The 110,644-nt window shown below is 40.7% G+C and overlaps 3 protein-coding genes and 1 long non-coding RNA gene across 8 annotated transcripts; 2 read left to right on the forward strand and 2 right to left on the reverse strand.

Annotated features, from left to right (window-relative positions):
* Positions 1 to 1,258: 1,258 nt before the first annotated feature.
* On the reverse strand, positions 1,259 to 45,025 carry PPP3R1 (protein phosphatase 3 regulatory subunit B, alpha). The gene is made up of 6 exons (XM_068940748.1): positions 44,785 to 45,025; positions 20,368 to 20,407; positions 8,944 to 9,120; positions 6,778 to 6,837; positions 5,630 to 5,814; positions 1,259 to 3,419 (listed from the first exon to the last, which is right to left on the reverse strand). The coding sequence occupies exons 1-6, from the start codon at positions 44,785 to 44,787 to the stop codon at positions 3,372 to 3,374; spliced, it is 513 nt and encodes a 170-aa protein (XP_068796849.1). The 5' UTR covers positions 44,788 to 45,025; the 3' UTR covers positions 1,259 to 3,371.
* A 1-nt stretch (position 45,026) lies between these two features.
* LOC138066907 (uncharacterized) lies at positions 45,027 to 51,660 on the forward strand. Its single transcript, XR_011140602.1, has 3 exons — positions 45,027 to 45,491; positions 46,274 to 46,397; positions 50,972 to 51,660. It is a non-coding gene; the product is annotated as an uncharacterized lncRNA (long non-coding RNA).
* A 21,494-nt stretch (positions 51,661 to 73,154) lies between these two features.
* CNRIP1 (cannabinoid receptor interacting protein 1) lies at positions 73,155 to 80,700 on the reverse strand. Its single transcript, XM_009686929.2, has 3 exons — positions 80,409 to 80,700; positions 79,559 to 79,703; positions 73,155 to 74,653 (listed from the first exon to the last, which is right to left on the reverse strand). Exons 1-3 carry the CDS (start codon positions 80,585 to 80,587, stop codon positions 74,489 to 74,491), a joined length of 489 nt encoding a protein of 162 aa, XP_009685224.1. The 5' UTR covers positions 80,588 to 80,700; the 3' UTR covers positions 73,155 to 74,488.
* An 8,238-nt stretch (positions 80,701 to 88,938) lies between these two features.
* PLEK (pleckstrin) lies at positions 88,939 to 108,870 on the forward strand. 5 transcript variants are annotated; one of them, XM_009686932.2, is made up of 10 exons: positions 89,285 to 89,442; positions 91,617 to 91,745; positions 93,069 to 93,224; positions 97,066 to 97,247; positions 98,502 to 98,593; positions 99,347 to 99,531; positions 100,642 to 100,746; positions 105,809 to 105,892; positions 106,891 to 106,960; positions 107,819 to 108,870. In XM_009686932.2, exons 2-10 carry the CDS (start codon positions 91,653 to 91,655, stop codon positions 107,956 to 107,958), a joined length of 1,107 nt encoding a protein of 368 aa, XP_009685227.1. In that variant the 5' UTR covers positions 89,285 to 89,442; positions 91,617 to 91,652; the 3' UTR covers positions 107,959 to 108,870. The 5 variants fall into 5 exon arrangements, with proteins under 5 accessions (XP_009685228.1, XP_068796860.1, XP_068796859.1 ...); XM_009686934.2 differs by lacking the exon at positions 91,617 to 91,745 and adding an exon at positions 91,034 to 91,198 and having other exon boundaries at positions 89,306 to 89,442; XM_009686933.2 differs by lacking the exon at positions 91,617 to 91,745 and having other exon boundaries at positions 88,939 to 89,442.
* The last annotated feature ends 1,774 nt before the right edge of the window (positions 108,871 to 110,644 follow it).

Below are 110,644 nucleotides of genomic sequence, written 5' to 3' on the forward strand. Positions count from 1 at the left end.
TATATGAGGATTTGGACTCACAGGATGTGCTGCTCATGCAATAGCATGAGCATTATTAAAAAAAAAGACAGTGGTAAATAGTACACTTAAAATTTGATCTAGCAGCATCTTCTGGGATTATTGTGATTTCAGCAGTGATCTGTAAGGGCAGGGTAAGCACTTGCCAGCGCTGGGCATCATCTGGTGCCACCTACCAGAGCACAAACACCTGCAGGTGCTGCCCTCAGAGAAGGCTACATGCTAAAGAGGGGGAAAAATTATGGAACCCACACTAGTAGTCCCAATTTGAGTTAAGCGTGGGCTCTTTTCCTGCCCCTATCCAAACTTGTCACTAAGCCTCTCAAAATAGTGAAACAAAATGGAGGAACTGAAACAAGATTATGAAAAACACTAGCAAATTGAGTAAGCACAATCAGCCTTTCTTTAATGGTTGACTCAATACTGCACTTCATAGCTTGGGAGCATTTTTTATAGTCAAATTCATTCAAGTCTTGAACCACTAAGAGATTTAAGACTTGTTGCTTAATTATCTAAATACACAGGTCTCAAAAGTCCAACCTAGGTGGACAAGAAAGCTTCCACTTTAAAGCAGCTCAAGTTAAAGCAACCATTAAGCAACCAAAGAACAAAAATCTGACGTTACATCATAATCTCCATTAGCTTGAAAGATTGTAAAGGGGGAAACTAAGGCAAGGGTGTGTGAAAGTGAGCTAATCTTCCTGAAAGGAGGTATATACTGACCAAAAACTGCAGCAGAAGGGGAGAGGGCAGCACTCAGAAGGCCAAAAAAACTCTGTATTGCCTCAGTTACTTCATGGGTCCTTCAAAGAACAAAAGCAAATGGCTCCCAGGCTTCTTTTGTAGAAGGAAACCTTTCTGCCAGGATTGTTTTCACCTGCAAAGAAGCTGCCTTTCATTCTCCACCTAAGTTAGGGGTTGGGTTTTTTTGGTTTAAAAAAAAAAAAAAAACCACAACTTGCCAAGTACCACAATCCTTCTGAATTTAATAGGGTATAAAGAAGGTTTTGTCCAAATTGAAAGCTTAACAAATAGAGAATCAAATGTGCCTTCAAGAAAAAAATAAAGATGGGGTCTTGAAACACAAAAATGAAGCCTGGAAGTGTTCAGCAGACAGTCTAAATAAGTCTTTAGAACTTAAAGATGGAATAAGAAACTATGAACAGCAAACTTTCCTTAGACCAGGATGTAGAGCTGCCTTAAGTTTAAAATGAAACATCTAGGTAAGCAGACCTCCAGCCAAGGTTCAACTATTTTATTTTATATTCATATAGTATGAAGGTTCTCGTAGTTCCCACAACATATGATGCAGCATGCAGAGGAAAAACTAAACATCCAACATAAATCATTTTTCCCCACACAAACTAAAAAAACCTCATCCCTCCCCTTTCAACCCCCTTAAGGAAATAACATTAGCACTATTTTCTATAACGCCAGCCAAGATATGCACAAGCAAGTAAGAGAAATTGAAAGCATTTGCTAAAATGTTTGTAACAAATACTTATGTACAAAAAATTCACAAAAGACTAGTTCCCCCTTGAAGCAGAGCACATGGCAGTTGACACTGGAACAGATACAGCCACTGGCTGGGATAAGCCACGTACTGATCCAGAGGAAGAAAGTTACATGTAGTGGAGATTTTTGTTTTGAACATTAGCATTTACCAAAGTTTGGCAACATTATCTTTTTAAATTATGCAAATTATGTAAACAAGAGGAACATTTCAAATCGATCTACATGCAAAACTTCATGTCATGCAAGGACACCAAGCACCTGGATTTCTCTCTCACAGACAAGAGCCCATGATGTGCAGCACTCAGTTGAAGGAACAGCTATGGTAGACAGGTGCTCGATTGAAGTAGGTTCAGACAACCTGCACTTTCCACTGCTGATTATAAAACTTTTTTTTTTTTTTAAATAGAAAAACTACTATACAGGAAAGATGTACTATCCTAAAAAAATCTAGCAAATGTTTTTCTTCCAGCCAATAGTACCTTTGCAGAAAAGGGAAGGGATGATATAAAGTCATAAAACATGGCTCGCTACTTTTATGTCACACAAATATATCAAGTTACTATCCTTTACAAATTATGATATGGACAAATCTAGAAAAGAAAAAAATTCTCCAGGCAAAGGACTGGAGAACTGTAAGAGGTATAAATTTAGATAGTGTGAAGTTTTCCTCGTCTATGGCATAGGTTAACAAGATTTTCCCCCTGTATGAATCTTATATACATATATATAAAATATTACCAGTTATTTATGCTACTTGTAGTATTCTTTAAATGTAGAGGGGAACTATCATGGTTGAAACAACAGAATTTAGTGGCAAGATAATTTTATAATCTAAGTACTATATAAAATAAGTAAATGGGAATCCTGCAGTTATGTTAATCCTAATTTCATTAAACTAAGTACAAGAGAAAATCATGAATGCATCTAATATCTTGAGCAGCAGCTGTATCTAAAATTAATCCAGAATAGCAGGTTTCCATTTACTTTGTGATAGCTGTAACTGCTCCTAGTTACTAGGTGACAAAACTTAGTGGCCACAGAAGCACTCTGCAGTTACTATATGCACACAAGTGCTAATTCTTGGCAGTAGCATTAAACTATATTCTCATATTAAGTAGAACTGTACTAAGTTATTTAGCAAAGAGACACAGTCCCTGGTAATATATTAACAGGTATAAATAAACTTAGTCTCCTGTGTTACAAAAAAAAAAAAAAATGTAATTAAGGTAAATTAAGAAGCAATGCTTTGTCAGCCAGTCAATATATAGAAACATCTGAACAGTCACAGGAAAAGGAAAAGAGTATACCTAACACCCAGTTAAAATTTTACATTCTTCTACTATATATATAAACTGTGTGAAATAAAAGTAAGGATGTATATCCATATATTGAACTGTTAATATTCTGCTTGGCACTTTGTACTCTAGTTCTGTTTCTGAATCAAGTATATTAAATTAAAGCCCATCTAGCTACTACATATAGAAAGCTACATATATATCTATATATAAATACACACACACATATATATATATAGATATTTCCTTGTTATAAAAGATGAAGAAAAATAAATTAAAAAGCCAACCCCTTCCCTTTCTCCACCACACTGATATGCTCTTTCCATCTTTGCTGTCCTTCAGACTTTAAAGTGCTACACTGAGTTATTGAGAGAATAAAAGTTCAATAACACTTAGTTGGCTTCATGAGGCTCATGTTGGAAAAATGTGGCTTCACAGAGAAAAATACTTCCATTTAAATACACAGAGAGCATTGCTGGACATCTTGAGCAGATCTTCAGAGATGGAGAAGAAAGCAAAAGTGTTGGGTGGTGCCCTACAGAGTCACACATCTACCACCATCTTTTTGTGGATATCTAGGCCTCCTACAACCTGGGAGAAAAATATATGATAACACAGAGATGAGAATCAAAAGATAACAATACACAAAGAATATACTTTATTCAGAAGATGCATTTAGGTCAATCATAATTAAATTTAATTTCTGGCCTAACCTAATTTAGATATTGCAAGTACTGTCTTATGTGAATTAAGTATTACCTAATTGTACCTATTAGTACAATTTACATACTGAGAACCTGGAAAGACCAGTGTAAATTCCACCATTTTAACCTCCTTCCCTGCCTCTGACCATGGATTGTGTTTGCACAGGTTAACCAAAATACTATTTTTTTTTAAAACTTCCTATGAAACTGTGCATCTTTACAAGAGAAAGAAGGAGCTGTAGGAAAAGCAGTAGTATTTCTGACAAGTGTATGCACCCAATAAAAGAATTACCAGTGTTCAAAAGTATGATTCATGTGTACAGAAAGGAAAAAGAAAGGTGCAAAGTTGGAGGAGTTTTTTTATAATGTGGAAACAAAATATTCAAAGGCCAACTGGGGCAGCCAAATACAGTGGGGAAAAAAAAATTTTTGTATAGACTGCACAAAATGCAAGAGGAGGTAAAAGGCAAGTAAGGGAAGAAGAGGAAGTAGAAGTAGAAGGTGCTTTGCTGCAAGAAAAATTAGAACTAAAAAGAAGTCCAAAGACACCCCTCCTGCCCCACACACACACACACACACACACACACATACTTTGAAGTAAGAAAATGGAAGGTGGGGGGAACACTACCACAAGACAGTCTGGACAGAACTCCAAAGACAGAAGAAAAGAGAAAGGGCAAAATTATATTCATCGGATGGCTAAAAGGAGAGACCCCGGCACAGAAATGAAAAGAATAATTCTGTGAAATAAATATCTCACTCATCTAGGTGTGTTTGCAGGCTGCTATGGTTAGGGAGAAACTTTTTTGTTCTTTGCAAATACCCTTTTTCATGCAGATAACTATCTGTATAACTATGCAGATAATGAAACTCTTTGCTTGAAGTGAAGTTGTAAATTTCAAACAGTAGGAAACAAATGCAGTACTTGAGGGCATATGTTGTCTCAGTTGGTCCTATTCAGCTATATGTAAATCAATACACATCAGTTTTAAATGAGTAGTGTAAATGTTCATTATTGTGATTTTCAAATATGAGTTTCAATGCATCATTTGTATTTTTAAAAAAAGACAAAGGATTTAAAGCTTACTGTCAATTCTGATTAAACCAACACACATGGATCAAAATCAACCATTCCAAGTCTTAAATGCTACAATCAACCCTATTCAAGAGGTTGAAAATGTGTCTTTAAACTGTTTGTCCTTTCCCAATATCAGCACCCGAGGGGTTAGTATCCATTTAGTCAGCAAACCTCCCTACCCTAGCCCTTGTAAAATGCCAGCGTTCTGCAGAGGGTGATAATCTCCCTAGGCTCTCTCCATACAGTGGAAAGATAAACCTTTCGAAAGGGTGATTTGGAGCAGACATCTAGTTTAGAGATTGAGAGATTAACCTAGCTAGGCTAAAGTTAACCTTTGCGGAATATACCTCTCCTCTCCAGCTACCATTTCCCATGGGGACTTTAAAAGCTTTGTTACAAAGTATTCTGTTTTCACAGTTTTCAAATGTCTTGAAGCTTTTTTCTACTTCAGACTTCGCCTGCCCGCTATTCTTTGCTTTTTCACTCAGTGTATTCAATTAAGCACCTAAAGACATTAATAACATAACTGAAAAATACTTTAACCGTTGAAAACAAGGAAAATCATCCTCCTACAACAAATCAGTCACGCAAAAGTTATGTTTAAACCTAGTATTCTCTACTAGCATTAAGACTGAAATCCAACATATCTTCATGTCAACCTAGCATCTTTGGTCATAAACTAAATGGAAAACCAGTCCCCTCTTTATTTTTGCATGTCAAAACACTACACAAATTCTTCTGAAAAAGTGCTCTGAATGAAAAAACACTCTTCTTCAGGCACGTCACAGTCAATGGAAAAATCTGCATCCTGAATGAACTGACTCATGACTTACTCAAACCTCGTAAGCTCTGTTGCCACACTTGTAAGCCATGAGACAACAATGCTATATATAACTGTCAGACACACCTTGTCACCAGATTGTAAAAGAATAGTTTTTATAACCTCACTCTTCAAAATGTTTACCTTTTCTCTTCATTTATATTTCAAATTATCTAAACTGTCTTTAGAAATTACTTACAGCACAGAATTCTTCAAAAGATATTCTTCCATCACCATCCTTATCTGCATTAATTATGGTTTTATCTACAATTTGCTGTAACTGAGTGTCTTTGAGATTGTTCCCAACCATCATCTTCAGCACCTGGAAGAGCTCCCCATTTGAGATATAACCGTCTTTGTCCATATCATAAATGCGAAAAGCAACTACAGAAGGAAAATACACAAAATAACCCTTTCAGTAACAAACGTGGCCAGGACAGAGTAATGCTCACTATACTATTGCAAAACACATTAATTACATCAGTCTGCACAACTGAGAAGTAGTACTATATTTAACAATGAAGTTTGTTTTTAACATATTAAAAACATGATTATATTTTTAGTTTCATTCTGAAAAACAAGAAAAAACAGAAACAACACAATGAATAATGCTACTACAGGATTTAGAAGGGAAAAAACCTTTAAAACATCACCTGGGATTATGGCTTTAGAGCCAGCTATAAAATAGTTCTACGAGCACTAAACTGGAAAAATCTTCACCATCAGAAATAAAGCACCTTGGTAGCAGTTCATTTGCTAGCAGAAGAAAATCACAACCTTCCACAGAACAAATAAATCAAAATTCCAGCTAGTTACTTCACTGCAAGCAAAGTGATAGTAAAGCTGGATTTTATTTTTATTTTTATTTTTTAAACATTCACTATAGCAGATTTCCTTCCCAACCTATGTGTCGTAGGTATTACAAGCTCCATCTATGGCTGACTATTCCTTCCCCAGCCCAAACGCCTGGGTTATGCTGTATTCTTGAGATACAGTCCTCCAAGAAGAACTCAGCGATTTTCTACTGTATTAGCAAAACACATCACACCCAAAAAACAATTCGGTGAACTAAACCTCCTTCAAGTGAATATTATTTACTTTTTTCAGTGGGAAAGCAGCTGAAGATACTGAAAAGGCAATATCCTCAAACCTTCCCTGCAGAAAGAAGCACTGGCAAATTCTTCACACAAATGAAAACCTTTTCAAGAGCTTCAAGGGTCTATCTTTGTGATTTCCTGCTTTCTGAAAAATCAGTAAATCCATATTCTTTAATATTAATTAACAAAAAAAATTTTTGAAGAGTCAGAAAAGTTTTTTTTTTTTTTAAAGGAAAATCAAAATACTTACACCTTAACTTCTGTTCCTTATCACCTTTGACACTGAACTGGGAGACCCCTTCTATAAATTCTAAATAACACAGAAGAGAAAAACATTAAAATAGCAGTGTATTTCTTAATAAACACAAAAAACAATGCTCAAATCTTCTAGAAATGGTAGGAAGACTCTGAATTACCATGAAGTCTTTAAAATGTGGCTTACCTTGTGACACCTAAGTATCCACATATTTTGTTTTTTTAGTGGAAAGTACTTCAAACCCAATATTATGCTCACTGAACAGACTTGTACATATCACTATTCAAGTAATTCAAAACTGGACTTTCATAAGATTATTTACATGAAACTGCATCTACATCTCTACTAAAGCTATTCCAGTGGGAATAATAATAATAATAATTGTAGAGCTCATCTCAACATTAATTTCTCCACCTAAGGCAAGAATTATATCAGGCTGAAAACTGTTCTACTGAAAAAAATGCATAAGAAGATATCTTCATATAAAAAGCAGGGTAAAAAGAAAGTTTATGTCACTTAACAACAAAGTCATTATCCAAGGAACCAACTCTAGAGTAGACCTGAAAAAAGGCAAAACCCTCAGATATAATGTGGGTGCACAAGATGCCATAACTAGACTTTCTAGAGCTTTCAATAATGAAAGTGACAACAGTGCAAAACTACAAGCTGAAACTATAGTATGGAAAATGAATAAAGATATAACAATATAGCATTACACAGAAACACTTACTGCATTTTCAGTAAGCCTTGTGAAATTAAGTCAGCAATTCCTATGTGATTTATCGACAAAACGTCTGCCTATAATTTGCTTTTGCCCCCCCCCCAATTATGTTTATGGGATATTAATCTCAAAAATTTAGGTCTTTCATCAAAACAATGCAAGTTTCCTCACACTGGTAATTTTTCTTTTCCTCTAGCCTGCCCTCTGAGATAGAGATCGAAAACTTAAGTGAACCAAATTTGGTAAGATGATACATTAAAACTCACGGCCACTCACTGTGGCAACATCACTTTGTGATACAAAACTAATTCTGGCAGCGTCCTGTTCCCACCCAAGAGGAACAGCTCTTTATAACTATGCTAATTACAGCTCAATATCATATATGATGTAGCATCTTTCCTCATTGCATTGTTTCTGCAAGTGGATTGTGAACAGCTATACACATTTACAGAGCTTCAGAAACCAATACCAAGAAAAAGTCTTGAAATATTTTTCCCCTATTCAGAGGTTTAAAAGGAGCTTTGCAGAAATAAAATAAATAAAAAAAACACCACACACACACACACTGTGCCATCAGTAGCTTTTGTATGTTTATTAACATTTTATTTAAAAATCAGCCTATCAATATAAGTTAACTTCAAAATTTTTTCCTATTTAAAAAAAAAAAATTGGAATCGCCTTTTCTAGCTGTGACCAATAAGAGATATCTGCATTAACTCGAACAGAAATTACAGAAAGCATCACTTCAAAGGGTCAGGAACTTTAATAGACTAATAATTAAGATATTTGACCTGATGGTCCTTTTAATAATGAAGAATATTTGAAATACATTCCTCCAAAACTTTAGACTCAAGTCAAAATTTTCACTTTTACCCCTGTCTACCTAAAGCCATTTAAAAACAAAATAAAACAAAGAAGCACACAACCAAACAGGGGCTCCTGAAAAGGAGATGGCAACACAAAATTTACATTGCTTTCACAATTTAGAAAACAATTTTCAAAATACTTCAAAAGATAGATATCTCATAATAACATTTGGACAAGCACAACTTAAAGACACAACAGCTTACAATCTACCCCACTTTTTCATAGTCTTTTTAGTCCAAGAACACGCTCCAGATAGCACCACAATTAAAAGTCTGCATTTGTATACTTTAAGAGATACTTAACAGATGGTCATAAACCAATATGACCTGGAAAGCACGTTACTGAACACTTTGCTCTTTTAAGCATTTCATGCAAGACTGTGTTGCCCTAATGCGTGAGAGAAACTTGCCAAAAGGAATAATTTTACTAGCATTCAGTTTTACTTGAAATTAATACCTTACTTTTATTAACAAGTGTTCTTCCCACTTCCTTTCTCAATTGCAGCAAAACCTCAATTTCAAGACACTAGGAATTCTGATAAAATGATGCTATCAGAAAGCACAGCAGCTTACCTTTGAAGTCTACTTCTCCATTTCCATCTGTGTCAAATATATCTATTACTCGCTGAACTAATGGGTTCTGTTGCAACTCGGGTAAAGACATGAACTCTTCCACACTCAAAGAACCAGAGTTGTCCAAATCAAGCTTTTTAAATCTCTTTCCTAGCCGTTTAATCTCATCAGCATCAACTGAAAAGGAAAAACAAAAACCTTTTCTCAGAAAGACTTCAGCAAATTCCTTGCTAGTTAAACAAAACATGTTTCCCCACTGCTTTCATACTAATATTTCTACTACATCATCATAGCCAGTATACTTTTTCATGAAAGGGTTATAAATGACAACAAACTCTGAAGACATACACAAGCCTTTTTATTATTTAAATAAAACTTACCCTTTTTCCTCCCTGCACCAGCCATAATACAGTTAGCCTTGTGACTCACTGAATATGTCTGCTGACATAACATTTTAAAGGATTGATAATGCTTAGCTAGTTCTTAGTCACACAGCTCTTTACAAATACCAGGTATGAACAAAAAAGAGACCGAGTGTTTCTTACAAGGATATAGTATTAAGTTTACAGTAAAATAACATAATATGTCAGAAAGACAATTCTATTAATAAACAATTATACAAAAGTAGAGCTTCTTCATCATACGAAATACAACAGAAACCCTGGCATACCTGCCAAAGCAAGCATACTGACACAGTCCCACTGCTAACAAGCTACCACTCACCTACTCAAAAACATCACCCAGACAAATCCAAGGCAAAATTTTTCTCCATCTCAAACAGAAAATCTAGACAAACATGTAGCCACAACCTCTGTCCACCTATTTTTTGTCCCAGAAATTAAAATGGGTTCAGGTTCTTTCTGCAGCAATATTACTTCACCTGTTCTCTTCAAATTTAAAGCAAGTCTCACCTATAACATGTAACTAACACCTTACTTTACATCTCTGATTTTGCCAGGAATAGACTCTCAAACCCTATCCACGCTGAAGAGCTTGAAAAATTCTCTCCCTAACAACCTAGACATTTTCCATCTGCAGCTTCATTTAAGAGACCAAAGTTAGTTTACAAATTACTCACCACGTTTGGGTATGAAAGAGGAACTGAGGTTCTTCGGAAATACTACTGAGGGTCCAGCGTATAGTAAACCCCAGCAAATATCTTACGTGTGAACGTGAAGCTTTCAAACTTCCCATGCAAATTTCCTTCCTAACCCAACATGAGCATTTTCTGAAGAATTTCACAGCTCCATTCAGTCTGCTTGCTCCAATTGTAAATGAAATTGTTTTACTTCTACAGTGCAAATACACACCACTTGATCCATCTTTATACACATCTTACAAAGATAAAGTGCAGCACAACAACAAATAGCACTTAGTCTTTCCAACATTTAAGATCAGCCAACATGCAGAGCGTTATGCTTGCAGATTGAAGCAGATTCAGAGGCTTGATCTTCTGTCAAAGCAGTAACAAACTTCCACTTAAATTTCCTGCTATCCATGTCTACAAATCAACCAGCCACAAATCCAGAGAGATGCACAACTGCAATACTTCAGAACTAACGGGAGAGAGCGAAGCCCAGAAACACAGAAGTTGCTTATGACGTCCAACGGTGCAAAATGCTTCCTCTCTCAGTACATCAAAAGATACTCAACAACGCTTGCCTCTGACAAATTCCTTGGTTTTCATTTTTCCCCTAAATCCTAAACAAACAGGGGCAGCAAACAGACACAGCAGTTTGCACAGCAGTGTCTGGGCTCTGCCTAGGCCTTTGGTGGGCCTTGTTGGAAATTGTGGAAGCTTTCTGGGGACCCCCAAGGAACTAGACGGTGCTTGCTGCTAGCAGGAAGGGAGAGCTAGGCAAGGACTCCTGCAGGGGGCCTTGACTTCACTTCTCCTGGGAAGTTCTAGCTAGGTAGGGCTGCTGCTAACGAGCTCTCTGGGTTGTCCTGGTCAGAGGGAGTTGGGGCTTTTGATTCAGGTGGCTCCTGATTGGGTGGGTCAAGCACCCTTGTGAGTCACTGCTAGGCAGAGGCCTATATAAGAGCCAGGCCTAGAGCGCAGCAAACAGACACAGCAGTTTGCGCAGAAGGGTGCCAGAAGGCAAAGAAGACACCTCCATTTTCCATAGGGGTGTGTCCTTCCCCAGGCATGGTCATGACCACATCGCAGAGCACAGTCCCCAATGGCTGTTGGAGGTGCTGCATCAGCTGTGTCTGAGGCTTCAACCCAGACGGACCCTCAGACAGCAGATGCAGCTCTACAGGTGTCAGGCTGCAGGGAGTGCCTGGGGCCTCTCCATGAGGCCTGGGCTCATACTCAGCTCTCCTGCACGAGGTGTGCTGTGGCTGATCAGTCGTATCGCCAGATAAAGGAGTTACAGGAGGAAGTTAGTAGGCTGTGTAGCATCTGAGAAGATGAGCAGGAGATTGACAGGGTATCCTCAGAGACTGTGCAGCTCCAGGAGTCCCCACCCCCCACTGCAGCAGAGTTGTCAGAGGGCTCTGTACCGTGTGCAACAGTCCATCATAACACTATTGAAGAAGGCTGGAAGCTGGTGACCTCTCATAGAAAGAGAAAGGCTCTTGCTCCTTCTCAAGACTTGCCTTTGAGGAACAAGTTTAGCACCCTCCAAGCCGAGGAGGAGCAGGGCACGGCTCCGAGGGAGGCAACTGGCCTGGCAGACCCTGTGCCATGCAGGAACACCCGGAAGAAGCGGCGAGTGATTGTTGTGGGTGACTCCCTGCTGCAGGGGACAGAGGCACCTATCTGCCGACCTGACCTCTTGTCCAGAGAGGTTTGCTGCCTGCCAGGGGCTCCACTAAGAGATGTCACGGAAAGACTGTCAAGGCTTGTCCATGCATCAGACTACTACCCTCTGCTGCTCTTCCATGTGGGCACTAACAACACAAAAGGTTAATTGGAAATCATCAAATGGGACTTCAGAGCTCTGGGGATGGTGGTGAAGGGTCTGGGAGCCCAGGTTGTTTTCTCCTCAATCTCGCCTGTGAGGGGAAAGGACGGGAGGAGGAGTAGACAAGTTCTCCAAGTTAACAACTGGCTGCGCCGCTGATGTTGGCAGCGGGGCTTTGGTTTCTATGACCATGGGACCCTGTTTGAAGATCAACAGCTGATGGGGAGCGATGGGATCCACCTTACCAAGTGTGGCATGCGCATCTTTCCCAACAGATTGGCCAGCCTGGTAAGGAGGGCTTTAAACTAGGCAAGATGGGGGAAGGGAAATGGTATAGTGACAGGGTGCTTAATAAAACACCACATGAGTCAGGCTGCCTCCAGCGGGTGCATGCAGCCAGGGGAAGACGGCATGGAATATGGCTATGGAGGATCCTCTTGCACCTCTCCTGGGAAGCTTACATGCTCGATTGGCTCTCTGAAATGCCTGTACACCAACGCACGCAGCATGGGGAATAAGCAGGAAGAGTTAGAGATCTGTGTGCGGTCGCAGGGCCATGATCTCATTGCAGTTCCAGAGACATGGTGGGATAGCTCACATGACTGGAATGCTGTCACGGATGGCTGCGTGCTTTTTAGGAAAGACAGGCCAGGAAGGCGAGGTGGTGGAGTTGCCCTTTATATGAGGGAGCAAATAGAATGTATGGAGCTCTGCCTAGGGGTGGATGAGGAGCAAGTTGAGAGCTTATGGGTAAGGATGAAAGGGCAGGCTAAAATGGGCAACACTGTTGTGGGGGTTTACTGCAGGCCACCTGATCAGGAAGAGGAAGTCGATGAGGCCTTCTACAGACAGCTGAAAGTAGCCTCATGCTCACAGGCCCTGGTTCTCATGGGGCACTTCAGCCACCCTGACATCTGCTGGGAAGAGAGCACAGCTAGACACAAACAGTCCAAGAGGTTTCCTGCAGAGCACTGAGGATGATTTTCTGACACAGGTGGTGGAGATGCCAACAAGGAGAGGTGCGCTGCTAGACCTTGTACTAACAAACAAAGAAGGTCTGGTTGGAGATGTGAAGGTTGGGGGCAGCCTTGGCTGCAGTGACTAGGAGATGGTAGAGTTCAGGAGCCTACAAGGAGGAAGCGGGGCAATAAGTAGGATCGCAACCCTGGACTTCAGGAGAGCTAACTTTGGCCTCTTCAGGGACCTACTTGGAGGAATCTCATGGGGTAGGGCCCTAGAAGGAAGGGGGGTCCAGGAGAACTGGTTAATATTCACGTATTGCCTTCTCTAAGCTCAAAAGCAGTGCATCGCTCTGAGCATGAAGTCCAGCAAAGTGGGCAGGAGATGGATGAGCAAGGAACTCCTGGCAAAACTCCAACAGAAGAAGGAAGTGTACAGAACGTGGAAAAGGGGACAGGCCACTTGGGAGGAATATAGGGACACTGTCAGAGTGTGCAGGGACGTGACGAGGAAGGCTAAGGCCCCTTTGGAATTAAATCTGGCAAGGGATGTCAAGGACAACAAGAAGGGCTTCTTCAAATACATCCATAGCAAAAGGAAGACTAGGGAAAATGTGCGCCCACTGCTGCTGAACGGGGCGGGTGCCCTGGTAACGAAGGATACAGAGAAGGCAGAGTTGCTGAATGCCACCTTTGCTTCCGTCTTCACTGCTAAGGCCAGCCCTCAGGAATTCCAGACCCTGGGGACCAGAGAGGAAGTCTGGAGAAAGGAAGACTCTGCCTTGGTGGAGGAGGATCAGGGTAGAGATCTCTTGTGCAAACTTGACATCCACAAATCCGTGGGCCCTGATGGGATGCAATTGCAAGTACTGAGGGAGCTGATGGGATGTTATTGCTAGGCCACTCTCCGTCATCTTGGAAAGGTCCTGGAGATCAGGAGAGGTGCCTGAGGACTGGAAGAAAGCCAATGTCACGGCAGTCTTCAAAAGGGGCAAGAAGGAGGAGCCAGGGAACTCCAGGCCTGTCAGCCTCACCTCCATCCCTGGAAAGGTGATGGAGCAGCTCCTCCTGGAGGTCATCTCTAAGCATGTGGAGGACAAGAAGGGGATCAGGAGTAGTCAGCATGGATTCACCCAAGGGGAAATCGTGCTTGACCAATCTGACGGCCTTCTCTGCTGGAATGACTGGCTGGGTAGCTGAGGGCAGAGCAGTGGATGTTGTCTCCCTGGAGTTCCGCAAGGCTTTTGACACCGTCTCCCATCACATCCTCCTAGGTAAGCTCAGGAAGTGTGGGTTGGATGAGTGGACGGCGGGGTGGCTTGAGAACGGGCTGGATGGCCGAGCTCCGAGGGTTGTGGTGAGTGGCGCAGAGTCTAGTTGGAGGCCTGTAGCTCGCGGTGTCCCCCAGGGGTCAGTCCTGGCTCCAGTCTTGTTCAGTGTAGTCTTCGATGACCTGGATGAAGGGGCAGAGCACACCCTCAGCAAGCTTGCTGATGATACTAAACTGGGGGGAGTGGCTGGCACCCCAGGAGACTGTGCTGCCATTCAGAGGGACCTGGTCAGGCTGGAGAGTTGGGCGGAGAGGAGCCTCCTGAAGCTCCACAAAGGCAAGTGCAGGGTCCTGCACCTAGGCAGGAATAACCCCATGCAGCAGTACAGGCTGGCGGGGGCTGAGCTGTTGGAAAGCAGCTCTGGAGAGAAGGACCTGGGAGTCGTGGTGGACAACGAGTTAACCACGAGGCAGCAATGTGGCCTTGTGGCCAAGAAGGCCAATGATATCTTGGGGTGCCTGAGGAAGAGTGTTGCCAGCAGGTCAAGGGAGGTGATCCTGCCCCTCTGCTCAGCCCTGGTGAGGCCTCACCTGGAGTACTGTGTCCAGTTCTGGGCTCCCCAGTACAAGAGAGACACGGCACTACTGGAGAGAGTCCAGTGGAGGGCTACAAAGATGAGGAGGGGACTGGAGCATCTCTCCTCTGAAGAAAGGCTGCGAGAGCCAGGCCTGTTGAGCCTGGAGAAGAAGACTGAGAGGCGATCTCATCGATGTGTCCAAGTATCTGAAGGGAAGGTGTCGAGAGGATGTGGCCAGGCTCTTCTCCGTGGTGCCCAGCGACAGGACAAGAGGCAAGGGGCAGAAACTGAACCACAGGAAGTTCCGTCTGAAGCTGAGGAAAAACTTCTTGACTGTGAGGGTGACAGAGCCCTGGCACAGGTTGCCCAGAGAGGCTGTGGAGCCTCCTTCCCTGGAGATATTCAGAACCTGCCTGGACGTGATCCTGGGAAACATGCTCTAGAGGACCCTGCTTGAGCAGGGAGGTTGGACTAGATGATCTCCAGAGGTCCCTTCCAACCTAAACCATTCTGTGATTCTGTATATATGCATGTGTGTGTGTGTGTGTGTAGATCAAACCAAAGAACAGCATTCAATAAATTAGTAGCTGTGTGAAAAGCTGACTAATCACCAAACTTGTCTCTCATTTTGTTTCTGGCAACAGATATACCATGAAGTCACTAAAAATAAAAGTAATTATGGGAATTGGAAAATTTTTTTTAAATAGCTCATGAGCAAAAAAGCTGCTGTTCTTAATTAGCATAAGGATAACAACAGCATCAGCAGATCAGTGTTCCATAAACTCAATTGTCCATACATACCACAGTTTCAGATCAGAAAAATGTAACGATTTTTTTAAATACACTGCAAGTATCTTAGATACTTTTTTCAAATCCTTTCTGCAAGCTGAAGTTGAAGAAGCTTACTTAAAAAGCAGAGGCTTATACCTTGCAATGGATTGTTCTCATATCGTTTGTTCTTCATAAAATTGAGAATTACACCATATATAAAGGATAAACACATTTACAACAGAAGCCTAACATTCATTTTGCATGTTTTTGTCTTGTCTTTCTTTCAACACAGTCACCACCTGTGACAATTCTCTCTGCTCGAGTTGAGCTTTCGGTTTTCCTAAATTCTCCTACGTGGTTTTTAGATAATGAACGTTTATGTGTAAGAGCAAATTCCAAATATATCCCTGCTTCACTCAAAATAGTCACTTCATTTTGTTGTTCATATTTCCTCTACAAATAGGCATATAACACAGTCCTCATTTATTATTGATCTGTTCTGTTTTACCAGACTGCTTTTTCTTTGGTATTTAGTAGCAGGCTGACTCTTTCAAAGTTTTACATAGCTAACACTGAAGAACAGAGAACTAAATGAGGGTATCAGAGGCTGAACAAAATAATTCTGTTTTCTTGTTCTCTAAAGTCTCCTTCCAGGCCCCATCCGGAAGCCCTGCAGCTATACTGGAATGCAAGTCATAGGATAATTCAGATAGAGTAAAGGCATTTGAACCAGAAGGACTGATGGTGGCAGTAGCAGACAGAATTTTACAAGACAAACTCAGCAGACTAGGAGAGAGATCAAAACACTAGGAAATCCAAGGAGGTCCAAGTCCACAAAAGTATGAACTGGGTGATAACATCACTGAGCAAAACAAGGAGGATCAAGGTTTGTTTACATCATTAGAAGCTGACTTTGCCTGTGACTCATCAGTGGTCCGAGCTTCCTTGAGCTCTGGCGGCAGTGAGCGTTCTTGTAACCTCAAACTCAGCCTTTTCTGTGCTTTGTTCACCAGCTGAAGCAAGGCTCTACAGTCCCTAGGCGGTCCAAGAAGTATGCCATCAACTGGGCACCGATGCCTGAGACTAGATACTAACTGGCTAGAAATAATAGCAGTTAAATGATTATCTTGAAGAGGTTTTGCTGGTAGCCCTGTAGAAGCATCAGGTGCTTCAGTATTTTAAAGCACACAGAACTTTTGTTTGCTTTTGTTTACTTCCTATTCCATTCTGAATGTCGTTTGCCTTGTAACAACATAGTTCTTTCTAGCAGTGCCAACAAAGATTTTTCTAAAACAAAAACAAAACAAACAAACAATATCTTCCAGCCAAGCAACTGCTGCATTAAAATTCCAGAATCAAAATACCTGCTTGGTATTCTAAACTCATTTATGTACATCTAAAAAAGTAACACATCAGGTTAAAATGCAAGAACTACGTATTGCCGTGAAGCAGCATGCCCAAAATGTATCTTTTACAAACACTTCGATAGCTCTGTTTTAACATAGTAGTTTCATCCTCAAGCTAGACACTCTTCAGTTGATATATATTAGAGAATACTACTCCACTCTCTTCCCCAGCACAAAATAGTGGAGAGCAAATGATCTATGGCATTTTAAAAATGTCTTTTTGTTTCTAGCTGTTACTCACATGATAACGGATGCTAAGATACTATTGTGAGAGCATCCAAGCAACAACTCAAAGTTTCATTAAAAGATTTCTGAACTGCAGCGTGTTCAAAGAAGCAATTTTAGAAAATTTTTAATAATATTTTTCCAGTCATATTAAAAGTGCACCTGCATGTGTAGTTAGTTAATGTGAAAGTCACAAGTAAGAGAGAATGCCTTAAAAGTCTAGATCTCTTCAAAGCCCAGTAGTGAGATTTTAATAGGATAACTGCTTACATATTCAGAAGTGTTACACATTCATCGCTGCAGAGTGCATAACACTTATGCAGGCATCTGTACAGTGTACAAGTCTTAGGGATACTGTATATTTCAGCACCGCTTTGCTGAAAGAACTCAGCACTTCTGAAATCTAAGTGTTTATCTAGATGTTTAAACATGTCTTTAAAATCTCAACTTTTCAGACACTTAGAATACTGGCTCAAAGATACAACTAAGCAAAAAAGCAAGTTTGCAAAAGGGCCTAGTTTCCGTATATTTTTCAAATCTGATACTACTATAAACAGGGATATTGTTAAGGGATTTAAAAAAGCCTTTTTATAAGTAAAATGTGCTCTGAAATTAATCTTAAATTTTTCCACTTTTCCAGGCTAAAAAAGGGGTGGGGGGCGTATTTTACCTAAGCAGGGACTGCAGACAACTCAAAATGAGAGAGAACTTCAACGAAAGCTCCCACCTCTATCTACAGTCTTCTCCGATTCACAAATATAATGTTTCAGATTAAGCAACCAAGACAGCCATTTCAGCCCTGGAGGTCAAATTTCAAAAAGATGACGCCCTTGAGAACACACTCAACCACTTGCCTTGTATATGCTTACACACAGCTGGCCTAATCCTTTTCATGACTTCAGATGTGTCAGTTATAATTTCTTAAGTTAGATACTATTCTCCTTATCCTTTTAAAAAACAAAAAAAAGCACACTATAAAACAATAGTTTGCTTCCCAGCTTTTTGTGACGAAAAAAATTTCTCATGGATACTTGGATGTAGTTTGACTGACATCAAACATTCACAGTGTAAAACAGTACTAGATTTTCAGTAATTTCTCTGACACAGCACAGCTGCCAGAAAAAGCACTCTGTATTCAGGAATCCAAAAACGCTAATTCATCTGTGAAAAAACTCCTGTTCTCGAGTGAAGGGTACAGCAAAAGAAATATTCTTGACTAAATGGTGTGCATTCTCTGCCTAATACCCTGAATTTGCTCTTCATAACTGCCAACTTTAAGACAAAATTCTTCTTATAGAAGGGAGATACCACAATAGCAGCAACTGCAGTGCCAGGCAGAGTTTATGAACCAATGCCACAGTGCAGAAAGCATAAATACATTAGTGCTAACTGACAAGGTCTCCCAGAAGCCTGGCCATTCAAAGTCCTCATCTAATGATCTATAAAAAGTTTGTCAGGTCTTACCCTGAAAAACTTTTGCCCTGTCAGTCAACAACTACTTGGAAGTAGCAGGAACATGTAACACTTGAAGAATGAGGTCAATACCTACTTAAAGAATCTGTTCTCAGATGGGCTACTGTACACATTTCTGTACCAGAAGTTATATCTTTCAGTTTTTTCAGGCATGAAGAATCTTTAAGCACAAGGCAATCATTCCTCCTCGGGGAAAATCAGGAAAAGAGAGATCGACGATAACCGCATGCATTTTCCCTAGTGTATGTAAAGTTTTCCTGCTGAGAGAAGCAGCCCACTTTCTCTTCCTGCGAGGAGGTCCACCAGAGCAAAAAAGCCTGATAATGAAAACCCTCAGATTTATACAATGGTATCTTGAAAAGACAGTTTAACCACAGAATACAGCGTGGAAATGCTCTCTTCCTTTGCAAGAAACGGGGGCAAACAAGCTCAGCAACAAAATCAGGCTGTGCAGTAGCTAGAAATAAATATAGCTTTGAGTTTTCCCAGAATCAAAAGTTCGGAACAGCAACGTGCTGGTATTCTGAACAAGCAAGAGGAGTTAAACAGCTCAGGCAGAGATACAGCTGGTAAGAACTATCTTCAGAGGGCAATTTACCTCTAAGCAAAAACTGACCAATGCAGCAGTCAAGTTAAAAACAGATATGCAATTGAGAATGAAAGAGCTCTAACATGTTCTTTAAATATAAACATTTCACTCACATGTATATTTAACAGAACATAAATTCAGAGTGTAACCCAGGAACGTAGTGCTTCAGTGAAGTAGGCAAGATATTCCTCACATACACAGGCGTATTTGCAAACTGACAACTCAAATTATAATTCATGCAGACTTATACATAACTAGGCATAGAGGACTTTCAAATTATTTCTGCATTAATTCCTCTGAAAAATGTATTTAGAAAGAGAATCCTCCACGATTACATTACTGTTTGTGACTCTTATGATGAGAGCTGGTGTTCTGTTATGGCTAGTGTTACGAAAGGAGTCTAGAAGATAAAGGTTATCTTGAAGAATTTACTGTCCGGTTTAAAAAGAAGATCTGAACAACCAAATAATGGAAATTTTAATCAAGCTGGCCATACATACATGTATGGTCATGTAAAAAAAGTTGAGGAACAAAGCAGTTAAAGTGCAAGCACTCTTAGCACAAAGATACTACAAAATAACCCTTTCTTTGGGCATCTTTAGGCAAAAAATACTTTGGCATTTTTACAAGACAGATTATTTCATGAGATAAAGCAATGAATTTTATGTTCATGCGGCCAAAAGCGAGTAATACTAACTTAAGTAGCTTCTCACTTAAATGCCTGGCTGCAAGCATACACAGAAAAAAAAAAACAACAACAAAAAACTCACTACCCTTAACCTCTCATTTCCGAGTGTGCCAAAACAGCTTCAGCAATATAGCTGGCTCCTACAACAGCACACAGTGCACCACAGGCTGTTCCACATCTCTGAGAAACTGGCATTGGGACTAATGGAAAAGCCCCACCAGTGAGACTACCTGTTATAACACTTCACTATAAAGATGTTAAAATCAATTTGTTTCATTTTTAATGATTTAATGCAGAAATTAAAAAAAACCTTTAAAACCAAATTTATATGATTTTTTGAAAGAATAAATGATTTTTAATTTTATAATCTAACAGTAAGAGCCAACAGTCTTCAAAGAATTTTTCATATTTTAACTCTATTCTTTAGAACTAGAGTATAGAAATTGCGCAATTTTGTAATTGTGTCATTTTTCAAGCAGTAAATTCATGAGCAAGAGTCAATTTCCAAATGCCATTAATCTCTCAAACAATATAATGTGATTAAAAAACTTACAGTGTGAGCACATTTCCAAGGGGTAGCTTGCTTCATTTCCCTGAAACACAGAAAAAGAAAAAAAGCTGTAATTATTCCCAAGTTACCTTAGAGGAACTATTTTACGTTTCAGCATTGTAAAGATCTTGGGCAGGACAAGTTATATGGTAATTTAAAAAGAATATATATTAAACCCAGCAACGGACTACAGTATTTTATTGGTTCCATGTTACCAAAACGTACAAAGTAATATAAAACCATTCAGAAAACTCCTCTGATGTAAACAGCCATTGATTATTACCAGGAAGATATTATAAGTCCAGATGATCATAAAGTTTAATAGCTTCAAACCTATACTCTAAACAAAAAAAAAAAAGTCACTTATTACTTGTGCAAATGCTACTTTCAAGTTCAAGCGGTATTTAAATTAATATCAAACTTCACACAAAAGCCGCTTTACCATTTTATTTTATACAAAAAAAAAAAAAAGAAGAAGAGACAAGTCCTTATGAACAACCATGATAAACCTTACTCCAATAGCAAAAGAAAACTCCAGCATATATTCCCCCACTTACACTCTCCCCCCCAAAGGATTCATACAGGAGGAATGACAGTTAAAAAAAAAAAAAAAAAAAAGTATACACTTCCAGAAATACAGATGCAACAACTTTATATTTAGACATTTTTGTATCATAACATCTTAATGTGCCCTTATGTTGTAGCAGAGGGGAAAGTTAATGTGTAAAACTTTAAACCCTAGATACAGTAATTGCAAGCAAACTTAAAACTTTATGGGGGTGCAGTCACTTTGAACTTACACATACAGAAATCTGCAACCATAATAACATGAACTCCAGAAAACAATAAAAACAGAAGTTGGTATTTGCCCTCCCATACTCCCAAAATGCCTTACTTTGAGCCAGAGAAGATTGCAATACACATATACTTAATCTTTTCTTAGAGTCAGTCATCAAAGGAGCAACCAGATAACTTAAGAGATCTGTAACCAAACCTTTCCAAGAAAATATTTGAGGAAGTGTTTTACACAAGAAAGCAGAACAGGTTTAAGATGAGTCTAAAACACATTCAACAACATTTCTTGCATGGCATGGAGTATAAGGGATTCCACAGTTCAGCACTGGCACACAGACTCCTTAAAATTACACAAATTGTACAGAAATAAAGAGATTACTTGATGGAGGAAAAAAGTAGTACGACATTTAGCTTGGAAGCATGCGACTGCATTTCCTAATAAGGACAGAAAGGGACAGAATAAACATCTCATGAACCTAAACATCTCTGAGAGGAGATGCATTGTTGTGTGGGGGTGGCTTGCTCTTTTTCCCAGGACATACATTCACTATGCTTATCCCCCACAACCCATACATTCGCTTGCTTCTTCACAAAAAGAGGACTTGCTTTTTTTTTTTTTTTTTTTTTTTTTTTTTTTAAGTGGAGCAGCAAAAGGTACATCCTTAACTTCAGCCCCAAAGTCTACTTATAGCAAGATAAAAGTTGAAGAACAGAAACGTATATAGGGATGGGCAGGTCCCTAAAATCTAAAAAGCATGACTGAGATATTCAACAAGAGAAACGTTTTCATTGCAGCAGGGAATCCAAAAGAGCAGTGTCGCATAGGAAATCTTGGATGGAACCCAACCAAAGTCTTGGGAAAACTATGAAGACCAAAACAGGTAGTAAAAGCGAAGTGTATGCATACGAATAAAAACAGGTATGGGATTTTAAATGTGGGGAAAACAGAATCAGAGAATTTTGAAACAGGAAGAAAACAGGAACCAGGAGATCCAGCTAGGCTGCTCTTAAGACACGAGGCCATGAAGAGGCAAGAGAAACACCAGACTCGGAGGCTGCAAATTAAAGGAGAAAGCTGAATTAAAACCAGTGCACTTTTGCACATGCACACGCAAATATACAACAATATCTGAACTACATTAAAGACTGTTCTAGGCACTTGCATACTTTGTCAAGTAGGGGGACAAAGTTAATTACTGGTATAGGCCATTCAAATCAAACTGGCCAAAGAAGCATAAAACATTTCTGAAAAAATGAGCAGGAAGAATTAAAAAGTGGAAGTAACACTTTTTTCAGTTCATGAACTGAGTAAATATAACGTTTGTAAGGAGTCTTACTATGCACCTAGTGCATAGTCTTACTAGCACCTACATGCTAACCCATAGCAAAGTTATTTACATGAAGTAGATTGGAAAAAAAAAAAATCTTTGGAGAGCAGAGAAAAATAAATGAATAAGCTTAAGCTTAGTTTTTCTATGAAACAGGTACTGCTAAAAAGAAAGCCTAAGAATACTTACCTATCCTGGACTGGCACTCTGGTATCTAAAAAAAAAAAAAAAAAAGGTTAGAGGAATCTAGTAAATGACAATGTAAGAATTACATGAGCATTTAACATTTGCTACATGGTATTTAAGCAGAGTGTTAAAAAAGGTAATTACCTGTTATTGATGTGCTGAGTGTTCATTTTCACAGAAGAATTCAAAAATCTACTGTTTTAAAAAAAGCTTTCAATTGTCAATTTTTACTAAGAATAATTGTTCACGCTACTCATAGCGAGGGTGAGATTCCTGTCTGTAAACCTGTGACCCGGACAAACACAAAGGTGTTCATCTGCACCAAAGAATCAGTCTTCATAGATGAAGTTTAATCATTTGATCTTAGGGGCAGACATCTTTCTTATTTTACACATTAGTGCAAAAAGGTCACGTATTTACCCTCAGATAGAACGAGGGTATGTGCTTACCATATGAAAAGCAATTTAAGCCCTGAAACACAAGCGCTAAGTAAAGTATTTTCTTGCTGTTAAAAATTAGGTACGCAGTGGGTAAGATGAAGGTCTAAAGCTACCTTCACATTACTGACCTATGAAAAAAGCAGGCAGGTAAGTACAGCTATGAGATTTCATAAAGGATCTTATGAGTCCTTCAAAAAAGGAAAAAAAAAAATGGGTATTTATTTTCTTACCTAAAATTTTAACGTAAAGAATTATAACTTAACATCTTGACTAGGTAAGTATTCCAAAGAATGCTAGAAAATATTGTGATTGGACATACTAAAAGAAAAAGTTATATGTAATACAAAAGGTACATGGATACTATTAAACACCTCATTCATCAAGCAAAGGAACACTGCATAATTTCCTGGTTAATTAGCAACAAAATTGTGACTTACAAAGCAAAATAATTATACATTAAGAAACAGCCCAGAGTCTAACCAAAGGATGACCAAATTCTGAGTGCTGCAGAAATATCAGTTTACTAGTGATAAATCAAAACATCATTACAGTATTTCAGAGTTTGATACAACATGTAGTCTGTTTCTTCAAGAACAAAATGCATGTTATATGCAATCATGTCCTCCACTAGTTCTTCCTCTTCTCTCATTTTTGCAGTTGTGCCTTATATTGATTACGGATAATCTATTAACATCCTTTAGTCTTTATTTCTTTTATATGCTTTCCATAAAAATGTTTCTTCATTTCTTCTGCTGGTAGTTACTCCAAACACTAATCCTTCACTATTCATTAAATCAGTTTTGTACATGTTCCTCCAAGGTAGGTTAGTTATGGGCAATTATTATCTCGACAAAAGTTTCCTCGTAGTGAAAGAGATGAAGAGCTGTGAATAGAAAATCAAAAAGGAAATTTGCCATTAGATACAGAATCTAAACAACTTCAGCAGCAAAGTTTTTTATATAAAAAAAGCTGATACACTAACAGAAAAGAGTGCAAAACTGGTATTCAGCATCTATTAGCAAAAATACAGTACTTCCTAGATCTGTTTGATTATATGTTACTCCTCTGTATGATGCACTTCTTCCTGTAAGTTATTCAGAAGCTTAAATATAAGTGTTAGTCTTCAGCTGTTTTTCTGCTTTTATGAAAGCAGATCTCAATGCATCTATATGCTAGCAAGCCACAATGCCAGCTTAGGTATCACCCCCAAATTCTGTCCTCTAAAAGGCTATGCATGAGGGACTACAAATACAAACCAACTACTGGAAAATAGCTGGACTGTTTCAGAGCTTTTGATCCGTTTCCAAAACCAGATAATGCATTAATTCAACAGGTGGCAAGAGCGGGCTCTTAAGATTAGTTTAGTACCTAGAAGTAGTTGTTGGATATTTACTATGATTTCAGCAGCAACTTAAAAAGAATCAAGATGCAATATATTCATCCTTGTTACAAACTGCTTTAGGCTTACCGACTGCTCCAACACTGCAGCTGGCTGTCATGCCTATGCACCAAAGCTTCCCACGGAACTGAAACATTACTAGTGCTCTTGCATTCATATTTTTGATGGGTGGGCACTACATCATGGGTTTTTCTCAACACACTGTACACATACCTTCTGCATTTGACCCTGCACCTTCTAAATTAGTAGTCATCTTTGTTATCATAAGAAGCAAACTGCAGTGTGCAAGTAGAACAGTTAACTATGCCATGTCAACTGGGGGTTAGAACTATGGATTAAAATAATCAATTTCACTTGTCAAATTACACACACAGTTTGCCATCACCTACTACTACAACCAGCAAAAAAAAAATAGCAGTGTTAAGAGCTAAGATGGCAGTCAAACTAAAAACAGCCCACTCAAAAACCCTTCCTCTTCTGGAAAAATGCAAAATGCTTCTCTTTTTCCTATATTTATTCCTTTCCACACCACCAAAATTAAAGATTAATGAAAGTTACCTGATGCAGAGACCTCTTCCCCTTCCTCCTTCATAGGGCTCATTTTCCACATATTGCAGTTTTCACAAAGCTTTAACATTGAAGAGCTGCCAGCTTGGTGAAGAGAACATTTTTTAAACACTATTTCAAGAAGTTACCAGAGCTTTGGCTGTCATGTAGAGGTTGGGGCTGTAGCCTTCATTCACAGCGAGCAGGTGAATTGGCAGACCAATTTAAGAAAAATGTTATTTGCCATCAAGGCTACAAAAGCTTTTGTATGAAAAGAATAGTTACCAAACATGCCACACAAACAGCCCCAATGGCTTACACGCTTGTTAAAACAAATTTCTGACAAAGCCTAGGAGGCTTTAAACCACATTAATATTCAAATTACTAAATTAATTGATGGTCAGAAAATCGTGCAAGATCTCACCTACTGTAATTTGCACATTTCATATGTGACTTACTGGAATTAAAGCCTAAAGAGTTTCCCAAGAGCACAGACGACAAGCGTGTCTAAAGTTCTGTCATGTCTAACGAATATGGCTTTAAACAAGATATAAACAGGAATTAGGTATGACTGAAAAAAGTAGTAAGCAAAACATATCTGCCCACCCATTTCAGAAACAGCATGAATATATCTTGCCTTTTTTGCTTAGCTCCAATTGCTTGCAGTTTTTAACATGAACAAACTACTAAATATAGAAAAGGTGTCTTAGCCTGGGAGGAATCTAATATCAGAAAGATCAGTGAATCAAGAAAAACATATTACAGATTATCTTCCAGTATATGTAAACAGGAATATTCAATTTATATCTTATAAAAGCAAACTTGTAATGAGGACATTATAGATAAGACGGCCAGGAAATTTAGCATTTGTTTTTCCCATTCTGAGAAAATAATCAATCTTCTGAGCTTTTCACTGAAAAGTAAAAGAAATCTACTTAAAACTGGGATATCACAACACAGTTATCTGAAAACAAGGACTGGCCTGCAGATTAGTACAGACTTTTTTTTCCCCTTTAACTTCCAGAAATTAGAAATCAACGTTTAACATGACTTAGTCACTTCTACACAGTAAAAAAGTTACTAAATGCAAAAAGCTTAGTAAAAGTTACTAAATCATCATAAGCAATGCTTCCTATGCGTAACTATTCCAAGCACCCAAAGAATAACTGTGAATAAGAATAACCTGTGTGAATAACTGTGTGAATATCAATAACCTAAATATTAGTTTTACAGAATTAGAAACTTTCTCCTAATATTTTCTGGTTTTCAGCAAAAAACCATTAAAGAAATCATTGCAAATTCATCTGACTTACAGACACCTGCTGATTTTTCTGAATCATTTAAAAACCCTGTATTCCAAAGGTTACTGTCAGAACAAGTGAACATCCTTTATGCTCCGTGCCCCCCCCCCCCATTTCTATTCACTTCCCTCTACTATTCCCTATTATGATAAATAAATTTAACCACCATCATTTGGATGGTATATTTAAATATTTCCAATGGCATCCACTTTTAGGACATTCTTTAGCACAAGACTTCTACTTAAATGTTAAAAGAATAAAATGTTAAATAAAACGTTAAAGGAACACATACACTTCTGATTTTTTTTCCTGACCATATTCATGTTAAGTCAGATATTGTGGTACCAAAGAATTAACTGAAGCCAAGAAATTAGCTTAACAAGACATACAGAAGCTAAAGGTACCTAAGAGTAGTGACAATTTCACTGTTTATCCCAATTTCTCAACCTTATTTTCAAGATTCTGACCCACAGAAAGAATTCAAAGAGTACCTAACAACACTGACACCTGCCTCACATGCAGTAAAGTTCCCAAAATGAAACGTCAGTTTCCCCAAGGAGTACACTGCACTACACTTCCCAGTCCTCCACTGTGTTTCCAGGCCATCAAGACATCCAGGCAATCTAAGTTTATTTATAAACTTACTTCCTTGTCCCTCTTATTCTGAGACTAAGATAATATGACCGAAGTTTAAGATCCATTAATTCCAAGCTGAATCCAGATACTTGAAGTTTCTCAAGTTCACTAAGCCAGATGCATCCCACAATAAAGGTAAACAGAGAGAAACTATAAGTTGCTGTCACAAGATTCTTGCATCTTACTAAATACAAAAATGAAACATATTTTGACTCTGGATTTGCCAATGGATTACTAATGAGTTTTCCTTTACTTTTTATTCAAATGCACAAACGTTCCTCAAATGTTGTTTCTACAAGTGTTGAAAAAACCTCACAAGCACACTTTTAGTGTGTCAAATGCAGCAACTTGATGCTAAATGCTTAAGAAGGTCTAATAACCTTTTTTTTTTAATAAAATCAAAAAAGCTAGGTAAGACATAGGAGTTCAGTTTGGGATTAAAAAAAAAATCTTTTCTAATGTTACTCTGTACAATTTTACTAATTTGACACATTCTTGTCCAATCAATGAATGGTTCCCCTTTGATGGGGGGGAAGGGGGGGGGAATTTTTCTATTTTCTAGCAGCCAAAATTTTTAAGAGGAAACAACTATGATATCACCCAATCATTTAAAAGAGACTACATAAGCCTGTCAACATAGTCCTCCATTCCACCTTCATCTTTTGTTGTAGCACAAACTGTAGTCTCCCCTATACCTGCTGACGAGTGTAACCATCTTTCCCTACAGCTATGAAAGTGTTGCACAGAGCGTTACTAATTACACTTCCTTGGAAGGTTTGCTGACATTCCAATAAACCACTAAGCTTACATGAGTGCTCATTTTTCTCTTATGATCTTAATTCAAAGCTGAAACAACTACAAAGATACAAGAGACAGGCCTCACAGCTCTTAATATTCTAAAATATCATTTCTTTCTCTCCTATGAGAGAATCTTATCTGAAGGCTAATCAACAGCAAACACTGAGCAAGTCTACAAGGACCTTGTAGTCAAAAAAGGGCCCTACTAGAAAAAAAATATTTAGCTTGTTTCAACATATCTTTGGAAGAAGATTTCAAGTTTTAAATGTGTTATCCTCAAAGCAGCCTGAATTTCTTAATCCTGCCTCTAAACAAAACACTCCGTGACCTTCGGTATTGAAGGAACTCCAAAAAAGATTAATACCTAATTCTTGAACACGGCATTTAAATTGCAGACATCAGAGATAATGAACCAAGGCAAAGGGGATTGATGGATTTAGGATTATAGTAGGATCAAGTCAGGTTAAAGCTTTTACAGCATTCTGGAATTGTTGTTCTTTGCAAGTATACTAACAAAACATTACAGTAGACTTTGCCACATTTCATAAGAGATGGACTTTAATTAAAAACTTATTTCAGATACATTTATTAGATCTGTACGTAACAAAATAGGTGATGATTCTTTAAGATTCCGCTCTTTTGAATGTCCATCGAGTTCCACCACATCCCCCCTCAATCCAAGAAAAAGGAAGCAGGAGACTGTGCAAGTCACAAAAAGCCTGCAGTTTACTCCTTAGTCACTACCTAATCTGGTCATGGCAATGCTTAAGCTCTGGCAGTCATTTTAAGGGAAGGCACTTGTCCTCTGGCTGGCAGTTGGCCAGTCACTTCTCCTACGCTTTATTTAAATCCTATAGAGAAGACCCCTGTACAGCAAAGGGAGTTATTAATGGCTTAAGGCCATCACAGTCAAGTAGCTATTCTAGGACATCACAGGGAAGCCCCAAACCAATGAAGTATGAAAGGAATCCAAAATTAGAGGTAGCTACTGTTGCCGAAACCTCTACCGGACAGGAGAAGTAAAGCAATCAAGAGCATAGTTACAAGATGGTTCAATCTTCCGGATTAATACAGCAAAATGGCACATTATAGATAAGGGGAACAGAGAAACAAAAAACAAAAAACAAAAAAGTATTCAAATGACTCCTACCTAAATTTTAATGTTTTGTATTCTTACACAAGCTGTTTAGTACCCAGTGGCAATCTGTAAAGTCTATCCAGTTACAACAGGGACTATGTAATTTATATATTTATGTACATGGATGCCACAGTTCTTCCAATTTGAACCCAGTTAAAAGTTCAGATTTTGTTAAAAGCTCTGCAATTGTATGATCTCAAATGTATAGCACAGAAGATACAATACAGAAGAACACTGAAACCCCACAGAGTTTGCAAAACTATTTCTAGGCAGAAAGAATGATCAAAGATAGAAAATATTTTTACCGCTAAGTCCTTTCTCTGAGTTTGGAGAAGAAAAGCAGCCATCAAGTCAGAGGATACAGTTAGTATTCACAATACTATTCACTAGATGTGCGATTACCCCTACAAGTCATCTTATGCAAGTTCGATGTAGACATAATAAAAACATGAAGAATAGCTAGATTGCTTTAAACTTGACATAACTTCATTGATGCATCTGTAATATGCGAGAATTCTAGTGAAAGTTTTCTGTTCTGCTTGATGAACTCCCTGCCAGTGTTGGTAAAATGATGGGCAGGTAGAAAAGTAACAGTACTGGAGATATAGCGCAGTTTTTGAAACAAGTTAAGACATAGGCAGGTTCATGTAACGTGTTGAGAAAACCAACAAATAAACCCTGGCATTCCAAAGAGTAGAATAAAATCTCCTACGTATTAGAAACAAAATTCTCACGCAAGTTTGCGCAACCAGAGGTTTTGCTGTCTTGTATAAGCACTGTAATCTGCAAAAAACCCTGAAGTAACAGGAATAGAAGTGTTAACTTCTGTGAGCTAAGTTACAATGCTCTGCATGCTATTAGACAACTTCACTTTTGGCAATTACTAACTACTACTGCTTAGAGATAACAATTCAGTCTACTTATGCAATCTAGAGATGCCATTTTTGAAGCCTGCATGAGTTTTGAAAAGTCCCAAAAATCTGTGATTTTAAAAGTACATAATTTAACCATGAACTGTCCAAAAGACAAGGAAAGGACAATTTGCCAGAAAGATGCTAAAGCAAATCACCTTTAGAAGGGGAACAACAACGTTCTGTCACCACTAAATCAAAGTACGTTTTGATGTAATTAATTAAGAGTTTGTGTTACCAAGTCTTTGGAATAAGAGAGGCTGGTGCTCCATTTCTTCTGGATTAGTCATAAAAAAAAAAAAAAAAAAGAAAAATAGTTGCGAGACAGTACTTGGTTTCGTTCTGCTAATGCTAATACATTACTTTCACCTACAGAACCTCTTATGTAGCTGGAAATAAAAGAGAACTTTCAGGCACGCAAGTTCTTCAGGTCTGAAATACATAAGAATCCTGCACATATCTGACAAATTGTCATTGGTTAACCCCACTGACTGCTATATAATCTACAAAAGGCCTAAAAACTCTTGGGAAACAGAGGCAATTGCTACTAAGAATAAGACATGGACTCAGATAAGCTAATGATTTTTCAAAAGAGAAGCAAATTGTTTTCAAATTCAAAAAAAAAAAAAAATAGAAGTGACACTGCCACTGTCCCCAAAGCTGTTTAGTGGCTATATTCCATATTAACTAATACTTTGGATGAGGATATATCCACATTCAGAATCCTGGCATTGCCCACTATTTCAGATGATATATTCTCCATAAATCTTGGGAATAGAGACTTAAAAAGAAGTTTCAAAACAGTCCTCCAGCCACCACTGGAATGCCAGCAACCTTATCCAGACATCCTTAGCAGCTCAAGAGTAGATGGTCGGAGTCAAAATCACAGTAGTGATCGAGTGTAGCAAACTGGAGCACAGAAAACAAGTACATAAGGCTTTTGACTGAAGTTAATTCAATAACCTTGGCTCAAGAGATCACAGTAGCTTTCTTTGGGGACTATAAGATAATCACAAAGTTTCCTTCTCCTGTACAGAAGGTCTCGCAGGTATCAAGACGCTGAGACATGAACTCAAGTAGAATACACTCTTCTGTGAAGCCGATATGAAAGAATTCAGCAGCAGCTTTCAGTTCAAAAGAAAAAAGTCTGCTATTAATCTAGATCAGGTAGAACTTCTAGTAAAGTTTCTAAAAGAGAAAAATGAAGCAGCGACATGTAATGCAATAAAAGGCACTTTAAATGCGTATAACTTTTTTGGGTGAATAATTACTTGAAATGCTTCCAAAAGAATTAGAACCAACAGAATCATACAGGTCACAAATTCTCTAGTTTCTGTAAGTCAACCTATCAAGGCATTTACCATAGAGTTACTTCATTCTGTTCTAACTTGAAAGTTGCATCAAGTTGCCACTGCAGGAGTACTACCAGTTGAAAACTTCTTTTTTTGAGGGTGCAAATTCAAATTCTAGATTGTTACGTTTGAGACAACTTGCAAGAAACTACTCAGAGAAGACTCTAAAAAGCAAGAAAATTTCTCTATACACAGAACAGGGTGGTTCAAATAACAGAAATTCAACCCACAGTTGGCTACTGTTTTTTGAAGACACTATTTTATAAACACGGTAACTTAAAGATATAATTTTTAATATACTACTTTTAATATACTAAAAATTTAGTACATGACATGTTTGGTACATAATTGTCAGGCAGAAATGTCTTCATTAAACAGTAAGATGCATCATTTACTTACAACGGCCTGGTTGAAAGGCAGCCTTTGGCACATTCTCCTAGGAGTATCTAGAGCTGGAAAGTCAGATTACTCCTCAGGCCTAAGGTACCTTCAGAATCACACACAGGCCCACCATACAACAAATGCCTCCATGGTTCAGGTCTACCAACTTTCCAGTATAGCGTTGGGGGCGAGGAGAGGAGACAGGCCACAGCCACACCCAACCAACCCACCTCATGATTATACTATTACATTGACAAAGGCACCTCACGCTAAACACTAGCAAAGCAAAACAAGGTAGACGGTGCAGAACACTACAAAGAGACAGACATCAGTGACATGATAAACAGATCTACAAAGTGTATAAATCTTTATATAACCAAAAAAGAGTTTCAGTAAAATAGAGGCGGTTTTACAGTTATGTATATGGTGTAAAAAGCATAGGAGAAAGCCTAATATGTGGCTTAAAGTTTAACAAGAGACTAAGGTATTGTGGAGCTATCAGGGTGAACAGGTGATATCTTAATATCAGAGAAGTGACACCAAGTGGGGTGGGAAACAGACCACATGACTTCAAAAGCAAAGATAAGTTATGCTTGAGGAGATACTAGAAGGAGAGCAGATAGGAAGATCTACCAAAACAAAAAAAAAAGACTTATGTTGATCTTGTTCTTCGGGATATTAGCGGACAAAAAAGGGACAGTAATACCCATTTAACAAGACAGATACTAAGTTCTAGACTACATCTGAAAACTAATCTTCTCCACTTGATTAGTAGAAAAACTATTTTCTGTTCATTGGTGAATATAAACATAGAAAAATTCAAGTGACTGTAAAGAGTAAATTGTGTGCACGCACTTGTGTGGAATAGAATAACTTCGGTGCTGGAAAAATAAAGAAGCATTTACATACAAGGAAATAAAACTTCATTCTCAACATTAAGCCAGAAGAGTACACAAGCATCACTGAGAACCTGGAGGGAATAGGAAGAGAGTCACTTGATTTTGACCAATAATTAAAACAGATAATGAATGAGAAATTTAGCTTCTTATAGTCTCTCAAATGAATAAACACAAAACTACCAAATGAGTCAAAATACTAATTTATAGAAAAAAAATTACCTGCCCATTAAAGCTCTTCCAGCTTCTTCCTTTCTCTAAATAGTTTTTGGTTTTTTTTTTTTTTTGGGGGGGGGAGGGGGGGGGAGAACCACGCACACACACACAAAGCAGTTTTTGTCCAAAGAAACACTTCTTCCAATAAAACTGACAACGTTCAAAATGTCAGTTCCAATACAAAGACATAAAAATAGTTGTCCAATAAAACTCAGAATTAATCACTGGATGACCTACATAGAAATAAGAACAGAATAGTTAATTTACAAAAAGATTAACTTGACCTAAAACCATATAGATCTACAATTTGCTATATATAAAAACTCTCATGACACTGCTTTCAATTATATCTATTTAATTCTCAGCACTCCCATGTACTACAAAACAAAAAGAACTAGGGAGCTTTAGCAAATAGCTCTCTGGAGTAATATGAGTACAACTCTGCAAAGTTACCTGGTAGCTCAATACCCCCATCCAAAACTGGCAAAAGTAGTAGAAAGGTTAATTATATTCCCTATAGCACTTCTAGCAGAAGAACATTCTTGCCATCTGATGAGGGGTGTATTCTGCAAAAGTAGACTCTTCTTTCCACTACCCTGTTTTTTAACATGCTTTAGCATATTGCATAAACCACTGTAGCTTGAAGTACGTTTAAGCATGTTGGAAATTTAAGCTTATTTTTGGAATAATTTTGAAAACATTAAAGGCAAGTGTTATCAGCATCTGTAGAGTCAAAACTCTACCTCTGAAAAAATATGGTTTATGATACTCCAAATTCAAGAGAGTGAGAAAAATTAAGGGTAGACCAGTCTTTTGACACTTCTGATCTTTATTTTGCTTGTACCAAGAAGGTCAGATACAACACTGAAAACCCTAATTTTACAGACAGCAGAAACACTGATAGTTATTAGATCAGTTTCCCACTACATACTCAGCAAAGCTATGAGCCTCAGAAAGGAGTAATAATACTTCTTTAGGGAGAGTTTTCCAAAAGCAGAAATTGAGCTATAGCAGTCCCAGGACTCCCTGTGGACTCCCAGTAGAGAAAACAAACTTCCTAACTTCAGTCAGTAACGGTTAAGGAAGCACTTGTGACTGATCAGATACATTTGATACATGTATTAGACTGAGACAAATGTGAAAGATGAAAACCTAGCTTGAAATGAAGTGAAGCATGTCATCCTTGGACAGCAAGTGACAGACATACAGACTAATCTATTTGTTCCCAGAATATCTGGTAAAGCTCCCTAGCCATAAACATTTCACTGACTCACGCAAGCAAAGAATTGGGACCTATATCAGTTAGAAAATAAATTTAGAAAACTTCATTTTGGAGGTGGGTTAGGAATAGTAGATTCACTATATGCTGCAAGGGGTATTTGTAAAGTATGAAGACAAAAAAAAAAAAGATATTCTAGAAATGAAGAACTGGAGTAACTACTCGATTATAACGACAGTAAGATTATATTACAAAGTATAGCTGAATATAATCACCTATTCTCAGAAATACTTAAGAAATAGTCAAGAACAATGTAACCAGTGCATCTTTCTCTGCTAATTAACCTGAGCTTTTACATTTTAACAGTGTATTCAGTAACATGTTACAGTAAACTCTTTTAGCCACTTTAACTGCACAAGTTAAAGCTTTGTGAACAATTGTGCAGAGATATTTTTAAAGGGATTCGAGAGGGCCTGGGGGCGAAGCAGGGGGGAAGCTGATGCAATTCTATTGCAGATAACTGTTTAATAGTAGTTAAAAGACTCAAACGTACCTGAGCAGGGAGGTTTAAGTGCCAATTCAGAGAGTACTGCCAATTCAGACAGGCTATACCACTAGGATTTATAACAAGGTTTCAGAAAAGTCACACAGGTCAATGCACAGATTTAAAAATCAAGTAAATAGCATAACAACAGCACTGAAATTGGCTGGCTAACAGAATGCAAGGCTAGGACAACATCTATTTAAGAACCTTGTAAACAGTTTACTACCAGTTAGGGAGAAAAAGGGAAATCCAAATTGGAAAGAGGGGAGATAAGAATCTTATGGCTGGCCAGCAAGAAGAGGGAAAGTGGAAACAGTATATCAGAAAAGTTCATAAAGGAAAGTAGGCAGTTAAAGTTTCCATTCATGATTTGTCTCAAAAGTGATGGAAGAACACCGTAAAGCATTTGGTAAAGACATGTATCCAAACAGAAACGATGGTTCAAAAGTGGGATTCGATTTCAGGAACATATGAGCACAGAGAACAATCAGGAATGCAAAGAAGCAGAACTGGGCAAGATGTACAAATCAACGGAAGAAGCAGATGACACCGAAGGGGAATTATTGCATAGATACAGAATCCGCAAAATAGAAGTTGCATTCCAGTATTAACTGACTCTCTTTAATAGCTAACACTAATCTTAATACTTGGCTCTTCTTTCCAAAAGAGAAAATAACTTCATCAGAAATACAGTTGTCAGCTATTAAATTGAGACATTTTAACAAGCTCTGGATTAGTTAATGCCAGTCAAGAATGCATGAAGAATTAATTCAGTAAAGGATAAAGATGACTCTCACAGTTTGAAAACAGGCCCTACCACCACAGTGATCCCATACAGCTTATATTTAACTTTCTGCAAAATTCTTAATATTTAAAATGGGTCTTTCAGAGCATTAAGACCCTCCATCCTAAGGGAATACTTTTGTAGAATTCCTATACTGCTACTCCAGCAAGTTAGCAATTTATCATTTTCTGGAAAAGTTGCACTGCAAATTTCCAAAGCCTTCCAATTATCTCCACAGACTTTCACAAAAAAAGGAATGCAAAGTGAAGAAGAGTAAAACACAAGAATATCACACTGCTTTCACTTAAGGTTTTCATTTCTAATAATTACTCCAAAAATACCGAAACAGGTTTGAGCTATATCATGGAGATAATACTGACTTGGTTATACTACAATGGAGAGGTGATGTCCATTCAGGAGTCAGATGTGAAGTAATGTTCACATGCAATTAAAAAGACTATTTAAGCTTAAATTCTTTAGGGCAGAGTTTGACTTGTTTCTTACATTTATGTGAGGAAATATTTAATATTCAGTATCACATTCAGATATCTCACCTAGCACTTTTACTATAATAAAAGGAGGATACTCAAAAGATTAAACTAGAATTCAACCCCAGTTTCAGTAGCCTATACTTAAACAATGATGTCAAATATTTGAAGAACTATCCAAAATCTTATAGATGCCTGCATTTTTTGTAAAGTTTCATAGAACTAAGATTCCTTTTTCCCCCTCAGAAATCAAAGCTCATTAATCTTCTGTTGTTACTTGCAACATTTAAAAGCAGTTGCCCTAAAAAGAGCTGTAAATTTACATAAGTTATAAACGTACATAAAAGCAGGCACAGAAGTATGCACAAAGTAGCATTACGAAGATGACTGCTATTTATGGGGTCCACAGTTTCTCAAAATAAGTAGACACACCCCTGTAGAGCCCCAGTCTCTTTCAGTAATAATTACCAGTTGCTCTGGAGGCTCACAATCAAGAATCTAGTCATCCTAGTCCAAGCTACAGTACAAATAATTGCATGCGTCCCCAAAAGACTAATTGTCACAGCGGCGCATGCATGCACGATTTACCCGCAGAACCACAGTCTTTCTGTTACCTCTCATCTTATCTCTTCATAGGCGATCCTTGCAGAAGTTTACTGCTTGTAAGCCTTAATAAAGGCATATAATATGCATACACTTGCACACTAGTTTTAACGTGAAATACAAACCACAGAACATGAATTCTAAAATGTGAGCTATTTCACTGCTGTTTGCAAGATGCTGGGAAACATGGATTGTTTGACTTAAACCATTAACGATACAGCACAGGCTCAAAACAATCCCTCTAGAGGAAGTACGCAGGACAAAACTACCACTAAAAATCACTCACCCCCTCGTTCAGACTATCAATTTTCTGGAATCTAACTAGCTTACTCCCTACCACAGGGCATTTCAATACTATATTGTTATATACAAGGCCTAAATCTTAAACCATCATCTTATATTTCCTCTTGATTTTAGTCACTTTTACTCACTTAAGAGAGTTTTGTTTTCCACATCAATAAAGGGAATTTGACAACCTTCCAGCTAACTTCTCACATTTCAATCCTTTCAAGAAGTGAGCTACTCAAAGTGCAGACTAGTAAATGCAATTTCAGCAACATTCAAATTTAACTCTAATGTTCAAGACTACAAAAGACTAAAATTAATTAACCTTTCACATTCTCTAAATGATATTCTTCACTCATCTGATTTTTCAATACACTATCTGAAACTTTAAAACTAACCCAAATGGTACCCTGTGTAAATTCTTTAATCTGTCCCATGATTTAAAAGAACCAAACTTACTGTTCTGAATAAAATATTTCAGGAAGAGTAACAGGTTTTTTTTATAAGATCCTTAAACTTTTTCAAGGATTAAGTACTAGACAGATTTTATTAGACACACCTATAACAGACAGTGATTAGAGAGTTAAGAAAGTCTGCTCAAGTCCAATATAGAAATCAAGTCTATTTTGGGGGATTTTTGTTGTTGCTGTTTTCAAATTTATCCTGAAAGTTTTTCTAGACTTGTTAGCAGGTCTACATGCAATCATGCTTTGATCTTCAAAAAAATCTCGGCAGTGTTCCTTTAGTGTTATCAAGGACCCATTACTGCTCAGATACTGTTCAAGCTGCTAAGCCTGTTAAGCAGTGGCTCAATACTAAATTAAACTTCCCCAACAGAATATAATTACACACACAACACCGAAAAAGCTGCTCAGTCATTATGCCCGCAAAGCATGCAAGAGGTTTTCCTTCATGAGTTATGAGAGCCTAAATTCACACTCATGCAGTTTGTTTAAAAAAAATTCCTTTGAAGTCCTCTAAATAACTAGCAGCTCTGCTAGTCATAGTATCATTGAGCAGAGGGAATACAAGTGAGTTGTTTCAACCTTGGAGACGCTATTCAGAACCTACCAGTCACCAGTGCAACAACAGTTGTCTGTCTTGTACAACCTGTTACCAAAACACCTGATAAACAGGCATAGAGAGACTGTTCACAGAGTGTCAATGAAGGAGGGTTAAGAAGAGAGAGCAAGCGCAAGAGAGCAAGTGAGAAAGAACGAATGAGTACTACAGCACAGGTCTTCTTTCCCAAAATTTTCAGCTGTTTAAAATAAAGGGTAAGGAGAGTCCATATTTGTCACAAACGTATAGGAGGACGGAAAGAAGTTTCACAGCTTTCAAAGATGATACTAAGATCATATTCTTGTGAGAATCCCAGCTGAATCCACTTTTCCCAGAGCTGGGTTTCTTCCCAGAACACTATTATCCCTGGTCTTCATTTCCGGGCTTTCCATTCATTATTCCCTCCCTCTTGATCCCCCTCCCCAGCCCCCCAAATTCTGGCTCTTTAGCTAACAAATATCTTGCCGTGTTTTTAATTCCCACTTAACATTCTGTAAGTTATGTAATAAAGTGTTTGTGAACTTCAAGCTGAGAGCCTCAATATCAGCTTACCAGAAGGGTTTGGGTTCTTTGCCTTAACAGTTTGCTCAAAAACATCCATCAACATAGACTTCACAAATACTGACCTGAGTGTATTAACTGGCACAACCTGTTTACAGCTTGAAAGCTAACATTTTTATTGGCAGTTTATGAGAAACACTGTCTTGCTATCCAATGTATTCAACAAGTTTCTGATGTTTCTTTAACACAGTTTTTTTATACATATCTCTAGGGATTCTTCCTTATTTGGGATGGAGTATCAATAGCAGGGCCAATTGTCAAGTTACAAGCAAGTCAGATACAAGAAAAGAGGTTGGAGACTACACAGTTTTCAAAAGCAGTTAAAATAATGCATTTGTGGCTGTGCTATGTACAATCTCAAAGCAATATATATAACATTTTGTATTGGTCTTCCTTAATGCGGAAAAAGACTTAATTGCTAGTTAGTTGCTAATAGTTGCTAAATTAACATGTTCAGAAGTTGTGCTTTTTGAAAGGTACATAAAACATCACCATTACATTTTCCAATTTATTTAAAATAACTGTCACCCCTAAAATTACTTCACTTCAAAGATATGGGTATTTTTATTCTTAAAGACACACGAACCACTTAAAAAAATCCAAAACCTTTTCCACATTGACTTTTGCCACTTAAACTGTATATAAGAGATCTGCACAGAAAGACAAGCTATGTTTTAACTTTAACCTTAGCTAAACTTATCTCAATATTCAGCATTACTAAGGAAATATAAGATTTCAAATGGTACCCAAAATAATCTAGCTACATCCTATGTCAAGCAGTACATATTGCTACTAGTCTTGTACTTGGATCATTATGAACTAATTAATTTTAAGTCTTCTAAACTTTCTGATCCTTGATCCATGGCAATAGCAGTGAAAATGTCCCAGAAGTACTTGAACTGATACACTGAAATAGATCTATCTATGCCAGGTTAAAAGATGTTGGTCCTCATCCAAGTCTGTCCCACTTCATTCAGCAAGGCTGAATTTCTAGCAATCTTTCTCAAACTGCTGGAGTTGAGTTTCCTAGATGTCAATAGCCTAAAGAAAGTAAACTTAATAGCTCTCATGTGATATAAAAGTCCCATTTCCAGATCTAACCTTTAAAAGGAGTCACTAACACACTGATGCAAAGATGTTGAAAGCTTAGTCATACACTTCTTTTTTTCAAGTTCTACGTACCTTTGTATGCCCTAAGCCAAATGGACAGCGTACAGTAACTCTTCTAGTAGTATAAAAGTTGCTTTCTAACTCCAATAATTCATCAGCCCTGAGACCTAAAAATTCTTAGTAGCCCACTTGGTTTAGACTTCCTATTTCCAGAGCCAAAAAACACATTTTCCATTTCCCAGATCACATACTAGTGCTAGCTTTTAGACAATCAAAAGGGCCTCATACAAGTTATTCCTCCTCCATGACCTCAACTTTATTCATTTGTAGAACAAGAACAATATTTACCAGCTTCACAAGAGCACAGAAAGATAAGTTCTTATGATCACCGAGAGAAAGTGAACAGTTTTAAAACAATGTCTTCAATTGAGTCGGTAAATAAAACTCTTCAATTTCCAGACGTAAGGAGTTCACTGTTTTTTTCCTCTTTTTAATTAACAAAGGTATGCAGGTAAAAACAAAATACTTGCATCCTTACAATATCCTGCTGAGAAGTTTCCAATCTCATACCCTACAAGCATTTCTCTTTTGACATATATACACAAACACACATATACGTACACATATATAGATCTGTGCCTCTCATCATTCCTCACCTGTCACTTGAGCCTTCGCTCCCCCATCTTTCTAGTGCTTGCTCCTACAGAAGCAGAGGAGTTTGATCGTGACTAGGACATCACAGAATAGCACCTTCCCTATTTCTGCTAAGGATTCTGGGGAAAGAACTAGCACATAGGAAGTACAGGAACAATCAACCACCTTTGCTTCTGTGGTCAAAAGTACAGGAATAAACAAACACAGGAACACATAGGAGTAAACAAACATGGGAATAGAGGGAAGCATGTAAGTCAGAAGGAGGAAAGATGGAAAATAGGAAAATGTAACACTAACTGAATTTGCTGCTACACAGCAAAGAACAGCACAGTCATTTTTCCTCCTGATTAGAAATTCACCACGTTACAATCCTGAGCAGGGAAAAAGGGCTTGGGAGGAAAGAGGAGGGGCAAGGAAGTCAAAAGCAAATGGCTTTCAAGAAATCATAAATTAGCTCAAATTACAAAAAAAAAAAAAGTTTTTGCAACAAACATAGGTTTTTGTCACCTTTTCATGCAACTCAACCAAAACCTTCACAGTTTCATGCTCAACTACCATTCAGACTTCACATTTATATAACATTTTAGCAGAGGATATAATTTTCTTTAACAAAACTTAAAAAATCACAGGCAGTAAAAAAAAAAAAAAAGAAAGAAAAAAAAGAGGGAGAGAGAGGAAAGGAATTCTCTTTTACTAGTAGTGAAAACAATGCACTGCTGAAAAATCCTGTGCGGTAGTAATTTATGAATTACAGTATAATAAAACTATTAAATATACCTATAATTTTAAAAAGCTATTCCTTCTGTGGCACTGCCGGATAAGCACTGATCCAATACTTAGCTATATGGAAGCTATAAGATCTTCAGAGTTTTATTTCTTCTTAAAATACATTACATCAATCACAATTGAAGAAAACATTTCTTAAAGAAGCCTGGCCATACCTTAATAACTTTTTGCATACCTCTGATATACATAGGTGAGGAAAATGAGGTAGAAGCAGACTGAGAAATGGTTTAGCACTAAAAACAGGTGTTTCTGATTTGTTTCCCTAGAAATGCCAGCATTACTGAAGTGTCTTCTTTTCTGACACTGATGGACAGAAATGGTCACATCTCCTCCTTTAAATGTCTATAGGAACCCTAACTTAGATGTCATTAAACTCACTCCCTCAATGCTTCCCTTTTAGTGCTCACTGACTCTCAGACTGAGTTCAGAGGAACAAAACTGAAGTCAGATGCCTTAGCAGATAAGATGAACACTCTTGGCAGTTCCTGAGGCATGCCAACCACACATGATTTTCCCTTAAATTACTCAACTTCACTCTTCACTGTGGTTAGATTAAATCTGCTAACTCTAAAAGTTCTATCTTCCCCCATATGAAGACAATTCCACCTTTATTTCACCACAGAAATACTGAAAAAACATAATTACTTGGATCTCTTCCCTCCTCCACCAACAGCCTGCCTTCCTTTAAAGATCACAGAGCTAAGTAAATTTGCTTAGTCAAGTCAGCCTCTAAGCTATGCCTGTTACCAGTATTTCCAAAATAAAAACCTTCAATAAACAAACTGGCTTAAATAAGCCTACCAAGTACTTCTTCCTTAAGATCTACAGAGGAGCTTCACAACTTGAATTCTAGACAAGCTTGACTTGTAGCAGATAACCACCAGTGGTCTACAGGACAGACCATGGAATTACTTCTCAGTTCCTGACTGCTACCTGTGGCATGCACTCAGGAGTCAGATAAAGAGTAAATTCAGTCTTGTAAAAATTCGACATGTTTGTAAAGACAGCAGTGAAATTATGATTCCACAAGAGAATAATTAGCTTTTTCTTCACCTAGGCATTTATTTATTTAGTACGTGCCCTGCCAAATAGTGAACAATGATTCAAGATGTTCTGCTCTTCCCCCCTCCCCCGCCCAAGAAAATTTTTGGTGGTTCTTTGCTTCAAGTAGTTTAGGAACACTGTTCTAGATCAGCTTGTGAATTAATCACTTCAGCTAGAGAAAAACACTCAAGTGCTAAGTGCCACTACTCAAGCAAAGGAAGTCAGAACTTCTGAGCAGAAGCTAGCAACAGTAGAGTCCATATTTAAACTGGTCTTTTCAAAAGATTTCCAAAGATTGTCTTACCTTATTAAAAAAGCTATGCACGTTATGTGACAGTTTGGGTTACTTTAGTTGAATTCTTTGTCTTCTCTTCTGCAACTGTGAAGCTCAAGAGCTAGATAAGAACAAGTCCCTGTGAAGCACTCCCTACCAGAATACAGAGAATCCCAACAAAAGAGAATTTATCCAAAATCTAAATAATTTAATATCCTGTACCTGTGCTGTTTATCTTTTACTAGTAAGTGTTTCTGTAAACAGCATTTTCCAAACCAATTCTGGCAGAAACAGCATGTCAACATTACATCTAACATTATGTAATAGACTCACCAACTTAGCACACTTTGCCTGCTAAAAAATTATTTTAAAAGTGGCTACACCAAAACATTCAGGGTTACACTGACTCACTAGATATTTATGTTTTATTTTGAACTACCTATTACGAACGTGACAGTACAGTCATCTCTTTTTCTCCACTGTAACTGTAACAAAAGAAATGTTACTCCAAACTGTGAAAAGGATCACTATTATTAAAAAACTGAGGTTGAAATAAGTTCTATTTCCTCATTTCTATTTCTCTTCCAATAAAAACATCCACAAAGTAAAGGCAGTAAAAATAACACTAACTTACATGATTTTTTTTAAATGAATATCAACTATTTAGTTTTTGCCTAGTTTTCAGACTATGAGGCACCTAAGATCAGGCATTATCAGAAACAGGGTACTGATACAGCTATGGTGAAAACTCTGTTAGTATTGTTACTGCTTATTCTAGCAAACAAATACTTTTACCGGCAGAAATAATATCCAGAGTAGCTTTTTCCATGCATCTGCATTTAGAGCATGACAACTGACTGTACAGAAACACTCTTTAAGGAGTCAAAAAATAATAACTAACATTATTATAGCAGCAAAGGATTCTAGAGTAGCTTTGATTCTTTCCTCGTTCTCTTTTAATGACAGTTATAGTCAGACAGTCATAGTCATTATGCAGCACTCTCATATAGACACGGATTCCACCGTTAAGTAACATTTTCTCTCCTCTTAGGCACGTTTTAGCACATCTCATCAGACAAATCCTTGAGAACAAAGTTTTCACAGAAGACCCAACTAACGGCAGTAAGAGCACAACTACTGTACAGAAGAGGACCACTGTATATCTACATACTCATAGCAACTATTAAAATTGATCATAAGTTTTGTTTAAAGGTCTTGATCTCGTTAATGCCTTGTTTGCAAAATATGAGCTTTCTTTTCTGACAGTCTTAATGTAGTCCATGAGCATGTCAAGGTATTCAGTAAACACATTGTTTTAATCCACAGTTCAAAACAAAACAAGCCTCTAAACATTTTAAAAATATTTCTCTAAACACACCTCTAACAGACTTTGAAGAACATGTGCAAAGACAGCTTGAGCCTGCAGCATCAGTTTCTGCCACAATTTTATTATTTAAAGGAAAGACTGCAATCCCCTGCTTAAAAACAAAAGAAAATCCATTTTTGGCTCCTAGGCTCTGTGAAGTCTAACATGAAATGGCAATAAACAGCTGGCCTTGCACTTACAGAGTTAAGAATGAAAATCTCCGATTCTAAAACCAAAATATTGCCAGAGTCTTCCTGCAGCCAGGGTACTGGATAATTTAGGCTAAAATAAATGTTTATTAAAAAAGGGCGTTGATTTCTTGGCAGTGGTGGCAAGCAGGAGACACCCCTAGTGTCGACGTAAAATACTACAGGACTCCATACTGTATCTCTGGATTAATTTTACGGCAGTAAAAGGGAAATTTAAATTGCCATGATTTAAAAAACAGGGCAACTCAAATACGCACACCTGAACATACTCCGTGGCTTCTTGCTGTAGTCTGAAAACGCACACGCATATCATATAGAAAGAGCTAGCCTTTAAACCTGGACAATTAAAGTATACGTTATCTAGCACACTCCTGCCATCGGCTACGTGCATTATAGCTTTCCGGTCTGCACATGAACAGAAAAACGCTGCTGCACCAAGGGCGGGGGAAGAGAAACCTATTGAGATTGCAAAACAACCCCCGCAAGACACCGCGACTAAAAACGACGGGTTTGATTGGCAATGCAGATAAATGTGGAAAACAGATGAAACAGAGGCCGCAGCGTCTGAACCCCCAAATTTCGAGAAAGGGCTGGAAGTGAATGAGGGTGAACGCATTTAGAGGGGAGGGGGGGGGGACCCGGGGGTGCTAGAGGAAAAGGGGAAGAAATAAGGCAGGAACAGAGGCAGATGAGCACTTGGCGGGGGGAGGAAGCGGACGAGGAAAGGGGCGGGGGGCGGCAGGCAGCGGCGGGAGTAGGCGGAGAGGCAGCGGGCTGAGCGGGGCAGAGGCGGCGGCCGTGGGCGGCGGCGGGCGCGCAGGCAGCGGGACGTGCTCGCCCCGGGGCGGCTCGGCCCAGCGGGACAGGCATGGGCGGCGCGGGGGAAAGGCCGCAGATGGCTCCCGGGCGGGAGGCCGAGGAGACGGGTCAGCGGCAGGGCAGCGGGAGCGAGGCGGAGCGGCAGCTCGGCCAGGCCGGGCTGGCCCGGGCCGCGGGGCCTCCTCCCCCCCCCCGCCGCGCCCGGCCCGAGGCGGTCTGGAATATTCCGGCGGGCCCGATGCGGGAGGCCCGGTGCGGGGAGAGAAGTGGAGGGGGGGGGGACCCTCACCATGGTGACGGGTAGGCGTCAGGAGTTTCTCCCGCAGCTGAATCAACCGAGCACAGGCTTCGCTGCTGTCACTCGGCGTCGCCGCCGCGCCCCGGACCCCGCTGCCGCCGATTCCTCTCACTGCAGTAGCTCCCGCTGACCCGCAACGGCGCGCAGGCAGTGAGGGGGGAGGGGACGCGCGCCGCGAACGCTCGGCAGCCGGGGGCGGCACCGCCTACATCCGGGCACCGAGCACCGCCTGTGCCCAGGGGGCGGGGCCGGCGCGTGACGTCCGCGAGCGGGCGGGCTGGGCGGTGAGGGTGGCGGGGTGTGCAAAATGGCGGCCGGTGGGCGTTGCGTGGGAGACGTTGGACTGGGGGCGGGTTGTTCGGTCGGTGCCTCTCGGCGCTTTGTGGGGTTCCCGTGCCACCGAGGGTGTTAGAGGAAGGTAGCGAGCTGGGAGGCCGCTTAGCGGTTGCCTGCAGGGCCCTAACAACAGTGCGTGTCTCTGCGCACTTTCCTAGGCTTCTGCCCGGGGAGGCATCTCCGTCCCTGGAGATGTTTTGGGGCCGTTCAGCAGTTCTGGTTGTCCTTGGTCCTTCATATTCCCTCTTCCCCTCCTGTTCCTCTGCGAAGTGCAGTCGGAGCCCATGCTGCTCTAGCTGCTTTCCTTGCTTTTAATGTTACTTCTGCTGTTTGCCAGAAACATAGCAAAAAGAAGAGGCAGGGTGAGCTTTGGGTGTGTGGATCTAAGTGGGAGCTGGTGTTCTGGCACTTGCCCTCTTTTAATGTAACGTTGCAGGAGACTAACCAGGCTGAAGAGCACTCAGTACTTTACGGTTTTTAGGGAACAGTTTTTCTTTGGTATCAATAGATAATTATACAAAACTAACAGAATTCTTCTGGTCAGATAATTCTTAATAGCGTTCATGTGTCTTACCTCTGGTTTTGTCCTGATCAGTCTGTAAAATAAAATGACTGATAAAGTTAAGTGCAACATAAGATAAAAGACGTAGTCTTAACAGCTCTTTGAGTCAAGATTTAGGACAATGCAGCTACTTGCATAAGTAAGACTGACTCTCAGGGAATGACCTATATATATTGTAAAGTTGTAAGTAGGCCAGATGATGGCTTTAAAACCCCTAGGAAGGATAAAGTAAAATACTGAGTAGAGATGGGTTGATTTTACTTTCTATTTGCTGTTTTTGCCCTTCTCTCTGTGCTCGCTCTGCTGAGTGTATTTATTTTGGAGCACCATAACACAGTGCGTAACACTGTGACAAACGAAGTGGTGATGTGACAATAACTATTGCATATAAAATATTGTTACATTAATACTGCCAAAGAGTGGGTTCGGTACCATGTTGATGTTGGTTTGGGCATTTGGTATTTGGCTCATAATAGGGAAATGCAAATCAGTTCTGCCAAATTCAATGTGGACGGCAACCTTATTTGTGGTGGAAAGGGAGACCAGCTTATTACATTAAAACCACGTTCCCTTTTTTTTTAGGATGATAGTTGAATGTGGGCTTTCTGATCTAAAATGAGCATTTCTTCTCCTTTTGCCTTCTTGGAAAAGGAACTGCCTCGTTGTTGTAGCCCTGTTGTGGGAGTTTGAGCTACCCTAAGACCAGGTGAGGATAACTTAACAGTTCCTTGAGAAACCTCGAGTCTTGAAGTCAAGCGCTAATGTGCAAGTGCTAGGAGGAATGGAGAGTCTCCTGTACAAAAGCATACTGAGGAAACTACATAAAGGATGAATATGAAATTCAAAAACAAATTAGAAGTTCTCATCTAAAGGACTGAAACAAAGCATGTTAATAAATGGACAGTTCTTAGAAATAGTTAATGACAGACAAAAACTTACTTTAGGTTCTGTTCAGTGATGTTCAGCTTACCTTTATGCCCTGCAAACAAGGGTAAGTTTGACTGAGAAGAGCTGCAGACAAAGAGTAGGCTAGGGACATTATTGCATGGAAAAAAATCTGGCAAAGATAAGTAAATGAAGAGCGTGGTGATGTGCAAAATTAAGTGTCAGCAAACAAAAGGTAATTAATTCACACTGAAAGAAAGCAAAATACACACTACTCCACAGCCCTCAAGTTAATAGCAAATCAGCAAAAAAGGCCTAGGCAGTAAGAACCTGGGCCTTGCCACGATGAGAGGTTATGCAGGATGAAATGGTCTGATCTGGGTAAGGAAGTTCCTATTTTCTTGCACAGCCCCTGTTAACAGGTATGGGTGGTTAGGACAGCTGTTCTCTAGAAAGCAAACCCAGTTGCTAATGCATCTAGGAAGAAAATGTTCCTAGATTTTACGAAAAACTAGTATTACGGTTTACTGGACCTTAGATAAAAAAAATTTTCAAGAACTACAAAAGAAAAAGATATTCTGATATAAAATAGCCTGATATGAAATAGTCTTGCTGCTTGCTGCTTTGTTACTGTAGCCTTATCTAGCACATGCAAATTTGAGGTAAAATCAACTAACTTAAGTTGAAGATGGCTAGAATTTGTATTGCCTGTGTGATGGGACTGAAATATGCAGAAACCAGGAATACAATACCTTGCTTGAAACCTAAAAAGGTAACAATTAGTGACAGCCAAGAATTTATGAAAATGCAGTTTTTATCTTCTAATATAATTATGCCATTGCCAGCTGTTTTAAACCTCTAGATACAGCACAAAGACATGCTAACTTTAATTCCTTTTCTGTATCAATTGCTTTTACATCTGACTTCTAAAAGATGTTAAAATACAAGATGACATTTGTTAGTTTGTAAAACTAAGAATCTGTATAGAGCCATGACTTGCATTTAACACTTTACATTGTGAGATCTGTATTTCTGAATAGTATTTTTTCAAATATAGATGTTTACATGTATTTTTAGAATAAGTTTCAGACAATCCTATAGTTTATCAGTTTCTGGCTGTTAGTAAAGTTTCTTTGCAGCATAATTATAACAGTTCAACTTCAGAATAATTATACTTTTGCATATAACTAAGAGTCCTTTTAGTTACAGATAAGTTAACTATGTACCTATTTGGATTCTTAAGTGACATTAACAATAATAATGTGATTTGCACAGTGCTTGACCTAATACTTGGAAAACAAATTCCATGCTCATGATTATGTGACTGGTCTCCAGCTACAATTCTTCTTTTCAGAGTATAGTTCTTAAATGCTGTTTGTGGTGCCTTATCTATCTCTAGATTTTCATTTAATATAATGTGTATCTTTGATCCTCTGAGAATATCTTTCTTTGTCTTGCCTTGTCCTGTTCTTCATGTACGTATCCTGTACTCACAAATGTCACTGAGTTTATCTTGTATGGAGTATTGCCGTGTCTGTTAACCCAGGGTGAGGGCTGCCACCTGATTAAATAATCTTCTATCCTGACCCTAAAGAGCAGCCCATAAGCAGCTTTTCCCAGCAAAGCAGGTAAACTCTTGTAGCAGTGCAGTAAAGCTTGAAAAATATGCCATTTTTAAGCATGTGAGTGTTCTTGTTGGCTCCTGTCATGTTTTATAACAATAAATATAAAAACTCTTATTCAGTAACACTTCAGCAGAAAAAGAAGACACCTTTTATGACCTGGCTTTGAAGAAAAGTGCTTTTAGCTACTGAGGGAAGAAGGATGCAATATATTATCAGCAAAAGAGGAAGGTTTTCTAGACAGAAATGAGAAATATCCTTCTCAGAATGTTTGAAATGAATTACCCTGTTGCTGCAGGTACTGAACTCCTAAGTCTTTAAAACTGATGCGCTATATTTATTCATCTTATTTTATCTGCAATAACAAGTAGAATAATAAGCAAATCTAGTGCTTTAGTCACAATAGTGACTGAAACTGACAAATGGATGGAAAGATGAAGTACCTCTCATTTTATTTCTGTTACACCTACATCTGTCTTTTTGGTTGAAAGAAATTAAAAGGAGTCGGTCCTTATTTTCTTGCATATACGTTTGTGTCAGTTCAAGCCGAGATTTGCGAGACAAGGGAGATTATATTTTTCAGATCCAGTAAGATGCAGCTGAAAAAAATGGTCAAATAAGGTTAGGGACACAGGGGAACGCTTCTCTCCTTACCTTGAAAATTAAGAATGAGGCTGTTCTTAATACTAGAAGCAGTGTGGACCACAGCAGCCTTATGAAGGTGTAAGTTAACAGGGTGCTTTTGGTAACCTGCTGGGTCATTTTGCATCCCTGGAGGGCACTAGATTTCAAATAGTTAGAGTAGGTGTGGATGTATAGTATCTGTAGCATATGTATGTTAACTAAAACTGTAGTCATAAATGTCTTTGATTTGTGGATGCCAGTGGACATGCTGCCTGAGGTGTTGTGAAATAAATGTCCTGATATTAGGATTATTTTTTCAGTTACCCTTTTGAGCTCTTAGCCATGGTGTGATAAACAACGCATTAAACTTTTTTTTTTTTCCCTCAACTGGGCTATAAGGAATGGAGTTCTGATTTCGTAAAATTCAGGGCTTGCTTACTTTCCTAAATTTATCAGTGCCAGCTAGGCTAAGTTGAGGATAAAAATGCTTTCTCTATCTTTGACTCAGTGCCTGTAACTGTATCACTGTATCAACTAGCTCTCCACAGAACAAATATATGGAAACAATTTGCAAGAAAAATGTAACCTTCTAGTCTCAATCTATCTTGAGACTATGCTGTTGGCATAATAATTTAATACAGTGGTCTTATTTGTCTGGCAGCTGTTAAGATATTTTGATGGCATCCAGCTGTAGTTGGGGTTGGTATAATTCACTGATTTTTTTTTTTTTTTTTCCTAAAGACATTTGTTCTGGGTAAGTATGATAAGAACTGTGGGCTGACTGCTCACTCAAAGAGCTTACAGCAACTGGGAGTAAATGCTGCAAGCATGAGTACAGTTTGATTTTTTTTTTTTTTTCTTTCACTGTTGTGCTTGTCTACCACAGTTGAAAAGGATTGTTGCTTATGTTTCACTCTCCTAAGGATATACATATATCAGTTTGAACTGTGATGGTCTTATTATTTTCCTGCACTTGCTGAGTGGACAGTGGAAATTGGCCTGTGCAGGATGCTAATGAGCTTTTAATGTATGTAACTTTGATCTTGTGGAAACAATTACTTGAATTATTTTAAAGCAGTGCCTGTCTTAGCACTGACCGTGTGTTGTTGGCTGATTGGTCCAGGTTCTGGCCAGTCCAAATTTTGCAGATAATCACTCAAATATCAATCAGACCAACAAATTAGTAGTGAAACAGTGGAGTTTGAACTGGAACAATGCCAAAATGTCTTTTTCCTCCCCCTTCTTGTGGTGGAGGGAAAGCTGGGGAGCTGTTTGATCCACCAACAATTTGAGTTGGGGGATGGCATGTGAATACCTAGAAGTAACCCAACTCTTTCAAAACCAATGAAAATAAATGTTGCTTTGACTGAAGTGCCATTTAACGTACCAGTATGTGTGCTGTGTGGAGTTTAGTGAATGTAGGGAAGCATTAACTCTTTCTGTCATCATGGAAAAGTAAAAGAATTACTTTAACAAGTGCTATCCATTGTATAATATGGTAAATTGCATCCACCTTAGCTGTGCATTTTTCCATAGCTTTGACTGCTGTGGTCTCAGTGTTCTTATATTTTATATACGTTCCCCATTCTGTGCCTTTGTGCCATGTAGGCACTTTCAGACAGTGTATATTGTGTACTGTGTGGTTTGTAGTTTCAGTTTGAGAAAGAGGAGGTAATTAACCCCTAATGCCAGTTAATTCCTGTGGCAATGAGACTTATCTTTTGCCGTTGGAACCTAGAAGTGCTTCTGAGAACTCCCAAGGATCCAATTTTGTGCTAATTCAGAATATTAACTATATTTATATAGCTGTGGTAGGATTTACTACTTTAGACCTAGTAAGACTGTTCTTGAAGATGCTCTTGTCTTGAGATGCAGAGGGTCCGCTCTATCCACTGTGCCTTTCTCTTAATGTGTGGATTGCCCATTGGATACTACCTTTCTCTTGCCATGGTAGTCTTCAGGTATTCTCTATCGGTACTATGAACTGGAAAATTGCCTCAGGTCTTTGGTGATGGGTGAAGTTGCAGCCTTGCTCTGCTGCTTTCAGTATCAAGAGTCAGGTTGTTCTGACACTGCTGGATGGGGGTTCTATGTTTTGTTCCCGTAAAGCTGGTTCAGATTCTGAATCTAATGTTTTTTAACATCTTAGGTCTCATCCTTTCAACCTGATGCTGGAAGATACAAATTCTGCCACTGAACGTTTGGTCTTTGTGCTTAGCATAGTATATTCACCTAAGGAATAATAAAGAGATTCAGTTTCCTGGCGTCATCATCTTCCTTGGAGAAGGAGGAGTCATAAGATTGCGTCTTTTTGTGCACAATTGTTATGGCTGTCAGGAGCTCTTGTTCTGCACAGAAGTTAAAGAATTGCTTACAGGAGTTGTAACTTGGCTGGACTCACTCTTAATCTGTGTTTATCTGAAGATCTAGTCTGGTTTAAGTCTTTGGGCCTCCATGTTGCAAACAACTGCCTAATTAAGAGGTACTTGCTAGCCATGGGGTGCAGCTCGTTATTGTGGTACATTGTAAATCATGTTTTTTCCTCTTGCTTTTTTGGCAAAGTACCTTCTAAGTTCTGATGTGGAATGAATTTAGTTTAAGGTTAGTTTCTGATCAGTCGTGCTGTTGCATAACTCTCTGTCAAGAAATTGTTGAGACGGAGATTTTTCTTCGCCAAAAGGAGCTGCTGAGAAATTTTCTGAAAAGTCAGAATAAAGTCTCTTGCTTATATCCTCATATCAAACTTCCCCTCACTGCTTCTGTCTCCCTACAGACAAAAGATATGCAAAATGAAACTGAAGTTCCTAAATAAATACAGTGAAATTTTGGGTGACTTAGTCATGCAGTAGTCTTGATTTCTTTTCTCCGTCAATAGGGAAAAGTTCTGCTCCTCTTGGAACTTATGCTTTTTATTTTGTACTCTGCTTTGCACACTGAAATAAACTTCAGGTTTTATACTCTAAAACACCGCTGCTGAAATTGGCTACAGCCCAGAAGCTTTTAGCACTTGATAGTCTCCTCAAATGTGCTGTCCCTAGTTTGAGCAGTATATATCCTGTAATATAAGATGGTTGAGACTGTCCTCAATGTGAAATCTAGTTTTAAAACAATTTCACTTCAGCCTCCTCTGTGGTAGGAAGAGTAAGACCAGTGGCAGCTCCAATGCTTTTTACCTGGTGGGGAACTCAACAAAAATTTTATAGCTTAGTTAGGTGTGTATAAGTTTGTGTGCATGTATAACCAAGCAGAGCGTTAAGAGAACAATGCCACACACAAAAGTAGCACTTGTTATTCATTATCAAGATAATACTAGCCAGATGAGACTAGTTACATGTTGGAAAAAATGGCCATTAGTTGGTAAAGAACCTTAACTTTTTATGCATGCCTTTCCACCTTCAGCTGAAGTTGTTACATAATTATTTCTGCACACTTGGGAATCACCAGTAAAATCACCAGGGAGAGCTACTTCACAGGTAGGTGAAGTACACAACTGTACTTTAGAATGCCGTGAGAGCTCTGCAATGCATGTGTGTCTTAGCTTAAGAAAAAGCAAAAGCTATAGAAACTTGTAGTAGGTAACAGTCTCACACAGTGTAGCAGTTTGTTACATATCACCTCTGACTTATGCTACAACTGCGGGTGTCAAAGGCAGAAAGGCAAAGATTTGGTGAGGTTTGTACAGTTCTGGTGGACCCACTGTTCCCAAGGTAATAGCAGCCTGTGGATGAAGCTGTACCACCATTCTGACAAACCTTTTTGGTAGAACTGCAGTCTATGTCCTTTCTCTGTTTATGCTTCTCTGAGTTCTGGACTAGAATGAACAACGCTGCAGTAGCTTTTTGATCAACATAATTTGCAGTTTTCTGGCTGACTTGTGCTCAGAAAGATATTTCCCTACATCTCTATTGCTAACCAGTAGCTCTAAAAGCATAAGCCATATCTGGGAAATTTTAATATCCTGGCCCTCTTGCAAATGGAAACTGTTCTCAGAAACGTTCTTTATTGGATGGTGAGGCAGCATGCTATTGATTTGGGCATACCTAGCAAAGTATAAATGTAGGTCATTAATACTATCATGTCCTGCTGGATATAAACTCTGTAGCAGTGCTTCGAGCTGGACCTTAGTAGGCAGCAACTGAGAGCTTTCATTCCCTGTGGCTGGGTACTGTATGCCTGCAGTGAGCGGTAAGGAGGAGCATGTATGTAGTCCTCTTGGAACTCTCTTGTGCTGACTGGGACAGTTTTGATCAATAGTGTGCCATATGTTGGTACATCTGATAAAGTAAGAGAACTTGGCCAACGCAAATGAGGGCATTCTTTTTTCTTTTCAGGCAAGGCCATAAATTTACTTCTGATGCTGAACAACCCATAGCCTTTATTTTATCTGCTGTCAAAGGTCTATGGGGGTGTTCTTATTTTAACTTTTAGCACTGCTGTTCTGAATGCAATAAACAGAGCCTATTTATTAGTAGAGCAGGGCATCTTCAAATACATCCATAGCAAAAGGAAGACTAGGGAAAATGTGCGCCCACTGCTGCTGAACGGGGCGGGTGCCCTGGTAACGAAGGATACAGAGAAGGCAGAGTTGCTGAATGCCACCTTTGCTTCCGTCTTCACTGCTAAGGCCAGCCCTCAGGAATTCCAGACCCTGGGGACCAGAGAGGAAGTCTGGAGAAAGGAAGACTCTGCCTTGGTGGAGGAGGATCAGGGTAGAGATCTCTTGTGCAAACTTGACATCCACAAATCCGTGGGCCCTGATGGGACGCAATTGCAAGTACTGAGGGAGCTGATGGGATGTTATTGCTAGGCCACTCTCCGTCATCTTGGAAAGGTCCTGGAGATCAGGAGAGGTGCCTGAGGACTGGAAGAAAGCCAATGTCACGGCAGTCTTCAAAAGGGGCAAGAAGGAGGAGCCAGGGAACTCCAGGCCTGTCAGCCTCACCTCCATCCCTGGAAAGGTGATGGAGCAGCTCCTCCTGGAGGTCATCTCTAAGCATGTGGAGGACAAGAAGGGGATCAGGAGTAGTCAGCATGGATTCACCCAAGGGGAAATCGTGCTTGACCAATCTGATGGCCTTCTCTGCTGGAATGACTGGCTGGGTAGCTGAGGGCAGAGCAGTGGATGTTGTCTCCCTGGAGTTCCGCAAGGCTTTTGACACCGTCTCCCATCACATCCTCCTCGGTAAGCTCAGGAAGTGTGGGTTGGATGAGTGGACGGCGGGGTGGCTTGAGAACGGGCTGGATGGCCGAGCTCCGAGGGTTGTGGTGAGTGGCGCAGAGTCTAGTTGGAGGCCTGTAGCTCGCGGTGTCCCCCAGGGGTCAGTCCTGGCTCCAGTCTTGTTCAGTGTAGTCTTCGATGACCTGGATGAAGGGGCAGAGCACACCCTCAGCAAGCTTGCTGATGATACTAAACTGGGGGGAGTGGCTGGCACCCCAGGAGACTGTGCTGCCATTCAGAGGGACCTGGTCAGGCTGGAGAGTTGGGCGGAGAGGAGCCTCCTGAAGCTCCACAAAGGCAAGTGCAGGGTCCTGCACCTAGGCAGGAATAACCCCATGCAGCAGTACAGGCTGGCGGGGGCTGAGCTGTTGGAAAGCAGCTCTGGAGAGAAGGACCTGGGAGTCGTGGTGGACAACGAGTTAACCACGAGGCAGCAATGTGGCCTTGTGGCCAAGAAGGCCAATGATATCTTGGGGTGCCTGAGGAAGAGTGTTGCCAGCAGGTCAAGGGAGGTGATCCTGCCCCTCTGCTCAGCCCTGGTGAGGCCTCACCTGGAGTACTGTGTCCAATTCTGGGCTCCCCAGTACAAGAGAGACACGGCACTACTGGAGAGAGTCCAGTGGAGGGCTACAAAGATGAGGAGGGGACTGGAGCATCTCTCCTCTGAAGAAAGGCTGCGAGAGCCAGGCCTGTTGAGCCTGGAGAAGAAGACTGAGAGGCGATCTCATCGATGTGTCCAAGTATCTGAAGGGAAGGTGTCGAGAGGATGTGGCCAGGCTCTTCTCCGTGGTGCCCAGCGACAGGACAAGAGGCAAGGGGCAGAAACTGAACCACAGGAAGTTCCGTCTGAAGCTGAGGAAAAACTTCTTGACTGTGAGGGTGACAGAGCATTGGAACAGGTTGCCCAGAGAGGTGGTGGAGTCTCCTTCGCTGGAGATATTCAAAAGCCGTCTGGATGTGATCCTGGGCAATATGCTCTAGAGGACCCTGCTTGAGCAGGGAGGTTGGACTAGATGATCTCCAGAGGTCCCTTCCAACCTAAACTGTTCTGTGATTCTCTGTGAATCCTGTATGAATTGAAAGTTAGATATAGTTTTTGAGGATAAACGGAGTTCTAGTTTGATGTAATTATCTATTTGGCTTTTGCAGTGACACCCTGCTCCCTGCAACTATGGCTAGATACAGCACTGGTATCAAGACTGCTTCTATAAATATGTGTAAATGCTTGTAAGTTCCACTATTCAGCAAGTTTAAATTTAAAAAATCCTTTAATGCAAAATAGCTAAAACTATAAGCCTTGGTGTTTGAGAAGGTTTTTTCAATAGTGATGATCCTGTAACAGATGTTCAGATTCCAAGCTTGAATTCCTTCCCTCTCATACCTGTATTGTGTTCAATAGGATATTTGCATGTGAACTAGAGGAAGGAGCTTGGCTTATTCTTGGAGTAATTTGTAATTACATTCTGTTTCTTCATGAAAGGCTATACATGTTTCTCACCATGTCTTGTTTATCAACAGTGTATGCAAGGCACAGAAGAAAGTCTTTGCCTTGGAGGAATTTACAGTCTAAATACAAAAGATGAAGTGTTAGTCCAATGTCTTCACTAGAGTTAAGATCTTGCTATTCTTTACTGCTAGGTTATAAAGTGCAGATAGGTGCCAGCTGTGTGTTCTGGATGTTGCTGTGCTGCAGGAAAAGTACCTTGTTTTTGCTGCCCCTTTGCTGGAAGTTTCTCCGCTGAGATCTACTTGCCTGAAACTGCATGTGGCTGCTTCCTAACCTAGTTCTTAAAATGTTATCTGCCTGAGTTTAAATGCATTAAGTAGTTGAAATTTTTCTAGTGTTGATTATATTGACAATTGGCTTAGGGAGTGAATATGCATCCGGTTATGTTGGCAGAGAAAGGGAGAAAAAATTTAGTCAAAGAAAGTGATAATGTGAGGCTGGGAGAAGAAGCTTCTTGCCCACTGTTGGCGAAACATCACTTCCAACCACAGTCGTGACTATTGACATACACAGGGTGGGTAAAGCTGGACTTCATTCTGAGAGACTTCCGAGACCAGGACTGGGTCTGTGTCAGGCTGAGAGTCAGAGGGAATCTAGTGCACACAGACAGGGAAGAACTGGCAACAAATGGCACTGTAGTGGAAAGATCGAGGCAGCTCATCAGCTGGCAGCATTTATACTCTCTTTTGGCAGTCATTTGTTTTCCTTTGAGGAGGAATTCAGAGTTTGGCCAACTTTGTCAGTAGTTTCTGCAGGCTTTGGTCCTAGGAAGTCATCTCCTTATCTACTCTGAATTTAGCACTTCCTTAAATTCATGTATTTTTAGATACTTATAAAAATGTCTATATAGACTTCAGATGGTCAGATCTTAGGGCTGGATTTTCTTATTAAAAAAAAAAAAAAAAAGGCCAAACTACAGATGAATATTGTGGCAAAGGGTTTCCCAAAACCCTGAGCAGAGTATTCATCTTTGTGGTGGATGGTTCTACAGTAATGACTGATTCCTCTTTTGGAGAAGAAAGTCAGTTACTTACTGTGAGTTTATGAACCAAGTATTTTAACTAAATTAACCTGTTTATATCAGCTTGCCACTTTTACAGTAAGCTTAGAGTTAGAAAGTGCTGCCTGTATTTTACAAGTAAGGGTGATTTAGTGAAGTGATTGCATAGAAGAAAGACTCATGCATTCATTTCTGAAACAAATAAAACTGTTGCATAAGTTTTTTAAACCTAAGCAATAATATCTAGTTTTAGTAATCATTCCTATTTTTCATAAGCTAGTATTTATCATGTATAAAAAATAAGCATTGACTTCATCTTTAGGGAGTTAAGCTTTTTAGTTTTCAGAAGGGCCAGGATTCTCTGGACTGATTTTTCCATGTGCTTTTTGTTAATTCTTGCCATAGGTTTAAACTGTCATTAATTTACCAGTGAGTAATAGTGTTCATTAACCTTTAAAAGGCTAGTGCATTTTTTACATCTGCTTAGCTAAATATGTATATATATGGATAGCTGCCTGTGAGAAGGACAACTGTTTCTTTGAAGGGAGAATTTATCTAATTATATATAAACATTTATTCCCTGCTCATCACCATAGTAACTTGAGGCCTCAAGTCAGTGTGTTTTGCTTAACAGGGTTGCAAATACTGTAGTGAGCTGAGGCCTAAATGTCTGTCTGAAAGTGCAGTTTCGCACAGCTAAATCCTGCCATGCATTCTTAATGTCTCCCTTGGGCCAGTGTTAGTATTCCTGTGGCTGCATGGGTGGTGGGATCAGGGAGCTAATCTGGCTGAAGAATAACCTCCCCAAAAGTTTACACTAAATCAGCTTTCTGATCTGCCTGACCACATGACTGCATGAGCACTAGTGAGATGCTGGGAGGATGATGTGATTGGGAAGTGTGAGAAGGGACAGTGTCTTTCTATGACAGCACCAAGTTAAGCTGATTATAAAGTTGTTGCTGAAGTTACTTGTTTAGGGCCTCCCTATGCTGTAGTTGAAATCACTGAAAAACAGGAACTGGTTTGGGAGTTAAGTCACATTGAATGAGAAGGTAGTTTCAAAGTGGTTTTGTGACTCTAGCTGTGTGTTCCTGAGCCTGGTATTCTTATTGCCTACGTGCATTTTCTGAGAAGAGAAAATGCAAAAAGGATGGAAATTTGATGTCTGTTCTCATATGCTGACCTGTCTTCTATTAATCTCTGAAGAGGGGCCACAGTATTTTGTCAGAGATTTTATTCACTTCAGTAGGTGGATTTTACTCTGTTACAGTCAGTTAGTTGCATCTTTTTATCTTCAGTTTTATATTCTTTTTATGTGCACCTAAGCAGTTGCTTTCAAAGAAGCATCATCTTTTCACTGTAGCTTGTCTTTATAACAACAGCAAAGACAGTAGCTAGTTATTTCTGTAGCCTACTTGTAAGTAAATCACAGATGTATTCCTTTCTAGGCTGCTCACCCTGCCATATAAAACATTACAAGAGAATCTATTTTATAACTGTTTTGTTGAACAAAACTTTGCAGACCAAACTTGTAAAACATATTTATCCTAAAAACTCAATGAAGGCTTTTGTTTTTTATCTGCTACGCTAACCAGGCCTTCATTTTGAGCTTTTAAAATTGCATGCTGTTTTATTTTCCAGCATGCTTTAGGTCGCTTCACCATCCAAGGTACTGATCCCATGGAGACTGACACACTTGCTTAACAATATATGTTTCAAGTGGTACCACTGATTTGTTGTTTTCCCTGTATTAGTACCTGTTTTGAGGACAGTCAGGTCCTAGGACTTCTAAATTACTTACGCAGCATCTGCAAAAAGATAAATGATTTACAGGTGTAACACAGCACTAAAGTTAATCACACTAGCAAGTTGCAGTGTGAAATGTGATCTTGTATAGCCATTTATAGTCTGAGTTTTTAAGAGCTGTAACTCTGCCTTTGGCATGGTTAGGTTCTGTGACTGTTGTAGATTACATTCGCAATCAAGCTGTTGCCAGAATTCTACTCTATGTTAAGGTCATGTTTACTACTGCACAGCTGCATAGTCAAGAGTTGCAGTAAAGGCAGAATAAACTGTAAGACTCCTGATGAAGCAGCTTAGTGTCACTCTGTGGGAGCCTGACAGCAAGTGGATGTTGGGCAGAAACTCAACTTACTGTAGACCAATCCAGAATGTTGTTTGCAGCAGTTACATTTTACTATTTCATAATAGCTGATGTGTCCTTGACTGCAGCTCTAATAAAAACATTTTGTGCGTGTTCTGAGTTGGGTTTAAAAATCATAGATGTAAGAAAACTGAAGTCTACAGCTTTCCGTATGTGGTGGTTGTACTGCATAAGATTTTCTTCTAGTAGCTGGGTTGATCTGGTAGCCTCCTAAAAGATCTCTGATCAAATTTTTGGCATCACTGATTAAAAGAATGCTGTTATTGGCACTTTTGAGTTTTCACTCCTCTTTCAGTGAATGGCTACAAAGGCTAAATGTGGCCCTTCCAGAGGAGGGCTAAGGTGTGTTGTCAGGGAGCTGTGATGGACCTTACATTATGGCAGTAATTGTTGTAGATTAGACACCTCCTCCTTCGCCCAACCTCCTCGCATAGTCACTTTGAAATCTTGTAGATAGATGCATCTTTGCTGGCATGAATGCGTCAATTACTATTTTAGTTTTAAAAGAAGAGGGCCAAGTAAAGGAGAATTACTGCCACTGACATTTTAAGAAGCCATTTTTAGGTAGGTTTAAGGAACAAAGCATCTGTGCTCATGGTGCGTGTGCCGTTTTGATAAAATTGAATCGATTAGTCAACTTCAGCTACTTTTAACGAACAGGTGTAAAAATCTTCAAAATACTGAGTTCCTAGACACTGCATGGAAATGGACCACAGAGGGCAGAGGTTCTGAATTACCCCTGGTTAGAGGGGCACCTAATTTTTGTTAGACACCAAAAACCCGTGGTGGAGCAAGAACCTGTTTGTCCCCCTGGTAAGAAAAGTTTTGATTGGAGGTCTCCCCTTTTTAGAAGCCAGTCAACCAAACATGGAATATCAGTGTACCTGAAACCAAGCTAATCTATTTATGGTATCGTAGACTGAATGATTTTTTCCAGTTTTCAGTTCCTGAAAAGTTGCAGCAACTAGTGTTTTGGGGGGTGATCCTGCTAGTTTTCTGGGGTGTTGCAAATACATGTGCAAATTTCACTGAGCAGTGTTGTGATTGGAGTTAGGGCCTGGCCCAATACGGTTTGTGCACTCACAAATCCTGGTGAACTTGAGGGTTTTGAAACTGCGTATCTCAGCTGGATGGAACCCTTTATTCCACTGCAAATTATTTCTGCTGTGTTGTTGTTGCTGTTATAGACCTGATTAAAATCAGTTGGAATGACTCTTAATGCTCACGTGTGTGTCAAGGAAAGGACTAAACTACCAAAAAGGAATCAATTTTTGTTGTTTCCTCTGCTTCAGTATGTTTCAGCTACTTCAAATCTGAGTGAATCTCCCATAAGCTTTCTAAGTCAACTTTTTCTTCAATTTCCTGTGTATTTTTGTGGGATTTTTTTTTTGATGTTTAGAATTACTTTTACTTTAATCCATGCACTTTTACAAGCTTCTCAGAAGTATGGAAGGTAAGAACATTTTTGTCTCCACTGATATTTCAGAAGTGCAAATTATCTAGAAATGGCAGTGCATATACATAAAGTGTTGTACATGCTTTCTTTCACCACACAGGACAAATACCTTAAAGCTGTTCTGGATCATAAAACTTTTTGAAGGATTGAATATCTTCTGTCAAGTTTCATAAATGTTATAATAATATTCAAGCAGCATACGAATGTTAAATGTTCCACATAAGTGAGCTTCCAAATCAATGTATTGACTTTGCTCTTTCTAAGCTGGAGGCACTGTAGCCGCCCAAGTTTAAGTTTCACACTTCAGCAGCAGTCCAAATCCAGCGAGCTGTGATTTGTGTAAATCTTGAAGCAGAAAAGCCCCAATAAGCATTCTGTTTTGCTCTGCTCGCTTCTTGTGCTCAGACTGCCAGGCGAATGTTAAATTGTGCCCTCTGAGGACTGTAATATGGCTCTCCAGCCACATCCCCTTTTCTTAGGGAAAACTGTGGGATGCCTTCTATGTGAGTAGCACAAAAAGGAGCCATAGTGGGATAAAAGTTCTGGTACTTATTAATGTTCCGGGTTAAGTAGATATGTAGCTTGCTAAGGATCATACCCTACTGTTTGTTTTTCTTAATTTGGAATAAGAGAAAGGATAGAGGGCCAAGAGAACCTTAGAGAGCCAAATGACTATTTTAACCCTTCATCTTGTTAAAAAGCGATACTTAGAAGGGAAAAAATTGATCATATTTGATATTTGTCAGTCTTACATCCATGAATCATATAGGTAAGATACAGAGGTGTGTTCTTTATAGTATGACTTAAAAAAAAAAAAAAAAGTAAAATATAACTTTAATTATAAAATGCTTCTTACAAAGAACAGCTCTTTAGCTTAAAACTGTGAAAAATTTTTGTTATAAGAATTTCCAGCTACCTGATCAAATAAATTAAGGCTTTCAAAATTTTCAACCTTTTGCATGCAACAATTTTATTTCTGCTAAGACCACTTGAAAATAAGAAGTATTTTGGTAAGGTTTTAGTAGATATATGTTTTGATAAACCTCATTTGAAAAATAACTCATTTTTGAAGCATGTTTAATATTAGGAAATGCACTAAATAACAACGAGGGGCAAGTATTCCCCTTTCAGAATTGTCTGAAATTTTTTTTTTTAAGAAATAGAACAGGAATCATGGGATGAGTACAAATATTGACACACTGACTCTGTAAGCTACAAATCTTGTTAAAAAGCTTGATGTCGAGTAGACTTTAAGTCCTTGTACTCAAATAAGCCTAGTATGGAAAATGTAGTGTTACTCACTAAAGACTTTTGCTTGACGTCAAGAGGATTATGCTTCAGAGATGATCTTGGCTGTCTTCCAAAATGCACCACTGAGGATGCATTTTTATCTACTTTCTATGTTCAAGCTTTATCAGTATTTACCTTGAATTTTCAACAGACTCTCTGGACATTTAATTCTATGAAACATCAGTCGCACGTAATTATCGTTTTAAAAAAAAGGTGCGGGGGGTGGGAGTGGGGGGCAACCAAGCCAGCTTTACACAGCTGTCCATTTTCCCACTGGGACTTGTTAAGTGTAATATAAACAAGATTCTCTTTGGTTACCTTAGCTTGTATTGTGAACTTGCAGACTTTTCTCAAACTATGCTATCTGGCCTGCTTTGTTTCACTTTTAATATTTTGTTAGCAATTTACATGTATCATATAGCATGATAATTTTGCAGGGTGAATTACCACTGAGCAGGGAAAGTTTTTTCTGAAAAATTACCCTGAGTATTGAATGTGATCTGACAGTGACATGGTCTGCAGCTTGATTTCCTTCTCATCTCCCTCACCAAATGTTAGGTAGGATTTAAAAAAGTTGAACAATACTAAGTTAGCACACTGCAGTCAGCCTTTCGAACTTAAATTCTAGCCTTCAGCTTAGCTGACCATGGCCTAGAGTTGAATCCATCTTTCCTACTGTTCGTTATTTGTAAACTAAAGCAGAGTGCGCATGCTCATGGTGTAGTAGGAAGTACTGAAGGCAGTAAAGACTCATAGTTTTTTTTTTTGAATTCATTACTTTAATTGCCAAGAGGGAAAAGGTCTGAGTAGCAGGTGCTATTTTTTTATGTAGCTAGTCGTAAATCAAGACTGTAAGACCTTTGGAGGAGAAGATGCAGTTTGCCTACTCCCTTCTACTTCGCTTGACTCCATAGAGCTTTGATCTGTATTAGATCGGTGTATTAATAAAGCAATTAGTTATTCATGGTAGAACCATTGCTTGAAACTCATACTAAACTGGAAACTAAGGGACTCTTTAGTTTATATCTTTAGTTTATAGCGTGTTCTAAGTGTACAGACTCATGCATTCAAAACAATAGAAACTGATGTCCAGGCTTATTATCCATCCCATGCAAAATATGTTTACTCTAATATTTCGAAATTACTACTACAGTAGGCCTCAAGGGCTCATTCTCCCCTTTGTGTGCATGTGTTATCCCTATTATTGAGAGTGGAGAATTCACTATACACCTTAGGAGAAGAATATACCTGTGGGGCTAAAACTTAGGCAACAGGGAATGTAAAATTCTCTAGCTATTAAATGGTGAGAACAGCATAGCTTAATCCTTCTTGATTTGTCCGTTCTGGATTTTGTGATTTTGCTAAGGAAACAGTGGTGGAAGCAGTACCTGTGAAAACTCGTAATTGCACGGTTATCACAATATTGCTGTGATAGAAATTGCACCTCAGAGCTGCCATCAAGCATGGTGCAAAATTTTGGATGATGGCAGTGAGTTGTTTCTCTGGAAAAAGCTGCCATCCAGGTCAACTTAGTGAAACCTGAACTTCACTTGAGGCTGGATTAGTAACTAGTTATCTAGAAAGAGGATTTTTTTCCTTGTTTCCTTTAGAACATATTTTCAAATTTAAATAAATGTAGTTGTTCTCTTTCAGTTATTAGCGAGGATTTCTTCTCAAGACATTATGTTCTGCGATTAGCATGATTTATTGTTCCTTCTAATGCTGACTGTCTGGATCACTCACAGCTTCAGTAATGGCAATGAAGTTTATCAATATCAGGTATGTCTGGATATAAATGGTGGTGTTAGACCTGGTATTGTCAGGCTTTCCTGCTACATAAATAATAGTATTATGGGAGGGTGGGAGGGGAGAAGAAGAGTAACAATGTGCAGCAACACAAGAGTCCAAGGAAGTCGAGGCTTCATTCTTGTGTAATCTCAATTTGGTATCCCTGAGACCAGAAAAGGCTACAAAGAATTTTCCGTCAACCTACATCGAGTGAAACTCATTTTATATGAGTTCTTGCACCTAGGTCTTGGTTTTTATTAAAGAATAAGTAATTGTGGTTTAGCTTAGAAGTGCTTGATCTTTGGTTTTCGATTTTCTGCTTCATTTTGTGAATCTTTTCCACTAATACTGTGCAGAAGCTGTCATGAGTAGAGCTTTTCTGAACCGTTTAGAAATTCTACACCACTTCCAAAATGAGATAATTGCAAAAGAGGTATTCAGCCATCTTTGAGGAGAAAGGCTCCCTCCTGTGGAAAGAGGAATCTCTGCAGTGATTAGAAGTATTAGGGCATAATACTGTAAATTTAAATTAGCAGGCAAATGGGACAGGATCACTGCAGGTGCTTGCAGATGCTGGAAATCAAAACCTTGCTGTATTCACTGATAACTTTTTCCAAAACTAGTCCTTCAAATTTTGTATGGAATTCTTCCTAAAAATGCCTATCAGTTATGGGACTAATGTAACTCCAGTTCTTTTTTTTTTTTTTTTTTAAGTTGTAGTACTTTTTAAAATTCATATCTGAGAGCTTTGAATCATGATTTTAGCACTGCAGCTTTTCTCATAAATCCCAGAAAAAGCTACTACTGTGTGTATGCAAAACTGGATAGTTAAATAGTATGATGTGGCCTCAGTGGAATGTTTTGTGTTGAAAGGGGCCAAAACAATTGATACTTTTACAAATTTTGCTTACTGTAACTGTTTGCTGAAGAACCTCAATATTTTGGAAACATCTGTGAATTATAATCCATAGAATTTACATTACCTTTTGGTGTTTTTTTGGTCTTAATTCCATTTATTTTCCTTTTCATAAGTGTGATAATTTGTTCTATTATTTCCTGATAATCTGTATTAAAGTGATTTTGGACCTTGCTGCAATCAGGGGTCCTTGGTAGAATGCCTTGCTGAGCTCAAAGCCCCATCTATCTATGAAAATGCAATGGCACATGAAGCACAAAGATTCATTTGTGGTGGAGGAGTTGAAGCTGGAACTCATCTTAATATCAAATTTCTATTAGCTGGAAGCAGTATTTTACACTGAGCAGAACAGGATTCATGCTGATGATCTGAAGGTGGAGGGCTCTGTAGCTCATTAGCAAAAATGTGAGGCATTTACTTCCATAAATCCTAATGTTATTCTCCTGAGAATGAAGCACTTAAGGGTGGGTGGATGGGTGGGGGAAAGAGATCACTTAGCATTACAGTGGAGACTTAAATTTACCAAGTCAGATTCGCTGCTAGGCAGAAGAGTGAGACAGCATAGAGTGTATTGACCTACTGCAAAAGATTGTTGTATTGACTTTGAGCATTATAACCATACCATTAACTTGGCAAAATGCCAGATTGTGTTCTTGTCAAGAGCTAATTGGGTTCCAGCTTATGAAACATAGCTCTATGAACACAATTTTGGTTATAGAAGCATGTAATTTGTCACATTCTTTGCAAAATACATTAGTGAAGTGAGATTTGGCCCTGTTTTAGGAACTTCTGCTCATTTGTGAAAGTTCGGAGTTATCTGTGAAGTGAGTGACAGTTACTCTATTAAAGCAGTAGTATCCTTATTCATAAGGACTTTTAAGGTGCAAAGGCTATTCCTTATGGTTTAGTGCATGCCAAGAAATGCGTGTTCCCCCTGCATTCCCTGAAACTGCATGAAGGCAGAAGCTTGTCAGGAGGCTGCATGGAACAAAGGCTAAAATCAGGGCTGCGGGAGATGCTGGGAGAAGCACTCTTTTCATGAAGTTCAGTGCTCTGAGCTCACTGGACCTCCAGCTGTCTATGGTCTACTGCTGGACCACAGAGCTCTCAGTGGATACTGCTCCTCAGGTGTCAAAGGAAACTGAGCAATACTTGAGGGAATATTCCTTTTGCATATATGTACTTGCACTAGGTTCTTCAAGACATAGCATGTTTGAGTGGAAAGAGAAGTGGCCTACACAATCATGAATGGGATGGGGAGCCTTTTTAATGTGGTTAACACTTTACAGATGACTCTTAGAGTTTTCAAAGATCCTTCACGGCAGATAATTCCTCTTGCTAGTACCATCTAGTGACTGCCTGGAGTATTTCTGATTTTACTTTTACCCTCCTTGCTATTTCTTATCTGGTTTCTTAAGGAATTGAAGCTTATGTTGAGCACATCTTGTCTCGCTCTTCCTGCTCCTTCTCCACCCACCTCCAAAACTTTTAAATGTTTTCCATGAATATCAAAAAAAGAGGCTGAGGTTCCACACTGAGTTGCTCCACGTTCTGTGAAATTACGTATTAGAACAGAGTACAGTGATGGCAATTAGTGTCTGTAGTGACAGAGGGGCTGCAATATGAATTGAACCACAATATCAAAACATGAGACAATGCCCATGAGAGGTGGACAGGAAATTAGACTCCATAAGTTCCATGGTTCACTGTGATACGGAGAACAAAAGTAAAGCCGAGGTTTTTGCTGTATTTTTAGTATTCACATGGAAGTGGTTTCTGTGGAGCAGTTGTAAGCTGGAAGAACATTACTTCAAATCCTTGTATCCTCAGCAGCTGATTTTCTTTCACCGGACCTGTGGGAATTGAAATAATGATAAAAATATAGAGGAGAGAACTATTACCAGAGCTGGACGTATATTCTTGACTCTAATGACTCGTAATTTGTACCTGCTCACTTTAGTTGAAGTCTTGTTTGAAGATCTGTGATTTATAGATGAATCGGAACGTTACAGAGAAATACTCTGGTATCTTTGCAGTAATTATTTAAGGCACTGGTTGGACTGCCGGGTGTAGATTGCAATAAAAGCCTTGTCTGTCCTCCAAGGACTGTGCATCAGAGGGAGGAGCTGCACAGCAGGTAACTCATAACTGATCTGAGATATGATAGAGCCAGCCTACTCTTTCACAGTTTGCTAAGGAGCATTACATTTTGCAAAGTTTTTGTAAAAGGTTACATTTTTATGACTTTTATTAAAAGCCCAGAAGATAAGGGGGAGATGCACTAAACTTGATTCCAACATTTTCCTCCTCGATCTGAACTGTCTGGTATCAAATAAAATGTGGAGTAAAGCAGGCTTGAATCTGGTGGGATGAGAAGTGTTTGCAGATTTGTAATGAACACATAAAGGAGAAGACTTCCTGGACTTGACACTTGATCTTATTGTTAGCTTGGTTTTGACCCTTTATTTTCTTTAAAATTTAGGCCTCATGTTCAATGTGTTAAAACACTTTTCTTCATGAGCTCATGTATGTGAACATACATATCAGCATGAAAGTTCTTGTGATCCTTCTCTCCAGAGAGTGAGAACTGCTTGCTTTAGGGGGTGTATTGTAAAGGAGAAAACTAGGTGGCTAGGTACATAGTTGCTTCATTTGCCCACACAAATTATTAACTTACCCACATCTGTAGCATGCAGAAATGAAGAAGCTAAAAAATACGGGAAAATGCATGCACTCTTTTGAACAAGTAAATGGGAGCAATGATGGTGAAAACTTGCCTCTGAATTACATCACACCTCTCTGAGAAGAGAAAACACTTCGTTTCCGTAGGGAAAACAGTGTAAAAGTGATGATTCTGTTAACCTTGGATTTGCCTCAGTTGACATCACTGGCCATGAAAAGTTGTCCTGCTCATGCAACGTTGGTGACTTGGGTGACATGACATGCACAAAACAGTCAGGTTCCTGGTTAGGCTTGTGAGAGTTCTTGCTCTAAGATGCATTGTAAGCCTTAACCTAATAATGGTGGGCCATTTTCAAGTGTGCACAAATCTCTAGCAGAGTAGTCCCAGCAATGGAAGAATTCCCTTTGTATTGGAGCATCAAAGATTTGCAGTATTGCTCTCTGTGTAATGTCTTGTGCACCACTAGCCACTTTAGATTTTGGGATATTCAGATTCTAGATCTTTGATTTTTTGCAGCCAAGTGTAGGCTGAGTGGAAGGTTTGTCAGGGAGATGGATTGCTAACCAGTTTATATTTGTCCTTTCTTTGGAGATGGAGAGGTAAAAACAGATAATGCCTCCCAGTCAGAGAGAATCTGTGCCCCTTCTCCGGTATAAGGTTAGTCTCTTCATAGAGTCTGTCCTTCTAGAGAAATGGTAGTAATATGGCAGGTGAGATGCTCGGAGAGTCATGTGGTTGATGTGCAGATTTTCATATTTTTATTAGAATAAAGAAGGTGAGATCGTTGGCTAAGAGGATAGCCTGGACATGGTGTGCTATAGGTATAACCTGATTATGTTCAGTTCAAGCTTCCCTATAAGAATATAGCAAGTCCCTCGGTATTTCTTGCACCTGGACTGTAACAAGATTTCCCTTCTATGACAAATAGGATGTGTTAGTTAGAGGAAGGGAACTGCTACGTGTCCAGATATTACCCTGGTATTGAATCTAGGTACAGCCAAGGCACCTATGCTGACCTGGGGACATGAGCACTCCTTAAGTGCTCCCTAAGCACAAGAGTGCTTAGCCTCTTCTTTTGGCTGTATCTGTGCCTCTCAGGGGAATGCAGCTCAGACCGCAATGGTGCTATATGAACAAGAGTGGGAAGTGGCACATCTGAGCAGTGAAACCTGCCTGCTGGCACTGTGCCAACCTGACATTGCTATTTCTGTTTTGAGTACCTACTGGTATCTCTGAGTGGTGTTGCTCACCAACAACTGGATGTACTAACTTGGTATGCTCTCACTTGTCTCTATACAGGTTGTATAAGGGCTCCATTCCCCATCTCATAATACAGAGGATAGTGCCCCCCCCCCCCCCGCAACTCTGCATTACTGTAATAACTTTTATTACATTAAAAGTTACTAAATGACTGAAGGCATCACAGGTTTCATAAACAGATACTTTTTGCAGAGCCTTGAAGATAACTGGAAGTAATAGATTGGATGGCAAATGATGAGAAAAGAGCAGGCCTTTTCTTTCTTGGTTATAGATGGAAGACGAGATGAGACATGCAAAGATCACTAAACAAGGGATCACGAGTAAACTGTGCCAGTATTCACTAGTGACTATTGACTGCCTAGAGAATGGTCTAGTGAGATCTGAAAAGTTTGAGGTTGGTATGAAATCCATGGTAGGATGCTGACAGTGAGCTTAGCAAGCCTACTTAGCAAAGCTACTTCTCAATAAGAAAAGTGAGGAAGTTCTCTAAGAGTTTTTTTTTTGAGGGTAGCTGCAGTCTTTCTAGGAGAATCTGGAAGGTTTTGGTGAATCTGGAACAGCAGAGGTGACTAAGATGGAGACTACCAAAATAATTTTCTTTTTGTTTCTCTCATATCATTATATTTTTGCATAAAACCTCGAAGTGGCTGTTTCCCCCACTGCCTGTCAATCCACTAGAAGGAAAAGCTCAGTGTCTTTGCACAAAACCTCAGGCTCTCCTGTCTGTCTGTATTTCTGTGGCAGCATGGCTTCACATTCATGCCTCTCCACCGTTTTCCCTTTAGATATTCACATAGCAGCTGGTATCTAAGATTAAGCGTGATCACTCATGGATTTGTAGAATGGAGGCCATGGAAAGAACTTGTACCTATCTGTCCTAGGCATGGTTCTCCAAGAATAATGATTATAGGAGGACTGTTGGGGAGGCATCTCCCTTTCCGTTGCTATTTGGATCATGTTGCAGTCCTGGAGGTAAGTATGTGCCAGCATTCATTCCTAGCTTGCTTATTTGTGCTTGAGTGCTGCTGTTCCCGGCATTGCAGGTCTGAAGTGGGAGGGCTAGCTGAATTTCCTCAAAGTTGATTCCCCCCACCCCATCTCATGTTTATGACAAGTTTATGTGGAAATAGATGCTTTGAATGTTACATTTTAACTTACAGGAATAGCTATTGATTCTGATTTTTCAGCAAGTGAAAATTGATTAGCTGTTTTCATTTTTTAAAAATGCAAGAAGTTTTAATCAGCTCTACTAGTTCATTATGTAACTGGTTCTGTACCAGTTTGCAAGCATGAAATGTTAGTTCTTGATGTCTAGAGAAAAGTATATTTAAGATTTTCTGAGAGAGGGCAAATGGTCTGTAGTGGAAATATTTTCATGATATTTAAAACAAATAACCCTCCTGGAGGTCTTTCCTCAGTGTGTCATATTTCATTTGTGTTCATTTGTAAGGGCACATATTTCACTTGTGTCCTTAACTGAGGACAGTGTTAATCGACTTCTTAACATATCAGGGCAAATTCATCCCTCATATTAACTCCACACATTTCAGTGGAACTTTGTACCAAAAGTAGATTTGGCACCTTTTCTTGGTTTCTTAACCATTCAACTCAAAGGTAGCAAAGCTCAGGGTAAGCGTTGTGCCTTTGAAACTAAAAAGATCAACAGATCAACATACTTATATATGATTATTGCCTTGTTCTCACACACAAAAAATCACAAGCCTCCGGAACAATGTTTGGGTCCTGTTTGTAAAGTAACTGATCTGTATTCTGCTAACAAATCTACAACAGAAATCAGGCTTTTCCATGGAGCCATTTCTTTGTTTTAATATTGTTAAATCTTTGGAGTGCAGTCATGTAGTTTCCACATAGAACCAGGATGACTGCACCTGTGTTTTCAAACAGTGAGATTTCTTGCATTTGCTCTGCTTGCCGGTAGTGTAGTATTCAGATAGAGAGGTGCCTCCAAACCCGAAAGCAAAAATCATAATTAAAAAAAGCCAAAACAATAAAACCAGCAAAACCAACCTAAGAATATGTATTTTAGAGAGAGAAAGAGAGAGTGCATACCTTGGGCAATTCTACAATAAGAGTCTGAAATCTGGAAGTACCTTGGTTTAATCTGTTGGCATAGCAACTCAGACTGGGTGGAAAAGTGCCATCATAGACAGAAAGCAGTATATATTGTGATATTATTGCATGCTACTCCCATTTCTCTGCAGACAAAGGCCTCCAGGGTTCACATTAAATTCACAATAATTCAGTATGATGCAGCTTTGCCTTTCTAAGGCCAAAAGCCAGGGCTCACTGGGATCTGAAGCCTTAAATGCTGGCCCCAGGAAGAGGGGAAGAGGAAGCAGTCCACTGAAGGCTGGCAAGAGCTGCCAAGTCTGCAGCAGGGAAGGCCTATGGACAGGAGCATCTGCCTCTCCAAGCCAAATATCAGGACTAGATGCGCTGAGAGGACTTTCCACTCATCGCTTGTGAGGCTTGTAGAGGTAAGGTAAAATGTGAAATTTGTATGACTCATCATACTACTACTTTGTGATTCAGGGTTGATGTAGCTATCAAGGCCATACTTTGAATTCTGAAAGCCACAGCACTTGTTTCAAGTCCTAGGAAGATGAACATTTATCACAATATTATATTTTTATTTATTCAAACCTTTACATGGAGGCTCTAGGGGAGAAAAAAAATCCTGTTCAGAATAGCATACACTTCAAAGTTGTACACAGCAAGTCAGCCAGATGCATGGAAACCAACCTCTGTCGGCGTATAAGAGCCTTGCATTGATACAGAACTTAGAGTTTCGTTGTACGGAAGTTTCATTCACATCTTTTATGGGAAGAGTAGAATAAATGAGTGGATTTGATATTCTTAACTAGTCTAAAATCATAAAGGCTTCCTTTACATTCAGTCCTCTTAAATGCACCTTGTTATGATGTTTCGTAACACTTCACTATGCCTTCTTAAGATGATTTCCATCTGCTTGTGCAAATAAATGGACAGTATTACTTTTTTTTTTTTTTTTTTTTTTTAGATATAGTCAGATGGTAGGAGATATCCAAAGACAGTACTAGGAACTGTTGCTAAACCCAGGGCATTGCACACGTTCTTGTGATCTCACGCAAGCCCTTTGCAGGATTGCAACCACAATCATCCTGACTAATAGTTTGCCCTTAGGTCCTTTTTCTTCAGCAATCTGAAAGTGCTAACTGTTACCTAAATATAGATGAAAAAATGACTCTCTGAAAGCTTCTGTATGTTTCAATCTGTCTTATGAAAATGAAAGCTGGAAATGTCATGAGAAAAATTTTAAAGACTCTCTTGTATGAAAACTTAGGTATCAGTGCTTTGTGGTTTCAGCTGGATTGGCACATTGTCAGAGTTTTTGACACTGCTGCATAAATATAAACACATATTTAAGCTTACTGAATGTGTGATGTTCTGAATTTTGTGATTTTATCCAAAAATGGTGACACTAATTAGAAAAAGGTGCATAAAGAAGCAAACTTGTTTGGAGATTAAATTGCTCCAAAATTATTTGGAGCAATTATTTTATTGAGCTTTATGAGTATTTAAAATGTTATCCTGGATGAGAAATCCATTACAGTACCTTGAGGGAGCTGCTAAATTCTTGGGTCTCTTTCACTAGGAGCAAATGTTTGCCTCTGAGCAAGAGGAAGGTGATGGAACTATGTTACTTTATGTGCACAGAGTACTAGTGCTGCCATCCATGGTGGTATGAATAGGCAACAAATACCATGTGATTTATCTTCTATTAGGCTGGGATAATACAGGGCTATCGAGCCATGTTCCTCCATGCTGAAACATCATTTCATGCTGAAATGGGATAAGGAAATAACAGCTAGTGAATACCACCCACACCTTCCCAAAAATAAATTTTTAACCAGTCCTCTTTCCTTTCATCACTGCTACAGTCTGTAAATGAGTGCTGCAATCCTGGACAGCAATGTTGGGTCTATGGATATAGGGCATTGTGGGTGTGGCCATTCTTGTTTTCTTTTTAAAAAAGCAGCTCACTCTCATCTGCATGCTCTTTCCTGACCACCCTCTGAATTGAACTTCAGCTGAACTGCCACACGGGCTTGCTAGGACATCAACAAAGATCTGTCTTATTTGCCACTGATATAAACAAGAGTCCATATGGGACTGACCTTGGTAAAGATGAGCTTCCAAGTAGCTGAGAATAACAGCCTTGCTGTATCAGACTAGACTGGATTTATTCGTTGTGACATTCCTTAAGTGCTGCAGCACTAGGAGGTTGTGGCCCAAGGATTTCATGGAAGCTGAACTCAAGGTGGAGGCCCATCTAACACATTTTACTTTTACTAGGACAGAAATTTATGTATCAAATATATTCATGCTGATGTTGTGCTTCCAGTTTATATGTACAAACAAAACAACTGCAGTATACCAATTGTTGAGGAAATAAATCATGCTCTAGCAATGCAGAGATGAGGCTGACAGCTGGAAACTTGGTGTTGAGGTCCATTATCTGGAGATTTCTGCTTAAGTGCTGATAACAACGTTTCCATCTGAAGTATCGATTTTGTTTTGAGATGAAAACAAGTCAGTGCTCAACTCTGAGAGATGTTGATGCACTCTGAAAAATCAAGTAGAGAGTGCTGAATTTGACACTCAGTTCAGTTTTCTCCTTTTGAAGAATTAAAGGTTTTTACTTAAAAATCCAATGAAAGGAAGTATTTCTTTATGTTTGTGTTTCACTTCTATCCTAAATCTTGACTTTCCAAAATATATTAGTGCAACAAAATGCTGTTGAGTTTTATCAGAAATCTCCACTGAGGATTATCACGTTAACTGTCTGCATTTAGCACATTGGATCTGTGTTTCCTAGAAACAGGAGCTTTGGGTACGGAACATGAGGTACATGAAACTGGGTAGCATTCTCAGAAAGCACTAACAGGATACCCTCTACTGTTTGACCTTTTAAAACAACTATATTTTTTTTTGATACAGCTTTTTCTACTTTCATTTACATGGTCATACTTTTCATACGAGAAGAAACTTAAATTTAAGTCCTTTATTACAAAGATCAAAAGTTGTGGTTATCATTTACGTACACAATTTACAAATTATTCACAAAGGGAACAACCAATACAACCAATATGCAAGAACTGACAGCTTACTTCAGATGAAGTTGGAGATGGGATGGTGTAGTTGTTTCCCTGCTTTGTTTACTGAAAGAAAAGATATGTTTGGCTTTTATTTTCTGTATGTGTTAAACACTGGGTCAGTGTTTATGTAGCACCTTAACTCATAACCCTTCAAATGCTTACATGCTTATCTTTATTTAAAGGTATACAATCCATGTATAAGCATGCACCAAGATATGCACTTTCTTCACAATGCTGAGTTTTGTTTTTTTTTTTTTAAATAGGAAATCCTGTATATTTTGGTGTGATACAATGGTCCTGCTTGAAAAACTTAATTTGTAGGATTTTACTGGTTTGAGCAATATGTCATTAAAACAAATGGAGATTACTATCGGAACTCTTATTCTGATAACTATGACTGCTATATCTTGCAAAAAACACTATATGATCTTAAGGTAAATATTTCATGTCTTTAGATGTTCCTTTTTGTTAAGACCATGACTGATTTATTGCCTTTGCTCTGTTTAGGTTAGCATCTTTTACGCTATTTCCTGAAACCATTTCAGGGACTGGGCAACTTAACAAAGAATGATAATTTACCAAATCTCACAAAATAGGAAATTCATCACAGAATATTTTATGACACTCAACAAAAAGGAGAATCAGTGAGGTTCCAAATCCCTTGATATGAAAGCACAATATCAACAGTGCAGTAGCTGCCGTTTACTAAACCTACGAACATCCATAACTTGTACTTTTTGTTGTCTATTGTTATGACGTGTAGACAAAACGGTTGAAGGAGTACACTGATTTTGGAGCAAACACAAATATAAATACGAAAATCACCAATGTGATGTTGCATCCAAGTTCTAAGCAATAAAGCAAAACACTTCACAAAGGTTGTTGCATCTAGTGGAACTGTTTAGTGGGCGTAGTATTATGACAGTATGACTCTTGTCTTTGTTTTTGTTTTTTTTTTTTTAAACTTAGGTATCAAATATTCTTTACCGTGATGCCTGAAGTAGTCTCAGGATGATAGATAAAGAATCTGCAATGCCATGGTAAACTTAAAATACCATAAATAGGCAAGGTTTTTAGTGGCACCAACTGTATATATAACTGAGTTAACCAGAACCTTATGAGACAAAGCAACATTATAGTATGCCTTTGTTAAGGCTTCTTGCTGGTTGAAGAAGGTAGATTTTTCTTTAAGGAGATTGTCCAGCGCTATTGTTTTCACTTCTCTTCAGTGGAAGGTCTCTTTATTGATCCACATAAGACTGCGCGTTTCGTTCGGTTTGCATTCGTACTCAATGCTGCCAAAACTGTTTCCCCACTGGCAATGATCCCGTTTATGGTAGTTGTAGAATTTAACTTGCCAGACTGTTTCAAAAACACCAATGTCATTAAACTGTAAAGGAAAAGGAATATCATTGTTAGTAAACTGGGTGTGGGTTTTTTTTGGGGGGGGAGGGGGAGGTAGGTTTTTCCTCTCTTAATGAGAAATACCCTTACGAAACTGTGAAACGTAAAACAGCTGATGTAAGGATTACTGTTCCTCAAGCTGACAAATCAAAGATCTGTAAAGCCTACTCTAGTAGACATCATGAAGCCTTTTGTGCTTAGGCATATACAGAACATGCAGGACCAGATTCTGTGTGTGCTATTCTCTTACTCTCATTTATGTCTGGGAAAGAGAAGGGAGTGAAAATGTTGAAGTTCACACATGGATAAATGTTGCTAACAGCAAGAGTCAAGGGTATAATCCTTCCTAAGATGGCTCAACAGCAGTTGGTACGGTGATTTTGAAGTTGCTTTTATATAGTGTAGATCACCTAACAGTGGTCTGTAGTGATAGAGGCTGTCACTTCACCTATATACCATATCTAGAGACTGCAGGAAGCTTCCTCCTTTTGCGTAATCTGAAATCTTTAATGTCCCTGTATTTTGTACAGTTGTGTTCACAGTGCAGAGAACCATGCTGATTGAGATGTGCTGCTGCTAGATCACTTACTCCTTCCCTGGGATTCTATTCCGCATTTTATATGAAACTTAAGCAAAAAGTTCTCTCTTGCATTTCTTGTGCATCTTTCTTGTGCATTTCTGTAATTGCTAGTTGTACTGTGCTAGCTTCTTAAACTTTGGTATGAGTAACAGGCTAGGAAGGAGATAATTAGTGTATGTTAGCAGGTAGTGTCTCATACAGTGAAAGTAATATGACATTGACTGCCAAGTTGTCTGACCACATTTGCACCTTACTGAGAAGTGAATGGGACTATGACTGTAGTAATTAAATTTTGTAATATAAAATCTCATGGTTTTTGAGCCACTGCCACATACCCTTACAACATCAGAAAATGTATATGAGTGAGGCTTACAAAGAGAGGTTACGGTTTCAATTGTGATGGTATAAAATTTGAGTCCCTGTGTCATGAGACCTTACAGAGAGGCTAGTGTGCAGGTGTGAAGCTTATATGCGTTGCTGGCTTGTTGATTTGTGTTCTGTTGGCAAAAAATACTAGATAGTGGATTCAGTGCTACTGCATGGCACTCTGTTCTTTAGCATTTTTTCCTTTTAAATATTTCCATCACTCCTTTTAATGACAGCTTCTTCACTTGGCTATTTTCCATTCCTATCATGTGCTTGGGAGCTGACCTTTGATCATCTACCTACTGTTATCACCCTTGGAAAGTCAGTATGAGAGCCCTTTTACACAGTTCCTCTTGCTCAGTTGCAAGCAGAACCTTCTGTATCCAGTTTTCTCAGATAGGCAGTTTTTTTGTTTGCTTTTTTTTCTTAAGTCCAAAATGTGGTTTGTAAGCTGCTGCTGGGCAATGGACATTGTTTTAAATCTTCCCTCAGATCTTCCCTGTGATAACTGTAAATTTAGCCTTAACAACGGCAGGAGTTGCTGTGTGCTGAGGTTAGTGAAAGATTTTATTTGGCACCAGTTGTGAATGTGACCTTAAAGGAGTAGCTGCATTGTTTCTACTACTTCCTTTGAAGAAGAGAGAATGTAATGTATTCTTATCTCTCCCAACAGCCAAAATCTTACTTAAGGATCCTTTATTAATCCCTTCTGATAGTAATCCTGGTACTGCTCATAATGCAAGATACTAAGGGTTAAGCACATTGAGCTTTACCGTGCACAGTCCACACAGATTGCCAGTAGAGAGGAGCATTAGACGTCCTCATCTTGAAGAAGGAGGAAGAAAAGGGATTGATCCAGAAGAAAAGGCATTTCTAATAGCATTTATAGAAGGTGACATGATACAAGAGCAGTACCCCAGCACTTCATTTTATTAATTTATAGAAGATCTGAATTTTGGTAAGATGAAGGGAGAAAACAAACTGTCTTCCTCCAATGACCTGGTTGGCTGAGCTACCCTGAGTAGTCGATGTTTGCCTGCTGTGGATTTCTAGGGGAAGGAAGGAGTTAAATGCAGAGCTTTTCTACCGCTGTGTATCCCATCCTGGTACTTGGGCACATGCAGCAGCTGCAGAGCTCTGTGGCATCGCGAATGTCCTGCATCCTCTGAGCAGGACAAAGTTCCTCTCAGCAAAGTTCCTGAGGCTCCTGCAGCTTGAATGATGGCTCTTATATTGGACTGAGATATGGACTTCCCCAGGGAGTAGTGATGGCCCTGTTCTTTGCAGATTAGGCCTAGAAGCCTATTTCACTGTCTGCTAGATCTCTCTTGTCCAATGCCCATAGGTGTGAGTAGTTATTTAGCTAGTCCTTCTGAGTTTGTGTGCCAGGATGATTTGATGGCTATTTATTATGGGAATAGAGTTCTTGCTTCTTTATTCAGTCTTAGTCTAGACTGACCAAGAACAAAATGAGACTAAACTTAGTGTACACTATTTGCTAGTCAGTTTAGTGGTTTCTGTTAGGCATAACTGAGCATTCAGATAACAGGAACACGTCCTGAGATTCTGGAATTCAGAAGTAGGATTGTTGTTTTAGAAGTATAAACCAGTAACAGGATAAGACCTCCACCAGTAAGTTAAAGTAGGAGCACAAAGAATTATTCATTTAAAATTTTAAAACTTACAGGAAACAAACACCTCAACTTCTGGACCTTCTGACTTTTAGAAATTAAGTTGTCATTGTCAGACATTGACTAGTGCTGGATAATTATCATTATCAGACTTCAAGACTGACCTTACAGTGCATTTCTAACGTGAGTTCAGATTTTGTGCTAAAATAGTGTCTGTTTATTCCTAGGATGCATCAAGATCCTACCTACTATAGAAAAGGAAGTGGAGGCAAAAGTTCCTTATTTTTGAAGGAAGTAGAAAAATTGAAATTAAAGTTGTATGCAATAAACCCAGTTTTGAATATTCAGGAAGTAGCTATTATAAGCATTTTTTGGACTGGGGTGGCTGAGGTTAGGTCCCTAAATCTGTCATGGCTCTGTCTAGCTGAGCAGCCAAGTGATAAGTTAAGCATGTAAATCCCTGTTGAGTTACCCATATTTAATACTTAAAAGTATCAATCGTGGACACCTAAGTCTATATTGAAGAACCAGTCTGTCAAAATCAAATCCTAAAAGGGATTGAGTTACTTGCTTAACACTTGCAAATCCTATTAACTTCATGGTTAGTATCTCAAGATTTGATATGTAAAGCCCCTGTTTGGACAAATATTGTGGCTGCTCATATTGATGCTGCAAAACAGCAGCTAGGAGCTTGTGTCTGAAAACCAGGCCCTCTTAGCATTACTTAAATTTCATTTGTGTTTTGTTTGACTGGATTTTTCCAAAGAAAAAGTTAAAGTTCCAGATTTTCAGATCTTAAAGCAGTGTTACATGTGAGGATAAAAATCTTTGGAGTGCTGTCTTTTTACCTCCTGGCATAAGGGCTAAGTAGAACCCAATGGCTACACTGAACAGTGGCATCAAGCAGGCATTTTCTGGGTTAGTGCTATAAGAAAGCTTCCCTTCCCTCTCCTTCTGCTCCTTGAGAAGAAAACTACTAGCATAGGCTTTGTGTATTCATCTTAGGCTACTGAAAGGAACAGTGTCTGCCAGTTGAGAAGTTATGCTGGGTTATGTTTGGTTTTCTTGGATGTTATAAGGAGGCAAACGTACAGAGAAGTGATTAATATGGACAGATACTTCAGGGTAGTCACTATTATATTTCATTTAAGATATGGGTCTCCAGAATTGTTACGCCTGCTGTAATTATCAGAAACTTCAATTAGAGATGCCACAATTTTTCTTCAGAAGGGGTTTGCTGTGCTAAATGATGGCTCCATAAGAAAATACAGCCTAAGAATCTGTAAAGATGAAATCTTGAGTGCAGCCAGCAAGTGCAGGAAAAAGGTGAAATCTTGTAGCCTAGGTGAGGTCCTAACCTAGTATAAATTGGAACAGACCCCTGGGAGAGCTCTAGATGAGGATGGCTTACTGCCCCATTTCCCCTTTTCTATATAGGAGGTACACAATAAACAGCAGGAGTCTCTCTCAGAACCATAATCGGGAAAAACAAAAAACCCTGGAGCCAAACAGATCCCTCTCTGCACCCCAAACATTACCAAAGAGTGCTGTCCGATGTCAATTGTGCTCCCTTAGGGGCTTGGACCTTCGTCTTATCTCACTTTGGATCCATGGCATACACCAAAGCTGGCCCTTGGAGCTTCAGTTTAAGGTTAGGGTGAACATCCGACTTGAGTCAAGAGCTTAAGTTTGCGGGTGCACAGTTAATATGGTAATGGAAACCATGGAAGCATATGGGGAAAGAGAGGGAGAAAACTGCCCTCAGGTTGAATGTGTGTGCCTTCACATAGGTGTTTTCAGACTCAGACAGGTGCTCTGGTTTCCTGTAGATGACAGGTTGAAGGGGGAAGTCATCACTCCTCATGCTTGGGGCATGCTGTGCTCCAAGCAACCTGGCAATGCTAGCAGGCAAAAGGGGGATCTTTGTATGCCAAGGGCTTGGGACTGGATTCGTAGCCAGAGCCATGAACCACATGATTTTGGTGGGAATTTCCTGAAATCTGTAGTACTGCCTGCAGAAAAGGCAGGAGGTTCAGCTTTAAGGAGCTCTATTTCTTCCTCCTCCTAGCCCCTGCAGTTCTCTTGGCTGCCCCTTGGGCAACAGAGCTTGTGTTTTCAAGCTATGCTCTGACCAGCAGCCTCACTGACACAAAGCAAAGAAAAGGGCAGCCTGGGGGGGAGGGAACAGGCAGCAGCTGTGACCAGGCTTTCCCTGCCACACTTGAGCTCCACACCTTTGTCTCTGGGAGTCAAAACCCTGCTGCCCTCCCTTGTCTTCCCGTGCCAGGCTTCCACTGAGTGGAGGGCCACGTACCTGCATGTTGACCTGGATAGGCTGCCTCTCACCGCTCTTGGTGTGGGGCACCCCTTCTGTGTCGTAGATGCCTGTGTAAGAGACCACTTGTGCATCCCTTGATTTCTCCTCCAGTGGGACATTCACGCCCCCGATGCCCATCGTCCTGCAAAGAGACAGGCTGTAGGCCTTCAGCAGCCCTGCAGGTCCCCTTCCCAGCAGACCGGAGCAGCCTCTGTGCAGGGGGATGCTTCAGGAATATTAGCAAACGTGCAGGTGCTGCTGACTCATTGGGGCTCCTGGATATGTCAGGGCTCCGCAGACACTCAGGGAACAAATAGAAAGGAAAGTGAGGGGATCTAAGCTCCAGTAGCTGGGGATGTGTTGATTGAACCACTTTTCCAGGGCTGCCCTCCGCTCAGAGCTGGTCCCCCAGCTGCCAACCTCCCCATTGTCTCTCTCTGCTTTGCTACGGTGCAGTGAGGCTTGGGCATGAGACAGCCCGAAATGCAGGGCTGGAGGGGCCATGTCCTCCCCCTGATCCAGAACAAAGCATGGGAAAGAGACAGAGAAGGAGCTGGGCCTGTAAAAGCTCTGGGTAGAGGTGGGAAGGGAGAGGAAAAGAGGCAGCTCCCAAACTCAGCTTGTCTCCTGTGCTGGCCCCACATGCTGACTGGGTAGGGGAACAGGGACAGCTGGCTGGGGACCTAGAAACAGGGCCACCAAAGCAAGAGGGCAGGGAGGGAGAAATCACGGAAACCCTGTGCTGTCAGCCTGCCAGGAGAAGATATTAGACCTCTAAAAATAAAGCACTAGGGAAGGGAGGGCTGTGGGATCCACCCCTGGGCTGTGCTGGGAAGGATGCACTTACGTGGCCTGAACAGTGCCGGGCCGGAGAGCCACCTCGATCTTGTACTTGGCCCCAGTCAGCAGCTTGATGGTGCGGTTCTGGCCGAAGCGCTGCCCATCCACCTTGAAATACACTGCCCCGTCGTTGGGCTGGATTTTGAGGGAGACGCTGATTTTCACGAGGTTGGGGATGTCGCCCATCGCTTGTCACGGGGGACTGCAGGGTGTGCGCTCGTCTCTCCCCCTCCGCAGAAGGTGGCTGGCCGGGAGAGGAGGCTGAGGCGGCGAGGGAGAGGAAGAGGAGGAGGGAGGAGGAAGAGGAGGGGCTGCCGGATCCGAGCCAGCCCAGCCCTTCCCAAAAGCAGCGGATGATGCTTTTTTTTTTTTTTTTCCCCTCTCCCCAACCCCTCCCAGTCACGGCACAGCATCTGGGCGGCGGATGGCCCGCTCCCGGGTTGGGAACATTTGCAGCTGTTCAAATTTCAGGCGGTTTCCACGGAGTTAATCCGGCCCCGATTACCGCAACCGTAATCCCACGATTTATCTGGAGGGGGAGCACGCAGGAGCCGCGCCGCGCCGCGCCGCGCCGAGCCGTGCGGGGCGGGTCCCGCTGAGGTTCAGCACCACGGGAGCGGACAGCGCCGCGGGCCGCCCCGCCGGGCCGGGCCGGGCCGGGCCGGGCCGGGCGCGCCCGGCCCAGTAGGATGCTACTGCCCGGCCTTGCCGCCTGACTCCCACCCCAGGGCTCCGAGCTTCCTCCTCCCCCCAAGCTGCCTGCACGGAAAGCCCACTCGGAGGGTCCCCGGCCTGGCCCCCGCCGTCGGCCGGGTCTCGCAGCTATCTCCCTCGGAGGGTGGTGCGCAATGGGATATTCTCAGAGGGGAGCACCCAACAAGTCACCCTCCCGATCTCCCTCGACCGTGGGGCGCGATCTCCTGGTGGCTGATTGTACCCTTTTGCAGAGGCTGACGCAGCTACATAGTGACATGCATGAGCCAGAGCTGCCTGAGAGGAAGGAAAGGGCAGAGAATAAAGACATGTTTTGTGTCTCTTCACTCTCTGTACTGCTAAAGGATTTTGTAAGCTGCCATTCCTAGACTGAGGGTCAATTTCCTGCCCCAGAAGTTGTCAGCTGAATTCCCCTTTGATTTCAGTGGCGACAGTATTTGGGTCAGAGTCTCTGTTGGGATCTTTTCTTATCACCTTATCCCAATCTTCTTGTTTTAAGAGAAGAAACACTGAAATTTCTGTATCAGATCACAGCCTTATTTCTTTAGGTCTGGTGGCACACTCTACCTATGGCTGGTACCATTTCTTCAAGGAGAGATATTTTTGAAACTGAAAGAGGTACCATAATTCACCTCTCCATAGATCTTATTCCAGTTTAACCATTAGAAGATAGCTTTTAACCCAGGAGCGGGAGGTTTGTACATCCTCTCCATTCTTTTGCTTGATTCAGCATTGTGGCAGAGATCATGAATCATGACTTTCAAAGCTAGTTCACCTACAGTTGTGCTGGATCTGATGTTGTCTTTGCTTTTCTAAAGCTGAGATATACACCTGTTGGTAAAATGTAGCATTGGCAAGCCAGATAGAAGATCTGTTATTACCCAGCTGCATTTATTAGTGTATGCAGGTTACTTAGGGAGTTATTTTTGTTGTGGACATTGAGCAGAAGAATACATACTGCGGAAAACTTGACTGTTGTAACAGAAATGCTATTGTATTTACCTTGATTAGGTATCCAGCTAAGGATAGTGTTTATTAGGTAACTAGCCAGCAAGGTTTCCACAGAGATAAGGGAGGGGGACAATCCCTGCATCTCACAGCTATGTATGCCTTGAGCTCTGTAAGTAACATCCCACTTCCAATGGGAGTTGCTAGCAGCAGGGACTCCCCCATGGGGAAGTGATTACACAATGGAGTCACTGCTTCTTCTACCAAACAATCAAGGCTGGAGCAAATGCTATTAAAAAAAAAAAGACCAGCAATTCCCTTTGTATGGTATGGTAGCGGCCTTATCAACATTAATGTCTGAGAAGAATCTTTTGGGTACTGTTAGCCTAACTCAAATCCTCTTGACATAAAGGTTTGTAGGGTAGGATGCATCTGTCTATGAATCTACTCATGATGAGTCACTTGAGACTCTTGTGTAATCAAAGGTATCTAATCAATAGAGTTAGTAAGTTGTAGGAGCAATTCACCTCACAGTAGGGGCCAACATTTGATCATGAGTCATACACTAAACTCCACTGATTTATTGCTTAGATCTCTGCTGACTGAAAAGGTCCTCAGAAGTAGACACCTAAAGTTAGGTAAAAAGAATCCCTCCGACTGCCCACTGTCTAGGCTAATACAAATGGTCTTGGAAATACTTTGGAAGTGTCAGATAATCAAGTGGCATACGCAGGTTTTAAGATGAGGAAGCAGCTGCTATATTTAGATAAATATCTCATTATCTCATGGCTCCACAAAAAAGATCATGTGTACATCTCTCCATATCTTGTTTGCACATTATAAAACGCTACTCTTTTTTCATTATGTTCTGCTGAGAACCTCTGTGTTTTGTGGCTTGGTGAAAGTTTTGCTTGCAGCACTTCTCACCGAGTTTAAATATAATTCAGTAAGAAATCACAGAGACCTTAGGTGCGGAACCCAATAGTGTCACTTAAAGTGGTGTGCAGAATAACGGCCATTTCCAGGGATCAGTTCTGCTTTCCTCATGAGCCAGATGTATCATGTTGTGGTAAATTGTGTGTAGCTGAAGTATTGATTGCAATTAGTTTCCCAAGTACACATAAGGATAGATCTATAACAAGGCTTTTTTTCCCTATTATTTCTGCCTGAACAATTATCTTTCTCCGGACACAACTCAGGCTATGATGTTATTCCAGTACACTGTGGCAAAAAATGGCAAACGTGAGGAAGAACTTAAAAGCATCATATTATGGATCATGTATGCATAGACTGAGTAACTAGTTCACTATTTGAAAGTGAAACATTTTGACAGTGGAACATTTGTGAGGAAGTAATTTTAAATGTGGGCATTGCTTTTCTTTTTATCAACCTCATAACTTCATATGCCTTTATGTTATTCAGTTATCTGACCTTACCAGATGATGCTCTTTATCAGTGTAGATTGCAGAGGGCTTTGCCTTTCTTAAGTCTTTCTGGGAAGTTAGTTTTGTTGCTGCAGCACAGCCACCACTTTATCACTCACAGGGAGAATTACCCAAATGGCCAACGTCATGGTTGATAAATTACAAATAAAAAACCCTAAGAATCCCTGACAACCAATTGTCTCTCTCTCACTGATAAACTAACTGTCAGCAGCCTGAGGACACTAATGGCCTTACAGCCTCTGACCAACCTCTCACCTGGGGCCTCCCAAATATCCACACCCCCCTCCCCCCCCCCCCAAACCCAGGGGCTCTATTTAAGCTCAGCCTGGGGCTGTCAGTCTGTGCTCTAGTGATGCTGTGGGAGTGCTAGTCTCCAGCTGGGCCTGGGCTGATGGCCTTGGCTGTGCCCTGTCACCATGGACCTGCTCAGCTGACTGTGTCTGACCCGAGTTACCCTCACTAGACCTGATCCTGACCTCTACACTGAATTCCTTGCATGACTTCCGGTCTGCCTCATTGCCATGAACTTGCCTGATGGGACAGGCCCTGGCTGGCAAGGCCCCTGCCCTGCCAGCCTGGGGATTCCCTGCAGCTCCTGCTGCCCTGGCCTGCAGGGAGCAGGCAGCCCTCACAGTGCCCTGATACCAACTGCTTGATGTTCTGATGGGAGCAAAATATCTGTAGCTAGGAGGAGGATGTGTGGTTTTTGCCAGGAGCACAGAACAAACGTACTGACCGTTACAAGATGCGAGGCTAAATATATCATCATGGGGCTTATGGCAAGGTGTCTTTTTGGTGTTTTCTCAAGCCATGGCAGTAACTTGCTTCCATGAACAAGCAGAAAAAGTTATGTGCCCTTTCTTCCATTCTCCATACCTATATGATTTGGAGTTTTTTGAAGGTTTGTTTGTTTGTTCTTATTTTTTTAAAACCTTTTAAGTCTTTAATATGCAGGTTAATTTATTTTTGCCTTTCAAATCTACTTTTTGTTCCCCTGGCATCTGAGATGCCCCAGCCTGTTGTCTGGGATTGGTAAGGTATGTTCAGGTAATTCCTTTTCCTTGGGCCTGGAACATTGCAGCACTCCCGTGTGAGGTGAGGGCTCCCCTGCTTTCTTGAGGCTGTTAGTTAGCAAGCCCTTCAGCGCTCTCTCGGGGAACGGTGGGCTCCCTCAGCTGAGTTGCGGCCAGTGTGCTTAGCCATTCTTGTCGTTTTTCTTCCTAGAACAAGGAAAGTCTTCTCACACTGTTGTGTCTCCTCCGAGACATCTCACTTGTCCCTAGGCCTTTCCTGCTTTGGCTGCATCACCTACTTGTATCACTAAGGGGAAATACCACAGGAGAGAGGTGAGTAAGTCACAGGTGAGGCTAGCATTATTCAGTGACAGGTCAGAACTAACATGTGTGCAATTCACAGCCTATGCTAGGGCTAATATGCACTGGCCCAATTTGCTTTGGAGATATCCATTTGGCATCTCACCTGAACCCACTTAATATGATTTGTGTTAGCATGATATCGTGTCAACTACATCAGCTTTTCAGTGTTACTATTTATGCAGTCCTTCCTGTTTTCCAGTTTATGTGCTAATCGTGCTGCATAGCTCTGCAAGAATTAAATGTATTAAATGTGCCTGAGGTCAGAACAAGATGGTTTATTTACGACAGCCAACCTACAGCCTTTGGATTCCAAGGTGACATGGACAATACCTGTAATGATCTTTTCATTTTTACCCCCTCTTTGATTACTTTTTTTTACCACAGTGCTAAATTTGGAAATGTCCTGGGTTTGGGTTTCTTTTTGAGAAGTGAATGCAAAGCCACAATCTCTCATTCTCTAAAAACAGTCATATGTGTGATGCCATATGGAGTGAATTGTGCTGAGACTCACACCTGGCAGCTCTCGGTTTAATACTATAATTCTATTGAGACCTCTGTGTCCAAGCAGAAGTGAGAAGGTGTGTTACTGAACTATAAGCTGGACTGAGTCTTTATTTATCACCTTCACAAATCACTTGCTTATGTTAATTTTCCTGTGTAGGTAATCATTTGAAAATACAGCATTTGATATAGATTTCCGTTGAAATGCAACTTGATTTGCTGGAGTGATGCATATTTCTGGAGAGCCTACGTGCTCTGTTACCAGAGCGGGCTTACAGCACTTAAAGCACAGCAAACATGCTCGAGGAACAGCAGTGTGAGGGCTAGTCCTGGGAGCAGTGGAGTTAATGTAACAAGCTGAGCAATTGCATATGTCTTCCTTGCAGCTAATTAATTTGTCTGGATAGTTTGAGCTTTGGGTATAAAGTCCCATCAGTTTCTCAGCTGGATCAAATATATTTGATCACTTCTTTTTTTGTTGTTGTTGTTGTTGTTAATGCTTGCAGGAACAGGCTCTGATGTGGCAGAAAACAGGATTTTATAATTTCATGATGCAAGTTACTTTCTCTTTTTGCCAGATTAAAGCTCTATCCTCCCCTGTGTGGGCAGCTGGAAGAAATACAGCCCTTCCTCTCTCCTTTATGCCTGGTGCTGCTCTTCAGCAATAGCTGCACAAAGATGTGCATCAGCAGTTCAGCCTGTCCCTTGCATCCCCCACCATGGCCACTGCATGGTTAAATACCATCTTGCTCCATAGGAATGATTTAACTGATCAGATTTTGGCTTAGGGGAAGATGAAGTGCTGGTTCCCATGTGATGATGAGTGATAAATGAAACCAAGCCTCACTATTATAACAAATGGATTGTTCCAGTGATATATATCAGATTAGTAAAAGAATGGGTGAGTTTTGAGGATGAAGCATAAACAACATAGAGAAAAGAAATGTTATACATGTTATAAAAGTAGTTGCTTCCAGCTAATATTGGATAGTGGTAATTTTATGCTTTGGATTACAGTGAATTGCTTAAGTAACTAATAGTAAATTGTGGAGTTACTGGCTTAGTGCCACTGTATCTATAATTGTATTGCACACATCTCTAGCAGCTTTTCATGCAGGTAAATCAGAGCTTTCTTTTCAGAGTGTGTTGTCAGCATCCCTTTCTGTTCATATTAATCCACTTTTTACTATAAGGTCACATGGAGGTCCTGTGGAAGAGGAACTGTTCCTGGATACTTCTTATCATCAATTTATCATGTAGGGCCTGCAATCCTGACTCAGCGCAAACACCGAACCAGTGGGAGCTGGAGAGCAGAGCTGAGCTTCCTCCTGCTGAGGGGAAAACTTGTGCAAAGGCTGCCTGCAGAGAGGAAAATGCTGGTAGATTCTTCTCTCTTCGTTCCCTGTAAGTTCTTCCAGCAGGGGAAGGGGTTTATTTTCCTCAGGCCTAAGGGTCAGCAAGGTAGGGACAGAAGGAGAAGCTAACTATGACCCAGTTCTTGGTCTCTAATGCTCATCCCAAGCTCTGTAGCATTATAGCTTCAAGACAGCTAATAAAGGGATAGTTCGGCTTCCAGAAATATGAAGGAGATTTAATTTGAATTGTCTTTGTCGATGACCTATGTTTCTTTGTTATCTGTCCAATCAAAGCAAAAATAGTGCACCTTTTCCCAAAGGTGGAACTACTGGAATGAAAGGGAAGAGAAGGAAATAATGCACCTTCTTAGAGCAGAAGGAATTACTTGGCAAAAAAAGACATTATACAAGAAGAATCTAGAAGCTTTAGAGGACATCAAGCATCATTTTAAGGCTTACAGGAGCTGAAGGGAGCCATCTTGCAAACAACTCAAAGAAATTTGAAGCTATATCACTTAAAAACTCAGGAACGTGTTTTAAATTCATTCCATATCCTGGGGCTGATGGTCAGATTCATTACTGCAAATGTGAAACAAAGCTTTTAACAGAGCTTTTGATCAGTGTTTAGTGCTCAGCTTTGTTTGGTTTCCAAAGAGCATGAAGCTTCTACAAGCTATGTATAAGCTTCTATCTGTCTGTCCTCCACTTAATGATTTTAGAATCTGTTGTCTGATGTCAAGTACATTTGAGAATCAGAAAATTGAAAAGCGTATATTGAATCTTTGACTTGCAAACTGCCTAATGAAGAATGAGGCAGTCTTTAAGGGTCTTTAATGAGAATCAAGTCCCTCACATAAATGTGACTTATATGGGCAAAGAGACAAGGTAACAAGGTTCTTTAGGTTCTGGAAAAGACACCTGAATAACAACCTGAACGTATATGAAAGACTGCTTGTGACAGCTTCACTTAAACCTATACTTTGGGCAAAATGTCGTGCAAAGCATATGGCCTGAGATTGCTCGTACAGATAGGTGCTCTGCCTGAAGATGGGACTGGAGAAGTCATTTAAGGAATAGCTAGTTGCAAAATGTCTGAGCAAGCTTAAAGCAGACAATTTGACTATGTGGTTCATGAGGCAGAAACTTGCTGGCAGCTTCACTAAGGACTACACAGATTACTAGTCTAATCCTGGAGTCCTGCATCCTAGCCAGCAGAAGCTGGTTCTTCAAGGCATAGCAACCATGTAACACTGCCTCCACAAAGAAGGAAGCAATCCATTCTCCATGTCCATGGTGGATAGGACAGAAGTAGCAAGCTGAAATCACTGCGGGAAAATCTCAATTCAGGCAGTGGGAAAAACGTTAAGCAGTTGGGATAGTGAAGCACTAATATAGCATGCCCAAGAAGGAATGGAATCTGCACCATGGGAGAACCACTAAATAGGCATCGGTGAGGAATGCCTAGAGAGACTCTGAAGGTTCTTCCTACCTGATTCTCTGTCACAGACCTTATTAGATGTCTGTATATTCCAGACTAAAGGCTGAGACAAATGGAGACCAGGAATTTCTGCCTGGGGAAAGGGATTTGGGGAGGGAATTCAGCGGTGGGGATTGGAGTGCTTCAGAAGACACTGGCCATGGCCTATAGAGCACTGCTTTTTGGAGGAAGCTTCATGCCTTATGCCTGCCGGGATGAGAGACCTTTGCAAATGGCAGAGGTGACAGATGGAGTCACATCTAGGCACAGCCCTGATCTGAGTGAGCCCAGCTCTAAAGGTGATTCTGAGTCACCTGCTGGAGACATTACTTTGCCCTTGGCAATGCAGGAGCCTCCTTATTCCCTCCCATCTGTCACCACCCTTCCTCTTGTATCAGAAAAAGGAAGTGTGACTGTGGTATGTATCAACTGAAAAATGCTATTTTCTCCCAATCACTTACCAAATATAGCCAAATAAGCTGTGTGACAAGTAAAAGATGCTCATGGAAAGTCACGTGCTGTGGTGCTTTATGTAGTGTTAGGGTCAAATACATTTGTGTATACTAACACCTATGGAACACACCATCAAACTGCAAAACCTGATCAAGTCTGATAAAGACTCTGGTCTCTGACACCAGCAGAGGGCGCATCGTCATTAACGCAGTGAGGGCCCTCCTGCTTGCTGGTGAACCCTGCGTATGCTAGGAGTGGAGCTTCACAGATGGGTTGAAGTGACACAGTGACAAAGCTGGTGAGCTGGAAACGTGTCCCTGAGACTCTTCGGGTGTGCATCAAGCCGCAGCATGCAACACCGTGCTCTTCACTGTTTTGCTAGAGCTCTTGTGTTTGCAGAGTGGGCCTGATTTCTTGGGATTGGGCATTTCAAATGCTTAATTTCCCAGGGTTCTGTAGCTGAGGCTGGCAGTATTTGATGCAGTTGGGCTTTTTGTAGAGCTCTTGCCTGTTGTTTCAGAGAAGCAACCTATAAATATAGTGCGCTTCTGTGTTTCTCTCTCTCGCTCTGTAAGAGGAAATGGGCTTGTTTCATGTGATTAGCAGGCAGAGGAACTTGTGAAAGTGACACAGCTGTACTGTAAGAACACCAGCCCACAGACTTTGCTGCCACAAGAGCTTAACTGCCACCTCTGCTAGACCTGAGAGCAGGATTGCCTGAGCCATGGAGCGAGAACCAATGCGAATAAGGGAGGGCTACTTAGTTAAGAAGGTAAGTGGGCAGGTTTATCAGAGTGGAGGAGCAAGCTGACTGAACATGTTCGGGGAATGCAGGGAAACATATTTTGGTTTACTTATTAGAAGAAATCATTTTTCCAAAAAAGGCAAATGAGAACAATTCCCTGAGCACTGAATCAATATAGTGTTACTGATAATAGAGGTACTTGCTAGCAGTTATAGCCTGTTAAATACTGTAAGGTAAGGCATTTTTGCACATATCCCAGATGCACCTTTGGGTCAAAAGTTGTTTTGTTTTGTTTTGTTTTTGTTTTGGGGAGTTTTTTTGTGTGTTTGTTTGTTTGTAAGAAACCCAAGGCCTTCACTGGAAGCTTGGCAAAACAGGTAACAGCTTGAAATGGCTGCAGTCTGTCCAATAGCACTTAGTCACTGATTTGTAGCCAGGAAAGTTTGTGGGACTAAAGAGGTCAGATCACCTAGAGACAGAATGTGGGGTCATAGACGCTTCCCCTTTTTGGGAAGGCAGCCACTGCCTCTCTGCAGCCCCTGCTCTGAAGTCTTTTGTGGTGGAGCCCATAGCATTAGGTCATGACTTTTATTTATATCCTTAGTGAGAGCAGTTTGGCTTAAAGCAGTCTAACTAAACAGTCCCAGTCCCAGAGCAAGAGAGGAGCTCTGTGCTGTGGAGTCTTTGCTTGCCAAAACCAGAACCTCAGAAGAGCAGGCTGGACAGATCTGGGACCAGTGTTGCAGAGAGGCCACTCCTTGCTTATATTTCCGCTGCTGTTGCAAGGAAGTAAGTGCATAAAGCAATTTCAAAGCTGCACTTAGGCTGTCATGAGGAGAGAGAGAAATTCACAGACAGCAGAATGCAGCTGTAGCTCCCATGGCCCAGCATACAGATTAAAAGGCTCATGATGTGTATTCCTTCATGGCAGAGGAATGACTGGAAACTTAGATGCTGGGACAAAACCCCAGCTGTGTGCCTGGTTGGATATCCCAGGTAAAAGATACAAACAGATGTGCCCATTTCAGTCTCTTCTGTTCCTGTGGGTGCTGGGTCCCCAAGGAGTCTGTGTGTGGGTACTACTAATGGAGAGTCAGTGCTGGGCACTCACGACAGCCAGAGGGAAGTGGAAATTGTGCCCCCTTTGCTAGAACCACCTCAGAGATGGCTCTGTCCTTGCAGAAGTGAGGTTACATTGGTGGTGAGGAGCAGCACTGTGCTAGAGGGAGGGCCAGTGGGCAAAAGGAGCAGAAAACACAAATTGGACTCATGCCAGCTCTTTAATATACCAGTGAGGCTGTTGTGAATGCACAACCAGAACTTCCAGCTAGGATGGATGTGTTCCTGGTTAACCTTGCATGCTAATTATATGCTCTCCTACTCTTTGTTTGCAAAGTGTAACGAAGGGTCATGCCAGCCAAAGGAGTGATCCATGCAGCCACAACTGCCTTTACAGAGCGTAGAGGCCATTTTTCACAAACTTTCTCCTCCTGTTATTTACATCAGGCTAGGAGCGTCGTTGGGGTTAGTGCTTTAGCTGGCATGAAGTGACCTGTGTAAATGTGGATCGAACTTCAGTGTTGATTTATGTCAGCTCAAGTTTCTGTATGTTTTGCAGGCCTTGTGTCTTCTTCCAAGCAAGCATAGGAAATAGCTCATTTTTTAATCATGTAGTGCTGCAGATGTTAAAAAAGGAGTCCTACCAAGGCGAAGTGTTTTTATAGTGGCTAATGATTTCAGAGAGCCATTCAGGAAACACTCATCTTTACTTGCAGTCCTTGGAGTAAGTGAAATAATTTACTTTTTAGTCCAGGAAACTAAAATTCTGCTTGCTTGTCTTTATTGAGTTGTTTCAGGCAAGAGGAATATAACTGCATTTGGGCTTGCTGATGGTGTGGATCTGAGACTGCCAGTCTCATCCTGCTCTGCAGTGGCTTTCATTGGCAGTGTGTCTGGTCTTCAGGAAGTACTGGACTTGTCTGTTCATGAGCAGAAGTACTGTAAGCCATGGTAGCCCAATGAACAAAAGGAAATTACAGTGGTTCTTGTCTTGGCTCACCATCTTAATTGATTTCCTAGCAGAAAAACGACGAGTGGGTCAGTTTGGGTTCTCCAAAAATGTTATGTTCTTACGGCTTAGTTAAAAAAAAATAAAATCCAGCAGCCTACACATGATATCCTGATGAGGGTCTTTTTTGTAGTTCCTAGTTTAGCTGGATTTCCAGAGAGCCCCCAGCATGGAAGTTGTCCTTTGGAAGGTAGCATTCATGCATGGAACAGCCCCTGATTCCAGCAAGGGCTTCGGAGGGTGGAAGCAAGTCCCACCTTTAGTAAGTTCCCTGCTAACAGTTTTCCCTCTCCATTCTGTAATTGAACGTTAGGTCTGATTCAAGAATGCAAAAGGCCTTTTTTGGAAGGTAGGACAGGAAAAAGGATGTGACCAGTGAAGGCATAATTTGGAAATAAAAGACTCAGACCGTGCTATCTCCACAGAAATATAAAATGCAAATGAGACTACTCTGCAGAGCTCTCAGGCTTAACAAATCAAAACAAGCCACTTGCACAACGCGATGGTGGTTGCCTTGCTTCTGTCTGTATCTTCAGTACTGCTCTGCCACCATGGTCTGAGGAGGACAAGGATGCTGTGGAAGGAATTAAAGGATGGGATAAGTTGAGGTCTCTCTTTGTGCCAGACAGAGCAAAGAAAGCGAATATTTTCAAAGGGTGGCCCACAGATTCTGGGTACTTTTTTCTAGCTCTTCAGAAGAACTGTTGATGTTCAGTATATCTAAAAATTCATCTGACTGAACAGCAAGTCACTGGGGTATCTGGAATCTGTGACCACTTTTGAAGCTGGCCTGGGGGGACAGGACCAAGGAGTGCATCTAGCCAGAGCGCAACAAACTGTCATAGTAATTCTAGCACTTAATCGTGCTCAAGAAACAGGCAGTTCCTCTTTGAACCCTGACAGTTTTTCCACATGTTTCAATATATGCAGGATCTGGCCCTGCCTGCACTTTTACATTTCTCACATCTAACATCTGTGTTTTAGGAATGGGAAGCAAAAGCTTTAAAAGATGAAATGAATCATCTTAGTTCCTCACCCTGCAATTGAAGATCTACACTCTCAGAACTATTCTTTGCTCTTACAGTTCATTTGTGGCCTAGAAATCCTGAGCTGTGTGCTCTCTTATTAGACAGCCAGGCCTCAGGAGCTTACTATATTGTAGCTTTGAGTCCTAAGCACAGCACAGGATGCCCAAAGTTAATAGGATAGCCCTAAGGTACCAGTGCACATCTGAAAATTTTGAGGATTGCTTATGGCATTGCCACTATATCATCTTAAATATAGTAGTTGAGACAAAATGATAGTGAAAATAAACACCTGCTAGTGCAGACAATGCAATTTTGGAAAAACTCATGGTTGGAACAACCAGAAGGGGAAAATAATGATGGTCACAAAAATAACAGCAACGCATTTTAACTGCATAATGAGATTGGTGTGGCTGTGGTATGTACCCCTCCTTGAGACAGTAAATATAGTTATTTTAGAGAGAGTCTGTCAGACACTGCCTAGAAGGTCAGATCTTTGGTGGATATAATGTGAACAGTGTTTTATTGGAAATAATGTACACCAGGATTTATTGATACAGGGCAGTATGTTTAATACCTGGAAGCCAATGTGGGTTGTGCTCTTAGAAGATGGGATTGAATTCTACAAGCGGAAGGCTGACAACAGCCCTAAAGGGATGGTCCCACTAAAAGGAAGCTCTATTAACAGCCCATGCCAAGATTTTGGCAAAAGAATGGTAAGTACTTTCTTTTATAGAAATGGTTGACAATATACTGATGGAGGCACTGAAGGGGCACAAGGCTAGTGGTTACAGATTCCTTACATTTTTTTTGGCTGCAACTCTGACTAGTCGTAGAAGCTCACAAGTAGGCTTGGACCTGTATAGTGTTTCAGAGTGTGAGAAGAATTCCGGATATTTCAAGAGGAGTGATTCAGAAAGCGATTTTTTTTAATCTCTGAATCTGTCAGAGAGCAGAGCTGAACTATATTGTTCCATTTGTTAAATATAAATCCACTTGCTGATAGCCACAGAACAAAAGTGTGGAAAACTCCATTTCACAAGCAATGGAAACATTTAATTATTGTTAAAGAGAAATGACTAGCTTGCTTGCACAGGAGGGAGATAAAAGCTCTGATATGAGCGCCCAAGTGAAGCAGTGATTTCAAACCGTTCCATTACCAACCCCAACCCCAGGTACTTCACATTCGTGTAATCTGTATTAATTACACATTCGTGTAATCTGTATTAATCGCACATTACGTTTGACTTCCTCTTTTGCAAACTGAATAATAAAAGTGAAACATACTTATGTCTAGTGACTAGAGCATGGGGCAAGAGCATTAAATAACCAAGGGACAGAAATCAAATATATAGAGCTGCACATATTTTGATCTAATTCTGCTGCTTTGAAACTGCGTTCCTAGATGGACTAATTAACAAGCCTCAGTTAGCACTCCTTACTCTACAAGTGAGATATAGTGCTCTCCCCAACATGAGTTATATTCAAGAGCGCCATAGATCCTATGGTGTAATACTAGAAATCAAGCTTTTCTTACAAAGCATTTACCTGCAGACAGATGGTTGTGGTTTTTTCTTTTTTTTTTTTTAACTTCCAGAGGGCCACTTGAAACTTAGATCAAATCAATATTGGTCTGTACTGGTTGACTGGAAATGTCAGTACCACTATGTTTAATAATAATAAAAATATAACTCAGTAGCATATGTACATTCTATAAAATAGGCGGAAAGGTCTGAAGTGTTTAATGTCTGCTGAACTCGGGGTGAGAGAGATTCCCACTTGCTCAAAAGGTTGCTTCGGGATTTACTGGATCCCGATTTACTGCAGATGATATGATGGCAGTGAGTCTGGAGCAAAGGGTGACTGAAGCCTATAAGGAGCTTTCTTTTGACTTCAATGAGTTTTAGGTTATGCTTTCCAGGCTAGCAGATAAAATTCATGTGCTGTATTCACTGACAGAAGGAAATACCGTTCATGGTTCTGTATTTCACTGAGTTAGCAAATGAAGTTTTTAATCAGTTTTCCCTCATTTTTTGCCTGGTCAAAGTTTCATTTCAGTCACTGGGGCCTTTTCTGAGTGAGAACAGAGGAAAAGGGAAGCATCTCAGATCTGGAGATAGCGCACCTAAAATGTCTTTTTAATAAATAAGACCTGATGCAGAGTTTGTAAGTTGATGGAAGTGATCCTAACTACATCAGCAGGTACTGGAGCAGGCCGCCCTTACCGAGTTGGCAAGATCCTTCTACAAATGATCAGCAGCTGTGGAGGGATATTTTCTCTTAAAACTTGAACTGTTCAAGCAATCAAACATCAGAGAGCAAAACTACAACATGCTCATTCATAAAAGTAATGGCTGCCATTGGGACTGTTCTTATAAGTAGCTATTGCCCAATATGATTCAATCTAAATCTATAGATGTATTCCTTGAAAATACAGTATCTTAGGTTTTGTAGCTTTACTATGCTGCTGAATTCAAAGCCTCTGCATTCCATCCTGCATTCTGGTTGGTTACATGATAAAACATACAGTTCTACTTACTCTGGGAATTATTCTGGTTCCTACTGGTTCTCACATATTCACTTCCTGTGGCTAAAAATGAAAGTATATTTTTAGGGCAGGAGTTCTGAAGGTTGAGAAGTGGGATAATTCTAGTTAGGTCAGTTTTAAGTCTACTATCACTCATCTGAGCCCAATTTGGAGCACTGAACACTGAACCATGAGCAGAGTTCTATATCCATCTGATTATATTTCAGCTTTTTAAATCAGACTGTATTCCTGCATCAAGGCCTAGCTTAAACCAAATATTTATGTACAAGGTACATCAGCAATGCACTTCAGTTTTTAAATCAATTGGCAAAAGGCAGGTGATGACGTGAAAGAGACAAGGAAGCAATCTTTGATTTGTTGAACAGAGCTATAGCTTGTTTAGAAAAGGCTGTGACTGTATGTTTTGAGATTTTATTTCAACATCCATTCACTGCTCTTCACTGTTCTTGGTCTGAAGTTTGATCGTTGCTTAATGTGGTGTTCTAGGATTTGAAACTCGACCTCTTCACCAATTTCTGAGGATGCTTGAATTTCTGAGGATGCTTGAATTCCTAGCTTAGTGCCTAAGTTTTCTGGTAGCTAAAGGTGGGAGAAAAAAGCTTTTCTAGTCTCTTCTGTGTACTGGAAACAAAAAAGCTTCTCTAACATTTCAGTGTGCATTGCTTCTCAGCTCCTGCACTCAGAGAACCTTGATTCTCCCCTTGGTAAAAGCCTGCTTTTGTGCTTTGTTTCATTATGGCGTTGCAGAGTGTTAACACGACTCTTGGCTGTTCGGATTTGTAGAGATCTGCCTAGTTACTTTAATGTTCACTGAAGGTGGATGTTGCTGGAAACCTAAACAGTGTCAGATAAGAATCAGTTACTTTTTTGTTTGAAATGGATTTTGGAGTATTCCAGTGCTTTGCAAGTTTGAAATCTTTCTTCTGCTGAAGTCAGTGGGACTTCTGCACAATTTCAGGGTGTCAGAATTTGTTTACTATTGGCAATGATCTGAAAGATCTGTTTTTGGGAAGCTCAGAATTATACCATTTACAAGAGCAGGCTTCAGTAAACTTGATAACAGTGTTTTGGTTTCATTGCTGTAGACTCATTGTGCTTTGCCCTCTGACTAATGACAGTCTCTACTTGCCTTCACAAGCCATGCTATCTGCCTGCCGATTAGCCTGCCATTTTTAGTTAGATGCCCACTAAATATCTGAGTAATAATCTGTTGTATTTATTCTAACAGAATTACGGAACAAATTACAATTCCACTTATGGGGAACTATATTTTGGAGGAAATGGAAACCCTCTTGATTGAGTAAATAAATCCAGATTTTCCATCCAGATTACTGGACGAAAACCAGATCAAATAGTCTGAACTTTGTGGCGGGGTTTTCAGTGGTGGGTTTTTTTCTGCCTAAAACTACCTTCTAAAGATATCTTCTCCCTTTTTTTAGCAACGTAGTATTTCCATCATTGCTAGTATGTTTTGATAGCCAGCAATTGTGAGGCGTAGCTAAGGTTTCACTATACCATCTCCCTACCAAACCCTTAAAGGTATGCTAGGCTGCAACTTTGTTCAGCTCCTCTCCAGTGTGACTGTGTCCATTTCTCACCCAGTGAATCAGTAGCTGAGCAGCAAGATGCAGGGTGTTTTTTCAGCTTGAGACTGATCATACCTCTACATTAAGACAAGCTTACACCAACTGCAAGCCTGCAGGGGCTGGGCATGTCAGTGTTTCAGCTGTGCTGAATTTTGCAGCAAAAGTTAAAATCAACAGCTATGTCAGTGCCGCTCACCTTGACTATACTGACAACATCAGGAGTGTTCAGTGGGAAAAAATAAAAGGAGTCAGTTACCAGTTCATGTTTTTCTTCAGAGTTTTTCAGTGTTAGCTGCGGGTCTAAGATATCTTCAGTAGCCCCTCAGGCACAGGTAGGCTATAAACGTAATGGTGAAATTAGGGTAATAGTACCAATCTGACTACATAAAAGTAAGTTTAAAAAAACATCATTTATCATTCCAGTTTGTCTTCAAGCTCACTGCAGCCAAGCAGCAGGACCATTTCTTCCAAGCTGCCTACCTAGAGGAGAGAGATGCCTGGGTACGGGATATCAAGAAAGCTATTCAGTGCATAGATGGAGGCCAGAGGTTTGCTAGAAAATCCACAAGAAGGTCTATCAGACTGCCTGAAACAATCAACCTGAGGTTTGTTCTCATATCTCTGCTCCCTCATTGATTTCCATGTGCAGGAGGTGTTGCCAGATTTGTAACCTCAGGCTGGGAGAGCTATGAAGATGTCTGTCCATGTTACCTTTCTAGTTTCCCTCAGAGTTCTTTCTGCATGACTGACTGTTTCAGGAAACAAAGTATGGTAGAAATGAGCTAGCAATCAGAACTGGGAAGATCATTTTTGAACACATTATATTTGTCAAAACATACTTACTTGTCAAAGGATTTTGCTGATAAGGAGGTTTCTGAGCACACTGCAGTGCAAAAGACGACCCCAACCAAAATTAGAATTCTTCCAGGAGAGGCACTTTTATACAACCGTGTCTTGCAAAAATATGTTAAACCTGTTGTTTGCTCTCCAGACGTATGTTTCTATTAGCAGTAGCTTTTGGATGGGGAAGGGAGAGCAAGGTCTGCCAGAGAACTTGGAGCTGGCAAAAGGAGAAGAGGAGATAAAGGGTAAACAGGAGGCCATATGCTTGTCTCTGTTTATAAAGTTAAAGATAACATATTGTTTGCCTCCGAGGAGTAAATACTAGAGTACAAATGAGTCTGTGGTGCTCCTGGGAGAACTGTAACACTGTGTAGGGCCAAGGTCCAACTAAATTGACTTCACTGGTTTGAGCAGAGAATCACCCTGACTGAATGCCAAGCCTGTGGACTTGGTCTGTGGCATTTAATATTTGGCCTTCTTGTCACCTCAAGAATCCCAAGAAATTAGAGTTTTGAGCAAGTGAAAAGCAGGTGGGAGGAAGGAAATAAGAGCAGGAGTAACTGAGATTACTCAGGGTCTCTGAAAGCATGGAGACTTTGGAGATGTCATGGTCACAGGTCTCCTGCTCTGTTGAGGACCTCAGGGGGAACATAGCAAATCAGTGAGCTCCTGTATCAGCACTGGGGCTGTGGAGCCCTGCAAAGGAGCCTGTAGCAGAGGGTGTTCCTCTGTTCATGCTACAGTCACCACAAATTGTTCTAGTCTCAAAATGGGGTGGGGTGAGCCCCTTTGTGTACTTAGCCCTCTGCTCCTGCAGCCATGGTAGGGATGTGGTGAGGCCTGGAGGCTTCGCGCAGCCAACTTTACAGAAGATTGAACTAAGCTGTGGTGTAGCTCTGCAGAGATCATGATGCCAGCAAAATATGAGGTCTCCTGTGAATCAGGGCTATATTGTTGTACCAATTGGCTAAAGCTTTCTATTTGCTAACAATTCCTGTGGTTCTTTTTATGCACAGTGCTTTGTACCTTTCAATGAAAGATCCTGAAAAGGGAATAAAGGAATTAAAGCTGGAAAAAGATAAAAAAGTGTTCAATCACTGCTTTACAGGTAAGGAGCACTGTCATACAGCAAAAGGAGCACAGGGCCAAGAGGGTAAAGAGAGCTCAAAATAGCTCTAAGCTTTGTAGAGCACAGAGAAGTCTGAGAAGAAAAGCTGACAGAAGTGTTCTTCATCAACACAGAAGGTGCTCAAAGGATGAAACTCGAAAAACTGTTCAGATATGTAGCCTAGAGAGGAGGGCAAGGATGGTACCCCGCTCTGAAAAAGAACCAGTGCCAGAAACATTGAAATAAGTCTTTGTAGAAAACTGGATAAAACACTTAGCTCCAGCAGAATTATTCCACTCTGAATTTTTGATTACCAAACTGTCATGCTGTAATGCCTGTCCTGCACCGAGTCAAATCTGTGGGTGCTAAGGTCAAAAAGTCACTGTTTCAAAGGCACCATGTCAGTAGCATAGTAGCTCAGAAGACTGCCTTTTCCAGGCTTAGCTGTTTGCAGTGCTTCCTCATTCCCTACCAGTGAGGCTTCCCAGCTCAGGCCTGCATCCCCTTCTAGCTTTCTTCTCCCTGAGGTACAGCGTTCAAGAGTTGTACTGACCCCATCCCAGCACTCAAATTGGCTGTACCTCACTGGATCATCCAGGCACCTCTCCATATTAGCTCTCTGTGTTGTCCCTAAGAATATCTTTCAGCAGATTGATGAATAGATGGAGTAGGTTTGTTGCCTGTGTATTGTTAGCTTTCCTTATGTCTATCTTGGTTTGTGACTAATATTCTTGTTTATTCCCTTGTAACCAGGCACCTCTGTGATTGACTGGCTAGTATCTAGCAACTCCATCCGAAATCGCAAAGAGGGCCTCATGCTTGCCTCTTCCCTCTTGAATGAAGGCTACCTACAGCCTGCAGGGGAAACATCCAAGGCTGCAGCAGAGGGACTGTCAGACACCCCCTTCTTAGATCTCACCGATGCCTATTATTATTTTGTGAGTGTTGTATTCTCATTTTATGTTGTCCCAGACTGGCAGACGCTCAGCTTTCTCCGGCTTATATTGGTTTCTTTCTTAAGCCTTGGAGGCAGGATTGTACAGAAATAGAGAGATCCATGTTAATTGCCTTTCTCTATGAGCAATCCAGAATGAAATTGCTCAGTTTAATGTTTGTAAGCAGTCAATTTTCCTGGCACACTTCTTTGTAAGTGTGATCTGAGGCCTGACGTTAAGCTGGGTTCTTTCTAACTTAGACTTTGTTGCCAGGAATTTCAGCAGTGACCAGAAGTTAGCCACCAATTCCACTGATGATTCAACAGCCAGGGAAGGGAGTAATTCATTAGCATGTGATTTCTTGGAGTGACACAAGCTGCAAACTCATTTTTATGTGTGAAGCCATCAGATCTGACTCAGGACACACAGATACAGGCTTGCCTATGAGCAAACAGGCAAACATTTTTTAATATCCCCAACCAGACCCCCTGTCCTGGGTAACTTACCCAACCTTTTCAGTTTAATATTTCATACTCTGCGCATTGCTTAGAACTTGCAATATCACAATCATGGTCAAATACTCTTTTAAAGATGTTTGGCTTATGAGCTTATGCTAATAAAAATGAATTCCTTCTGCCTGGTAAGAATATTTAAACAATCAATTCTGTTTATACTTACTATGTAGTCATTTGACTTCAGCAAAATCAATCTCCCATCATTTCATTTATTTTCCTAGAATATCTACGTGGTAAAGAGACCTTACCTGAGCCGCAATGAAAACATAGTCACTGGGGGCTAAGGCAGCCTTGGCCATCAGAGTCTCTTATTACCTGGACATGTGGAAGTCCACGTGCACTCTGCTTGCTTTCAGCTTGATTTCCAGTTTGAGTAAATACCAGTGAGACCCATGGTGTGTAGTGCCACCTCGTACTGAATTGCTTCCATTGTGACTTGGAGAGCTCCTCAGCTTCACTGGGAAATTTTCCAGTGAAAGGCTTGATTTTTGGCTGGTGAAAAATATGGTGGAGGGGAGCCAAAGAAAGGCCATCTTATATATGTACATATACGTACACCAGTTGTGTGACTTCTGAAATCTCTCTTGTGGTTGTGCAGCCAGACAGTGGGTTTTTCTGCGAGGGGAATTCTAGCGATGATGATGTGGTCCTGAAAGAAGAATTCAGAGGCATAGTGGTCAAACAAGGCTGTTTACTGAAACAGGTCAGTATTTCATTTGTTCTGTTCCGTCACTGGAGTGATGCTGCATGGATACAAGATTGTTCTTGTACATCTAAAAGCTTTAAAGAAGCAAGAAGCTAGCCTATGCCATCTCCACACTTGCCAGATTTAATCTGTGTTGCCCCTCTCTTTACACAGAACCCTTTATGTAGCAAGATGGCAGGGCTTTTGTCCAACTTTGCAAGGTTTATTGCTCTTATTACAAAATATTAAGATAATCTATAATTTTAACTACACAAGAAAGAATGCTTAAGCAGAAGATATGACAAATAATTGGAACTGAACTCAAGTGGAAAGCCTCCCCATGCAGTGTCCCTGTGGACACAAAACTGTATTCAGTTGCCAGCTTTCAAAGGCTTTTTCAACATTCCTGGAAAAATAAGTCCTCACTCAGTAATGCTTGATTCTTTCCCTTCCGTAGAGGATGGAAAATAACTGTGTATCTTCCTTTCTAGCCAAACTTTAAACCATACGGTGAACCTCAATATCAGATCCTTACTTTCTAAGGCCTTTGCACTCAGATGTTAGCAAAGTAAAAGCAGGACCAGGATTCTTCAGTCATTTTAACGGGATAGAGCAGGAAAATAGAAAAGTCAACAGGATAAGATCATAAAGTACTATGGTTCACGGTGGTGGGGGTTTACTACAGGCCACCTGATCAGGAAGAGGAAGTCGATGAGGCCTTCTACAGACAGCTGAAAGTAGCCTCATGCTCACAGGCCCTGGTTCTCATGGGGCACTTCAGCCACCCTGACATCTGCTGGGAAGAGAGCACAGCTAGACACAAACAGTCCAAGAGGTTTCCTGCAGAGCACTGAGGATGATTTTCTGACACAGGTGGTGGAGATGCCAACAAGGAGAGGTGCGCTGCTAGACCTTGTACTAACAAACAAAGAAGGTCTGGTTGGAGATGTGAAGGTTGGGGGCAGCCTTGGCTGCAGTGACTAGGAGATGGTAGAGTTCAGGAGCCTACAAGGAGGAAGCGGGGCAATAAGTAGGATCGCAACCCTGGACTTCAGGAGAGCTAACTTTGGCCTCTTCAGGGACCTACTTGGAGGAATCTCATGGGGTAGGGCCCTAGAAGGAAGGGGGGTCCAGGAGAACTGGTTAATATTCACGTATTGCCTTCTCTAAGCTCAAAAGCAGTGCATCGCTCTGAGCATGAAGTCCAGCAAAGTGGGCAGGAGATGGATGAGCAAGGAACTCCTGGCAAAACTCCAACAGAAGAAGGAAGTGTACAGAACGTGGAAAAGGGGACAGGCCACTTGGGAGGAATATAGGGACACTGTCAGAGTGTGCAGGGACGTGACGAGGAAGGCTAAGGCCCCTTTGGAATTAAATCTGGCAAGGGATGTCAAGGACAACAAGAAGGGCTTCTTCAAATACATCCATAGCAAAAGGAAGACTAGGGAAAATGTGCGCCCACTGCTGCTGAACGGGGCGGGTGCCCTGGTAACGAAGGATACAGAGAAGGCAGAGTTGCTGAATGCCACCTTTGCTTCCGTCTTCACTGCTAAGGCCAGCCCTCAGGAATTCCAGACCCTGGGGACCAGAGAGGAAGTCTGGAGAAAGGAAGACTCTGCCTTGGTGGAGGAGGATCAGGGTAGAGATCTCTTGTGCAAACTTGACATCCACAAATCCGTGGGCCCTGATGGGACGCAATTGCAAGTACTGAGGGAGCTGATGGGATGTTATTGCTAGGCCACTCTCCGTCATCTTGGAAAGGTCCTGGAGATCAGGAGAGGTGCCTGAGGACTGGAAGAAAGCCAATGTCACGGCAGTCTTCAAAAGGGGCAAGAAGGAGGAGCCAGGGAACTCCAGGCCTGTCAGCCTCACCTCCATCCCTGGAAAGGTGATGGAGCAGCTCCTCCTGGAGGTCATCTCTAAGCATGTGGAGGACAAGAAGGGGATCAGGAGTAGTCAGCATGGATTCACCCAAGGGGAAATCGTGCTTGACCAATCTGATGGCCTTCTCTGCTGGAATGACTGGCTGGGTAGCTGAGGGCAGAGCAGTGGATGTTGTCTCCCTGGAGTTCCGCAAGGCTTTTGACACCGTCTCCCATCACATCCTCCTAGGTAAGCTCAGGAAGTGTGGGTTGGATGAGTGGACGGCGGGGTGGCTTGAGAACGGGCTGGATGGCCGAGCTCCGAGGGTTGTGGTGAGTGGCGCAGAGTCTAGTTGGAGGCCTGTAGCTCGCGGTGTCCCCCAGGGGTCAGTCCTGGCTCCAGTCTTGTTCAGTGTAGTCTTCGATGACCTGGATGAAGGGGCAGAGCACACCCTCAGCAAGCTTGCTGATGATACTAAACTGGGGGGAGTGGCTGGCACCCCAGGAGACTGTGCTGCCATTCAGAGGGACCTGGTCAGGCTGGAGAGTTGGGCGGAGAGGAGCCTCCTGAAGCTCCACAAAGGCAAGTGCAGGGTCCTGCACCTAGGCAGGAATAACCCCATGCAGCAGTACAGGCTGGCGGGGGCTGAGCTGTTGGAAAGCAGCTCTGGAGAGAAGGACCTGGGAGTCGTGGTGGACAACGAGTTAACCACGAGGCAGCAATGTGGCCTTGTGGCCAAGAAGGCCAATGATATCTTGGGGTGCCTGAGGAAGAGTGTTGCCAGCAGGTCAAGGGAGGTGATCCTGCCCCTCTGCTCAGCCCTGGTGAGGCCTCACCTGGAGTACTGTGTCCAATTCTGGGCTCCCCAGTACAAGAGAGACACGGCACTACTGGAGAGAGTCCAGTGGAGGGCTACAAAGATGAGGAGGGGACTGGAGCATCTCTCCTCTGAAGAAAGGCTGCGAGAGCCAGGCCTGTTGAGCCTGGAGAAGAAGACTGAGAGGCGATCTCATCGATGTGTCCAAGTATCTGAAGGGAAGGTGTCGAGAGGATGTGGCCAGGCTCTTCTCCGTGGTGCCCAGCGACAGGACAAGAGGCCTAAACTGAACCACAGGAAGTTCCGTCTGAAGCTGAGGAAAAACTTCTTGACTGTGAGGGTGACAGAGCCCTGGCACAGGTTGCCCAGAGAGGCTGTGGAGCCTCCTTCCCTGGAGATATTCAGAACCTGCCTGGACGTGATCCTGGGAAACATGCTCTAGAGGACCCTGCTTGAGCAGGGAGGTTGGACTAGATGATCTCTAGAGGTCCCTTCCAACCTCAACCATTCTGTGATTCTGTGATTAAATCAGACACAGTTTTTAAATTTGCAGCCCTGTCTGGGAGTGGTAAGGCATATGCTGAGCTCTGATGAATACCCAGGTTCCTCTCAGAGGACAAATCACCCTTTGATGTGATTTGATAACCCAGTTGTGTAAGAGAGCAAACCAAAACCATGCCCTGGGGTGTTGGTCAGTGTATTTGCAATAGGAAGAGTGACCAGTGTTGCTCAGACTGGCCCACTGAGATCAGGATTCATTTGAGGATTGAAGCAAAAGAATTCTAAGACAGCTACCACACTGAGCTCTTCTGCTGCAGGTTGGCAGGTAGCGCCAATGACCAAGTACAAGTGTGTTTCACCACTCTCCTTTCAGAGAATGACTTGTGACTTCTGTCAGTTTATGCTGAAGCAGTTTAAGCATTGATCCATCTGTTCATCTTGTCTCTCTGCTGAGCGATACTATCCCCATGGTAGAATCAGCAGAACAGGCTGCATATCTGCTCATCTCAATTCTTCTGAAGGCCAGGAGTATTAAATTGATGATAGCTGCAACTATTAGGTTGGGTTGGGAACAGTGATAATTTAGTCAAGGGCCGTAGTCTCCAGAATTGGCTGGAAGCAAAAGCTGTGTAAATCACCTCAGCATGATCTTTAGTGTCTCTAATATGAACTATGTGGGCTGTAGCCTTAGGACCTGTTGCAGGACTTCCTTAAAGTGTTGTGCAGGTGTAGATACCAGGGCACATATGTCATTGCAATATATGATGGGTGCGGTTAAAATGTCTATAGTACTGCTAGCTGAAGAGAGATAATGGGTGCTGTACTGCTTCTACTTTGAACAGTCTCTTAGCCCCTTTTCAGAGGAACTGAGAGAGGAAAACCACCTTTTATTATGGGTTACTTTGTGCTCCTGTACTCACATGGGAGCCGATGCTTTAGCATGGATATCTACTTCCTCGTCAAGGCTGGTGCTTGAAAGATATCAGAAAATATCTGTTGGGAGCTTAAGTACTTTTTTGGTGGTGCTCACTTGTATTTCTCTTGCTCAACTACATTGCTCAAAAGGAATGGAAGGAGATAGATATGAGTCTTCCTGCTAATGTTTACCCCATCATGTTCATCTCTGACTAATTAGCAAGAACGCCCTTGGAAACAGCACTAGTTATTTGAGAAACTAATATTTTGAAATGCTGAGAGGAAATGATTCACAACAGCCTTCCACCAGTGTTAGTCTAGGTATGGGCACCACCAGTGAACTGTGGATCATTGCTTGAAACTGTCACTGCTTCTGCTGAGAATGCCTGTTTTTGAGACTGAAGTGATGGCTGGGGAAAATCCAGATCTGTTGCGAAGTGCTGTGAACCAGTTACCCAGGTTACAGAATCACAGAGAATCCCAGAATGGCCAAGGTTGGACAGGACCTCTGGAGATCATCTAGTCCAACCCCCCTGCTCAAGCAGGGTCATCTAGAGCACATTGTCCTTGATGTGAGTGCCATAAAATGAGTCCAGCTGAGTCCAGCTTACCTAGTCACAGGATCTGGATCCCTTGACTGTCTCACAGTCGATCTTCCCTGCAGCTTTTGTGGTTACTCATCAAGCTCGGGCTGTGAATGGCAGGGTGTACATATGCACTGGAGGAGGCATTTCCCAAATTCCAGGGAAGAGGCAGGACTAGATGAGCTGGATGTAGTCCATGGGTGTTTGGGGTCCACAAGTCCAGCGTGAGTCCACTAAGTTACCAGCTGACCCATGCTGAGCTATAGGATGAGATCAAAACATTCATCTTTTTCCCTTCTGTATTTGCATGTTCTGTCATATGTGTGTGTGGCTATGTGCCAGATGTAAGCACTTGTAGTCAAAGCAGTTCATGATGTTCTTGTTTTTTCAATTTTCCTAGGGACATCGGAGGAAAAACTGGAAAGTGAGAAAGTTTGTTTTAAGAGAGGACCCTGCATATCTTCACTACTACGATCCTGCTGGAGTAAGAAACATTTGGTCAACTTTTGTTTTCTCTCTTATTTTTTATAAAGCCTTCTTCCTGTAGAAATGTCTGAATGGAGTATTTGCTTGAGAATGATGGGAAAGGACAAGTGGGACTATTTGTGCTCACATTGCCTGGCAGCTCTCTGGAAAAATGGAGGGAAGGATGGTTTCTGGGGCTGCCAAGTCAGTGTGGGAAGTGCCATTTAGAGCTGGGAAACAGGCAGTGCTCTCACCTCTTCTTTGTGATTAATTAAAATAAAGGTGTACTCTCATTTGATTAAAATTAACAAGGTTAGAAGAGCAAATTAAAACAATGTAGTCATTTTGCAGTTTGTGACTGAAGTATTTTCTATGTCAGGCTGAGTCATGGTGTTCCATTTCTTGTGTTATTAAAATGGGCCAAACTCTGCCCTGAAAAATTCATTGCGATGAGCAAAGCCTGCCCCACAAAAGCTGGCATTCAGACAGACTCAGCCCACAGGGTTTAGTTTGACTTGCACGGCTGCAGGAGCGGTGCCGTTGTGTTGCGAGTTAGCGGTGCCTTAGGCCTTTCCTGTCCCACTTGGCAGAGGCAGCCTAGACACACTGGAGAATCAACACTGAGGACTTTGACCTCTCTATTTCTAGCTTGGGTCTCCCACTCCGGGCTTCCCCTATTAAAGGGCTGAGGTGTGTCAGTGCACAGAGACTGCTAGCTTCAGGCTTATGCCAGCAAAAATGCTTTTTCACTTGTTCTTTGGTTGTCACAGTCCTGAAGTGCACAAGAAGGCCAAAATATTCCACAGACCCTGAATTGTAACAGAGATTCTCTATTCACATGCAGGTCTTCCCCGCACCCCCACCCCATGTCCCGCACTGTCTGAGGATCCCCTGTTTTTCAGAGATGACATGTTTAGTTGTCAAATATTCTTGTTTCCATTGCAGTTGTAGTCAGATGTTGATATGTGATCAGTTTTGGAAATGTTATATTTAATTTTGATTTCCTGCCCCTACTAGGGAGAAGATCCACTAGGAGCAATTCACTTGCGTGGTTGCGTGGTCACAGCAGTGGAAGATATGCCAGACTGTAAGGAACCATGTTCAGAGTTGTGTGATATTTTTTTAGTGCATTCTTTCTGCCTGTGAAAGTGGTTTGAGTCAGAAGCAATCTATTTGCAATGATTCAATAATTCTTCTAGTAACTAGGCTCTCTACTACTGCTTTAATTACTGGAGAAGGATACTGTGAGAAAGACAACAGGGAATGTTGTGTTTGTCAGTTCTTTAGAGCAGACTTGCCAAAAGGATGACATGTCCTTTCTATGTTACGATAACTGGCCTTAGACCAAATAAGCTGAGTTTGCTCTTTTCAGTTCATGAATTTGGGAAAGATGTTTTAGGTTAGAAATGGTTATGCCAATGAGTTGCTACTCTATACGTTCTATCCCCTGCTAAAACTATCCTTTTTGGGAACAGCAATGCTTAACCATTGCTGTAAGGAATAAGAACATCCATTTAATGCATTTTCCTCTCTATGAGAGAGGCAGACCGTCATACCTAGCAAGTCTGGCATCTCAATACCTGTATAGGCTGTGTGGCCAGGTGTGAAAAGAGGCAGATAATTCAATGTAAAGTGAGCTTAAATGTCTTCTCTGTATAGCTTGCAAGGCACTGCTGGGTTTGAGGAATATGACCTGTGTGCAGGGCTGCAGATCCTTCCATGACTGGGAATTAGTTGAACAGAGCCTCCTGAAAGTGGAATGTGCAGAATTAATATTATTTTTCTCCAAGAGAGACAGATCTCATGGGCTTGATGTTGCATGCTGTTTGCAAAGGCATGATCAGGCACAGCTGTAGAAAGGCAGGAAATCCCTTTATGGCAAGATAGAAACGTAAATACAAGACTTCATTCTCTCTTAACTGACTTCCTTATTTCTTCCCTGTAGCCAAGAAGTATGATGTTGACAATAACCTGTTTGAAATCATCACAGCAAATGAAATCCACTATTACTTGCAAGCAGCCTCATCTGCAGAGCGTACAGAGTGGATCAAAGCAATTCAGGCAGTTGCTAGGACTGGGAAATGAAGATGATATGCCAGCAAAAGGATAGACAACTCAAATCCATCACTCTGAGTAAAACAGGAATTTTAGCATTTCATTGAAAGAAAGTAATATCATCCAGAAAGGCTTCCTAAAGCGTGTGGGTTGAGGGGGGTACATTTCACTTCTATAAAACTAACATACTTGCTACTTTTTAATGGGAATATGTTGCTAAATTGTGGCATAGAATGTGCCTTATTAGTGTGTGCTTCTTTATAATAATTAGACTACCCTGGGAAGCCTACCTTATGCCTCTCCCTGTTCCCACTGCTGATAGTGAGAATTTCACCATTAACGGGACATAATCATGTCACTGATTGTAAGAGACTGAACTAATCACCTGCCATTCAGCCTATATTGTGTTTCAGTGTCTTAAGGTTAATTCAAAGACTTCCCAAGACAAAGACCTCACACTTTCTTCATTAGCCAGTTATCTCTCTACTGTCATTTTCACCTAGACAAGTAATGCTATAGATTAAAGGGAAGAAATGAATCCATTTGGAAATCTGATCCACTCCTTTATAATGGCACTTCAGTGTTAAGGAAAGGAAGAACTCTGTCAACTACAGAAACACTGTGCTCAAAGCAAGTACAACTTAGTGAGAGCAGTATGAATTTCCACATAGCACTCTCCACCTATGGTACTCAAAGCATGAAGCAATCTCAGTACATCTTCTGGATCCACCAGATTTTGACCTTTGCTAAATTTTTCTACACAAATCTGTGCTGGCACCATTGTTTCACTTAATTTGTGTCTCCAAATCAGTTGCTAAGGTGTCATGTATTCTGACTTGATCCATATGTGCATTAAGAATCTTGCAGGAGAAGGGCAAGGATCCATGGATTAACTGAGCTACTGAATGGGTTTTTTTTAATTTTTTTTTTTTCCTACAGCAACATACACAATGCTTGGTTCTGTGCCTTAATTATATAAGAGAAACCGTGTGCTTTTTATAACTGGAATAAACATTATCACTTGACAGGGTGAGTTTACCTGATCAATCCTAAATTTTTTGTCTGACTGTATGTATCAAACTTCAAAGGCTTTAAGCTTTAAGCAAGAGTTGAAAATGAAAGTAGTGTCAAATTCTGTGTTAGCCCACACCTGCTGCAGACTAATGTTTCTTATTGTAAATACACTTCAAAACTTTTAAAATTTGGTTCTTAGATCTAATAAGGTACCTTATCCTTAAGAATTCTTATTCAGATCGGTCTAAAAATAAACCTGGAGCTAAAGCTTTTGTTCACTTCTGCATCACTATATCTCTATCCAGAAACTGCATGTACATCACAAGAATAGCAGAAGACAATGAGACAGTACTGCTACTTCGGTCTAGGTCATTCTCCGTGGTGTTCAGGGAACACCTCCTACTGATTCATCAAACCTGTCCTGTCATGTGAAACCTTTTTGGTTACTTTGGTAATTGAACTGTATGAATAACTTCCCCAGTAAATGGACTGTGCCTTGGTCTGCTGCACCATCCTGGTGATACAAGCCTGCCAGGGCTTCAGCTGAGTTTCAACATGAAAATGTAATTTGAGTGATCCACTGCATGCATTTGGGTTGATAAGGTTATCAGCACAACAAAGAGAGCTAGAAATACATGCTAGATCCATCTGTGGGCTTATTGCCTATGAGGAACCCAAAATAAAACTTTTTTTTTTTTTTTCCACTGGGAGGAAAAAGGAAATGGATTTGCCATTTCGAGTTCATAGACCCAGCAAAAAGTTCATATAGAACAGATCTGAGCTGACGTGCCTGAAGGTCTTTTGCCTAACACCCTCTAGCAATATTACCATAATATAGCCGCTCTGCTGTCTTGCCTAGGGAGCTCCCAGCAAGTGTATTCATGTCACAGTGATGTAATTTCACTTTGGTCCCAAATACCTGCCCGTGAACAGGCAGGCTTGTTCTGCACCCCCACGCAGAGCCCCATGGACTTTGGTGAGTCTCTTGGGCCTTAAACTAGCATCACAGCACAGTTGCCCTTTGTACTGTTTCTACCTCACCTGCATCCCTAATTACTTTGTTTATGGAGATTATAGACAATTTGGAATCTACTTTTTTTTTTCCACCCAAAATACCTGCTTGGTGTTTCAGGCCTTGACATATTTATGACCTCAGTAGTGGAGCACAGTGAATATTGGCCATCTGATTACCCCAGCAGTGTGTCTGTTATTCTAAATGAAACATGATTTTTGGTGAAGAAACATGGCATTCTTGTCCCTAGAGCTGAATCTGGGAAGGTCTCTTTAAGTGTGGTAGCCTGCCACATTCATGAACTAGTTCAGGTAAAGGTGTATAGTCTTGTTCTTTAATAGGTTGCGTTTCATCCTGGAAATAACACAGGAAACACAACTGTGCAGAGGCAGCAAGCTGGCAGAGATATAACTATTCATCGTCATGTGCTTTTAAGATATTCCGAGGAAATCAGCTTCTAACAGGCATTTCCTGTACCTCACAGAAGCTGACAGGATCACTGAAGCCCAGTCTGTCACTCTGAGAAAGGAAGCCTCAGGGCAAAGAGATACTCTGTTTGCACAGCCCTGTTTTCTTGATAATTGTTTTGTGGTGGTTGTTCATTTTTGCTTCAGAGCTCACTAACTGAAAAATAGTCTATAGCACAGGAAAATGAAAAAAAAAAAAAACAGAAACTCACCCCAGCTTAGC

The sequence above is a fragment of the Struthio camelus genome, chromosome 3 (assembly GCF_040807025.1).
Source record: "Struthio camelus isolate bStrCam1 chromosome 3, bStrCam1.hap1, whole genome shotgun sequence".
Classification (NCBI taxonomy): domain Eukaryota; kingdom Metazoa; phylum Chordata; class Aves; order Struthioniformes; family Struthionidae; genus Struthio; species Struthio camelus.

What these genes read in the sequence shown, in the direction of transcription:
- PPP3R1 (XM_068940748.1), bottom strand. An exon ending in TGGAGAAGTAGACTTCAAAG is followed by an intron (nt 6,838 to 8,943) that starts GTAAGCTGCTGT and finishes TGTGTTATTTAG; the next exon opens with AATTTATAGAAGGGGTCTCC. An exon ending in TAAGGAACAGAAGTTAAGGT is followed by an intron (nt 5,815 to 6,777) that starts GTAAGTATTTTG and finishes TTCCTTCTGTAG; the next exon opens with TTGCTTTTCGCATTTATGAT.
- CNRIP1 (XM_009686929.2), bottom strand. Translation starts at nt 80,587, where the DNA reads ATGGGCGACATCCCCAACCTCGTGAAAATCAGCGTCTCCCTCAAAATC. An exon ending in CCCGGCACTGTTCAGGCCAC is followed by an intron (nt 79,704 to 80,408) that starts GTAAGTGCATCC and finishes GTCTCTTTGCAG; the next exon opens with GACGATGGGCATCGGGGGCG. An exon ending in CTATCCAGGTCAACATGCAG is followed by an intron (nt 74,654 to 79,558) that starts GTACGTGGCCCT and finishes TTTCCTTTACAG; the next exon opens with TTTAATGACATTGGTGTTTT.
- PLEK (XM_009686932.2), top strand. Translation starts at nt 91,653, where the DNA reads ATGGAAGTTGTCCTTTGGAAGGTAGCATTCATGCATGGAACAGCCCCT. An exon ending in CCTGAAACAATCAACCTGAG is followed by an intron (nt 97,248 to 98,501) that starts GTTTGTTCTCAT and finishes TTTTATGCACAG; the next exon opens with TGCTTTGTACCTTTCAATGA. An exon ending in CCGATGCCTATTATTATTTT is followed by an intron (nt 99,532 to 100,641) that starts GTGAGTGTTGTA and finishes GTGGTTGTGCAG; the next exon opens with CCAGACAGTGGGTTTTTCTG.